This window comes from Centroberyx gerrardi, chromosome 4, assembly GCF_048128805.1.
Source record: "Centroberyx gerrardi isolate f3 chromosome 4, fCenGer3.hap1.cur.20231027, whole genome shotgun sequence".
Lineage (NCBI taxonomy): Eukaryota > Metazoa > Chordata > Actinopteri > Beryciformes > Berycidae > Centroberyx > Centroberyx gerrardi.
Window position 1 is genome coordinate 11,903,260 of NC_136000.1, and position 143,094 is coordinate 12,046,353.

General features: G+C 43.1%; 5 protein-coding genes across 5 annotated transcripts in view; 2 read left to right on the forward strand and 3 right to left on the reverse strand.

The window, feature by feature from the left end:
• The window catches only part of LOC139910319 (G-protein coupled receptor 22-like), a 2,306-nt gene extending 463 nt beyond the window's left edge, over positions 1-1,843 (forward strand). Inside the window, exon 2 of the mRNA XM_071897591.1 lies at positions 351-1,843. Coding sequence (XP_071753692.1) covers positions 355-1,671 — 1,317 coding nt within the window. The 5' untranslated portion in view covers positions 351-354 and the 3' untranslated portion in view covers positions 1,672-1,843. The remainder of the gene's footprint in view (positions 1-350) is intronic.
• A 7,734-nt stretch (positions 1,844-9,577) lies between these two features.
• LOC139910310 (B-cell receptor-associated protein 29-like) lies at positions 9,578-11,927 on the forward strand. The gene is made up of 7 exons (XM_071897576.2): positions 9,578-9,669; positions 9,886-9,986; positions 10,101-10,248; positions 10,512-10,647; positions 11,077-11,173; positions 11,543-11,643; positions 11,736-11,927. The coding sequence occupies exons 1-7, from the start codon at positions 9,578-9,580 to the stop codon at positions 11,772-11,774; spliced, it is 714 nt and encodes a 237-aa protein (XP_071753677.1). The 3' UTR covers positions 11,775-11,927.
• A 2,639-nt stretch (positions 11,928-14,566) lies between these two features.
• LOC139910240 (solute carrier organic anion transporter family member 1C1-like) lies at positions 14,567-24,354 on the reverse strand. The gene is made up of 13 exons (XM_071897464.2): positions 24,210-24,354; positions 22,706-22,838; positions 22,360-22,481; positions 21,485-21,631; positions 20,414-20,512; positions 19,707-19,955; positions 19,007-19,171; positions 18,171-18,366; positions 17,397-17,562; positions 16,356-16,540; positions 16,032-16,096; positions 15,520-15,637; positions 14,567-14,792 (listed from the first exon to the last, which is right to left on the reverse strand). Exons 1-13 carry the CDS (start codon positions 24,349-24,351, stop codon positions 14,567-14,569), a joined length of 2,013 nt encoding a protein of 670 aa, XP_071753565.2. The 5' UTR covers positions 24,352-24,354.
• Positions 24,355-40,403: 16,049 nt separating this feature from the next.
• Positions 40,404-102,056, reverse strand: LOC139910274 (cGMP-inhibited 3',5'-cyclic phosphodiesterase 3A-like). The gene is made up of 15 exons (XM_071897527.2): positions 101,142-102,056; positions 70,727-70,777; positions 62,395-62,655; positions 59,909-60,066; positions 52,935-53,008; positions 51,611-51,762; positions 51,231-51,368; positions 50,745-50,856; positions 50,373-50,486; positions 49,473-49,672; positions 48,440-48,643; positions 46,848-47,009; positions 43,762-44,017; positions 42,089-43,293; positions 40,404-41,598 (listed from the first exon to the last, which is right to left on the reverse strand). The coding sequence occupies exons 1-14, from the start codon at positions 102,054-102,056 to the stop codon at positions 42,962-42,964; spliced, it is 3,129 nt and encodes a 1,042-aa protein (XP_071753628.1). The 3' UTR covers positions 40,404-41,598; positions 42,089-42,961.
• A 38,442-nt stretch (positions 102,057-140,498) lies between these two features.
• Positions 140,499-143,094, reverse strand: part of LOC139910268 (zinc finger protein AEBP2-like) — a 25,319-nt gene continuing 22,723 nt past the window's right edge. Inside the window, exon 9 of the mRNA XM_071897521.2 lies at positions 140,499-141,559. Within this exon, the coding sequence (XP_071753622.1) occupies positions 141,553-141,559 (7 nt within the window). The 3' untranslated portion in view covers positions 140,499-141,552. The remainder of the gene's footprint in view (positions 141,560-143,094) is intronic.

Sequence of the window (143,094 nt, forward strand, 5' to 3'; positions counted from 1 at the left end):
ACTGAAACAATCTAATCTGCAGGGCATGGTGGTTGAAAAAGTTACAGCACTTTTAAAGTGTCTGCTCTCAGCATTGCTCATTTAAACTCAGAGGATGTCCTGATCATTTGATAACTGGCAGCATTACGTCCGACACGATTTCACAGATAAAAGGATTCTTTCATTTGGCATTGTAGGATCAATCTGGTGCTCCAGTCCAGGCCAGCATTTGAGATTCATATGAACTAGCCTTCTGCTGTCTGTGAAGTGTAGTGATCTCTAATCACAACCCCCTGTAGTCCCACACCAACCTCTTTTTTATTCTCTTTTCCTCCTCATATATTCTCTTTCTCTCTCGACCCTGCCTGCAGGATAATGCATATCCTTCCCCGTCTGGAAGAAGAAGCCACCATGAGCAACGTCACGGTCACCGACAACACCGAGCCCATCAGCCGCACCATGAGTCCGGCCACCCCCTACCCGTATCCCTACCCCGTCAGTTTCCAGGTCTCCCTGACCGGCTTCCTCATGCTGGAAATCGTCCTGGGACTGAGCTCCAACCTCACTGTGCTTGCCCTCTACTGCATGAAGTCTAACCTCATCAGCTCTGTCAGTAACATCGTCACTATGAACCTCCATGTGTTGGATGTGCTGGTGTGCGTGTGCTGCATCCCCCTCACCATTGTGGTGGTGCTGCTCTCCCTGGAGGGAGACACCGCCCTGGTCTGCTGCTTCCACGAGGCCTGCGTCTCCTTCGCTAGCGTTGCGACTGCTGCTAACGTGCTAGCCATCACCCTGGACCGCTACGATATCTCAGTCAAACCTGCCAACCGCGTGCTGACCATGGGCCGGGCCCTGGCCCTGCTGGCTGCCATCTGGGTGCTATCCTTTGTTAGTTTCCTGGTTCCCTTTATCGAGGTGGGCTTCTTTGCCCAGGGCCAAGCTGAGCTGAACCAGACAGTGGTGGAAACTGTGGTCCACACTAACCAGTACTACACAGAACTCGGCCTTTACTACCACTTGCTGGCTCAGATTCCCATTTTCTTCTTCACTGCCATCGTCATGCTCATCACCTACTCCAAGATCCTGCAGGCGCTCAACATTCGCATTGGCACGCGTTTCCATGCCTCACAGAAGAAGAAGGCGCGCAGGAAAAAGCGTCCATCCATGACAGCCATGACAACCCAGCAAGAGGCTACTGATGGATCCCAGAGCAGCGGCAGCCGCAACCCCACACTGGGCATGCGCACCTCGGTCTCCGTCATCATCGCCTTGCGCAGGGCTGTCAAACGCCACCGAGAGAGGCGAGAGCGCCAAAAGAGGGTTTTCAGGATGTCTCTACTGATTGTGTCTACCTTCCTGCTGTGCTGGACGCCCATCACGGTGCTCAACACAGTCATCCTGAGCGTGGGCCCCAGTGACCTGACAGTCAAGTTGAGACTGGGCTTCCTGGTCATGGCCTACGGGACCACCATCTTTCACCCTCTACTCTATGCCTTCACTAGGCAGAAGTTCCAGAAAGTCCTGAAAAGCAAGATGAAGAAGAGAGTGGTGTCCATCATTGAGGCAGATCCTATGCCCAACAACGCTATCATCCACAACTCTTGGATCGACCCCAAGAGGAACAAAAAGGTGACATTTGAAGACAAAGACGCCAGACAGAAATGTCTATCTTCTGAGGATGTGGAGTGAAGGAACTCATATCTTATAGGGCATACAACCGATAAAAGCACCTAAAATTCACATCAGGTCATAATGAAAAAAGGGAATATGTTTATCCAAAGCAGCAATGTAAATAACATGTGCATTAGAATGTACAAAAACCAGAGGTGGATAATTTATTACTATTTATTGAGAAAAACAAAGTAGGTTTCATAGATATATAATATACTGTACTGTAGATATTGCATGGCTTTTTGTAACGGTAGCAATATACATTGTGTACATACATTAAACATGTACAGTATAAGGAAAACAAAGTATATATATAGACAGAAGTAGGAATTATTATGTATATGTATATTTATAATAAATTTTGTGGTCACTCACAAGTGAAAGGCTTCCTTTTCTCCCCTCCCCCCAGTAAAGTGTTTGTGAATCTGTAACAGCTGTGAGATTACTCCCATTCATCACTATGCCACTTGCTCCGACCCTGCGATCCCCAGTGACCACTGACCTTGTTGCATGGGAGCCCACTGAGGGAAGGCCGATCAGATTGGGATGAGCCTGTATAGTGTCTATAAGGATGCAGCAGATCCTCCTATATACAATACTATACTTTCTACATCTCTAAGGAACATGGAGGGGTAGAAAAACAGATAAATTTGAGTGTGTTGGGAAAGGAAGTAGTAAAGTAGTGTGTGTTATGTTAGCTCCGAGGCTATGGGTGTTTTACTGTTCATGATCATTGCTTTTAGGGTTAAAGAACGCATGCATTCCACACACACAACACCATGGTTCTCATCATCCGGTTTGACACGAACCAGATATAATCAAAACCATGTCTGTTTCACTTTAACAGTCAGTCCTTTCAGCCAAATGGAAAATCTACAGTTGCCTTATTTTGGTATGATGAATTGAGAATGGCTTGAGGGTGGGACTGTGACTGAGAGAGAATATAGAGTAGAGAAAATAGATGACAACAAATATTGTTTTAATTCTCAAAGGAGAGGGTATCCTCAAATGACATGTTTGCCACCAGAAGCCATTTAATTAAACTAGTCCTTCCGTCCAAACGTTGAAAAATGGTTGGACTATTAAATTAATTGTCTGCTTTAATATCACTATAGTCTCCAAATCAGCAAACATATAACTGCAATAAAGAACTACTGCTAAAGTCTTAAAACCTAATAAAAGATCCTGTTTACGATACACAATATCTCAGATAATGAAGTTCTTCCCTGGCTGTGGACAATGTCTACCAATAGTGTGTGTCTTCCTTTGTTTGCCAAGGCATAAGACAGTGAAATTGTATTTCGCAAGTGGCTGCGGCTGGTAGATTATAATGCAGCAAGTCTAGTATTCTTGGCTGAACTTGTCTTTAAACCAAGTTTGCCCTAAATAAGTAGGAAGAATTTATTCATACAGCTGCAGTAGAATTTCTTTAGTAAGGATCTACATAAAAAATATGTCAGCTTATTACATTCAATCTCCAAAGAGGAGAGATAATGGAGTGAGGCTGCCCACTAATACCAAATCTAGATGCAGAGTTGTAATGTCTATTAGCATATAAAGCCATGCTCTGCTTGCCTTGGCGGCTTTCTTCATTACAATCCCCGGGTCAAGGATTATATTCTGCCCAAGAAGTGCACACATACATTTGCATGCATGCATAGAGGTACACACACACACACACAGTACTCTACAATATGTCTCCGTAATGAGCATATTACGCCTTTGCCGTCTCAGGTACAGTAGAAAATTGAAGAGCCCTTTAGAACCTGAGAGCACACGGCTGTTGGCGGCCGGAGCGATTACACAACCTCTGTCAGATGCCGCTCTGGCTGCCGGTTTGTGGTTTGCAGCTCCACAGAGAGGGCTGATTTGGGAATATTGATGCAGGCAAGGTTCTTTATGACCCTGCTGTAAACAGGCAGTGTGGATGTCACAGTGCCTTGAGGACACGGCTGTGATTGAGAGTGGAGATGGGATCACAGCCAGCAACAAACTGGCCGGCAGGGGAAAGAAAATGACCTATGAGGCAAAGGACAAACTTAACATATATGAGTCTGAATATTAGAAGGCAAAACTCAAAGGTAGGGTGTTAATACTGTATAGGCTTATTTCTGTTGCTGGTTTGATAATTGTGGATGCGCACTAATAATCCACTGCTGAGCATACATACTGTAAGTAAGACTGCAAAAATGTCAATTACTATTCCAAACTATTTCAGTGATACTCTAAAAATCATTTGGATTAATTACCTTCTAAAATTACCCCTCAATTAGAGCTACTATGTTTACTAACTGGGGGTCACACACAGTCACAAGTGTTTTTCTATCCTATATACAGAGGTGTAGCCACATTGCCTGAGCCAAGAAGGCCTTCCCACCAACTGCAACACTGATGCAAGCTTAGAGTGGATACATTTATATTTGCTATAGTATATCTATAGTCCTTTCCTGTTAAATAGCTGCAATATGTGTTCTGGTCTTGAAATACTGAACCTGAACACAACAGGCCGTCTAGAAGTGTGCCAGAAAAACAACCATAGCTGAAGGGTATAACTGTGGTGCACATATAAGGCAATGACCTGTGACCGTATGCTCATAAATTTTAAATGAAATGAAATTGTAATCTCAAAGATTTATTAGTATTATGTGATTTTAAACTGATATGGAATACATTAGATTGCATTGTTTTAGCATTTGGCTGATAAGATACAACTTACACCGAAGCTACACATTTGGTCGCACAATAACACCTAACATCCTTGGCAAAAGATAATCATGATTTCACAGACTTTGAATCTCATTTGTATTCTTTTTCTTCTTCCTTCTTTATATAACTGTCAGCCAACAGGAAGTGTTAACAGCTACACTGGATAAATTAGACCGTTATCTTCCTCGGCTTCAGATAATCAAAGTATCTGTATCCTCTCCAAATAAAACAGCAATTTCATGAGGGACAAGCTTTTGATTGTGCCTCAGCTCATAGCTCAGTCTTCCTCACTCTTATGAAAGCTACATGTAGTTCCTTCTCCTTTGCTAACATGAGACTACATTCATTCAACTTAATACTCACAAACCATTGCCATGGGTACAAATCTCAAGGTCGTCACCTGTGTAGTCCTAATTCAAATGACCTCTGCATCACCGGTTAGCATACTGGATTGGTTAGCAGGTCATCAAAGACCTCTAACCTGAGGTGACCTGCAGAGAAGAAATGAGTCAATACACCAACATAAACGGCCATAGTCAATAGCAGAGGGTCAGTGGCACGTCAATGTGAGCCTTATTAGAATCACTTGACCCTGCGTGTCCTTTCCCCCCTCCTCCACGCCGCTCGCTGCTCTCCCTATCACATGCATTATGTCCTCCCCTCTCTCGCTCTGCGGCTGCCTCTTTTAGGCAGCCTTCCTCAATTCAGATGCCATCTCTTCGGGGCCGCTCTCTATCCAGCCGCAGACTCACAGAATAAAAGCCTGGGAAATCACATTACTCTGTCCGTATGGAGCCTCTATTGCATTAGGTCAGCGAACACTCAACTGTAATTCTGCTATCGGGGAGAAGAAGAAAGTGAATTGAGCACCCCAGCCAGCACAGCTTGACAAATTGTTGCTTGTGGTCATTTTCCAAATGTTGCTCTCACCGAGCCACATTTAGACCGATAAAAGGACACTTTATGGAGTTGAAGATATATGATTCTGATATACAACCTATAATCTCTGTATAAGAAAATCTATGGCTGAGATGGATACTGGGAATCAAAGGCAGACAGATCCAATGGAGTATGACCTCTAACTGCTGATGACCTTAATGGCATCATTGTGTGGCATTTGGAGGCAATAACACACAAGCCTTTAAATCAATGCTGTGTGTAGTTGACTGTTTTCTGTTCTTATCAGTGGGGAACAGACGTTTAATGAGACATCAACTGCTCCTTTATGATCTACTCAACTTTAGCGAACAGATGAACCCAAGAGGATAAACAAGGATAAACAACAAGTTTACATACATGCTAAAGTAGATGACAAAGACTAGTGTAAAATAAAGTATAGACTATGATCATGGATTTTATGTGAAGGGATAGGCATAGGACAAGAAATGTGTACCTTTTCAGGCATGGTTATGGAGACAGTTTATATAAGAATTCTTACATTTGATGTAATTTGCTATTTTATTGTTGAATCTAAATCATCCCTTAGGAAATGTGGCTCAGACAAAGGGAGCGGGAGGCAAATTCTTATCGCACTAAACCAAAAATCTGAAGGACAAAAAGAAGTCAGAAGTTTTGTGCCTGCATGGCTGCATGCCCAGTCTCTGTGTGTGTGTGTGTGTGTGTGTGTGTGTGTGTGTCTGTGTCTGTGTATGTACGTATCTGCCAGAGTGTGTGTATCTATCTGTGAGTGTGCATCTATCCAGCAATGTGTGAGTCCTGCGACTGAATATGTGTGTGTGTGTGTGTGTGTGTGTGTGTATACTCCAGCATGTGCAGCTATGCGTGTATGTGCATGCAGCCGTGTGTCAGTCCAATTGTTTTATCAGGCAGTGACAGAGTGTCTGCCAGTGTGTGTGAGAGGGGAGAGAGGAAAGAGAAGATCGCTGCCCTCCAGCTCCTCTCACAGTGATGACTGCTGTCTGGTGATTATACCGGCACTACTCTCTCCGCATGGCAAGATATGGATGGGAGCACCACTGCAGCGCTCACTAACACAGCCTGGCAGCTTAAGTCCGCAACTACATGGTGTTGTATCTGTATTCAGGAAAAAACAGTCTATTATATCTTAAAGTCATTCCATTCTCCTCCAAGTGTCCTCATGTCACGCCACAGCTAGGAAAATGTAAATTATAATGGGAATTCATCATCTGGCCAGTCTGGCCTTATTTCCTTGATATGATACAAATAAGAGCCATTCTTAAACAGTAACACCCACTGAACTGAAGCAAACCTGGGTCTCAGGACCAAAGTTACCCCATCCACCACATGTAAAGAAAAATGGACACTAAAGAAACATCATGTTTTTCCAACGTCTGTCAGTACATGGTTGATGGCTTATTCCAAAGTCATGGGTGGGTGGCTTGGATACTATACTATACTATACTATACTATACTATACTATACTATACTATACTATACTATACTGTACTGTACTGTACTGTACTGCCCTACAGAGGCAAACAACAGTAACTGTTTTCTGTATTTTTCAAAGGTCAAACATCATGAGTCAAGTTTAGATTTCATTTTACCAAAAATTAGACCCCTAAGTGTTATTAAACAAGACAACAGATATCATCCGCTACTGTACCAAGAATACTTTTGTCAGGACAGGAGATAATGAAGTAATTTTTCTTGCTCTTATGCAATTACAGCCCTTTAGCTTTGTATGGCAGTATACTATACTATACTGTACTGTACTGTACTATACTCTTTCTAATGTCTTAAAATGCATGACTAATGGCTTGTTCTGGTGTCATGAGTAGTTCTGTCTACAACAGTAGTCAATATGATTCTGCAGCAGAAGGCCATGGGCTTGAAGACATGGGCTTGTGATGGGAAGGTTACTGGTTCATATCCCTGTAGGGGCTGGTTAAATCTGTATGGGGAACATGAATGCATAAAGTTCTCTTGCCCTTGAGCAAAGAGAATAACTTTTAATCGTATGTAAGTGGGGCTGTTCAGTAGCCAGCAATAGAGTGTGCAAGGCATTGCTGAGAAAGTTGTGTGTGCACGCTCAACCTTCCCTGAACAATTTCTTAAAACATATGAGAAAGAGCTTATGAGGTTCACATCATAAGTGTCTCAGTGACTACCAGCCATGGCAGTAATGTAAATTGGCTGACCATAAAGAAAAGAGTGCTTTCAGGTTAACAGCACTCTACCAAGCCACACCATCACCTCAGCCTGGCCATCTGCTTACTGCAGGCATTTTACTGTAATGACTCTCCAGTCTCCCAAGCTGCGACCTCAGAGATGGTGAGGAGAGGAGAGAAATCAAAGCACAATCAGTTCTGCTACAGTCATTTGCTTGCTCTCAAAAAGCTATCACCGGGTGCAGCTGTAAACATTTTGCTCCTCAACACTCCTGAGACATGCAGTCAAAGAAGATAGCAGCTATCAGTCTCTTTCACAGAGGAAGCCCATGTGAATACACTTTGCAAGCTGAAATGCAGCGGAGAAGAGCCTATTCTGTATCAGGCCAAATCCACAGAATAGACCTGGGAGCTGAATTCTGTCATAAAACCTCCATATTCAAAAGGAAGACATTGTACTGTGGGCTATACACAAGAATCCCATGAGTCTCTGTTGTGGAGGTGCAGCAATGTGTGTGTTCATGAGCAGGCCCACTGCTGTTTGTGCTGGTTTGGAAAAGACACAAAAAACTACCATCCTTTCAATCTTTTGTAATTCTTTTTAAATGAGCTTATCCTCTGTCTCTGTGACAACTAGACATTCAGTCAACAGGCTTTGCCAGTGTGTAAAGCGTACCCATTACCTGCAGTATGTTCTTCTGCATTGCTTGACTGCGTGCCTGCTGGGTCACACTCATGAAATATTTGGATTCCTGGATTTACTAAATGCAACTGCAGAATTCCTTATGAATGCAGAGCACACGAGACTTCCTACTTCCTGGACCTGACCCGCTGAATGATTTTTTTTTTTTTTTTAGCATTATATCATTAGGCAATAGCGCCCCCTTCTGGCACTTTGTTGAGCTTCTTTACAGGCTTGTTTGGTGTTGACATGTGAATGATGATGAACGGCAGGGCACAGAACGCCCAGAGTTGAAATTAAGTCAGCATATTTATCCTGGAATTTCGTAGATAAACAACAAGTTTTAGTTTCAATTATAATTTCAATGAATGGAGACATGGCTGAGGTGTTAGTCCCTCCTCAGGTGGTTATTTTTGGAGCGTGGCATCAAAGACGAGCCTAATGCATGAAATGTGAGAGGGGAGGCCCCGGAGTCCTGTATTTCTCTCTCTCTCTATTTCTCTCTCTCTCACACAGACACACACACAAACCAGGGAAACAAGCTTTAATAGATTCCAAAAAAGAAAAGAAAAAATCTATATATAGCTGTTCAGTAGCCTGGAAACAACGCCTTTGGTCAGTTTGCACTGTGATCTTCAATACAACAGTCCAAAGGGGCTGAGAAAGAGGATCAATTGGCCATCACAGTTTTATTTAGGGCTGTGGAAGGTCCGCTCACCAGCAGCTGTCGCGAGGGTGTGTGTGTGTGTGTGTGTGTGTGTGTGTGTGTGTGTGTGTGTGTGTGCGTGTGTGTGTGCGTGCGTGCGTGCGTGTGTGTGTGTCCAGAGTCCAGACCTCCCCACTTTCCTGATCGTCCAACTTCGTCGGGTAAGCAACCCTGTTTATTCCTTGTTATCGGTCGACTGCCTCCCACTCTTAAATCCAACGACAGCAACAAAGCGACAACATTATGTCGAATGTGTGAAGAGTTAGAACACATTTAGAGGTAAAAGCCTATAAATAGCTAAAGGCAAGCTGAATGAATGCTTACTGTAGCTCGCCTGTTTTTGTAAGTCGATCAGAAGTTGCTTCGTATGTTTATGTTTTCAAAATGTTATAGTGTAATCTGAAAATTACAAGTCAGAATTATGTTGTGTGAACAAAATTAGTATTAGTACTAGTATTTCCCTGGACTGCCGTGGGTGTAGTGTGGTTATGCACCTATTATTGTATGGTAGAAATAATTAGTCATCATAATTAAAATGGTTAAAAAAAACATTAAACATTTAATAATGGAAGCAAATATGCCTCAGAGTGTAAAGCTTTAAATATTAGCCTGTGCCTTCAATGAACGCCAGTAAATAATAATATCAAGATTTCCAGTGCCTCATAGTAACACGGTTAGTCATGCTACGTGGAGCTAATTAAACCTGTTACATTCTCCTAAGGGGCTGACTCAGTCAGGATGACTTTCCAGTGGACTGCCGTGGCTTTCTTCCTCTATGTGGAGATAGCAGTGATCCTCATCTTGTGTCTACCCTTCATATCAGCTCAGAGGTACTGCAATACACAAGAAGGAAACCAAAATACCTGTATAGCAGCCCATTCTCAAATTCTCACAGTCAAGGAATCCTGGCCAAAGTTTGTTTGAAAAGAAGGGAATGGCTGGAGATGAAATGACAGTTCATAGACTTCACCAGCAGAGTGCATCCACACCCTTTCTAGTCAGATTTCTAGATGTAATAACACACTTTTTTTTACAATATTTTGTAGATGGCGATCGGTTTTCAACTGGAGAATATGGAACTGGTTATCTCCATATTGGAACAAAGGCTTCTTTACTATGATCATGATCCTTATCGTTCTTTTCATTGGTAAGGAACAGAGGCATTACATAATACTTTAGCAGCAGGGATGTTGTCCTCTAGAGTTGGTTGTCTGCACTCATGTCATGTTTCTCTGAAGCCTGTCCTCCTGTCCGCTCTCAGACGCTGTCCGGGAGGTGCAGAAGTACTCGGGACCCCAGTCCATGCAAGACGCCAAGGTGAACCCCAACCTGTTCGACCACCTCCACATGAAGCTGTTCAGAGCCCAGAGGAACCTCTACATTTCTGGCTTCTCTCTCTTCCTCTGGCTGTCAGTAGCACCCTCCCCTCTAACTGTATAAATTTGCATTTGGGAACTTTCTCATGGAGGAACATTACTATTGTCATTACACAAAACTCTCTTGATTATTCACCCTTTACCATTCAGCCTCTGAAATCTTGAGTGTCTCTCCTGTCCTGTCCTGTCCTGTCTTGTCCTGTCCTGTCCTGTCCTGTCCTGTCCTGTCCTGTCCTGTCCTGTCCTGTCCTGTCCTGTCCTGTCCTGTCCTGTCCTGTCCTGTGAATACACCACAGTATCATGCGTCGTGTGGTCACCCTGCTGAACCAGGTTGCCATCACCTCAGAGGCCAGTGCCGGTCTTCAGGCTCAGATGGACAGTGCCAACAAAGCAGCCAAGCAGTACCAGGAGGACAACCTGGTGCTCAGACAAGTGAGAAGCAGATCCACACCCAGAACTTGGCGAGAGAACTAAGGCCGAACCGCTGACTCTCTATTGGACTTGTATGCACTTAAAGATGCCTTTAGATCAGGCCCCTTTGATCTTGATTGTATTACTCTTAGAGCCAGTTCACTTCCTACTCTTCCTCAATATCTATTAAATCTACTCCCTGACATAGTGTATTGTATACCAACACAATAGCATACTGTACATTGAACTTTTTAAAGCATTTGCAGTTCACGTTCATAATTTGTATCTAGGGGTATTGATACATATTTTGCAGAACATGCTTCTGAGTTTGTAATTTGCACTTGAGATTTATTTCTACTTATGGAGGTTGTGTAGTGAATAGCGCTTACATCAAGAACTAATAACCAAACTATTTAAACTTGGCTATTAAAGGTTATCCTTTGTGCTCAGGCTCTGCTGGATGAGGACAAAGCCATGTCAGCAAAAAACCAGCATCTGAAGAAGGAGACTGAGAAGCTGGCAGGAGAACTGAAGGCTGCAGAGGACGGTGGGTAATCATAAAAGTACTGATCATACTAAGATGCTCTGTAGTCGTAACTTTCAAAGGCTACTGTTCTCTTACAAAATAAATAGAAAGCTATACTGGTTTATGAGAAAGCACTGTATTAAACATTTGCTGAACATGGCCTGCTGTGGGTCATCTGGCTACAACTTGCATGCATACAAATGGTCGCTGTGATATTATGGAAGGAGTTCATTTATGTTTTTGTGTTTGTATGTGATTATTCATACTGATCTCCTTCCATATGTTTTTTTTTTTGTCTAAATGGTTATTAGTTAACTATGAAGCCCATTAAGGAGCACTGATGTTATAAAGAGCAATTTAAGATGTAATATTGTTTATTTTTTTGTGTAGCTGTGCGTAAGTCTCATGCTGAAGTGGAGGCCATGAGGAGGCAGGCCAAGGGTCTGGCACAGGAGTACGACAGACTGCTGAGGGAACACCATCAACTCCAGGTAGCACACACACACACACACAACATACTTTATGTACATTGACACTACTAATACTGGAATGATTCTTTTTTAAACCTTTACTCGATCCACAGAATCTTCAGAGTGGTCCTGCAGACAAAAAGGATCAGTAACCACAGGATTACAGAGTGACAGTCATTATCAAAGTGTTGTTCCACCTCCCACCATGGATACCTTTTCACAGATTCTTCTCATTTCACTAGGACTGTGTACTATATACAGTAGGCCACCAGAGGCCTTATTTGCATCATCTGTTACCGATTTCATTTTCCAAAACACATTTGTTAACTGATAGGATTAAACATACTGTATATTGGCTAATCAGTAGCAATGCAGTTAAACCTTGAATGCTGAAAAACCTTCTTACTACTGCAAAACTGTATATATCATGAACATGGAATGTGTTTTTGTTGTTGTTTGCATGTTACTCTATTGACAGTATAAAATTCAATGGAAAAAAAAGTACATTACTTGTATCTTCTGCAAATCATAAAATAATTGTCTTAATTTTTCTCTCAGGGGCTCATGCATTACCATTGCTAATGCTAACATTTAATACTTTACAAGTATATTAAGCTAATAAGTAGTTTAAGTTGCATTGTGTTGAATTGAGTATAATTCTGTAAGTCAGCTAACTTGTTTTGCAGAATCCTAGAATTCCACTGATTATAACTAAATAATTTTATTTTGTGTGTTCTTGGTGAGACTGCTTACAATTTATTGAGTTGAGTCTATGGAGGAATTTGGGTTAGTGTCATGATTTCTGCAATTTCAGGTAGGAGGAGGGTGTATAACTGCCCAGGACAGGATTTGTGAATGATAAAATGTGGCTATTTTCCAACAGGCCCATCACATAGTGTGTGGTCAGAGCTGCTGTAAGAAATACATATTTGGAGCCTCTTCAATTTTAGAAAAATGCTGCATCCTCAACATACCAAAAATGTACCCAAAAACCCCATGTAGAATGACACTTTCTTTTCTCATTTCCTATTGAGGAACAGAGGAACTGTTTTGGAACAGTCTATATTTATTGCAAGACTCTCACTTTGGGTGAGCAAGTGTCGTACTTATTGGTCAATGGTTACATTTTTACCTGATGTGTTTTTTTGTTTTACCAGCATATTCACTTAAAGCTATTGTGTGCACCATGTCCAAATCATTTGCGAGATCCATGTGATTCTGGGAATAATGGTAAGGTAAGGTAAAATTAATTTCACTGTGGAGAGATCACGCCCAGCTTTATTCAGAGATCTGCATAACCAGGCCAGGTCCTGATCCAGTGTTACCAAATCCCCCTGTAAGCACATTGTCAATGGCATAAATAATGACATATTTTGCCCTATGTATACATACAGAGTTAAACTACTGTATCTCAGCTGTATGGGAGCCATGAGTGCCAATTCCTTGCTTTGGTCAGCATTAGTGAATGTCTGCCACACAAGCAACTCATTCATTTAGGTTTATTACAAACTTTTGATCTAGACAAAAGGAGGATCATTCATTTTTTAAATCCAGATGGAGGGACATATTTGTTGCTTGATATTTTGTTTAGCAGTATTTTATTTAACAGAGGTCCAAATTCTTATATAAACCCGTAACAACAAATAATCTACAATCACATGGAAAATAAATGTTTTTAACATTTTCGCAGATGTTTTTGTTTCCGACTGATATCAACCTGTTAATGTTACTGAGCCTCCTGGAGTGGCAGATCTGTGATCACCAGCTCAATCCCCTTCACCATCTTACTATGTATAATTTTAAAAACTGATTGCAGATTGCACAACTATTCTCATTGTTTGGTCTACGACAAAGGCAAGAGCATGAAAAAAATACAAACAAGACATGAGGTAAAATGGATATTTTGCTCATTATGTCAATCATGTAGTCAATGAAAAAGTTGACACAATATAGGATAGACTAAAAGTTGAAAACAAACTGTATTGAACTTTATAATGATGAGGCACACTGGTGACTACATACATTATACAGCACACTGTACAATCAGGTAGATGCGGTGGGGTTTTGTAACAAGCCTTGTTCTCTTGGGATAATTCTGCCAAACATGTTGCACAGCTTCACTGATACTGTAATTTGAATCTATTCATCTAATTTGAGATGGATATAATGTGTAGAAGTCTATCATGATTATGGAAACTATGCTGCAAAACCCCAAATTTTATACAATTCACAAACAGGAATGAGAGACTTTTGATTGCCAGTGCAACAAAGCGTAATGACATGAATCTTTCTGAAGGAAGGCTTTCTGTTACTTCTGTTACTGCTGGAAACAAAGTGATGGCTGCCCCTTGACATTCTTATGTCATTGGGATAATCTTTTAGAGTTACAGTTCCTCTGTTGCTTTTACTGTAGCTTTGATCTGATTCATTCACAGGTTAAAATACATAGCTTAATTGCCTCATACACAGTACAGTAACCACTTTCACACTTCCTACACTATCTAAGGATGGAATGGAAACACAAACGACAGTATATAGACCCGTTTTATCGCTTCCAAACTGAAAGCAAAGCCAGGAACAGAATGCTATCATGACAAAATGGCCTTCTGCAATCTTTTTCAAACTACTTTCTACCTGTTCCATCAAAAAAACTAATAATTTCATCAAGTTTAATCATAAAAACAAAGGCCAACATAAAAAATACAGCACAATTACATTATTTTTTTTCTACAAAAGACTCTTCCATTCATGTAAAACACAAACATAGAATTTTATACATTCAAGAAATAGCATATTTTGTTTATAAAATGACTCCTATTTCACATACAAGTCCCGTACAAATATATACTCTGTGTGCTATGAAAGTGTCCACAGTGGGTGCGTCCTCTCTAAATCTGCGGTGCTCCATGGGGCTGAACCAGAAGAGGAGCGGTTGTGCTGAGGCTCACAGGCGAGTCTCTCTGTCGGGGTTACAGTCCAAGGCCAGTATGAACTGCTCACAGTGCATAGAGCTGTTCTCCTCTTTCCTCAGTGACTCCAACTCTGCATTCCCATTGGTCAGGGCATTTTTCTCCTCCCTCTTGATGTGTCTCTTGATTAGAGCAAAGCCCAAAATACACAGGAAGAAAGAGACTGTCCTCAGCCCCAGGGTCAGGCCCAGGTACACTATCCTGCAAGAGAAGAAAGCCAAGCAAAGCGACACATTGCTTCATAGGAGAAATACAATGGCTGACACATTGGATCTGTGATTTTGTGAGAATACAGAAACCAAATGGAGTTTCATTCCAACTTCAGATATTCACCAGTTGAAACAAATGATGTCAAAATGATTGCACATATGACATACTATTTAAGTTATGAGTCAACTTTGCTTACAAAATTATTATGTTAAGGTCAGAATATCCTCTGTTTTTGAAGTACTGACTAATGAGTTTCAGGCAGCAACATTTTTCCAAAGTGGATACTATGGTTTCGACCACTATGGGATTTTAAAGGCCAATACCGGTACAGATACCTACATGTTTATATTAAAGCTGCTGGTAGCCAATATTTTGTGACCATTTTCCTGCCAGAAATGATGAGCATTCAGTGTTTCACCTCGATTTTTATTCTTGTCAAGGTGGAAAAGCCACTGAAACAACATTTAAACCATCGTGCAACACTAACACTCTCCAGTGAAACCCAGCTCCTTAAGGCAGGGCGACCCGCCCCACTTATTCAGTGGTGGAGAAAACTCTGAGACACATTAACTGCCTTCAAATGAAGAATTAATTTACAAAACAAACATTTAAAATCCACCACATCATGACTGGCTGATATCCAATATTTAATAAGAAGCCAAAATCGACCTGATATATTGGTCTAATTAGGTACTGTATTTATTATTGATAACTCTACCTGTAAGCTGAGGTGTTATAGATTCTGCAGGCTCCTCTTCCTCCACACTTCTTGTATCCCCATTTGAGACAGGTGGTGTCGATTATAGCTCCAAAGTATATAGGGGCAGGTATTCCAGCTGTTATTCAATATAAAATAACTTGTTGATTACTTCCAGGAAAGAGCAAATTAAGAGTTTTGTTCCAAAATGAGATTTGACACCATTTGAAAAAGTGATATTTACTCTTACAGAATGACTGGTAGCTCAAAAATACAAATACAGTACGGTACTATTTAAAGGACAATAGGTAACTTAAGTCCTGGGTGACAGAGAGCTAATATTTCCACAGACCTTTACATTATAGAAATACTGATTCATGAGCTTCAGGTAATGATTTGTTTCTATATATATACACAGCATCCCAATAATTCCGCTCACTCCAACATACTCTGAATGTCAGCTCTAGGGAGGCATCCATTGGCTGACATTCACACACTAAGGTAATGGACTGAATACCAATGACGGTTCTCACCGAGGGTTCGAGTGGCCAACGTGTGGATCCCAAGAGCAAGGGATTTCAGCTCAGGCTTAATGCATCTATAGGAGGGAGATTGAGGGGGTTAGTGGAGACTCAAGTTGGCCATAAATATGACAGAATTACAATTTTTATACGCTGAAAGATAAAGCCAAAAGCTACAAATGAGCATCACATTGATACGTTCCCTTATGGTACAGGTATAAAAAAGTGGCATTGGATAACACTACACATTTTTTGATCAATGACGGTGGTATTGCTGAATGATCCTGGTGTTTCTAATATGTCCCAGTGAGAACCAGACCAGGGTGATTGACAGACCTGATGAGCAGCACGAAGCCAGGCGTCCCCCCCAGGGAGATGATGAAGGAACTGAGGACAGACAGAGCCAGGAAGTAAGGGAAGACTCTGTCACAGCTGTCCCTGTGTGGACACTGGCCCAGAGAGGCTGTCAGGTTGCCCGGTTGGGCAGCAGCCAGCGCCACGCACCTGCACTGGTCAAACACCTGACAGAGAGGGGAATCAGAAGGATGAGGTATGAGGCGGGAGGAGGAACTAAAACATGAGGGATGTTTCTGACTGATGAGCTGCATCACAGCAGGGAACAGCTGTACTGTAGGTAAAAGGCCAGTTGCAATCATAAGTAGTCATTCCTTTTTGAATGCTTTTAAAAAACTAACTAAACTAAATCTAAAACTGTTTTTCTTTAAAGAGTATGGTATAAAATGACAGAATGTTTCCCTATATCCCTTTCATTCCTCATACTGTTATATATAGACCTATTTATATTAGTTATGTACAGTACTAATCATTCTTTTTGTATTATTTGATGTAATGTCATATGATGTATTATTGTTTGTAAATTTCCTACTCTGTTTTGTTTGCGTAGGCTATGTATTCTGTGTGTGTGTGTGTGTGTGTGTGTGTGTGTGTTTGTTCATATGTGTGTGCAAGTGTATATGTGGATGTATTTGTATATGTATGACATGAATGTATGTAATTATGTATGCATGGTGGTCTTTACTACAAGCCCTTACGGGTTTTTTATACCATCTGTGCATTGTATACTATTGTATATATTTGTTCCATATTTTCTCTTTTCCAAATTGCACAAATAAATAAACAAATGGCATTAGCATTGGTTGGATTTTGCTATACTTGTGAAAACAATGTCTACAGTAAGCTAATACTTTCACATATTATGAAACACAGCAAATTGAGCATAGGAAATATTATAGCTTGTTAGCTAACAGTTATGCCAAGTAATAATGAAATGAGACCATCGGCCAATTTCACTGTAATCATATTGCGCTGTTGCATAACACTTAAACAATGTCATGAAGGCAGCGGTGTGTGTCTAACCGTGTTCCTGCCTGAGCCGGTGGAGGAGGAGCAGCCGGCGAGGCACGGAGACATGTAGGTGATCCCATCCTCTCCACACACTGGGTCCCACTCCCTCCTGGAGCACAGGCAACCCGAATTACAGTCGGAGAAGAGAGAGAGCTCGTGGTAAGACGAGCCTTCCACTCTGCATGCGGAAACATGAAGAAAATACATATATTATTGACTGCTTGTATGAAAAATTTATCAAACAAGACGGCACATTCATTAAAGTACATGGACTGAAAACATGAGAATACACCGAAACAGAGAGATAACTCTGGGAGGCCTCTTAGCTGTAGTGATTAAAGACTGAATTATCATAAATTCAAACTGTGCAGTATAGCTCCTTGGTCTAAACCAGTGGTTCTCAATGTGGGGTCCGGGGACCACCGGGGGTCCTTGAGGGGATTCCGGGGGGGCCCCAGCAAATTGATGAATTGTTAAACTTCACCATTATTTCATTTACAAGAAGTTAACACCATTAGAGAATGTAGAAGAATGACTATTTTGATCATACTTTCTCTGTTATCTCTCTACCTACAATACAGATAGTCATGGAATTCTGGACAAAATGATATCTAACAATAAAAATATTCTCAGATTTGGGTCTGAGAGACAAAATTTCATCAAATGGGGCTCCGTGGCCCTAATGTGTACTAAATTAGGGGTCCTTGATATGAAAAAGGTTGAGAATCACTGGTCTAAACAGAGCCTATTCCACTGTGACATGAGGGAAATATATACATTACATACCCAGTATATGAAACTGTGATGCCTGCCACCTTGGAGTTCTCACAGCCCATAGCTAAAAAGAACAGCGACAGGAAATATCCCAGCAGGGACGTCCCAAAGGCAAATTTAGCCGCTCCCATGATACCCAGCTTGAATTTCTTCATGACGACCCCTCCAGAGAACATACCCAGGGCCACGGCCGGGATGTTGATCATGCCTATAGCCAAAGCGCAGAATACAACAGAGACAGGGGGATGGGGACCAACTTGAACAAGCACGTGTACAGCAGCATCAGGCAGCACAATCACTCCCCAAAAGGGATCAAAGTCTGAACACTCATTCATATCAAAGTAGTCTCATCCATATTTCATGTAAAGTGAACTGAAATCATGTCATGAAAGATGAAAATGACTTTTGATGGTTGAGAGGATAGAGGATGCAGAATGCATTTCTCAACATCCTACAACGTATTCACTCATACTGTTATTTGGATGAAAAGAGCCATTACACTGTCTCAAATGCCATCAGGTTGAACTGATAATAGGCCTCATTAATGTTCTTGTCACATCATTGCCTATCTGTCATTTCAAAATGTCCTATAATTGCAGTAAACCTGGTGTCATTTGAAGCTGCAGCCTTTACTTAGGAAGGATGTGGGAGTTGGAGCATAAAAAATCCATTAAAAGACAGTTCATGAAACACTTATCATGACCTTTAAGCTCACATCACTTTGGATCCTTAAATACTTTTCTCTTAGTAAAGCAACAACGATTGTAACTCATCTACAAAGATAAAATGACCAGACAAAAAACATCAAAAAAACCAAGCATTATGAATTATCAAAATAGTCTGCTTACCCATGAGGAAATTGGCTTTTGATGCTGACTGGCCATAGTGTTGCTCAATATATTTGGGTTTGTAGGTGACCATACCAATGAGAGAGTTGAACTGAATGATCGTCACGCATAAGTAGATGATGTAAACAGGATTTCCAAGAAGACTTTTCAATGCGGGCACAAATTCTGTAGAGGAAAGGTTAAAATAATCAATACCATAAAAAACATTAATTTCAAACAGATGCGTAAAAATTGCTGTGCCTCTTTCAACATATCTGTCAGCATACTGTACAGCATAAGATAGTATCCAAAACTACACCCACAGATGTGATGAAAATGGCACAACCTTTTTAAAAGTAAATGGGATGTTATCCCAAATTGCCTGCAGACAAAAGTTGCTCTTTTAACACTCTTACGCAAACACAAAATTGTAATGTTCATGAAATTGAAGGCTTTATTGTTCACTTTCTTGAGAAAAAATGAAATTCTTAAAAAAGACACTTTGCAGTTCTAATAGAAATGTGACTATGGGTTCATAAAGCAACCCTTTAAATTAGCCCCAAAAGAGATGGTGAAAAATCTAGAAGTAATATCAAATGGGAAACTCATCACATCCATATAGATTCAACTGACTGAATACAGTATAGTATGTAATATTCAATATTTATTAACAGCACTGCAAATTCCCCAATATTACAACTGGCTGACATGTCAATCATACCTTTGGCCATCTCATGTAAATTAGCCGGCTCCTCAGGTCTGAACTTGTGCCCCATGGCTGGGGAATCCTTGATGAACCTGGTTTGCTCTGGAGTGCAGCTAGTATCATGCTTATCCACAGGCATGGGCAGTGATTTGGGCAGGAACCAGAAGGGCACGGCAGACATGAGGGTGATGGCGCCAGCGATGAGGTAGCCCAGCCACCAGGCGCCCACCCAGCGGGCATCGCCAGGGGTAATAGTCACACTCTCTGGGAAGAGACAAGGAACCCTGTCAGCAGTCTGCAGTCTAATTTGGCTCCATTTGCCTTTGTTTCCTATGGCTATATGTTGATTTACGTTCTACTTCTATTCATTTCTAAGGGCAGCAAATACACTGGTGGCGAACTTTTTGGGCAATGTTCAAAGGCAACATTGCCTAAGGAGATCTCTCAAGACTTTTTGCTGCCCAAATAAATTCTATCATGTAATTTATCCTGTCGCACTTCAATCCCTGTTGGCAGGTGTGTTGTCCTGTCATGTTGCCCAAAAACCTTTGTAGCTTTAACTCTTTCTATCATTTACAACACCAAAGATCCAAATGCAACTCTCCACAGGTGAGTGTGAGTGCATTGCCTTGGTGTGGAGAAAATTAATGAGGTTCCATAATAACAACTCACCCAGCTGTACACAGTTTACAGACAGATGACAGTTGCCTGAACCCACTCACCCATGTCCACATAGCCAATGTCCACATAGATCTTGGCACACAGCGACCCCAGTAAGTACCCAAAGACAGGGCCAATAATAGATATGGTTTGGACACAACCTGTAATATTGGAACAGAGAAAAGAACATTCATTTAGCCCCATTTAATACCTATCACAGTTGGGGTTAATTCATTTTCATTTCAATAATTTCATCATGAAAAAAGCAATTGCAATTCATTTGCTTTTCATTATGAGAGCTTTCGTTATCCATACATTCAATTTAAATCTGTGTTTTTTCTTTTTATTATTATTATTATTATTGTTTTTTTTTTTTAAAGCATTTGTTTATTGGGATTTTTGATGAAAATTAAATCAAGGATACAATGTAAAAGTTAACATACAATGCAGACTTTTATTATTATTTTAATGAGAACCTGTATGTAATGTATATTGTGGCAGGAGGGGACGCCGTCAAGTTTTGGTCAGGAGGCAGAGAAGGCAGGCATGGCCCAACAGCGCTACTTAGTCCCAATTAACCTTCCCTATATCCTGTATACCTGCTGATTAATACCCAAATACTACACTATAAGGCTGAAATACTTACTGACTTATACTACTATTAATATGCAAAACTCCAGCTCTGATTAGTACAATGTTTGATACTTGACCCACCATTGTATTATTGCACTGTTTTGCTTTGCATTCTCTAATTTTGACTCCAATAAAACCCCAATAAGTTAAGCATTTCACTGTGCACTTGTGTAAGGTGGAATGATGCTGAAGTTGAATTTAATTGACTGTTGAACTATGCCCTAAAAGGGAAAAATAATTAGCAGAAGCACCAGTGGTGCGCATATTGTTAATGTTTCAGGAACAACAGCCGTTATCTCGGTAATAAGTAATGGTGTCCGAATAAATAATAAACGATAAATTATTTCCTAATTGCTTAGATACAAAAACACTCTCATGCCAAATATTTAATTTGAAAGAAAATCCACTTCCTGAACTGATTGCATTGAAAATGAAGTGACCTCAACCCTGGTGCCCATAGTCCCAAGGTGCTGACACAGACAGTGAGTGAGGTGCATTACCAATATAGAGAGCAGCATTCTCAGATCGTGCATAATCGTCTATATAGGAGATTCCCAAAGGCTGTACCGGAGTCTCTCCAATCCCACGCAGGATGTTCCCCAGAAACACATAGATCCACATGGAGACACTGGACTCTCGCTCACAGCCTACAGTGGAACATAGGAAAAACAATGTGAGCATTTACAATTTTGAGCCTCAGAAACGGACATAAACTTCCCTTTTGACTTGTTGTGCCCCAAATATCACCGCAAACTTATTCCATGCATTTCTATCCTTCTCAGTACGATGTCATGGTATTTTGATCCACTGAACAGTTGAATTCTTACGGCTGCAAACTACTGTATCCCATACTACATGAATTCACACAGTGATAGAATGTTTTTTATATAGAGAGAGTGATATATATAGTCTACTATAGTACGCCCTGCATTGCCCCCTTGACTAAATGCGAGGTCCTGTTCTCCCTGTAAATGTGTATCAATATGTGCTGTGTAAGAAGTAAAGCTGTCTCTGATTCTGATGTAAGACACACACCAAGCAAGACCTAGTACAAATACTAGTTGGAAATAATTCTTATTATTAGTTTGAAAATCCATAGAGAGCCAGCTGGTTTCGGTGTACCACATGGACCATTCCAATAGTGTCAAGTAAGTCACAGACAAGTGTACTAAACTGACTCAAATACATTGGTCTAAATTTTCTGGCGGTCTTGGCAATGTCTTTTGATGCAAAACCCACCCGTTTGGCATCCAAGAAAAAACAGAAAAAGTACTGGTACATGGTCTTTACTCAACATGACAAATTGTGAATGAAGAAATATGCTGCCATGTATTTTCTTGACTAGGCTCAGCGTTGATGCTACTCCATGTCTTACCTCCAGAGGGCAGTATAGAGGGCCTGTCACCTGCCCTGGTGGACTCAGGTGAGCTTGCTGGACATGGAGAAAGGTTATTTGTTGAATTCACTGAAGATCTAACTGATGTTTCGAACTTATAGCTGCGTACAAAATACCAATGTGACTGTTAAACAAGGGAAGGGAGAAAGCATCAGGTGTCATTAGATACACACAATGTGAGCCACAAATAACAAACACTAATCAACAAAGTGCAAGAAATATTGGCATTACATTTACAGTACTGAGGATTTCAAAACAAATAAGTCAACAGATACAATTTGTGAATTTCAATGCAGAAATATAGACCTGAAAACATTTTGCCTACCGGCCAATAATAAAATGTGGCATGGCAATCAAGAAGGTCCCAAAAGACATCAAGACACATCCAATCGCTATGATCTTGGGTCGGTGGAGCTTGGCACCAAAATAGCTCACAAAGGCAATCACCAACAAATTCCCTACAGGGTTAGGATGATCAGAAGAGGGGATGGGGAGGACATAAAGACACAAAGTATGAGAGCTCCAGTGGAGAACATCTCAAATTTCATACAGGTACATGAGAAAAACAATATCGACCATCTGAAAAGGCCTAAGTATGATCAACTGAATCATATGTGTGGACACATATGATCTCTTATAATCCCTGCTTCTGATCTGCTGTTGCCTATGGAAACAGCACCATAGAAGCATCTGTCTGTGTGGTGAGCTGTATTGTACTCATCAGGCTGACAAGCAGGATGATGGCTATCTTAAAGAGCTATTCATATAGGGAAGGATATTCTTTACCCTCAGACCAAAGTGGTATTGTGATGCAGGCTGAAGCACAGGCCATGCATACGCTTTGCTTTGAACTAGACCTCAGGGACGTATTGGTAATCAGAGCTGTCAGAACGGTGGTGGTTATACAGGGGTCCAGCACCTTAAGGCCCTCGTGAAGGAGCTCCTTCAGAAAATGTATTTCATTTTAGAATTGTGCGTGGGCCATCTAGGAGCCTTTTTTTTAAGAATATGTTTTGGGCATTTTTGCCTTTAACTGATAGCTGACAGTGGAGATAGACAGGAAAGACTGGCAGAAAGAGAGGGGATGTGACAAAGGTCCCAGGCCGGATTCAAACCCAAGACATCGCAGTTGCATGGTATGTGCCACTGTGACCACTAAGCCACCAGGACACCCCCTATCTAGGAACCTTTAAATATTAACGACAATATTAATTCTGGACTTCTAGACAAGACACGATTAAATATGACATCTTCCCCCTCCACATGCTCTCCAGTGTATCCTGAAACTCCCGCACTATCCACCCCACATCTCCCGCAACGTACCCATAAATTCAAACACAAACACGCACGCAATCTCTGACCGAACAAGGGCATATGCCTGTAATCACACATAAATCACCATAAAGATCATCAAATGGGTACATGACTTCACTCAGGGCCTGATAACTCGTCTTGAAAAAAGCCAGTTAAGTGTAAACAATATTTATCTGAGGTACCATGGTACCACATACGCTTATCTTCATTCAGTGTCCTCCACCTCCACCACACAAAACACATTACAAAATCCCCATTTTCCACGCCTCCATAGCTTCAAAGGATTTTTTGCTCATTAAGAGTCAATTAGGAATGTGACCGAAATGTCACAGTGACTATTTAAAACTCAAAGGGGATGCAGTATAATGCATAGGATAGTGTTATGCCCACTGACATGCTGAGGGTTTATTCTTAGCTTACTTGCATTAGCATCTAAATGCCTCAAAATATGGACATGAATAGCCAGAGTAAATAGAGGGACACACACACACACATAGAGAAATTGAGAAACTCACCTATTTCGAAGCTCCCATCTATGATGCCGATTAGATAACTTGGAATGTCAAATCGCCTCTCTAGTTGTGTGATTGTGCTCTTCATGTAGCTGCCAGAGAGCGCCTTGGCAAAGTAGGCAAAAGACAAAGCTGCAAGGAACATCTACAGAGACACAGGGAGAGAAGACGGGACGGTGTAAAAAGAAAAGTGTCTCCTTGAAGCTCTTCTCCCCTCCATTTTCATTTCAAAAGAATATACTGACCTTGAAAAAAGGGACAGCTACTCTTAAAAGATTTTTTATAGCACAAAACAAAAACTAAACATGGTTATTAGGTAACTGAAGTCCCTGGTTGACAGAAAGATAACTGGACCCAGACACATTATTTTTGAGATATTGACTGCTTCTGGTAATTAATTTGCTCCAAAACTGATATGTAAAATTTTGGAATAGAACACTTCAAACAAGGAAAAATAGGAAAAGGCAGAGAGGCAAACTCTAAAGGTGCTGAAGGGAGACTGAAAAGGGAGCATGAGATGGTTGGTAACTAGAACAATAATGAAGTGCGTTGCTGTGACTTTTAATTTGCTTGTGTGTTAGTGCATGTATTTCTTTGTGTGTGTGTGTGTGTGTGTGTGCGTGCATGTATGATGGTGCAGGTACACCTTTGTGAGAGTATAGCTGGCAATGTGCTGTGCGAGCCTGGGCCAGAGGGTGCCGGTGCACTGAGCTCCCTCCTACTTTTTGCTCAACCACCTGTGGACACTGACAGTCGGTAACAAAGGAAGGATTAGAGAAGCCAATCCCACCGGGACACAGGCACATCCACAGCACCATACACTGACAGACCGACCGACACGCTGTGTAATTGGAAACAGGTGAGCAGTAGCCATGGCCTGCACTCTTAGGGCTGAAAATAGCCTGAGGCTGGGCAGAAACACGCACTGCCACCCACCAACACACACGTGCACATACTCTCCATTTCTCTTTCTCTGTTTTCAGTTTTCAATTTCAATTTATTGAAAGAAAACATACTTTCATACATTCACACCATATTCATTTTGATGGTATTATTATTATTATTTTGAAGACAATATATACAATAAACACAATTGCCATATAGTGAATGATAAATGAAATCATGAATGACAGCTGATTGTTAATCTTCTGAACTGAATTTATGTAATATGTCCATTCCACTCTCTCTCTCTGATCATTGGTTCAGTGAAGGAGGAAATACAAACACATAGGCGATGAGTCAGGCTATCTTTCCGTTAGCTGGAAACCAGCTAACGCATTTTTGGGTCTCACGTAGCCATAAAAATGGTAGAAAATAATAAAATAATCAAACAATAAAAACAACAGACTATATATGCTGCCGACAATTTCAACACGTTAAATAGATGGTAAAAGTGTGGATGGGAAATAAATGGATAACATTTGTGTCCTTCTCCCATGTTGAATAAGCTATTAACATGAATAGGTCTGAATATAAGCAATACAAAAACATGACAGTGAGAAGCAATAGTGTTGCTGCTGCCAAGGCCAGGGAGGATTGCTGGAAAATTGCAGATAGTGTTCTTCTTATTCTTATCACTGCTCGTGCTCGTCATTACAGCACAGTGCTCATTCCTCTCATTAATGCAATATTTTGTTGTCACAAAGATTTCTTATTCACAAAGTCGGGCTCATGTTGTCCAGGGCTGTGGAGATGGAAATGAGTACAGTCTATTACATTAGTCTATTAACATCCCAGGACAGGTCTCTGTTCATGTCTGTGAGAGAGCACAGGACAAAGACTTAAACACTAGCAGGCTACATCGCATGATTCATTGCTTTTAAGTGCAATGTGACCTCAGTTAATTGAGGATATGTTCGTGGCAGACTAGATAATGTGATGAATTGAGGGACAGATGTTTTCTTCAGTAGAACATTTGCCCCTGAACAATCTTGGACAGGCTTTGCCTGACCCAAGAAGAAGAACCAAGAGAGAAATGTCACCAGGCAACTGCCAAATTTCATATACAATTATCTAAAGTTAATTCTGCCAGCTGCATACTAAAACAAAATGCATCTTTGTTGATGTCAAAGCTCCTGCATCAAAGTGGGTCACTGAACAGACAGTTGTATGGCAGCGCATGACATTGCCCCACTGTTTTCTTTTAGGCAGTGTCCAGTTGTCCTGCTCTCTATACTCCTGCATCTCTTCAAAGTTTCCTCTACACTGATGCAGGACTCTCTCTCTCTGTCTCTCTCTCTCTCTCTCTCTGTTTCTCTCTCTCTCTGTCTCTCTCTCTCTGTTTCTCTCTCTCTCTCTCTCTCTCTGTCTCTCTCTTTTCACACGCAGAGCTGATCAATCTCCAAGGCCTTCCATTAATCAGCCAAGTCCAAAAAAGGGGGAGCTGCTAATTTACAAATTGAAAGCAGCTGACAGGCATATAACCCCCACCACCATATGATGTGCTGTGTGATACAATCTGTCAACACTTTAAAACAAAATCTTAAGACTATATCTTTAACATAAGTATGTTATTGCAATCATAGCTGATCTGACCTTGATTTTGCTTTACCCAGCTTTTAAGTAATCCGTTTCAATCTACCCCTTTTACTGTGATGCATTGGTCTCTCAGTTTCTTACTATTACTTTTGATTTCCTTTTTATATATTTTATTCTATCTTATTTTACTTTATTTTATTTTGTTTACCATTCATATTTTTTATCATTACTATTATTATTATTACTGTTAATAGATTCCAATTGTCACCATTATGTTGTATCTCTTTATTGATCTTCTTAATCTTGTCAAGCAATCAAGAAAGATGCTACATAAATAAAGTTTGATTTGATTTGATACTTTGCTGACTCACTCCTTAAAATAAAAGGTTGTGAGAGTTGTCCAAACCACTGCTTACAACGCAATGTACGCTAAGCAAGTGACTTACTGTAACCCCACAGAATGCAGCACTCTGTTCTCAGCATGACTGATGTAACTGAGTGTATTCAGGTACAGAGAGAATAGACTACTTGAAGTTCAAGCAACAGCCTTGCTGTCTGTCAGCATGCTATGCAAATCAGTACATTTGATTCTGTGCCAATCTCAACAGAGCAGCCAGTGTGGAGAGGTTATGCTGTCGCTGTAATCTCCATTAATATAAGAAAGTAGAGTGAGAGATGAGAGAACAGGAGATACTGGCCAGAGTGATTACAGAATTTGCTGATTTATAAAAGAGCTGTGAGGAGCTAAGAGAGACAAATGGAGCTGCAGCAACCCCCTGGGTGGTCTGTAGCTGATTAATATGTCCCTTGATATAAGTGCAGGCTTTGTTCTAATGTCAAGTGCATAATTACCATCCACACCCCAGAATAAGAGGATATACTGCAGGAACACTGATGTGTAAAGGCTCTCATATGAGTGCATTAAGAATGTTGACATGGGGATGTTGCAACCTTACGCCATCATTACAGTGAGGGCCTTGCGCCAAATGCCATGAGGAATTTTAGAGGGCTCTTGGTCATTTTGTTCACCATGGCAAGCTGAACAGAGGCCACTAGACACTTCCTCAAAGGGTCAGGTTAGCAAGGGCAAATATGCAGGATTCCTTTCAGAAAGGCATGCCCTTTTACTGTTATAACCCTCCTAAATAGTTTAAAATTTTGCACTTAAATCTTTCTCAACCCTCTTTAGGCCTGAGAAGTGATCACCTCATGTGAATTCCACTGATTCTATAGATTATACACAAAATACTGAAATACTGCCTAAAGCACTGCAACATTTCTCACTTTTGTTGTACTGCTTCTCGGTGTTGCAAAGACCTGCAAGAGTCTTGCCGCAATAGAGGTGTAAGTCTGTCTAACATTATTACTCAAATTCTGTTTAGTTCCAATTCAGTCTGCTTGTCGAAATGGCTAGAAACAGCATGAACAATGACTTTTTGAAAAACTTGATCCAAATCTCAGTGGTCCAATCTCTGTTGGCCAGGAGATGAACATGAGACTAATGGGCAAGCTTAGTGAAAATAAATGCTAAGTGTTGGAAAAGCTTGTAAACAGGGCCAGAAAATCTACTTAACTTTTGACGTAGAACCTAGAGCTACGGCTAGAGACAACTACTTCTTCTGGTAAATTCACAATATTTGCAGGTGGTGTACAATCCTAATCGGAGCTAAACACAAACATGTGCTACTGAGTGTTGCTGTTCACACACATTAACAGCACACATATGCTACAGGCAGACAAAAACCCTTTCTCCACATACAAAAGGGTGAATTTTTTTATCAAAAGCACCACACTGAGACGTTCATTGTAGGATTACCACACATAGAGGAGAACACACATGAACCAAAAGGCAGCGTGACAGGAATTCCTTGTTATAGTTGTTGCTGAACATTGAGTATTTCACTAAGCAGCTTTTTAATTATAGTCCAATGTGGCTCTTAATCCAATAAAGAGGAACAGAACCTCCATTCTGACCTCTTTCATTGGGGCACAAACACTGTCTAAGGAATTTCTTGCAGCAATTTAATACGCAGTCCAAAGGTTACAAAGAGCTGCACTCAACACCTTGCATGGTCATCATTACTAGGCCTACATTAACCAGTCACATGCAGCGTTCTCAACACAAACATTCAATGGGATGCTCAAGGAATCATGGAATTATATTAGCATGCACAGAAGACGTGTAAAGTGGTCATGAAATTCAGCTGGTGATCCGTAACGATTTACTTTGATGATAAATGACCTATAGCTGAAGAAATACTGGAACCATGCTACAGCAGAGTCGCCTTAAGCATAGATTTTATAAATATCCTTCACATACATGCAACACACACATAAGAACATGCAGTCACAAACCCATGCACTCTCTCTCTCTCTGTCTCTCTCTCTCCCCCATACGAATGTGATCCCAGCCGTGAGAAAGATATTTCTTGTGTATCCCCTCTAGGCCAGTCAGATGACTTTGAAAATAGAAAAACTATGTAGGTTCACTATCCTTTGAGGCTAAAAACCCTTCATGCATGTTCCTACCACCTCTCTCTACACCACTGTCCCCATTGGGCTTGATTCAGGTTTTTCCGCATGTGCCCTACTCCCCCAATTCCAGCACTGGAGTTCTGCATGGCTCCTGCAAGACTTGAGGTAATTAATATGTAAATCAAGGCGTGCCCACCTACACATTATGATATGCATATTCTAAATGTAATTTAAGTACATTTGTGCTCTTTCTTCTTACACCCAAACCTCTACAATATGTCTAGTGCTCCAATTGGTTTTCTAATGCAAAACAACAAATGCATACTAATAAACACCAAAGATATCCAATTAGATATGAAATGTTGAGTCACAAAAACTTGAAAGAAATTAATTAGGTTAAGCAATGCTATTGATTAGTCTCTGAACAATGGTAATGGTATTTAAAGCCATCTGATGATTTTCCACAACTACGCCATCAAAATGAGAATCACATGTTAATTTGAAGTTACTCAAAATGTAGTTAAGGACTAATTAAAAAAAAAAAATTCTACAGCAAAATGCATCAATCTGGTGCACTTTGACATGAATAGGACAATAGGTGTAAATGAAGCAGCATAGTAAACACTTTGAACAGCAGTCTGTAGGCCTACAGTGACATGTTGTAGAGTGCTGTCTGTCTTATCTGTTGCTGTCTCTCTCCTCACCTCACCCCTCCCCTTCTCAATTGTTCTCTTGCCTCCTCTTATTTCTCTCCTCCCCTCATCTCTCTTTGTCTCTGTCCTCTTCTCCTCTTTCTCATTCAGTTGAGGTCGTGCAAAAGATAAACAGAGTCAACGACACAGTTATCATGTGAATATATAAAACTTGAAAGGCTATTTACAGTATGTGCTTGATGCTAAGTTTTGAAAGGTTGAAACTAGTTTTGAATGTTTGAAGCTCAGTTTCAATCTTTGCAGGAATTAATTTGTACTCGTGTTTGACGTGTCTGTAATTTCAGATTTTTCAATCGGATCGTGCTTTGGCCAATGGGAAAGATTGGGAAGCCCCAAGACTCACTGCGAAAATGACATATCACATCCAAACAGCACAATAATCTTTAGTATAGACCAGGTCTGGGAAAATGAACACTTGTGTGCCTTATTACCTCCGCCAAGGAGGTAATGTTTTTGCCTGCGTCCATCTGTTAGCAGGATATCTCAACAAGTTGGGCACGGATTTACACAAAATTGGTATGAAGGTTGGTTATGGGCCAAGGAAGAACTGATTAAATTTTCATGTTGATTGGCCAAAAGGGGGCGTGGTGGTGGGCATGGCATTTCACCAAAAGGTGCATAACTGCCTTGTGGGGTGTTGTCGGTCATGGCGGAGGTCTGTGCTCTACTGAGCACATTTTCTAGTTGATCTTGCAACACAGTCCATCTCAAAAAGATGCATTCTCTGTTCTTGCTTTGGTGAGAAGTTTATTTTCTTCTAGACAACTTGGGAAGGAGACATGTATTGACTTAGCATTCTTGGAATTGAGAATCATCTTCTGGCTCCAAAAATACAACATGTCAGTGTCCAGAAGTCCCACTTCCCGGGCTTCAAATGGGCCAGAAGAAAATCAATGGGCATTGTCACAGTCACTTTGTCCTTTCTTTTCTACAGTGTGTTAGCCTCATAAAACACACTATGAAATGTTTAGAATTCCTCATCATTAGAATTCCTTGACGTTCAGGGAGTAGAGCGGTGTGTGTGTGTGTGTGTGTGTGTTGACAGTGTGAAAGAGAGGGAAAGGAGGCAACTGAGAGATTGCTTTAGTGGCTGGGAATAGTAATGTAAGCTGGTGTAAAATGACAATGAATTATTTGCAATTTCTCACTTCTCTGCTTATCTTTAACATGCATATTTTTTTCATCAGGCTACCTAAGTGGATGGGAAAAAAAGAGGGACCTGGTCTGTGTGTGCGGGTGTGAGTACAGAACATGGCCTGATGCAGACATGGCCATATTGAGTGTTTGTGCAAAGGTTCAATGCAATGAGCAAAGCAAATGAAAAGTGATTTTCCACCATACTGATGGGAGGAACAAATATGCCAAGGTTTTGAATAAACCTGTGTACAGAAAAGGCAAACCCAAAATTCACAGCGTGCACATTAAATAGTCCATGTCTCAGTAGGAACAGCCCAAACATGTGTCTCAATCTACTGAAGGCCTGCGTGACTTAACGCAATCTGGATCTATCTAACAATTCTGCATGGTTTGGCTAGAGGTCAGGACAGTGAGAGGGCTTGTCAGGGTGGAACTCATTTTCCCATGAGGCACAGTACCTTCAGACTGGGGTGGAAAGAGTGCTTCATCCCTGAGGAGGGAGGGCTGTTGTCTAGTGACCACCTCCCCTTGGCTGTAGTGTCCATTTTCCTCACAAAGACAGCCTCCTACTGTACCTCGCTTGGGCTACGGTTTCTCTTCAGAGGATTTGTTTGTCTTCACTCACACCTGTTGGAAGGAATTCAGAAAAAAGGTGATTTAGAGATCAGCAGAGATCTGTCAAGCCTATTTTGCTCAGTGGCCAACAGTGTACATATCCTATGTAGCATACACGCTCTGCAAATCTTCCCTGGATAAAAAACTCTGTGTTGAGTCACACATGGGCAGCATAGTGGCTCAGTGGTTAGCACTGTCGTCTCACAGCAGGAACGTCCCCAGTACCTTTTCTGTGTTGAGTTTGCATGTTCTCCCTGTGTTTGCGTGGGTTTCCTCCCACAGTCCAAAACATGCCAATCAGGTGGAGAATCTACATTGCCCATAAATGTGAATGGTAGTGTCAGTGTGATTGTCTGTCATCAGTGTTTGCCCTGTGATTGACTGTCAACCTGTCCAGGGTGTTTCCCTGCCTTCAGCCCAATGTATGCTGGGATAGACTCCAACCCCACCGTGACCCTGAGTAGGAATTAAGCGGGTAAAGCCAATGAATGAATGAATGAATGGGTCATGCATCATAAACGTCATCCTTTATGCAAGTACGGCAAACAAAGATCTCCTTGTCCTCTAATTCGAGCTACTAGAAAGCGCAAATATAATTTTGTAAGGCCAAGCAGAGGAACTACACACTGCAGTGGCAGAGAGAGGGGTGACTAAAGACAGAGTCATACAGTTTTTTTTCCAAAGATGCATGATAGAATTTGGTGACATGACACAGGTGTGAGTACATGATGTGAGTAATGTACAATGTTTTTACTGGAGGTTGAATAGACGTCAATAAATATATAACCTACGGATCTCTCGACCCAGCTCACACCGCGGTGAACATATAGGTCAATTCTGCCCAGGCTAACAGTTCACTATGACCAGCTAGAAACAGACTAAATAAGCAAACTTAATAGCACAGTAAATACATGGGTTATAACGTATTGCAGAGGAAACATAAAAAAACTGATCTTCTAAAGTTCATGTCACAAAGACTTAGAGATTTGACACACTCTCTAAAGAGGGATGGTCCCCTATTTAGCAAGTTAGCAATTAAAACCAAAAATGCATACAGCAAAAGAAAGGAGAAAGTGCTTCGACACAAAAAGAATAGGTCAATGTTTTCAGAATAACCAAGTGGATTGCGGTGGACATGATGGGGGGAAGAAGAGAGATTAACATGGGAAATGGTTCAGACTTTAAAGAGTCTGCAAGTGCAAAGACAGAACATTCTGAAAAAGCTCCTAAAAGACCAAAGCCTATAAACTAACTGCTTTACTAACTATTCCGGAAGTACAAGGTGACCTAGAAGCTGGTCTCAATGCACAGTATGCTGAACAATCAGTAAGATCATGGCTACCATCAATGAACTGAAAAAGCCCCAAGCCATGAGGACCTTTCTCCTTTCACTGTGATCTGGACACAGAACAGAATACCTGAGGACTGGAGAGGGGCATCGTCATTACAATCCCAAAGAAAGGAGACCGTATTACTGTAACTGTAATAACTGGCATGTCATCACTACTATTTTTAGAAAGGGCAGAGGTTGACATTAAGAAGCATCATTGAAGCATCATAGAACTCTATAATGAGTGGCAGAGGGAAATGCATATTAACTTTATAGACTTTGAGAAAGCCTTTGACAAATTGTACCAACTCTATGGAAAATATTAAAGCCTCTTTGATTATAAAGGAGTTGGAAGTGCTATCTAAACATTGTGAATCTATCAAAAGCGCACGGCCACCAACTAAATCCACACAATGACTGTCCCATTAAGATCCAGAAAACTCTTTTGCAAGGGAGACCTGACCAAGAAGGCAGCAGCAAACAGGTTTCATGCAAAAAAAGCGAATGAACCCTAAAACATGATCATATTATCATTTAACATATCAATCTCAAACACAACTGTAACAAGCCAGCTGGAGAGCAAGAGAGTGAGGCAGCAAGTGCCAGCATGAGAGTGAGCAAGGGGAAGAGAGATCTTTCTTTTTAAAGATCGACTGATAATTGATACTTACATAATTTCCATTTAGTCTAGCGTTTGTGATTTATTAATAATGATTTCATGATGAGAGAGAGAGAGAGAGAGAGAGAGAGAGAGAGAGAGAGATACTAGGAGAAAGAAACAAAGACAGAGACAGAGCAGAACAGGGTAAAGAGCAGAGCTGTGACACGATGAGAGCCAGACAGCTTATTCAAAGAAATGACAACTCCCAATGGATTCCTCTTCAATAGGCCAAACTATGGCTTTGAACTAAGAGAGAAAATAGTTCCCCAAGATTCAACTCTTTCTGCAGGCTATTCCATGCAGAAGCTGTGAATGTCTGCAGCTGCAGACGTGAAGGTTTTCTCTTGCCCCTGTCTGAACCTGATGGGCAATGAGTAGAACAGAATCTTGGGACTGTGAAGTATATTGACCTCCATATTTCTGTGATACGCATGAGGGCAGCTGTTTTAAAATCGACTTATCAATAAACTCATACCACTGACTGAGGCTGTGTATGCAGCCTGGAATACTGTAAATGAACTGTATCCCACATGCAAAGACACTGGGCTAAGTATTACATATGCAACAGATAAAAAGGTAAAAAGCTTAAAAAGGGGGTTATGAAAACAAGCAAGCAGCAAAAAGAGGTATCAGATAGACGCTTGATTCTAACTTCGAGCTTATCAACTTAAATGATGGAAAAAGTAGAGGAGTCTCCTGTTGGCCTTAAATGCCAGGTGCAATGAGGATAAGTAAGTAATAGCATGTTGTCCAGTTAAACCATTTCATCAAAATGATTCTGATCAGAGAGACTGTTAATGGACTACATTCCCTGGCTATCAGTCATTGCCATGGTAGACTTCTCTCCAGAGTCAGACTGAACTTATGGGATTCAGGCGAGATTGCTCATTCATGTATAGCAGTGAGGGGGCAGACCAGGGAGCAGCCTGAGGGTGAGTTATGTGAGGTACTTGACACATTTCAGATGTAATTATATTGTCAGTTCAAAATCTGTCTCCTGAAAAATCATGTACCTTGTTGCATCTCAGTAGGAGATTTTATGGTGCTCAGGCGCAGCATGTTGAATATCATTTACTTGTGGATGGCAAAGTCCAGCTGCAGTTACATCCCAAACTTTAAAACAGATGATGCATTCCCACTGAGCATTCCTTCTAAATTTTACAACACAGATCTATATGGATATACCAGGAGAAACCCAATGGATGTGGCCCATCTGTATACTGATTAGTAGTGGGGTGATTCACTTTTCATTGAAGGTGCAGGAGCTGGATTCTTGACCAGGACTCACAGGATTCTGGACAGTAATCCTTAATGTGCTTAAGCCAAATGCCCCTTGCACTTAAAATTCCAGGGAGATGCATTTAAGGGACCTTGAAAAGATAAAGACAATATATGGACAATATTTTTCAAGGGAACAAACACATTGAAACCCCCTAATGTTTAATTAAACTAATGATTAATTCAAAAATCAAAGAACGTATGCCTTGAAATAGAGCAAAAGAAACTCTTTGAGGATGTTTACATTGAAACAGGGTTCATAACTGCGCACATAAGCTTCCATATGCTGAGTTCAAACAGAAGTCATGTTTTGCTTACTGGACTTATTCTACTGCCCTCCAGGGAGTAAACATAGCAACAATCATGTGATCCCTGTTGAAACATTTGTGATCCCTGACCACATGCACTCAGCTTAATTAGTCAATGCATATTGAGCAACGAGATGCGTTTTCACGGCCATTCTGCAAATCCCCAGGCGCTGCAGTTTCTACAGACAATTGTATTTACTGTAGTGTTTGTTAATGCAGAGTTGATGCTTGATCGACACTGGGATATTTTCAGTGTATTACTTAAATAGGATCCAGGTGACTGCAATTAGCTGAAATGCCAATTCTGTATGCTATAGAACAAAGTGCCATTGGAAATGATATGTCGAGAAAGCAACATCGGGTACATTTTCATAAATGTAAATGTACCGCCTGTAAACTTTCAGTAAAACAGTAGGTAACCAGTCGATGACATAGGCTATTGTTTATATAGACTACTTACCAGACTCGCTGCTCAACGGATGGAGCGCGCTCCCCTTTCCCTTGACGACGCGGTAAACTTCTCATATAAAATAATAATAATAATAAAAAAGGCTAATCACGCTATTGTTTTATGTAAGTCTTTCTTGCTGCACGAAATGCCCTCTTCTTCCCAAGTCACCAACTCATGCGATTCCCCAGCAGCAGAGAATAGGGAATAAAGTGTGTGTTTCACTGGATGTGGAGGGTAGCCTACTGCCGTTTGCACAGTGAAGCACACGTGATGCGCCGAAGAGAGCAATGAAAACTACTGTACTTGCATCCACCTTTTCACGGGAACTCCCATAGCCCGGCTCCAACATGCTCCATAAGGTGAAATTTTGTAGTAAACCTCTGCAATGTATCCGTAAACCCATAAGAGATGAAGCCACGATTTAGATGGTGAGATCCGCTCTTAAGTGAAGTGAGCGATTGCGCACGGACTTGGAGTTTGGTAACCTGGATTTCACTCACAATACAAGCCATCTCTTGTTTTATTAAAACATGGCATTGTCATGAAAGACGTGGAGAAAGGAGGGAGGGAGAGGGAAAACCATACTAACCCCTTACCATTTAAATTACTTATGTTATAACATGGATACATTAAAGCAATTATATTTTCCACTTCCTCGCTGAGAATGCAATATTGAGTGTTTTCAGGGACGACTCATCCCCCTATATCCATTAATAATAGAAATGCATCAAAAGAGAAGGCCATACTTCCCGTGTTGAGACGACTGACACACCAGGTGGTCAAACCTAATTTGTCAAGTTCCTCTGTTGCCATGGGGATAACTGGTCCATATACAGTAAACTCACTTATTATGATGAATATGTCAACAGCTCTGTAATTATGGCTCCAGGGCCAGGCTTAACATATTGAGCCCAAAGTAATATTTTTGACTGCAATTAGGTGAAGTGATTATCTGATCTATAATTTTAATTTCTGTTTCTGGTTTCTGTTTCAGCTAGAGATGGCAATTCTGTGCTTTGTGTTTGATAGACAGTAAAATGCTCCACACAACATTAATTATTATTAGAGGGGCTGCTAGATAGAACTTGGAGCACCAAAACAGAGGACCTGTTTGAGATACCTTGTGGGTCAAATGCCCTGGGTCACAAGTTGAATAGAGGGAACTGACAACATTTAGAGGGGGGTGTATTATGTGCAAGCTTTTAATTATCATACTGTGCACAAATTTTACCACAGAAAACCAAATTCCATTCCAACTGTCTTAATGATTTACAAATTATTTCATCAAAAAGTTATTTTATGATCTCTAAAATATGCTAAAATGGGTAACCAAAATTGCAAATTTATCTACAATAAGATAAGGTTAATGTGTCTCGAGGAAGTGAGGATCTAAACAGGCAGGAAGAATGCCATTTGGTCGTGGCTCTGTGTGGCCATCAATGATGGCCATGCAAAATAGATGCAGTTTCTGTTGTTCGTTCCTGCAGCAATCAAATTTTCATCACTATTTGCATATTCTTGCAGGCATTACTGTGACCTGTTCCTATTACATCAGCAGCATGTTTGGTCAGCTTCAGCAGCCAGCAGTGATTTAACACTAGCATCAAACCTGTAGTCAGCTGCACCAGTTCCAAATAATGTATTATTATGAGAGTATATCCCACTTCAGCTGGCTTGTTCCAATATGTTGGTACTATTTGAGACAATGAAACATAGAAAGATAAGTTGGATCAAATAAATATATTATTGGCAATATGATTAACATACTAATTTGCACTTTTACTGGTATGAGATTTGCATTAATGTGTGTTTGATCTGGAACTGCTGAAACATTCCCTTGCTCTGTTAAAACTCGCCTTCAAAGACACACCATCCTCTGATGGCCCTCGGATGGCCCGGCATGTCTGACCCTGGCCTCTAGCCTTGATGAAACATGGGATCACAACTCCCTTCTGCCTGCACAAAGGAGATGAAAGCTGCTCACATCACACTAAATTGTGCTTTGCCTTGGAATTAGAGCACTTGGCTTTGAAAGCATGACAGTGAGAAGCAGTAAGGAAAATGTGACATTACACACTAGTTACTACACTGAACATGTTTCATTAATAATCCTTACCCTTCATATTGTTGTTATTGTGCAGTGGGGCTACATCTAGTATAGGCTTCAGCCATCAAACTGGAGCTACATTTTGGGTCATTAACTGGGCTCTTCTTTGAAACTGGGCTGGTCTTTTTTGCGATAATGTATTGCAATTCCAATGAAACAGATTCATACTGCATTTTAGATCAATGTTCAAATGAAAAAAGATGCACAGAGACATGAATACCACAGAAATTAAAGTCTTGTAATTCAATGTATTCACATTACAACATCCACATTGTTCAGCTTGTGACAACTTCTAATGATCTCCAAATATATTCACTGTATGATACATAATACCAATAGGCACTTCCAGTAAGTCTGGCAATATAGTAGCTACAGTATAGTGTCTAAATTACAAAATGGTAAAAATAAATAATGTATATCTAAAAGAGTTTTTGTAGTTTTAATATTTCTTTACTGTACAGCATATATATTGTACAAAATGGAGCATCAACCTGCAAGGAAATGAATCATTTTACTTTCACAAATACTGTGTATTTGGACATATTCTTTCTTGTGTAAGTATTGCTACATGTGGTAAGTGCAAGGTACTAGTGAGAAGAAAACAATTAATCATTTAATCATGTGTCAACTATATAAAAATACACGTCTCATTTTTGTTTACAGAATTGTAAAGCTTGTTTGGTTCTCATGGTTAAAATTATAGTATAGTGTGTGAATAAGTATGGCAATCAAATAAAACCAATTAAGACATAAAATAATACAATATCAAAACTGACATATTAGCTCAAATGCAAGTATTGACTTGAAACAGATGTGACTGGGGGCAAAATGCATACTGTACCTCCTCCACTCTAAAACAATGTGACCACCAATAAATTACCAAAATGGACACAATCCCATCACCTTTAGAGATGAATAAGAGATGTTATGTGATGAATGTTCCACTGCTGTTGCCAGTGAGTATCTCCAATCCGCTGGCTAAGCAGTACGCAGATCAAAGGGGAAGCTCAAGCAGAAATATGCCATAGGACCTTCTGTGAATAACAATTAGGTCCTACAATCTGAGAGGCTATATGACAAGAATTGAAGAATTACTCTGCATCACTTCACTCTTCAACCGGCTCTACTTGTCAAGATGACAGCCACCTCTTCGCAACAGTCAAACCAAACCAAAACTTGGACTAAAAATACTGGAGATTTGCAAAGAGTCCTGGGAAGAAGTCAAATAAAAAAAAAAAGATTCTGATTGCGTACACACACAACACACACACACACAAACACACATACAAGCGAGACCATTGGATGGACTTTCTTATGATGCGGACTATTGTGCATAGGGAGTGTAATTACGTAATTGTATAACCTGGAAGCTGTGAATGGAAGTTGTGTCATCCCAATGAAAGTTGGAATGAAAAAGCGTTTCATCTAGTTCTGGACAGCTTTGATTAAGATGTCTGTGATGCATTGAATAGCTTGCCTATATCACATTGGTGATTGCTCATCAGGTTCTCCAAAAGCTGAATAATCATTTTCCATTGTGTCAGTAATGATGATTATAGCTCATTAGGGATGAACTGGACGCAGCATACAGTACATAGCAGGCATGCTGTACATCAGATACAATGGGTGAGGCAACACGTGATCATTGATGGCAAAAAGAAAATGAAAGATGGATGAACAGTTGTTCTGGTTCAATGGCTTGTAGCGGTTCTGGTCTGATATAGGGTTATAAGTAAATGATAGACTGTGTGTAATGGCATTCTAATCAGTGGGTCATCCAATTATCTTCAATTACTCATGTATGCCAGGCTGAGTTGCTCCCACCCCCTCAAGCACACACAGTAGCAGAGTTGAGGCAGCAGTAAACAGGCCATTATTGATGTAGTGCGCTATTCACCACAGCCAAGAACACTGTGTGGTGACATGTTAATATGGGATCTGCAGGGATAAAGGGACGTGATGTTCCTCGTCTGAGTCTTACAATGAAATTGCCATTCACAGGAAGAAGGACTTTGCTACTTTCTTTGCCATTTCCCATCTACAGGTTGACTTCCATGCAATTCAGCTCCTTGAAAATCGGTTTAAAGAAATGGGCTTATAGAAAAGCAGTGAACATCAAATGCTACAGCATGAGGAGGTGAGGTATGAGAGCATAAGGGAGTCAGATGTGCATGTAGGTCGTGAGAACTGGGCAAGATTAGCAGCGGATAACTCATTTCAGATTGCCTCACTGCAATCTGTTGTGACAGTAACTTGACCCTGCAACTGGGTGTAGAGCACTTATCTGATTCCACTCAAGACCTAGTTATGGTCTCTTCTTTCCTCTCCTCAGTGTCTACCTCACCTGGGATGTGTCACCAAACACTTTTCTATGGAAATGAATGAATTGTGAAATGTGAATGGGATAAAAAATAGGAGTCCCTTAAAAGACTCTTTTCCCTATACAAGCTACTGTACAGATGGCCATGCAATCTGTTCATCTGATGGCTGTCTTTGAGTGGAGAGGAAGGGCTATCATGAGAGCCTTCAAGTCATACATTGGAACTTCAGTCTCTGCCTACATGCTGCGGGCCCAGTTAGCTTTGTATTCTTTCATTTACTGGAGCTACTTTCTTCAACTGATTTTTTTTTCTCCTCGCACTCCCAGAAATAACATGTTGTTGGACATTCTGAGAAACTGCTTCTCTTTCAAAAATGTTAAATTCAGTTTTGATCTGTTTTTTGATCTAGTTGCATCATTGATTTTGACAGTTAAAAGGTCTGGAGTGCAGAGTGCTCAAGCTTAGATTCTCACAACCAAACTCTTTATCTTTACTACTACCTACCAAGTGACTGTGAACCAATGAGAGTAAAATGACAAGACCCAAAGAGGTGAATCACAGCTAGAGGATGTTACATCCAACATTGTCATGTTGTGCCATTAATTTAGTTATTTTCCTCCATAACACAAGTAATGTATCAGAGAGTGCACAGGATCATATGAGCTGCACCATCTGCTCTTAACTGTGAAAGAATGGATGTCTCCCTGAGGTGCCTGGAGAGGATTTCAGAGGGACTCTCTATGTATTCATCCACAAAGACATTAGACCAAAGACCACAAAGAGTCAAAGCAGAAAAGTGGGGAGCTGTGGCATAAACTGCAGCCTTGTTCAAAGCCTTGACTGCACATGATCTGAACTAGCTTGTGATCCATGCTTCCATGTTTTCTGACTTTCTGTTCTCACAGGTGACACAGATGTTTACTCTGAGTCACAACGGTTGGATGATTCCTGAGGGGTGAGGGTGTAGGTCAGCTGTTCACATTTTGAGGGCTGTAAGTATACAGTATAGTATAGTCAGTCCAAATTCACCGTCAGGGTGGCAACAGGTGATGGGAAGGGAAAAAAGCGTTTAGGTTTTGCAGAATCACTCTCGGTTTGTATTAGTTGTTTCAGGCATTCTGATAGAGCCTTTGCTCCCTTAGAGAACTTGGTAGGATTGTACATTTTATTATACGTTTATTGTATTATATAGTAGAATGTGTTTGCTGGTTCTCTCTGGTGTAAAGTTCTATGGTTATGCTGTATTTTCTTTCTCTTACATTTATTCTTCTCACACTTTAATAGGTGAGTGTTGCATGTTTTCTTCTTTTGGTCTTGTATTCAGCACCACATTAATCTGTGAATTAAACACATCCCACTATTGGTTACCCTATGCAGACCTCAGAGCAACAATGTCTGGGATAGCGATGCCTTCACTGATCACTTTTTTCACCCCAGGAAAGAACAGAGATGGCACAGATAACAGCTAATCTGATGAGCTTACTTTGTCTCCTATAGAAGAATTATGCATATGCATATCTGCACACACACTTAAAGGAATAGTTCACCCAAAAATGAAAATTCTGTCATCATCTACTCGCCCTCATGCCAAATGAAACACAGGTGAAATTTGTTAGTCCATATAACACACAGGGAGGTTGCCAGCACAACTTCGTGGCAGCCTTCTCCAAAACAACTGAAGTCAATGGGGACCTGTTCTTTAGAGTTCCAAAATAAAAACAGCCAAACAGTCACACTGTGAATAGAAAGACCTATACACCATTATTTGTTGCAAATCAATCAGCTGTAGTTAAGATTTGCACTAAATTATGGTGTAAATATAGGTCTTTTTGGAACTCTGAAGAACTGGTCCCCACTGACTTCAGTTGTTGTGGAGAAGGCTGCTATGGAGTTGTGCTGGCAACCTCCCTGTGTGTTATATGGACAAACTTCACCTGTGTTTCAACTGGCATGAGGGTGAGTAGATGATGACAGAATTTTCATTTTTGGGTGAACTATTCCTTTAAACAGACACACGCACACGCACACGCACACGCACACGCACACACACACACACACACACACACAGAGTGTGAGGACTCTCTTGAAACTCAAAGCCTCCTTCCCTAAACTAATACAACTACACTAGGTAATGGTATAAAGTACTTCATTTGGCAATAAATGTAAAATATCAAAGCAGGGAACTGCAGCATCAGATGATAAAACTAAGAGCCAGAATTTTCATTTCTAAATATAAAGTCTTGCTAGTTTGTAAAAATGACAATGAAAGATGGGAAGATGCAATGTTTGCTTTTGGATGCAAAAGATCGTGGATGAGTGATTAATTTTGGCAGAAATGAAGGGGTAGTATGATACTCAAATGTTTCTCATTTGATTGATTCTGTTTATAATCCATATATAGAAAAGGAAACCATATTGTGGCCCGTGTCAGACCTCAAAAAACCCCACGCTAAAATTGAAACACAAGTACAGGTAATTGTGATGTTTATATATAATTGCATGTAGAAAATATTTATGTATAAATTGGCAGCAAATTTCTGCAGTCCTGTGTTAACACATTGGGTTGAGGCCTGTGCGACCAATCTTCCTCTTCTCTTGACAGTAACAAAAGAGTCTGTATCCCAAAGTACATCAATAAATCCCGTATTGCAATATGGAAAGCTCCTCAAAAGTTTGGTGAAACCGGTTATTCAGATAAAATGTGTAAAGCACAATTTCGCCCACCCTGTTTTTTTCTTCATAGGCACACATTTCCCAAACTTCTACAGTGTTGTGTCTAAGTGATGTGCTGGCAAAAAACAGGAGTCAGTTGATAGGATAAAAAAAAAATCTCTTCTTCACGTTCTAACCCTGACAGACACCATATTTCCCATGGGCCATTTCACTCTGGACTCCCCTCCTCTAGTTCCTCTGTAGGTTCAGAGTCTTCCTGTGGAGGGACTGGCCACTCTGTTTCCTCCACCTCCTCTCCCTCCTCTGGCTCGTCCTCTGGATCCTCCCCTTCTACAAGCTCCTCTTTGCTGCCTGGCTCCTCTTCCTCCTCATGAATAGCCAGAATTGGCTCAGCTACATTGTTGAGACGGACAGACTCTGCCCCTTGGCCCTGTTTCTGGGCCTCCTCTCCGATCACCTTCTTCCACATCTCGTGGTTCTCCAGCAGGTGCTGGGTGATCTGGCAGAAGACTTTCCTCCTTTTCTTGGGAGTTGCTTTCTCTGGGGAAAAGGAGAGAAGATATGGTTGGATTGAAAACTTTTTGATATCTGATTTTAGAGCAATGAAAGCCTAAATTGTGCTTGCTCACATGCATAAGCAAGTAAGGAGCACATGGATGGCTTTTGGCCATGCATATATGCATTTAGGCTTTTGTATTGTGTAAGTATTCATATGTGATTTTGCATGTATGATTATGTATATGTGCAGTATGACTGTCATGTATGTACATTGTATTATTATGTATGTATGTATATGTGTATTAACTTTTCTTTTATATGCACTTTTATCTTAGTATTTCTGTGTTATGTGAAGTATGTTAAGACCCATGTTGGTGATAATGCACTTTAAATACATTTGACATTGACTTTAAATGGAACTGAAATTGATATTTCACTTATCAACAGGCTTTCATTGTAAACCAAAATAACACACTATCATGAACACTTCAGTTATATGCTTGTGCTTACGTGATCCTTCTGAGCTGGTGGACGTGTCTTCCTCTGCTGTATCCTCTTCTTCTTCCTCGTTCTCCACTATCTCCGGCCCCTCTGCCTCTGGGTTGGGTTCCACCCAGCGTCCGGGCATCAGGGCGGCTGAGTCGTAGGAGTTGCAGAGCGGTCCCACGATGTGTGTGATGAAGGACTCCTGGAGCTTGGCCAACTGTGGTGCCGAGCGGTCCATGAAGGGGCTGATGGGAAGGTCCAGGCTGGACTCCTCGTCACCCTGCAGAGGGCATGACCACTGTTAGTGCCCATTCATTACCAGCTGCATGGATGCCAAGAGACTGTATGAAAGGCTAAAGGGTGGGTTGCAACTCCCACCCATTAAGGCATACTAATGAATGATTTGACTACTATGACTCAGGTTGCTGAACAAATGTAAAAATAAGGAAGAGATAATGAAGCAATTCCAACAGTACTAGGGAAGCATGTCAAAAGCTTAGGAAGGTGGTATGATGCAACTTGAAAAGACAAGGAGGAAATGCTAAGGCAGGACATAGTTAGAGGCACTGACAAGGTAAGTTGTGGTGCCTGAAATTTGGTCTGTTGCATTGGCTGATGTGCCCTGTAAGCCAAACCCCAAGGGCCGTGAAATCACACACTCAATTCTATAACATCTAGATTAGGTGGTTAGTGAATGGCGCACTTGTCCGATGGTCCTGTAGATTTATGACGGCGTAGCCTGACGTTCTCTATGGTAACATGTGTAGGTTAGTACATCATTCTTTTAACATCTGAATTTGGCTTCTGTGTGGATGCTCACCCTGCATATCACATCCTGTATATCGGTAAATCACAAACCAACTTATATAGCCTATATTTCATGTAGCACCTAATATTGTAGTCAAAGGATGATAAGGGACAACTAAGATCTAATATCTGGACTGAGTCAAAAGCTTAATCACACAAAGGCCTACAGAGTATTCAGTAATATGGTGGAGGGTGAGGGGCAGCAGCATGTGTGCTGTTTATGACGTCTGGATGGGATGTAAATGGACAACAACCACAGCAAGGTTTCCTGGTTGCCATGGCAACTGACCCCAAGTGTCATCCTGCAGACTATAGCATGTCTCTGTTCATGTAGAGTAGTGAGGTGCTAATGTAAAGCACAGAGGGAATCATTGAATGAAGGGATATCAGATGGATCTGCAATTTGATGGAATTTCTCGACAGGTGAGGGGAATGAAAAGGGAAAAACAGAGGGGGAGGAGAAGCTCTGAGATCCAGCCGTCACCATGACTACCTCCCAAACAGATAGGGCAGGGTTCTGAGGCATCGCAAGGCTAGCTTTCCCAAAGTGATGTGTTTGATGTCTTAGTGATGTGTGAGAAACCCTGTTATGAGTACAGTGGTTATATAAAACTTAATACAATACTAATTGGTATTGAGTTAGCCAAACAACTACTGTGCATGGTCGGGAGTAGGGCTTATTTATCGGGTGTCAGAGCTTGTAAGCCTCTGTGATTTAGTGTTGCAGTGCTGATTAATAACTGTCTGGTCCTGGTTCACACATTACACTCTATTTCAGCATGCCTCTCACCATGGCAGAACAAATCACATCCTCAAGGCCCTGTAAACATGTTTGCTGGGAAGTGTCTGTGTGTGTGTGTGTGTGTGTGTGTGTATGTGTGTATGTATATGAGAAAGCTAAGGGAGCGCATGTGTTTGTGCGTACATGCGTGTCGGTGTGCATATATGTACACATGCCTGTGTGTGTCTGTATGTTCTGTACTGAGGACTAGATATACTGTTTTTCTGCTTTGTTCAAGGTTGTTGGTCTCTCATGCTGTCAGTGTAATCAGAGGCTGCTGCTCCACCTGAGCGACAGTTGCCTGGGCACCCTGCAAGCGTCACCACTCAATCCATTGTCATTGAAGAGCTGTTCTATTGCCCGGCTCCTGCACCCTGCTTCTCCCCTATACCCTTGAGAACGGCCTATAACTAGCTGGCTCTAGCTCCTAGCTGAAGTAGCAGGATACGTGAGGGCCTGAACATGCCGTGCTTGTCCCAGGAGCAATTAGCAGAGATTAGCAGTCATTCAGAGCCACAGGGAACTACTGTGACAAAGGTCACTGAGGTTGACATTAGCTTGAATTCATGGCCCGATTCTGTTATGCATCATCTGTTATAATAGCGCTGTCTACGCACAGTGAGGTCATGATGAGACGTGTCCATTAGACTGAGAATAAAGCCATAGAGAAAGACTTTAATGGTGGTATGGCATTAGCAAATTTGGGATAAGGTGTGGATCATGTACCAGATTCTTACAGCAAAAACCCCCCTACTTTCTCTACCATTCCATCTGCTTATATGTAAATGCCATGTAAATTTATAATACAAATGTAATGGTCTTGATGAATACAGAATACAGAACATAGAAAATATAGGGAGCTGTGGTAAAGATAAAGAACTGCAAACTGATTGGTATTGGCAGAACAGATACATATGTCTTATCTGTGAATCACATGACTCACGGCTCGTCACACGCGCTGCTGCACAGCTGTGGTGACATTCGGTGAGTTATCTCAGCGTGAGCAATCAGAGGGAGCAGTGCCATTACTATCTCAATATGTCAGGGAGATTGAATGAAAAATGAATCAAGGGGATGAAAATCCCACAAGCTTGAGGTCAGAAATGTGTATAGAGGAAACAATGGGGGAGGGGGGGGGGTGTACTTTAGTTTCTGCATTCGCTTCCACTGTGGGTTTTTGATACAGAATCGAGTGGCTTTGTCTGAATCTCGCAGCAAGCTACCAGGAGTCATTATGTTCTATTCCCCAGCTGATTTTGTTGTTTTTTTCTGGAGAAATTGTGAGAAAAATCCAAAGAGCTGAAGCATATTTACTTCTGAAATCTATTCAGCTGTTTGCGTGTATAAGTGTGTGTAAGTTTGTGCATGTTCATGCCTGTGTCTATTAAATACCTGTGTTCATTTGCATGTATAGGTGCAAACGTGACATTGTGCATTGATTGTCTGTTAGTGCATGCATGAAAGGGCACAGTTCCCATTTCTTGTCAGGTTTATTAAGGTTAGATGGAGACGGCTCACACACCTGTTCATAGAACTCGTTGACAATGCCCTCCGTCCATTGGAGATGCAGGTCCTTGCACTTTAGAGGCCCATTGATGTCAGCCAGTTTAATGCACATCTGGCAGACCAGCAACCTGTCATTCTCATTGGACCAATCAATACCTGTGGATGGATCATCGCCCACCTAGGGGATCAACAAATAGACATGTTGACATTTACCATATCTGGCATATTGGGAGACACAGCGTGCGATATGTATATATTATGTAAATGTGATGCTATTGACCTGCTGTTGAGAGACTGTGTATTCATATTCACATATCTAGAGGATTTACTAATCAGAGCAAAACCATACAGCAATACTGTAATGCATATGGATGGGTCAAAAGCAAATGGGACTAAGGCTTTATACCTGTACCTTGCACCACTTGCATAAAGTACATGAGCAGCTTTTTTTTTCTGTGATGAAATGAATTTTATATAAAAATGTAAAGGACACAGTCACAGTACATTCAGTGAGATATGTACAACTATAGCTTCTGTAAGATACAACCAATTATACATTCTTTAGGATTAAATCAATGATTATTTTTCTTCTTTTGATTATGATCTTATTTCTAGTGGCTTTAATTGGCAGAATGACGCTGACATCTGTAGTTCATGCTTGCATTAATCTCCCCAATACAGTTTGAATTAATTCATTATTTCTAGGTAGGCTTAATGAGCTACAGATCTGGAGAAGGCGGACCGCAGAGTCTTATCATTCTAACCTAATAACCCAGGGAGCTGAGCAGATCAAGTGCAAAACTAGATGGGTTCTTCGCAGAAAGCTAATTTGCTTCCAGGAAGAGCAGAGCATGGTGTACCACAGTGAGAATCAGTGCTGTTAGTTTTGGTGCCAAGCCAGTAAGCTGTATGCTAGCTGACAGGCCGTGGTCGGCTAGCAGCACCAGTGTAGTAATGCTCACAATGGAAAAACTCGGGACCCTCCAATCCAAAGCCAACATTCTGTCCCGACTGAAATGAGTTCCTGAAAAGCTGCGGGGAGCTGTGTATTGTTTTGACTTGAGCTGAATATATTTCAGGTCCTGCAATGTTCTGGACAAACAGACCTGTTCCTCGAAAGCCACTGGACATTTCCCTTTCAATGAACCTCCTTTTTCAATATTAAGAGAGTTGCGGTAAGAATGTATGAGAAAGCACCTCTACAGTTTTCAGCTATGACTAAAAAAAAAAAAATGGAATAAGATACTACCATTTCGAAAGGGACCAGACAATCCATTATTCAGCCTATTCAGTTTCCAAAGACAACATAATGAATGAACTGTACTCATACAACCTTTACACCTCCTATCTGAGGATTAGTATTCATAACCCAATGTTGATATTGACTAAAAACATCCAGAACCTCATCCAAAAATCCAACAACTGCTGAAACTGCTGAAATGAAATGTCAATAAATAATCCAAGAATTCTATAATAATTTAAGATTTAATATTCCCAGAAAAATATTTTCAAGGCTACTTTGGTATCTAACTAATTTAAACACCTTATCCTTAAACTCTTCAAATCTGTTCGAGATTCAATGTAAGACTATTATATTTTGAAAACTACCTTGGCATTGAACTCAGCTAGAAAATCAAAGTGCTTCTTGAGATCAGTGGCCAGGATCGCCTCAATGACCAGGAAACGGAAACGCTTGAACTCTACATGGTCCAGGTTGACTAGGAAGTTGAACTCTGGCCGGGACATGAAGAGGTTCCAGGCTGAGGCAGCGTGGTGGTTTTCCAGAACTGAGCGGTCATTGTACAGCACAGCCTGCACACACACACACACACAGAAAAGACAGAGACAAAGAGTGAGACAAAGAGTGAGACAGAGGGAGATGTACTGTATATTCAACAAGTACAGATGCTGTACAGTTCCATGGCGCCTAGCTAGGCGTGCAGCATCAACTGTTGCTGTAGTTGAAGTTACTACAATCCTGGAAAAATCAGGATAACCACATCATTCCCCCAATGTATTGGAGAATAGATAAGAAGAGGTTCTGGTAGGTTAGCTGTCTTTCAGTATGAGAACATAATAGCCAAAATGTTTTGTTAGCATTGCTCAAACTTAAATAAGTTCCACACCTGTTATACAAAACTGGTTTTGAATGTAGCTGTAACTATATTATTAAATTATTTATAATAATAATGTTATTTTTTTTCACACATAGATTAGCCACTGCAGTTGCAAAGCTTACACACATAGCAAGACTGCAACACCAGGTGAGCGAGCATCACTCTGTTTGATGTAACCTCAAAATAAACCATGGAGGGACAATGTAACAACTGCACTGTACCCTATAAAATGCATCATTTCAATTGGTGATAGTGCACTGGTATATAGGGCTTAAGTGTCTGATGATTGGCTGACCTGAATTTGGCTCCTGATGCCCATGTGTTGTGCCGTGAAAATACAATTCTGCACGGCTTTAATCAAAATGGTTTGTGCTAAAAATTCAGTCTTCAATAAGTCTAAAGTACGAACTTCAAGGTGGTCAATTCACCACACACACTACCGCTGTCCATACCACTACATATACAGAGGGACCATTTGTGGGTGAACGGGGTTTGCGGGCCTGCAGGCTGAATAGCATGGGTACCTGTGGGGCGCTGGTGGCCACTAGGAAAGCATTGGTCCTCCCAGGGTGGTCATAGTCGTGCATTGCAGCTGCCACATAAAGCGCCATGAGCTCCAGAGCAGGTATGAGGCCTGACAGGCAGCCATACCCATCCTCTGACACAGTGTAGGTCTTTGAAACCAGGAAGCCCATATGACTGTGTGTTATGCCACTGTCGGAGTCTGGCCGCAGGAGAACAGAGAGAGGGGAATAAGTGAAGAGCAAGGTACCAGAACACACGTATGCACACTTGCACGTGTATGCTCATAGATATTTACAGGCACACACACACACATGCACACATACACGCAGACGCATACATGCACACACACTTGAACATCCAAATCCACTTATATGCGGATCAAAGGGATGGCCCTAGTAAGGCATACAAATGAGGTTATGGAAATATGGATGAGGGGGAACTCTAATCTGCCTGCAATTTCATGCTGTTCTAGACTTCAAATGGTGTTTGGTACGTAAATGCAAGTGCCAAAAGCCTGAGTAAGATAAGACAAACTGAGAGTAGGATCAGAACACACACTCCTGCAGGTTTGATGCTCTAACATTAATGAGATGTCTCACAGTGAGGCACAAGGACTGCAGGCAGATAGATAATTTAAAAGAAAATGAAGTTTGACCTACATATAGAAAATATGTGCGATCATATTGGTTTAACAAAAGTTGGAAAAACTGAATTTGATAACTCAAGATGATGAGAGTGGGCTGATATTATGGTCTATATGCACACCTTTGAGGAGCATAAAGAATTTGGGAGCTCTTGTGTTGTATGGCAACTTGACTAGACACCATCAAGCCTCCACACACACACACACACACACACACACACACACACATTAGCCCCGCACCCACACATGGACACACCTGAGTCACTGGCAGAGCCATGGTCAGTAATGAGGCTGGGCAGGCCAGGCACAGCCTGTGTGGTGAGGTACCAGACTGCATGTAGTACATCTGTGGCATGGATCCTGTTGTGATCTGGGCCAGGAGAGACAGAAAACAGTGTATTCAGTGGGTCTTCTCCACCAGGGTGCACTGTTGAGCTGCTTATGTTTCTTTTAGGAGCCTCAATAGCAAGTCTGCATACAGTCATATGTGGGTAACGGAGGAAAAACTGTATAATGTCTCCCTCTAGTGGCTGTCTATTAATATTACATCCATATCTGAAGTAAAGTGAAAAGTGAGGCAGCATATGAAATAGCAAGAGGGGGTAAATTGTTCAAGCTTGATCCTTACATGGTATGTCTCTGTAACCATTCTCAAGGGAATGGAAGTAGTTCATGAATTCTTGGACGGGGATCTTGAAGGTCTCAAATAGGCCAGTGTCTTCAAAGAGCCTGTAAGCGACCTGACATACAGAAATCAAATTGTCACAGAGTACACTAACATCACCAGGGTTGGGAATTGACGGATTACATATAAGTGGGTTACAATAATCTAGTAACTGTAATGCATTACAGATAAGATTAAAGGTATTTAGGAGGAAAAATAACCTCAAATGAACGGAGAGTAATCATCTTATATTACTGAGTCTGTATACTCCAGAGGTTTGCATTACTTACAATTTTAAGTGTGGAATTAGTAACCTGTAATGGACTACTTTACAAATTACTGAAATTACTGTCCAAATCCTAAATATCATTAACCAAATGCTCCTTACAGTTTGAATGACACTCACGCTGGCCTGTGAGCTGAACGAATGGTCCTGCCTGATTGGCTCACCTGACTGAGGATGCGTCCACACTTCCCATTGGTCTTCTCCACCAAGCTGAAGATGGGGAAGTTCCAGTTGTTTAGCTGACTCATCAGGGGCTCTAAGTCCTCCATTAACAGTGGCTCCGGGGCCAGAATGGGTTTATCCTGTACAAGTGACACGTGATGAAGAGTGGTAAGACATACAAGATGTCAATAATGGGAAAATATGTATGTATGTAATTGTCTAATGACATGACTGTGTGATTGTATGTTTGTCTGCATTCTTGTATGCACTGTTGTATGGATGTATGTGTTGATGTATGGTTGTATTACAAAGAAGTTGCTGTTGCTGTTGTGCTTGCATTAAAGTTTGTATTTTTATTAAAGAGGTATATCTTATTTCTTACCTCAGGAGGTATTAGTGGGTGGAGGATGACATTCTGGGAGGCGTTTTTGCCTTCCTCTGTGTCCTCCTCTGTATGTGCTACATCGCTGCTGTCACTGTGGTTGGCTTCATGGGTGCTATCATAGTCTGACGACACTACCACTTGGTCCTCTGCTGGCAAAAGAAGGAACAAAGAGATGCCATGCTGGGGTTCACCCCAAAAGCACGTGTATAGGTTGGGGCTTAAAAGAAAAATCCACCTTCAAATACTCTTCAACTGTTAGATATCATCAATTTGTGATGTTCTGTGCATTCCAGGAGTTATTTTGTGATGAAGTGTTGCAATTTACTATACTGTTGGTGTATACATTTTTCCTCATCCTGCTGTGTCTATTTCAGTTAGTGATTTCCTAGATTTCCCAGAATGACTTTGGACAATCCCAGAGAAGGGGCACTAGGGGTGTCTATGATCGCGGCCGCACCCCTTACTAAAAACGCAACATGTCTTGTAGCTGCATTGCAATCTGGTCTATTGAGGCTAGTGTCGTTAGAAAAATTAGTATCTCTGCCTACAATGAATTTCTCCCTGTTTGATTGTTGAACATTGGTGAAAAATGGTGTAAGGAGAAGCCCTTGCTCTTTTTAGATTCCGAGAGGCTGACACCAAAACTTGACATTTACCATTGATAGGGTTTTTCTACCATTGATAGCTGGACAAAAAAAAAATCTGCTTTCACACTCCATTGAAGCAGTGCTGGGAATATCTTCATGTAATGTCACCTCATCTACATTTGGCCAGTTATCCGCGGGAATAAGAAAAATACACCACCAAACAACAAAATGGGCCCAGGAATGCAAGGTACATTGTCAACATGTTTAACTGTGTATTCAGGGTGGATTGTTCCTTTAAGGCTTACGAAACAGCATTCAAAGTCCCTTGTGACTCTAAAACTGTCCATTGACACTAATACAAAGCTGATTGTTTTAGAAAGGGCATAGCCATTAGTGTACTTAGGATATATACTGTATATACAGTATATGGGGTATACACATCTCTTTATCTGGCTATTTAGAGTTTTCCCACCTATCAGCCTAGTCACCACTAAAGGATTACAGGAGTGAAGGATCACAGTGTACCCACAACTCTTCAGCAGTGAACTCACCCCATCATCTGTCTACACCACTGGGCATAGCCCTTCTTAGTGGGCCCAGACTGTCATTTTTAGAAGGATGGGGAAACACTATGCTATGCACGCCCCTTAAATTCCCTACACATGCTGCTTGGAGGTAGTAGGTGAAGTGGAAATGGTAGAGATAGGATTGAAACTAGAAGATTGAGACCATACCTGACCGTGGTATCCTGTCCCCTTTGTCTATAGAGCCCTCCCCATGGCTCAGCTTGATGTACGGCCTCCCACAACTGTGGACAAGAAGGGGATTACAAGTTAGAGCAAAGTGCAAAGAGAGGACATGTTTCTTTCAACTCAGTAATGTATGCCATTCTCCTTTGTGATGCTGTGACGTTTGCACCTAATGTGGTGCTGCATACGTAACAACTCATCCTGTTATGCAATTATAAATACAAGTCAGAATCAATCAATCTTTATGTTTTGATTTAGATTAGAAAATGTAGAAGTTCTGTGCTGGAGCCTATACATGCAGAGACGTGAGGGGAAATGGGAAAAACATGTTATCAGGAGTGCACATGTATCCCCTGCTCAGAGATTTGCATCCAAACCCTTCAGCGTTCGATCAATCAAATATAAACATCTCTTTTCTAGTTTTGTCAGATAAGATATGATGAAATTTGAATCATTCCTGTGGGAAAATTGGGTGCCTGTCATGATGTTAGTGATGTTGAATTTTACATAGTTGGTTCTGTATGGCAGAGCAGATTGTCGAAACCGCCCAGCACCAGACCCAAAATCAACAGAAAGTGCTGAAATAAAAAGCCCTGCACTGGGGAACAAATACAAAATTTTACATGTGTGTGTGCTTGAAAAAACAAAATGAATGTGCAAGCTTTTGTTGTCTGTAGCTGTGCCAAAGAATTGGGAATAATGCCATTCACTACATCTGTCTTTGATGTTTGACTAGTTGGCAGAAGTTGTCAGAAGCACTTAATGGGTTTCCTACTGTGCTGTCCACACATTAAACAGACGTTGCACAGATGCCGTAAGAAAAATACTCATTAATGTACTTTATGGATGCACACATTAACACAAAATGCAATCGGAATAAACAACAACAAAACAAATCAGAACCAGTCTCTGGTATTGGTGCTGATATAAATGAGTCTGACAGTGAGATATTGAGCCCACCCTCTTTTAGATTTATGACAGACCAGTGTGAGCTCCAATAACAGCTTACAGCTATCCACAAACTCCTACATTGTCTCTTGAATTGTTTTGAAAATGAGATGGAGAGAGATGAAGAAATTTCATATGTTTATCAACTGGGTGATAAATCACCCACCCGCCTTCACTTTCCCTTTTTCTTTTCAGCTATAAACAATCTTAACGTCCATATGCTCCAAGAGGGCAAAATATCATCTTTTATGGAAAGAACCTTGGGCCAGCCTGTGATGGAAGTTACCTTCAGGACACCACAGGGAGTCTCCCAGCTGTTTTCAACAGCTTTCCCATGTTCTCCATTGAGGCCGCTGTCAAGCCGTAGGTGGTTCCAATTAAAATACCTCTCCCCAAATGTTGTAGAACCTGCCGTCTCAGAGCAGGAAATGCCTGCCATTAGAGCATGGTGTCACAGGGAGCACAAAGGCCTGTAGTGTGTCTATCTCCTTCTGATAAATTGTTTCTTGTGCACTTTTGAGCTGTACCCACCCCGCCTAATGATCCTGAGGCCCCAACAAAGAGAGTTCTGTTGTGTTTGCATGGCCAGGTCAGACCACTGTGTGTAATGCCTAGCAGGTGTGGAATATAAAATAGTTTGATAGTTTGGCGGGCGAACAGTTAGTACATTATTGTCAGGGGGGTCCAGGCAGGCAGCAGCGCTTGGCTTAAAAGGTTTACTTTTAATGAAAGTTGAAGAACTGGCAGACGCTCTTCCTGTTCTGCCAATGCAGCAGAATAACCTTAGCTACTGACGTTCAGCCTTCAGTACAGAATGTAAATAAGAAGGCCGGCCATTTTCTCTTGAAGAATATGTGTAAGTCAGGTATCAAGTGACTTTGCTATTATCACAGACTAAACTAATAGAGTTCCATACTGTAATTATAGTAATTCATTAATTCACTGTCCCAGTGGGATGCCTACAATATGGACAAGCTGCAGCGCACACTGCAGTTTGTCTTTTGTTTGCCTTTTACAAAACTAATCCGGATTCCAACAAGTCATAGGTCTGTTTCTTGCTTTACACAGAAATCTTAAAGCATAGCCGAGGTGCTGTACTACAGTCAAATGGGAGTCCGGCTCTGAAGTAGAAAATTACTCTTTCCCCCTTACAATCTCCCTCTCTCACACACTCTCACGCAAAAGCATCTTGGCATCCTGAATTATGCACCTTAATCAAGTTAATTATCCTCCAATAGGAACTATAAATTGCAATGTTGTCTGTATTTTCTGAGAACACCCTTCCCCCCACCCTCATTTTGCTTATCTTAATGTTCTGAGGCGTGCAATAAGCTCCGATTGGCCTCTGTCCGCTCCCCTCTCCGCTGCAGTTTACTCCCAGATTTTATACTCAACCCCTCACAGCAGGTTGACAGATTACCATTGGTTCAGAGCCCAAGCGAACAGTGTCCATGCCACAATAAACACAGCAGCCATTATTCTCCGCTTCCAGTAATCTACCTACTCTTGGGCCAGATGTGAAGGAGATAACAGTACAGTGGCTGGGGTTGGGGGGGGGGGGGGGGGGAAGGTATTGAATCACCCTCTGACCTGATCTGTCAGATAAAAAAGCCTATACTGTAGCTTTGAAGTTGGCGTTATTCCTGCTTAACACTCGGCTGTACGTCACTGAAAGCTGACATGATGGAAAAAGGAGAGAGGGAGAAAAAAAGAAGCCTAATATCCTAATTAAGATTGTACAGATTTGATGATGGAGCAGAGAGAAGGCAATGGAAGCCATGTGTTCCCTTTCTCCTCCCTCTCCTCCATGTGCCCTCCATCTCTCTCTCCTCTCTCTCTCTCAATTTCTTCCTTCCACTTTTGTGAGATCCATTACTTATCAGGAAATGTTTTTGTTTGGACTATAAGTAAATATGCTGCTGCTGTCTTGGCCAGGTCTCAAATAAAGGTTACATAAATTTAAAAAAAAACAGTCTACTCCCTAAAAGATGTTGATGAATAAGCTTAGGAGTGTTCAAACCTGCTCCAGACATGACGCTCTTTAGACAAACAGTGTCAGCTAAAAGAGACCATAACAGGTTTGATCCCCACAACAGACAGTGTGTTCTTGAGCTAGATGCTGATCCTGCTCTCCTACCTGCTCTCTTATCCCGTGTCTCTGGATAAGAGCTAAATGCCTAAAACGAAATGTAAATGTAGTGTTCCCCAGAAGAGCCCACTCAGCTGCAGTAAACACAACCCAGAGACTCTCTGTACTCGCCGGTCGTGTCTGTTAAGTCCCCTGCCAGAATGGGCAGCTGTGACACTGTGTGTAAGCACGTGCGTGTGTGTGTGTGTGCACGCTAATTGTGGGGTTCTGGTAACTGGAGAGAGGCCCAGGTGTTTGTTTACCTTCACACCGACACACGTGGCCGTGGCTGGGGCCTGCTGCTGTGCTGGGCCGGGCTGCAGGTCCAGGCAACAGGGCTTTGTGTACAGAAGCTGCCCAGTGTGCTTACAGCGATGGAACTTGTTAAGTATCATCCTGTCATTGTGCAAATAGAGCCAAACAAAGCACTGACAGACCCGGCCCACACAGTCCTTTAGAGGGTGCAAGACTCCAAACAAATCAGTAAACAGGAAATCCCTGGCAGTACCAGTCCCTCATTTTGAAGTGAAGTTTGGATATACTCACTAAGTATATCTTAGCGAGTATATCTGGCGATTTCTGTATTTTTATTAAATGTCAGATATCAGACAGTTATGTCGTCCACCTCGGATATGATGGAGGTTCCTCCCTGACCACAGCTATATAAAAACAGACTGTAAAACCTGCAATGAAATTTTATTTTCTTTGCACATTTTATTTATTCATTTAATAGTTCAGTAACTTTTTTTTTTTTGGTAATTAATTTAAAGGCCTAATGTGTTTTCCCTCCCACTGAATAGGTGGGGTGGGTCACCCTGCCTTAACAAGTTGCCAGTCAACCTAAAACAGAGATTTAGTGTCACGTGATGGTCTAAATACTGGTTCAGTGGCTTTTCCACCCTGACAAGAATGAAGTTCTGGAGGAAACACTGAATCGTTGTGATTTTTTGACATGAAAATGGGCAAATTTAAAGATACTGAATATTGGCACAAAATACTGGCTATTGGCAGCTTCAATACAAAAATATCAGTATCAGCCTTCAAAAACCCATATTTGTAAAACCCTTCTATTCATATCCAATAAGCATTCCAGCATACCAGGAAGAACTTTTTGAAACCGGTGCTGGTGTGTAGGAAGCCAAAGCTTACCCAACTCTGTGAACAATTAAGGTAGAATGGGCTCTCAGAAACTGTGTGTATGTTGCTCCATTAGTCACAACCAGGAGCTGCTAGCCGGCCATCCAAGACTCAGCTGATTTTAATACTATAGAGCAGGTGGGCACTTTGACAACGCCATGTGACTGGCAGAGCGCTGAGTGCTATTAGTTTAGAGGGCCGACCATCTCACCTGCACTGCAAAAATCTGCAAGTGCTGTACTTTATAAGTGGTCAGCAGAGAATGTGTCAAACATCTACCAGTATGGACAAAATGTGCAGGGACAAACACACACACACACACACACACACACACACACACAAACACACACACACAGCTGCAAGTATGCACACACATGCAGACTATACTGTACATGCACACACTCATGCACACATCCACACACTTCTACTACATCTACTCCTACTGTAGGTAAATTCAGTTCAAACCATATGTGCACACACACACACACACACACACACACACACACACACACACACACACACACAATTAAATACATTTCTTAGCACTGGTATTTTGCAATTTATTTTATAGTATATTTCAAGTATTTCTAATTTCCAACAAGACACATTTGGATGTATTTTTGCCCATCCCTGTGCACGCACACACAACACATACACTAATTCAGCTGAACAGCACAAGAGGTAACGTCAGTTCAAGCCAGCATTGTCTGAATCCATTTTCAGTGTTGTGTGTCTGAGTCAGACGTCAGACACGGCAATCTGAAGTTCTCCTAAACATCAATAATTAAGCTCTAGCCTCAATTCAGACATCAGACAAATTTTCTAACGCAACATTTAAAAATAAAACCAACTCTGAATAACAACCGTACACTCACGCACACACACACACACACACACACACACACACATACATACACACACACACTACTACGTCTACTAACTTTCCCTCTAGTTTGACACACCACAGGCTTCTCTGCCTGTGACGCTCCTTTGCACCACAGAGTCAGCCGGCTTGCCAGGAATCATCTGTATTTACAGACAAACGCTAGCCTCCGTCAGAGAGGGCTTTCGTGTCCATGTCACAAACTAGATGGGGGAAAAATGAATAAGGTGGATGAAACACGAAGGGACCCTTTCCTGCTGAGGCGCAGTTAATATTTTAAAGGCAAGGAGCATGTGCTTTCCTGCACACACGCATCTTAAAAACAACGTATGCATGGTAACTCATATTGTACACACACACAAACACAGATGAAATTCGCCGGGCTGAATCTCCAGCATCTGCCCCTTTGAAATTCATAAGAAAAACACTATTTGCCCTGAGCTATTCTAAGATACTCCAAATATACGTCACGATAATCACAAAGTAATTGCAAGGGAATTCAACCCCTGTGCTGATCACTGTAAATTATGGTGAAACAGTTCAGCTAATCATAACTACTATAATAAATTGCAGCCTGCGTTTATTCTTGGTTTAATGCCTCATTCTGATTTACTATCAAAATATATAATAGTTATTTGTTGTGTTTTAAACAATGTGGGACTTTCCTGTCCTGGCATTTCAACTGATTCACTACATCACTCTCTGTGGTCAGGTTTCTCAAGAACTCTTGCAAAACAAACTATATTCAAGCACATGTGCACACACAGTCATACGCACGCATGCATGGACACAGACATGCACAAATGCACACACACACACACTCATCAACACTTACACATACAAAACCTGCAACCTTCCCCACCCTACTACCGTTTTCCCTAAGAGAGCACGAAAGCCCTCGACACGTCTACACACAAACACACGCCCTCATTGTCCATTGTATCACATGCACACAGAGTCTACCTTTGAACCATGATACTTCTGTGAAGCCTGAATCTCATGCTATCTTCCCCACTAATGTGCTGAGGGTTGATGCGTGTCTTAGTTATTCAGGTTAATGCCTTTGCCTGTGGGGCACATTTCCATTCTGGCTCACATTGCACACACGGTCCATTTCCAAACTGCTGGGCCATACTGTTCACTCATGCTGATGTCTTCAGCATAACTACAGCCACAGTACTGGGAATGAACCTCATAACCTTCAGTGTCATGTGTCATACTGGAAGCCGCTGCAGAAGTCATTCATGCATTCATCCTGCATGCATCCTGCATTCGTGCTGCAGACAAGTCTATCTTCAATGTTATACAGTAGAACACATATCTCTAATGTCTCTCAACCAAGTAGCTACCAGGCCATTGGTGAAAACAGTAAAACCTGTTTCTTCCAAATAATTTCTCTTAGGGAAGGACCAAAAGTCCAGCATAAATTCAACAAGCATGAAGCAAAAAGTGGGACTTCTACATTAGCTATATCTACAACTATCTACAAGAATGAAAAAAACAACAACAACACTAAAGTATTTATTTTTTCAAGTATAAACATAAAACATTATCCATAGCATTCTGTTACATCACCACACAGCCATCTTGATAGGAAAATAAAAGGCGATTGTAATAAACAGGTGATTATCAAATGACAGCCACAGCCAGTGAGCTCTGCATATGGTAAAGCACCATATTGGTAGGAAGTGCATGTGACATCATGGAAATAAATATGTATAGTCGCTAGTGGAGAGAGAGAGAGCAAGAGAAACAAAAAAAAAGGAAAAAGGAAAAAGAGAACGGAGAGAACAAAATGAGAATGAAAGAGAGGGAAGGAGTCAGGGAGGGGCATGAGGCATCTGTCATGTGTGATGCGGGTACCTGCAGGTGAGTGTTTCGTGGTAGGGTTTGATGCTGGCACTGCGGTCCCGTCGTACAGGCCCGGGCTCGATGGTGGGCAGGCCGGTGGCGGAGGTGGTGGTGGTCCACGTGGAAGAGATCCTCCTCAGAAGGCCGGGGTGGAGGCTTCGCCTTAGACGCTGCACACACACACCCCGCGCACACACACACACATGCGCGCACACAGAGGTAGCCTACTGTTAATACTAGTTGAACACTACACTCTCATGAATTTCATTCCTAGTCACATTTTTTTTTACAAATGAGCAACATATTCACCTAGGAATCATAACATTGTCAAAATAGATGACTCATATTGTTGTTGCATTTAGATAAAATACCCCCTCCGTGAGATAAATGTAATGTTTATTTGCTTTGCCTTCTGTCAAATGCATCATCTAGATGAGACAGTTGTATTATCTGAACCTTTCCACAATGAAACAAATGATGCAGTTCATATGAGCAAGGACATTTTTCATGATTGGAGGCACTTTTCCCTTTGTCCTCGTTGGATCAGGACAGATCAGCGCTGTGGTCGTCGCTCACTGGGGGATACTGGCTGGCAGCGGTGAAACCTAACAGTTCCTCACAGCACATTATTAGATTCATTGGCAGTGTTGCTTTGAACAGATAAACCTTATCACAAGGATTCTGCCTCTTTTTCTCTCTGTTAGTCTCTCTCGCTTCTTTCACTCTCTCTCTCTCTCTGTCTCTTTCTCTATCTGTTTCCCTCCTCTTTTTTTGTGTGCTCTTTCTCTGGGATTCCCAGTGGCCTGTGCCCTTGTGACGCCTCCATCTGTTCGGTGGCATGCAGCAGCTTGGCAGAGCAGCGCTAAACATGGCAAGCTTTCTCTGTCAGCCTTCTGCAGGGTGACCTAGTAAAGACTGCCTCAGAATCCTGAATGAGCCCATTCACAGCAAGGATCAGCGTCACATATTGAGCACTAGCACTCACACACACACACACACTCACACACACACACACTCATGCACACACACACACACACATGCACACACACTCAAACCCACATTCACAATACGCTCTTGCACATACATATGCAAACACACAGACATGCACACACACACTTATCCACTCAAAAATGCATATGCACACATGCATACACGCTCACATATATGGAGGCAAACACACACACACACACACACACAGAGGCACACAGAAACATCACCATCAGCAGCAGCAGCATGGCAAAACCAGGCCAACTTCAAAACAAAAATGACAGCTGATTCCTCCCCCCGTCACGAAGAGCGTTAAATATTTCATGTTGCTTAAATGAAATGAATGGCATATTAACATACATCTTTTATCTCTGTAACTGCGTGCTTAAGTGAGAAACGTGTCATTAGTGGAACCTCAGACATCCTGCCGATGGTGATGTGTTTTGACGTTCATGTTTCTCGTGCTTGCATGCGCTCCTGCTGCAGCGGTTCTCTTTGTGGCTCAGAGAACATGCCCTGCGCTGGAGAGAAAGCGAGTTTTGGAAAAGCACTAGAAAGGCATCAGTATGCACTACAGTGGACATCAAACTCTTAGCCAGGAGGAAGAAAAGCAAGCGCAGGGCTTTCCACTCCTCCACTAACCGCCTTCACTCCTCCTTCAATTCTCCCCCCCAGGCACTTAGAGCCGGGCAAGGCCTCTCTGGGGAGGAGAAACCTAATGAGGACAGCCTCGCGGCCGGGCCTCTGCTGCTCCACAGGCGCAGTTTGTCTTAGCTACTTTTACCAAGTTCCCTGTCTCGCAGACGATCTAAAAATACACCTGTCAGCTAAGTGATTGGCTTGATGGCGCGGCGGCCGTCGACCACACACTAGGTTCCGAGAGATCCGGGATAGGCATCTTCCTCAGACAACGGCTCAGATAAATCATGTGAGTCATAACCAGGGGGGTCCGGCTGTGCAGACGCACGCTGTCGTCCCGCTTTGTACCCTCTGAGAGATGTGTTCACCTTCATGTTGCCCTCATCTCCAGCCTCTCCTCTCCTATCCCCCTCACACACACACACTGTCTGGCTCTACACATCTGTCATGTTGACACAGCTGTGGCTATGAAAGGGAAAACAGTGCTCCCAGCAGCAGACACGCGCTCTATTTTTCTTCACTCAACTCTATGAAAATATAGTCCTTCATTTGATGCTAAAAGCTCTGAGAGCAGGAAGCACTCATTAGCCGAAACATGGGCTAAAAGATGAACATGTGTGTGGAATGCTGTGTGGTATATAAATCATTTGGACTTAATAGGGTGGACTACATCTAAGGAATACTTCAACAACATAAAAAAACGCAAAAAAAATATTTTGCGTCTGGCCTTAGACTACTTTTGATGAACAGTTGTGAATTTTTACGTTTGGATGAGTTATCCTTACATTCATCTCTACTTCCTAGTAGTCCATATCTTTCCAAAGAAGTACAAATCATGACACATTGACTTCCTATTCCCATCATTTCCTTACCTTGGGGATGGACGTCTTCTCTCCCTTCTCAGGCCCCTCCTCTGAGTCGGAGCAGGTGTAGGCGTCGCTGAGGTTGAGCAGGGGAGCAGGGCGTGGCCGGTGCAGGGGCTGGAAGGTGAGCTGGGTGGTCAGCAGGTTGCTGACGGCCCGCAGTGAGGTGCAGGTGTTGGGGGGCAGAGAGGGGTCTGCCAGCAGGTCTGTGATTAGTCCATGGGCTTCTCCCATCACTGCTATGTCCACCGTCACACTGGTGCCTGATGACTGCGGGGTGACAGGGAGACGGAGAGAGGAGAAACGAACGTCAGTGCTACTGCGGCTAATGCGAAGTGATGCTAAGTAACGGTTGGCTCTGACAGGGCCTATGTGGGGCTTCTCAGTGGCTGGCGTGAAGAGCAGGTGCTCCCTTGTGAAGAGATAAAGTGGTTATGGGTGACATTGGCATCACTCATGTTGCTCTTTTTCCTGCAGGAGTGTGAGCCACACTACGTTAGTTACCTCCTTTGTCTTTGCTCAAAGACGAACAGCCTGCCTCTCACTTAATTTTGCCACTGTCCACTCATCCTTTCACTGTTTGGATTTCAACAGCGATAACTGCAACTGATACAACAAAAGATTGGTGACTGATTTGAAACTGTAGCAGTCTGCATGCAAAAATAATGTGGGAGGCCAATTGTAGAGCAGCAAAATTAGCATTCGTCAGGAGCTTTGCCCCATGTGAATAGAGAGTGTATTATATGAGGACAATCACAGCATACGCAGCCATAACCAAATCACATTGCAAAAGTGCACTTAACCCAGGGAAAAACCAACATGGCACAAAATGAAACAAATGATACCCAAAACACAATAGTGTGAACACAAAGGAAACAATAGACAGGCTATTTTGGACCGCTATTGTCGGAGTCATATTCAGTCATGTTGCCGACCTGAGCCCCAGCCAAGCTTTGTAAAGTATATTATAGTCGCAGTAACAAACTCACTTCGACACACACACACAGACACACACAGACACACACACACACGCGCACACACACACACGCGCGCGCGCACACACACACACACACATATACTCATACATCAGAGGTGTTATTCTATACCTTATATGGCTCCCTTTAGCTCATAGAGTAGCAGAAACATCAGGAGGAGCAGGGAGTGGTAGTTCGCAGCAGTAGGAGTTGACATACTTGTATGACTGTATATTACACAGCCCTTTAAACATTTGGACAGGCCATGTAAAACATTAAGCTGAAAAACATGTTCACCGCAGCTGGGCATTACTTGATGCTAAATGAATGGGCTCATTAGCAATGTCTCACCTAGAATCTGACCTCTGACCTTCTCACTCCTGACCTCACAGACGGCCAACAGCCCTGGTCTGTTTCTGACTGTCTGCCCCGCAGCTTCGAGGATACCACACTAGTGTGAGACGGCCTTGTTTCTGCGGGGCGAAATGAAAAGTTCACAACCCTCTCTTAATTGCTGTGCCTAGGGCAGTTGAACAACCACAACTAAACACAGGTCAGGCCTTGGCTGCCAGCAAATTTATCTAATAAGCACATGAGAGTTCCCTTTTTCCCCAAAGAATGTTATCAGATTTCTCTCCCCCAAAGTCCCATTCACTTTGACACCAGCTGCCAGGCACCCAGAATTATTCTATTTACATTGGCTAAGTAGCAAGAGGTTGACCCCTCTGCCTGAACAACACATGTGTGAACGCCTTTCATTCGCCTTCACTTGTGGGAACGGTGAAGGTTTCGCATTTTCTTTTCCTAGTCACATCAGATCAGTCGCTGGATTTAAACGATTTTCCGTTTGGCTCCGCAAAAATACAAAAGGTGTGTGTTCACTGGGTGCGAGTGTATTCCTTCACACTGTGGTAATCCACACGTGATGACAAAGAGTTATCAATAAATCTGACACATGAAGAGCGTGGGGGCCAAGCTAATCTCTTTCAAGAAAGAGGAAACGTCCTGTGGGAGGGTTGAGGGAAAATTGCTGGACAGATGACTATTCTGCTCCCCTCATCCCTCCTCTCATCTTTTCTTCCTCTCCTTCTCTCCTTTCCTATACTCTCCTCTAACATCTGGTTTGAGGATGAGATGTAAACAAATGTCTCTCGGCTCATCTACTGGCTGATTTAGCAGTGTGGTGAAGAAGGGGGCAAAGAAGACATGGCTGCTGGAGAACAGCTGGCTGGACAAAGCCAACAGTGACCCTTAGGGGGTCGCAGCATCGCCAAACGCGTGACACGCACACACACACACACGCACAGACACACATCTGCTACTTCTACTAACTTTCCCCATAGTTATTCACACCACAGGCTTCTCACAAACATGCACATTCACAAAGCAGAGTGAAAAGGAAAACAATAAACATGCAAAGGCTGACACAGAAACATACACTGACGTTGGCACACACACCTGCAAAGGGCCCAGTCCTGAGCATACGGCACAGTAACACATGTATGCACACAGACACAGACACAGACACAGACACTTCGCACAGCAGATGAGCATGACGCAAAGCTTGACCAACTCCAAAACTGGATCTGAGAAGCCATAAAAGGGAGGGAATGATGAATGTGTTGTGTTTTATTTTGCACTGGGAGCAAGCTACTTAACGCCCAAAATTTGACATGAAAAATAAAGTGTGGAGAAAGGCTCCAGGTGCATGGGTAGCATTGGAGACGTGAGCTTTGGGGCGCAGTGGGGATCCTGCTTCCACCGAATCTTTACTTTTCTTATTGACCTCAAAAAGTGGTTATACTGTTGCCGGTCTGCTACAGTAAGCCAGCTGTTATCTCGCTGCGTTATCTGTGCACCATAACTAAAGATATGGCTACATAATTATTCAGTATCTACTTTTCAAAATCCTCTCTCTGGACCTATCTATGGAATGTTTGTTGGATCAGATGTTAGAGCTTTTAACTATTAAACAAATCTGACTGGAGGGCAAGATAAAGAACGCTTAAGTCTTGGTCATCCTTGGCTTAAACTGCTGTGTGTCCATCAAAAGCGTGTGTTTTGGCTGGGGTCCTCTGGCAGACACACTATGATGTTCACATTCCCCTTATCTTCCAACAATCTGCAACCTAAAACTGAAGCATCATCAGTGGACATCCTGTAAAATATCAAATTGTGACTAAGTTACATAATATCCTAAGGTTATATAAGCAATTCCTGCCAGGTTAGATGATCAGTTTCATTCATCTGCCACAGCCACTTCTGCAGCAGCAGGCCTCTCTCTGAGATGTCTGACAGGGGAGATCTCATATGTGCCCCACAGAATGACCCCTGTCTGGGAAGGAGCACTATTACAGAAAAGAGTATTTGGACAGATGTTATGATGGACTGCTTCAGAGTTCTCTTCAATTATGGCTCAATGATCTTTCTGAAAGGACCAAGGTGGACTTAGACACATCTTCAGTGTTTGTAAAGCACATTGCCTTCCATGATTAAAGTCAGTGTATTTCATCCTGCCAGTGATGTGATATACAGCATGCAGTATGTTTAGTGATTTCTATTTTTTTAACCTTTCACTAAGCATGCTCTTTTTTTCAGAGAGGTGTGTGGAGTGCAAAGCAAAAATTAAAAGGTTGTTAAAATATTGTTTCTTTGATAGTGGAAACAATAGTTTCCCTGGGTTGAAAATGATTAATCAATCTTGTACTGTTTCCAAGTAAGGTGGACCGAGCTGACTCATTTTTAAAGGCACCAAACACACAGCTGATGCCCACGAAGAGCCGGCAGCACCTAGCCTGCATGTTGGCAAAGTGGCAAGCTGACAATCCCTCATTAAGTTCGATTACTGTAATATATTGGCAAGATGGATGAATGGAAAGTCTTACCAGCCTACTGAATTTCCACTCTGGCTTTTGTTTTGCTTTGTTTTTTTCCATGTTACATTTGGTGTTACAAATGCTGGATACATTTATAGGAAAGCTTCCATCAGTTAGTTATGAGGTCTCATGAATACAATATGCAACACGGGCCAGTTTATACACTGGAATTTTAGAGTCGTTAAATATACATTCTAAGTTGAACTCTGGGGGGTTAAGTGTCTTGCTCGAGGGCACATTAACAGTAGCTGTTGAGGGAGAGTAGAGCATTACTCATTCACTTTCATCACCCAGACAGGGATTGAAACCAGTGGCCAGGCCTGCTTCTCATGTTAACGTACATATGATAAAAATATTACTGCCTACAACCGTCAACGCGCTGTTTTTGTGACCCCTCTCACAAGCCATGACGTATGCTAAACCATGCATGAACATCCTGTTATGACATCTCACAATGAATAACAACAGTGTACGTGATCAATGGTCTTAATAGCCCCTGTGAACAGAGTTTGGAACAGTATGTCAATAGACACACCATAGATTAACACCCGAGCAACAGTTAATGTAAACCACGCTGAGGGCCAGTCAAAACACTCCAGCAATCATTCCTGAAGAGTGAAAAGTTATTTGTCCACACAGCTTCTCTGTACTTGAGGCCCTAGTGAACTGTGTCTATGGCTCTAGTTGCTGTAAATAGTATTTGCAAATAATTCTTAGTGTTGGTTTTATCTGAATGGCGTACCAGATGAATGGGGTTTGGACTAGAAAGTTTAGACTATTTTAAAAGTCAATTTAGAATGCTTTTCTGTGATGAACAATTTGACACTATATGAATTGAACTAAATCACACCCACACTCCAAGTAAAAAAACAACATTGACAACTATTTGCGAATACTGGTATGCGCACGTGCATCCAAGTGTGTGTATCCAAGTGTGTGTTTGTATGTATGCGTGGATGTGTGTGTATGTGTGTGAGTGCACAATTCTCATGTGAATCATTCACTACAAACCACAGCATCTCCTGTTGCAACAACACTGAGTAATGGAAATATGATTGTTGGTCTTACTGCTACATCCACATGTTTATTTGCCAATAATTCAGCTGAAGACAGATGTACGGTATTTGTTGCAAAAGACAAAATGCTGATCCTTCTGTCTCATGATGATAATTAATGGAACACAACGACGGAGAGGTCACATATTTGTAATTTCTGAGATGGTCCACGTCATGCACTTTTAACCTCTCAGCTCCTTCATCTAAACACACAATCCTCTAAGCCCCAAGTAAAACACCAGTGATATGTGGGCTTCCTAAAATTGTGCAATAGTGAGAACATAATGTACCACAGAGGAGAGTTAAATGCTGTGTCCAGAGACTGGACAAATCCCTCAAGGGCCGATTGGAGAAAGATATTTGATCCTCTGAGCAAACACGGCTCAATAAAACCTCATGTAAGCAACTCCCACTCTTAATGACACACGTGCACACACACACACACACACACATATATGTTGTCATGTGTGAGTTTGCACATACACACACCCTCTTTGACAAATGCAGGAATGTGCTGAGCAAGAGGTCATGGAAATACATAAAAAAAATACTTAAAGACATCCATTGTTTTCCTACGGGTGATTTCATTTACACAAAACTCTCAGCATGTTTGAAAAATCATTACCGTGTGGTTTTCTATTTCAGCGGCAGTGCAGTTAGTGTAATGGCCCTGATTGTATCTGTCTAGATGGATTAGCTGAAGAGGAGCCTGGGAGATGGTGGTGTTCTCTGCTTAGAAAAACACAGCAGTGATACAGTGTGAATCACGGCCGAACATGGTAACACAAAACTCCGCTGAGACACTCCTCTCTCCCTGCCTCAACTCCTACAGCCAAAACTACACCCAGCCCTGCACTTCCCACTTCCCAACATCCCAAACCGACCCCCCCCCCCCCTCCTCACATCCCCTCTGTCAGCTAAGTCTGAGGCGGTCAGTGTTGAGCCAGACCCTCGGCTGCAGCCAGGATACAATTACACGCTATTCCATATTTTATTAAAAGGGGGAAAAATCAAAACAAAACAAAAGAATAACTGCCTCATTAAAGATTTACTGGGAAAGGTCAGTCCAATTGACCCCTAACATGCAGCCATCCCGTCTCCAAGGAGAGGCTTGTTTTTCCCTTCCCCGTGTTCAGGGTGTCTGATTCCAGCCGAGGAGCCGGCCGAAGACGGAGAGACAGAAAGGGAGAGGTAGCAAGACAGATAGATACATAGACAGATAGATAGATAGATAGATAGATAGACAGACAGACAGACAGACAGACAGAAAGACAGAAGCAAAGGGAGAGGGGAGGATGAAGGATAGAGAGAGAAACGAGAGCTGCAGAGAAAATGACAGGCAGAGAGAGATACATGAGACAAAACAGATGGCTTATGCTGGGTGATGAGTGAGCGCTGATTTACGATATGATACAAGTGGTTAAACATATATCCATCATCAGTACAGCAGCGGTTACAGCCACTTCTTTATAAAATGTTGCGAAACCAAATAGGCGTATTATAAATAAAACAAAATTTGAATTTCGTTCCGTTCCTCAATTCCTCTCAGGGACAGAGCGACAGCCCAGGAGCGTTTCACTGTTGCAAGTCATAAAATGTAGGAGCTCCAAAACTGCTAATGCAGCTGTATGGTTTGTGACAGATCCAATTATTTCCCAGGCAGATGACATGATCTAAAGCAAAGGTAGTTAAACATATTCAGCCCAGGACTAGCATTTGCAATATTTAGTCTTGCCACAGGACTCAATTTAATGGAAACATACTTGTCATGAAGGGACCAACCAGAAAAAGGCCTGTGACCTTTTTAAACTCCCAAACCCGCAATTTAAGAAACGCTGATCTCAAGTGTTTGAAGTGCGCACAACGATTTTGACAACTCCTCAACATGACTGCCGTGTCATGGCTTGTCTGCCTCATAGAACACTCTTCCAGCCTTTCTGTAATTTAGGATAACAGTCACAAGATCTGGGCCTACAAGCACCCTTTTCTCCGATAATCTCCCTGGGTAATGTTCCAAAACCAATGTGTTTTCAAGTCGAATACAAATATTTGAAGAGCTCTTTCCATACATAACTTCACTGTCGATTCCTAAGCTAAAACATCCACCGCAAGCTTCGGGGGAAAAAAAGATGCGGTTTGGAAAATTAGGCTGCTAATGTGTGCATGTTGGCAAATATGACACAGTAGAAATCAATCAACCCCCCCTCTGGTCACCAGCTAAAGAGCGGAGTGTGTGATTTACACACGCTATGAGCTACTATGGCGTAGTGAAGCGCTACCAGCCTCTCCGACCAACAACATGCTCCAAGAAAGGAGAGCCAAAGGAAAATAGCCACGAGATGGAAAGCGATGCCAACACAAGCCTCGGCTTCTTACACGTCTTGTCAGTCTCTGGACTTTTACAAGATTCCACTGACGAACCCATGCTACCTATCCAAATAAAAAACGACTGAACTGGCCGCTGAGTGTAAATGGCAGCTTAGGGAATGCATCAATCAAAAACAATGTGTTTGCCTGGTAACCCCTCATAACAAATTGATATGAGCCTTGGACAATATGTCAGAAGGGTACGCTATTTCAAACTTCTCAGCTATCGGTGCAGCAGGATAGTACTGCAAGGAAATAATATACTATAACACTATTATGGTTCTTGGTATCTCTAGGAAATTCTACAGTGTGTAATTTCATTTCCAGCCATATCCTGCACTGTACAGTTATGATTGCTATTCATGTAAAATCCCCTAATTTTCCCCCAACCGCAACTTTGCAGCCTGTATTGCTACCCGAGCACACATTGTCAGCACAGACGCGCCATCTATTCACTTTGAGGAGGATATCCTTCTGATAGGGGAACATGCAGTACAGATAACACACATATGGTCATGTTAACGCCGGGGGGCTTTGTTTGTTCTTCATGTGCTCCGGAGTCCTGCCCTGTGGTTCTATAGCAGCTCGATACATCAAATCCCCAACATGCACACACACACACACAAAAAAGATGGGTAAGGTAATCTCAAGGATGTGACCATGTGTGTCTGCCCTCTATAAGCCCTTACCTGTGTCGCCTGCGCCTGCAAATTCTTCTAGTTTCAATTCCCTGGCCTTACTGGCTTTCGCAATGGCTTACAGGCAAATCACAGACCTGCGTCCTTTAGTACAACAAAGACTCCGGTGGGAAGTGACAACTCTGAACATGCCGTTTAACCATGGCTGAAATGAGTGGGTGAAGTGGCCTATTAGTGGTAGAACTGTTGCTATTTGCTTCGTTTATAAGGTGTGTGTAGGCGAGTGACATAGAGTTCAGTGACACAGCACAGTAGTTAATTCCTTTGTGTTTCTATGTGTGTGTGCTTGTTTGTTTTGCAGTTTAAATTCATCTGTTTATCATTATTGTTATTATCAGTTGGTCTGTGTCTTTCCTGTGGACAACGCTAACCTGTGATCCTCGGGAGCCTCTCTTGTGGTCCCATTCTGAGTGGGGGAGCATCTGTGGAAAAACAGAGAGAGAGAGACCATATTCAAACCACAGTGCATGCTGTTCCTGTTAGCATCTTACAACAGCCTTGCCTCCTCACGACGGTGAAACCATAATGGAGATATACTGTCCTATAGCGGAAAAGAGGAGGAGCAGGAGTGGCGACAAAGGGAGTCGAGGAGGTGGGGAGACGGAGATGCTCCTAAACGCTGGAGGGTTTGTCTGTTTTTCACTTTCCATTAAGCACAGCCTTCTAATTCAATTTCACAGTCAGGTTTGGTTTACTTTAGTTCCTATTCACTGCCTAATGGGCTGGTGGAGGCTGAGGACTTTTATGCTGTCTAATTACCAGCCACTGTGTCCTCCCACAGGCCTCGTAAAGCCGCTGGGAGTCACCCAACGCTTCAGTTCAGCGCTGTCACCAATCATGTGCTGTCTGCTTTGGTGAACACGTTGCAGGAGCGCCAAGTAAACATAAAACCCCTTGCCTCTATTAGGGCTTTCTGCCCCGGCGCTGAGAAGCCCTGACCCAACCTAGCATGTCGCTGTGACAAATTGCAGCTGCACACACTGAGGCAGGGAGCTCAGTATAAGAGCCATATTGATAATTCAGGTGTAATTTACTGTGTCGGGGGAGGTCGTTGAGTTGTGTCATGCCGCGGGTGGAAACACTGGGGAAACAGCGGGTTGTAGTAGCCGGGACGACGGGGCTGGCTGGACAGCAGTGCCGTTTTGTGGAGCGTTTTCCCACAGTGCTGCTGAGTTCTAAACAAACACAATAGTGGACTTCCCGTTCCTGTTGCCTTATCGTAAGGTCAGTTTAGTGTAATCAGCTGCGGAGCATCAGCGTCGGCTCGCTGGCCGCTCTGTGCCACGACTGAACGTCATCCTTTGGTCAAGGCTGTGGCAGCAATGGGTTGAACTACGCAAAGTTTGGTGAGCCGGACAGTAAACAAACAAACAAACAAGACCGCCATCACAACAATCACAAGCTAGGGAATGCACAGTCACTCACATAAATGTAACTGTTTTTCCAGTGATTGGTTTGACATTTAAATCAGCTGAGGTTGGGTCAGGATGATTCAATTTTTTTTTTTTGCTCTTTCATCCTCTTGTCCATTTTTAGACCAGTGGTTCTCAACGTGCGGTCCGGGGACCACCAGGGGTCCTTGAAGTGGTTTCAGGGTGTCCCCAGAAAATGAAACATTTTTAAACTTCAGCATTATTTCCTTTACAAGACGTTAACACAACTGGAGAATGTAGAAGAATGACTATTTCACTGTTATCTCTCTACCTACAATACAGATAGCTATGGAATTCTGGACAAAATCATATCTAGCAATAAAAATATTCTCGGATTTGGGTCCGAGAGACAAAATCTCGTCAAATGGGGATCCGTGGCCCTAATGTGGACTACATTTGGGGCCCTTGATATGAAAAAGGTTGAGAATTACTGTTCTAGACTGTACACTGCAGCTTAAAGAGCCTGGGTACTCTAATCGTCAGCATGCTAATGTCTGTGAGTCACTTTAAAGCTCCATCAAGCATGTACCTTCTCATGCATTAAAATGACCATACTTGCTGCCCGTTGGAAAAGAAAGTCAACAAGCACTCAGCTGTGTAAAAGGTTGATGTATGAGATGTAAATTACTGTGAATGATAGCATCAGCCAGCCAGTGAACTGTTTGTCTTATTCTTTTACTGCTCTGATGACAGGGCTTTGCTTTTACAGTATAGGAGCTGGCAGCGGGCTCCTCCATGGTCGCGGCCGAGTCCCGCTCCATTAGAAGGTCCTAGTATCAGTGAGGCTCTCCAGGCGCACACACATAAACAGCCTTTCGGTCTTACGCTCTTACGTAACCCAACCTTTCATCTCCTCGCTCGGAGAGGCAGACCCAGACCACGCAGAATTCTACATGCGCCCTTTGAAGTGCCAAAACAAAAAACCCACACAAAATCAAAGCAGAGCATAACATTCAAGTGGAGCAGATAGCCTCTTCCACACAGTGACTTTATAGGCCACAGTGGAGCTCATTTCCTCTGAGATTGGCTCGAAAGTTTGATCAACAAACGTATGTGGGTGTTGTGTTACTCACTTACCAAACCAAACAATGGAAGCAGTCTGTGTCTGTGTGCAGTTATTTGGTGCCACTGTTCTGTAACATTTTTCACCAGATGCAAAAAACATCAGTAAAAAACAATCATCAATGTTGCACAAGAAAAAAGTTTGGTGTTCTCAAATTTTAATCACCGGTGTTGCAAAAACAATGTGGCATTAACACAAACGTCATCAATGTCTCAGAAACAAAAACAAAACATCAATCACAATCAAGAAAGTCATAAAAATTAGCTGAACCAGACAATATCCTCACAGAAACCAAAAAATATATTTCACTGCAGAAACAAAGAAATACAACAATACAGAAAAAAATATAGTTTTTTTCTGTATTGTATTTCTTTGTTTCTGCAGTTTCTGCAGCAAGCTTGTTACACATATCCCACATAAAAAGAAAAAAAAGAGACAAAGCAACAACAACAACAGAGAAGTCTTATTATTCCAGGCTTGTTATCTTGTATTGCTTGAGGAGGATGTAAGAGAGCAGTCTAAGCTTATACTTAAAACATCTGACATCCCACTGCCTATATTATGTCTGAAGAGGTAAAACCACACATGAATGATTTCTTAGATATCTCACGGTTTTTCATGGACACCCTCCAGGCAGCGTAAGACAGCCGAAGCAGTAAAATTTCCAAATGGATTTGTTTTTGTCCTAAAGCTCCAGTGCACCTACTGGGAGAAATAACAACTTAGCAGAAGTTATGCCCTTTGTTTCACCCTCTGCTAGATTCATTATGCGGCCCCATAATTCAAAATAAGCCAGGTCTAGCAGTGCCTTTCCATCACTTAGAGCAATAGTCTTGATTTATAGGGGACTGAAACCAGTCCTTGGGAGAAAAAAATGTTTTGTGTCTTTGAGAATGGAAGTATGTCTTTCAATCATGGCGCTAGCTACCAGAGTAACATGACACACTCAATAAGGTCTAAGGCATTTTTATGGGACTCTGGCTCCATTGTGAACACATTCTGGAGATTTACTGTACTTTTATGATCCAAAGTGGTATTCTCAAGAAACAAAAGACGTTAGTTCAAAGTTCAGCTGTGTGTCAATGGAAGGTGTGACCAGGTAAAGGAAACTTTCTGCAGAATCAATTGGAAACGAGCAACACCAGGATCATCTGCAGCTGCTGGGGCCCTGTGGACCAGGGATGGGGGGTCTTCCTGCTCCAGGATGCAAGGGAGCTGATCTGGAGGTGCCAGCAGGATCTATGTGATCTCAGGGCCACTTAGGAAGTGCTCCCCGCCACAGGCACGCGAGGATTTTAGCTAGCGTCTTGGAGCAGAGAGTCTCTTGTCTGTAGGCTGTTTTTTACTGTCTAGCTCGATGGGACATATGGGACATAGGCATCAACCAAACAGAAAAGCTTTTCCACTTTCAACAATGCGAGGGATATTACTAAGCAGATGAGAGGGAAATGTCAGATTCTTTGCAAAACACAAGGAAGCAGCCAGCAAAAACGCAGGCCAACAGCCCTCTGTAAATGAGCTGCACACTCATGACTCACATAGTGCCAGCCAAGCTAACCCCCAGTCTTCCTCTCACCCAGAGTGTTAAGAGGGCAGCAGTGTGGATGCCAATGGGCAGCCATGCCCTATCCACCACCATGGCTCTGAGCCACAGCCCACAGCGAGCTGCCCTGCCTCTGAGGTGCTGGGTAAACACCATGGTGTCAAAGCACAAACAAACTACTGGAATATGCTTACTTGTTTAACCGGCCTTCGCCAATAACCAGTCGAGAACCACTTCCCTGTGGGTGTGACTCGGTGTGAGCTGCAGCACCCATAGTCGAGTCCCCCTGTTCCACTTTCACAGCGTTCAACCTGAAGCCTCTCGGTGAGTCCGGCCCTCTGTCCTCAAGTAACTCCACATTACTACAGCGCACTCTTCTAAATCTGTGTGACAAGGAGACCGGAAACTGCCTTGTCCTAATATAGCTCAGTGCAAGATTACTGCTAGCAATGTTTCTTAATCACTCATTCATGATCAGGCCTTCATTCCCCTCTGCCTCCCTCTCTCTCCAGCTCTCCCACTCAGCCTGCATCCCATTTTGTTCCTCATTAGTGGCTTCATATCAGAGGAGTTGATGTGTGTCTACTTGGATCTTCAGTAACCCTGCTAGCTAGTTAGCGCACTGGATTTACTGGGTGAGGAGGAGGGACAAATAGATTGGAAAGCTCAAACTTCAGTGTCTGTTGAGGACACTAGAGATCTCCTGTTTGGGGAGGGGGGGGAGGGGGAGAGAGAGTGAGGGAGAAAGAGAGAGAGAGAGAGAGAGAGAGAGAGAGAGAGAAAGTACGCTGTTGGTGTGAATGTTGTGCTGATGTTACAGTATAGTTGGGCTAATTAAGGCCGTGTTGGAGGGCTGGGAACTCGCCATCTCTCCGTCCAATTAAACTCACCATGTTCTCGCTTATGGTCTACACAGTCAGTAATTCACACATATGCCTACTTGCACAAACACACACACACACACACACACACACACACCCAAACACGCACCCACTGCCCTGAGGTCTCAGAATATTTTGCTTACTTATTCCTCCTTTGTTCTTTTATCATTGTTCTCTGTCAAAGATATCCTGACGTTTACAGTGCTTCATCCAGGCATCCTTCCACTCATATTCACTTCAGCTGTCAAAATGTAGGTCAGATCCCACTTACTAGTCTCAGTATCTGAAGGCTTCAGAAATGACAGCGGCCAAACCATAAGGACAGCGTGAAGGCACCAATCAAAGATCCTTGTTCTCACTTACATACGAGTTACAGCCACAGCGCTGCTACTCATTAAGGCTTTGAAATGAGGTGTAATCTTGTATTGCACCTGCAGGTGGAGGTATTCTCATGATTAGAACCATATAGCTGCCTTCTCCTGGAGCCTTATCTGTCCTTTCTGGAGGATTGCATGATCTATTGTACAATCATGTTGAAAAGTATAATGAACAAAAATAAATGAAAATTACATCTAGAGCTTCCACATCATAATCTATCTATCTACCTATCTCACTCTCAACTGTAGACACACACAGCGTACAACTAATTTGCTGGTGTTACTAAAGGATTTGAATGGAAATCTATGAGCAGGGGATGAGTGTGAATCTTCTTTCTATCCATGGTGTATATTTTTTTCCTCTCTATCTGTATTTCTCCCTCTCTCTCTCTCTTACATTTTCACTGACTAAACTGTAAAATCCTCCGTGGAAAATCTCTTCATAAACTGTCCCTGATTTAATCGAATACAAGGCAATAAGAACACAAGGTAAAGGAAAACTGATATTGGAGAGAAGTGCTGAGCATTGATGGGGGTGTGTGTGTGTACAGTACATAACAGTAAGAGTGGAGCATGGAAAGGCTAGGAGCCAGGCAGACACCAACTCTGACCCAAACTGTCTGGATCTTGGTCCAGGTGACCATGGAAGTGTTGCCCCACCTTTTCCTCTGCGTCTTACACCCCAAGCACAGCAGCCGTCCTGTGGGACGACTCGTATAAAAACCTGCCCGCCCGCTGAAGGGAAAGTATGGAGAGTCATTCTTATTCATGCTGGCTAATGTTTTACAGGTTTTACCATGGGGGTCAGTCAGTGTGGGTCATTTGCGTCATCGCTGGAGGGAACTGTTGAGGTGGGCTGCCAAAGTGAAGGGGCCGTGTGGAGGGAATGAGGAACACACTTGTGTGTATGCATAGATTAGCAGACGCACACCTAAAAGCTGTTTGGCACACTCAAACTCTCACATTCTCTCTCTTGTAGGCACGCACAGGCGTGCGCGCACACACACACATATATACACAAAGACAAAAACACACATATACACACACAAAAATACTCACATACACAGATATGATCGCATGATATGCATATATGTCACACACCACTGCTGCATCTGCACTCTAGCTACAGTGCGTTCACCCCTCCCGTTTTCTTCACACTTTCCTTTCTCAGACTCCTCCAATTTCTGAAGTGTGACCAATGGGATTTGTCGTCTTTACGTTTGCTGGGAGACTCAGCCCGTGCTAAAAGAGGCCCAGCGTACGACTCCTGTAGGCCTCTCTCTACCAGAGATAGATCTGTCAGTCTCTCAGGGTGATGGCACAGGCCACAAGGACACCATGGCCCAGAGTAAAGCTCGATGGGAGTACCCCACATACCGACCTCAAAAACTCCATCAAGCACCGCGGCATGAAATGTGTCAATTAGAGAGCGTAACATCTCTTCAAGATCCAAGGTCTGAAAGCCGAAATGCATATGCTATAAATATTTTTCAGAATCCTATCCGTGAGGTATCATGATAAAAAAAAAGAAGGCATCGTTTATCTTTTGTGATATTATTCTTGTGCACACTCCTTTTCCTTGCTGTGAGCCCCTGGCCGACTCTTGCTCAAGCAGTTAGGTTCCCAGGCCCGCACGTTCAGCTGGGTGAAAAAGGGGGGATCTGGCTGGGCAGACCTGGCAGCCCACCTCAAAACAGCATGCCAAACCCATTAGTGTATAATGGTCCAGTCAGGATTACTGCTGGGGCCTGGAGAGCTGCGAAGGGAACACAGCGCTCACTTGTTTGTTTGTTTTACAAGGCTCTGCTCCGTTCAGTCTGCAAGGTGCCAGTGGGCTTTGTGTGGTTTAATTCACAGTCGATTCGAACAGGCTACAGTGTGTCAACAATACTGGGCAGTCTCCGGCCAGCACACACTTGTTTCAAAGAGTTATGTCAGAATAAATAGGTTATGACACTGAAATTCACTTAACAAATCTAAGCGTGACAACTTTTTTTCCTCTGAATTATGGGGACATTCAGCTTGGACCGCCAGTCAATCAAAGGTCAGTACATTAGCCAAAGGCGACTGCACCTGCTTGTTGATTGGCTAATCAGATACATCAAGAGTACAACAAATTCTTACATCCATTTCATGTATTATTGGCTAGGTTTCATGTTCATCAGATAAAAGACGGACAGCATTGAGATAAAGAGTGCATTTTCCCATCGTCCATCAACTTGGTGATTCAGCCCTTCAGCCTACTTCAGCCACTTGGGTATTTTCCAGCTGAGCTTTCATTATGAAATGGAAATGGTAATATTGATTTATGTGTCTTCTTAAAGACTTTCTGTAACATTTATGAATTACATTATGAAAGGCCAGTGGATGGGGAGCGTTGGAAGATAAAAAAGGGCTAAGCCACATTTTACAAAACAGATTTCCCCATTTTGCTGCTCACAGGTCTTATTTAGCTATGAAAAATGGACAGATTTCTGCTAGTATAGTGTGTAGTGTGGGTCTCAAACAAAAGGGCTGGGTGTTACAGTTCCACTGTAAAATGTTTTTATGAAGCCATAAGTCTGACTGGGGCAGCGGGCAATATTTCTTTTGGAGGAGGCGATCTGCGTCAAGAAGGCTTTTTAAAGTTAATGAACAGTTGAATAACAGAACAATTTGGACCTGACCTTGGAATGAGAATTGAGGTCTTAAAGCAATACACTGTACTTTGGAATAGTGTTAAACACAGTTTTGGGTGAATAATGAGGTGTGGAACTATACTTTTTGAAATTACACTTTTCTAGCTTGACAGCACCAAGAGCGTTGCAGGATCCAGCTTATGCTTCGCTATAAGCTAATGCACTGAATTAGGAATGAGGAACTGAAAAGCTCAAATTCAATGAAAGCAATATTATGAAAGCAATATAGGAATTAATGCGTGTGTGCTGCCTCCAACGCATACATTATTTCTCTCTGTTTTACATCTTTTATAAACAGGACTGACTCAGCACGGCCTTCCATACGGTCTGCGCCCATCAGAGTTGTAAGAGACGACCACACACACATCTCCCCACTACTTTAACTGCACACAGAACATTTACAATCCCATCAAGATTCCCACAGGACTACAGTAAACAAACAGATAGGGACTGTCTGCTCAAGCGTATGCCTTTAAATCACCTCCCTACGCCCTTCATAAATCACTGACGTAGATACATAAACGTACAGTCAGAACACCATCTATGTCACAGCAGTTGATGTACGGTAAGTGTGTGTGCCTGCGTGTGTGTGTGTGTGTGTGTGTGTGTGTGTATGTGTACGTGTCTGTATGTGTGCGTGCAAGTGTGTGAATCCCAGCCTCTAATAAACAGCATGTGTACCTGTATGGGGGCATAAATCTTTGCTTCCTCTTTCTGCAGGTGGAAGGATTTGCATTGCTGAGGCTGTTTCCCCTAGAAGAGGCTCAGGTCAGCCCCATGGGCAGGCTTTCTACCATTAGCTTGTAAAACGCTTGCTTTGTCAGTGGGACTCCCAGAGGGCTCCAGTTCCCCATGTAGAATAAATGAAGGGGTCCGCAGGGACCAGGAAGGTACAGGGGAGCATGAGACATGGTACGGCCCTCGCTGACACTCCGCTGGGCCTCCGTCTGTGAGGCAATGTGCAAAGACATTAAGAATGGGCCATCGCGCTAATAGATAGCTAGGAAAGCTGGCTTAGAGCAAAGCAAATAGGGAATATGAGATATAGGAGATGCCGGAGGTCCTCTGGGGAAATAGGCTGCAGACTCAGTGAGTGACAGACTGCCATCTTCTTCTGTCACACACTCACTGGGGCTCAAAGAGGCTTAGCAAGCAATAAACAAAATATACTCTCTTTAAGCTCTGTGTCTCTCCGGCCTAAATGATAAATGATGTGATAATAACCAAAGACAGCGTGGCAGTAATATGTTGTCGCCATGTCATGCAGTTAATACTTTGGCAAAGGTATATCATGATATACGGTTAAAGCAGAGCCTCTGCTGAAAAGTGAGAACAGCTCTCTGACTGGACCACCCAGAATGTCTTGTTCACAGGCCCACTAGGGGATGGAGACACATTTAATTCAAACTGTGAATCTGTGTGTGCTTGCATGGTGTATGTGTGTGTTTGTCTATGAGTGAGTGAGTGTGAATGCATGTTTGCTTGTCACAGTAAGTGCCTGCATGTATCAGCAACTACATTTATACATCCATTTGTGTGTATATAGGTGCTTTTGTGTGTGTATATATGTCTATATGCGTATCCGTGTATGAGTATGTGTATGTACAGTATATGTATGTGTATGCGTGCTTGTGTTTGTGCATGGCTCTGTGTTCTGTGGATGATCGTGTGCATGTATGCATGTGCGCACAGAATCTGGAACAGCATAAAGCAAACCAAAAGCTAGGAAAACATTGTTAAAGAACTTTGTTAGGCTGCTGTTTAAACATGGAAGGAATCCTAGTAAAAATACACAAAGCATTTTGTTGCTTTTTTTTTCACACTCCACAACACGGAGAAAAACTCGAAGGAACACTTTGCTCCTGGATCCTTTTGATCAGAGCCACCGGTGCCACCCACACACCCAGGGCAAACGGCTACTTCTGTTTACCTAGCCATGTGACTGAAGCTAATGACGTCAGCATGCATTCCACGCATTCATCAATCTCAGTTCTCACCGATACTGTCTCAGACACATAGGAACAGAGGGAGCAGAGATCATACAGTATAAAAATGAGCAATAATTCACAAGCCCTGTATTTGCTATATTTATCTTTCCCTGATAAAATAAATAAGCACTACCTCGTGTTTGCCATCTGTTTTCATAACCAGCAGTGTGCTTATGAACAGCTATTGCCTGAAATAGTCTTCCTGTTCCACTTAAAAACATGGAATTCATAAATAATTTCAAATCTGCTGTCAAGAGATGGTTACAGAAAAAAAAAAAAAAAACCTCAGTAGATAAATATTCATGGCTATGTTTTAGTTTTTAATTGTGTGTTTTGTTTCGTGTTTTTGCTCGTCTTGTAAGAATTGTTTAGGTCGTTCCCTATCTTGTGTGATAGAGGACAACAGTGGAAATAAGGATCTAACAATGTTGTGTATGTATGTTAATGCATGTGGTTTCATCCTTTGATTCTGCTCTTCCCTGCACTTGCATGTAGTTACTTGGCATATTCTAACTTTCTAATAAATCGGTAATCTAAGGAAGAATGATTTATTTGTGTGTTTCCGATGGTACAGTGTGTAGTGATGTCATGTATGTACATTTTGTCCACTGGCCAAAGTGGATGATATATCACAAAATTCACCCACTACTTTACCAGACAACTAGAATAGAATAGGACTTCCGATTGATGGTTGGTTACCACCCAAAGTTGCTGGTGGAGTAGACTAACTTACTAGCCACAGCCAAAAAACTGCAAATACATACATGTATGAGTGATAAGAATAGTTTACTGGTCATAGTGTGTAGTGCACTGTCCCTTTTCATTGTATGTGACATTGTGTTGTGCCAAGTGTATCAGTATGTAGTGTGAAACTTTGAGTTGTCAGTAAATCTCTGCACAAATGTCACCAGGACAAATTCTTGTACATTTATTGTCCTTGTCAATTAAAATGATTTTTACTCTCAACAGAAGATGAACACAAAGACAACACCGGGCTGTTACTGTGAAGAGAAACAAACTGCCCATCCATCTCTCTCACATACCGGCCTTATTTTTCTCCTTTACAAAATGGTGTTTTTATTACGTTGCATCCTGTAGATGAAAACCACAAAAACGCTCACAACAGAGAAAGTTTAAGACAACACAACTCTAAAAGGGTTTCTAACTTCTTAGCGTATCCTAAACAGTGCACCCTGCAGCACAGCTGAAGAAACAATTTGCAGAGACCTTTGCCTTTCACATGTTGCTCCCCACGCCACGGTCCAAAGACACCACAGAGCAGCAGGGTCATCTTGCTACCATCTGAAGAATCATCGCTGGGAGAGGAGAGAGCGTGATGGAGAGTGTCATGGAATCAGAATGGAGGCTGTGGCTTACTTCACTCCGTCACTACACTGTCCAGGCCCTCATTTGTTATTCTCCTAATTGGCCAATCAGTAACGATGGCAGGATAATTAATCAGCCAATGAAAGGAGAGATTAATCTTGTGTTAGAGATTATGTTCAGCCGAGGTTCAAACCCTTGTATTTGTGTGACAAAGAGGGTCTGTAGCCTGAAGCCAGTGCGACTTCTCATCTATAATTGCTATAATTGCACCTTCTAGACCATGTAAAAGTACAACAAATAATGTCTGCCGCAGCTCTGAACAAATGACGACCATGAGCCAGGATTGTTTTCACCCCCTTCAAAAAATGCCCAATTGGAAAGGATAATCCAGTGTAATGGGAAGTGGTTCAATTAATTAGGGAGGTAGACTGAAAGGGAGGTACCATAAAACTGAGCCATAAACAGCTACAAATGCACAGTTGATAAGGTTGTACCATGTAGGACCTGTAAATACAAAACGGCCACCCTGGAGTTAAAATCCATGGAAATTTGGGCAAATGGTCATCATTTTCCATCTGAGAAATCTGCGTGTTTATTACACCGTGCACATTAATCTAATGGAAAACAGACCCCAAAACAAATTAGTTCTCCCCATCTAACCTGATTAGTACTGCTGCACCAGGCTGAACCAAATGGATCTGGTGCAGTGAACCCGGGGGGGATAAAGAGGAGGGGCGGGGGGGGGGGGGGGGGGGGGGTATGAATGGAGAGCTCACAGATCTGGCAGTCTTTCCCTGTGTCACACTGTAAAACCTTGAAGCCAGAGAGTGGGGTAAGAAACCACAGACAGACCTCACCCAACCTGCATCCACATCCAACCCATTCACTGTCAACGATTACAACAACATCCCAGACCTAATCACGATGGCAATAATAAGCTGTCAAAAACTGGAAGGCGGTAGCTAAATGATGCCTGTCAGGTCAAAGGGAGATTGTTTTAGTCAAACAGTGCATTTTCCATGTGTCAAATTTAATTCCAATCTCTCATGCAGTGTGATACCAAACACTGTAGCATTGCTGATGAGAATGATTCACTTCAAAAATTCTGCTAAAATTCTTGGAATAAATCATATTTAGAACATCCCATATGTAGTGTGTAAATCCAGCCTGGCTCTTAGCCTCACCCTATCCTTGCCCTTGAGTGGGATCGATGCTTCTGCTGAATGGGCAGTGCCAGGCTAAACTGTGGGCAGGGAGGGGGTGTGTGTTGGCAGAATGGGCCCTGCCTCCGGCTATACAGCCCTGGACTGTGGCTCATTGGGTTAGGCCTCGATAATGCTCTCAATGGCCCAGGGTCTTGGGTCAAAACTCCAGTCACATGCAACAGCGCGCTGAGTGCTATAATGGGTATAGCTCTGTCCCTGGCCCTCTGAAACAGCGGGCCAAGTCAGCCAGAAACCCTGCCATGACTGGGAGGTGAAGGGTAAGGCAGCACTTTTACGGCCATCATCTGGCATGTGTGCTTTTCCGGCACAACAACTGCACTCATGCACACCCCTGTTTCTCCCTCTTTCCCTTGTCTGTCTGCCTCTCTCTCTTTCTCTCGCACACACACCCCCACACACATGCACAGAAACTAAACACACACATACACAGACACACACGCATGCACCTGTGTCAGTCGGCCTGTTTTCCACTGCGGTTTAATTGATTGGGAAATGAAGACGGACGCCTGTCTGAGCCGGGCCTAGTTGATTAGCAAGAGACACAGAGTCCATTAGAGCGGCTCTGCTCCTGACCCGAACACGTCATCCAGACAACCAGTCAGTCAGTCTCCATTGCCAGCCACCAATCACACTCCTGACTGGATGAGTGACCGAGTGACGCATCCACAGGACAGAGTGGCAGTGGTGGATCAGATCCGGCGCACTGTTTGGGAGACAGCAATACCCCTTTCCGTACCAGAGATAGACCATTTTCAATTGGGAGAGGAAATGGGTTGGAAATGGCCGGTGTAATGCTTTCAGCCCCGGCCTCTCCAAGCAATGACAACAGACATAACACAGAGCCATTAGCTGCTTCGTTGTGTAACTGTTTGGCTAGCCAGACAGACCGGGCCGCTGCTAGCTAGAGAGCTGGGCTGGCCTGATTATTGACATTTTGATGCTTTTTAGGCTTTTCAGAGGGAAAAAGTCAGACTCTATGGATCTCTCATGGCTTTTTGCCTATTTTGCTTAAACATATTTTTGGGTAGTTGTGATTACACAGATAAACACAGTGGGTCAAAGATATATTCAATGGTTATTTGAATGAAACGGCCACATATATCCCACATAATCTGAACCCCATTACAGAATTGATAGACAGACAGTGCTCAATTGATTCCTATCTTAGATCATTCTCCAATATACTCTTTGAAATTCTTCTTTCACACATTTCTCTTTTTCAATTCTGTTCTAAACTGAATGTGAACTTGCTTTATTGTCCCTGAGCACACCGGGGATGGCTGGGATTGTATGAATCGTACGTAGGCCTGGATACACGAGGGAGTATGTTTCCTTTCATCCGAATATGCCTGAGCCTGTCCTCTCACCGAAGCGGCGAAAGAGAAAGGAAAAGGCAAAACTGTAAAGAGGAAGAGCCTCTAGAATGGAGAGAGGTCAGTCGTTCAGTGGAATTCAACAGTGCATGAAAGGCAGGGAGAAAAATGAATACATCTGGTGTGGAAATAGGAGAGGTGGTTTGTCGGGCATTGCAGAGTTTGGAGAAGAGAAGAAAGAAGAGGGGAAGGGAGAGGATAGAGAGCAAAATGGGGGCTAATCATAAAAGAGAAGGGGCTGGGAGGTAAGATGAAACAGAGGATGAGTAAAATAGGGGCAGTGAAATAAGAGAAGGAGAGGCTGAGAAAGAGAGATAGGGAGATGGAGATAAAGAGAAAAAAAAGAAGTGGAAGGTAAAAAAGAGCAAAGTCCAGCGCTCTAATCATAACAGCACATTGTATTGTGAAACTATAGATTAGTGGGAGGTGATTTTAGCTGGAGGAGTAGTGTCTCCATCCGGAGCCTGAGCTGTGAGCGCACAGAGGACGAGATGTGGGAAAAAAAAAACACAAAAAAAAACGAACGCACCTCCCTAGAGTGGGGCGCACTGTGTTACCATGGAAACAGCTCTGACGTCAGAGCAGGCATTATGTGATTACTCATAGAGTCTGTTGAGGAGCGGGCCAATAAAACAGGGACCATTACTCACACACAGGGAGATGGCCAGGGCTCAGGTTACACACATACACATGCTTGCACGTGCACGCACACACACACACACACACACACACACACACACACACATAAAGGCATGCACATATGAATATACACGTTTATACACACACTACCAAGGAAACTATTCATTCTAGCACCTTCACTTCAAGAAAAAGCAGGCTGAAGATACATACTCACTCAGTAACTGTATGAACGCATAACAATTTTACAATCAAGTTTCAGTAAAATCGGCACCATTTTATTAGGGCCACCGATTTGGAATGCAAGGCGTGCAAAGCAAAAGTTTGCTTCATAAGCCTGGCGCTGAGTAAAGAGGCAATAACCTGAATACTCAGCGCTCCATAAAGATCTCAGCGCCAAACCTCAACACGAGTGTCCCCTCAGTGACTGCTAACCACAGATCCAACTCCGCGTCTTTACCATGAGCGGCGCAAACACTATACCTCATCAGCGCCACCGCAACCGGGATATCACTAACAGAATCTGCGTGTTCTGCATTCCACACACTCTGACCCATGTCTAACAAAATATATGAAACATGCACACGCACATGTACAAAGATATGCGTCACCACACACACACACACACACACACACAGCTACACACACTTCCTCTCGCCATCTCCTACACACTCATGCTAGACATTCTCCTCTGGGAGTTAAAACACTGTTAGGGCTGATAAGGATCCAAGCAAACAGCGTGGATAAACAGTCACCGTGGTAATTAAGAACCACTGGCCTATCAGAGGGCAGCGTGCGGAGACAAACATGTGACCCAGACTCCATTACTAAGACCATATGCATTCCTACCACAAAGACCATTAAGTAAGCCCAGGCAGACCACCAGAACCCAGGCCTAAGCTCCAACAAGCTAACATTGGCTCCGCTATTTTGAACTGTGGTTGAATTACCTGTTTTCAGTCCAACAGGCTATATCTCGGAAAGCTCTGGTTTTAAGAAAAAGAATGTTACCTGATACTCATTGCGCAAAACTTAAAAAAAGCACACACCCACACACACACACACACACATATATCTTGATAAAGTGTAACTATTTTGTACGCAAATGCCTTGAGAAGCCTTCAGTATCATATCACCATTGTGAGTTTCATTTTGTAAGAGTAGATGTCGAATTTTTCAAACTGATGTCTCATTTTGGAACGACACTCTTCATTTGTTTTCCCCGCGAAGAGTGTCTGGTGAGACGGATTAGCTCCAAGCAGGCAGCAAGAGACAGATTACTACAGTATGTGGCTGCTGCTGAGGGACGTTGGCGGCTCAAGTCAGAAGTGAATGTTTTAAATGTGTCTCTCTGTTCGTACAAGGTGTTACATGTGTAAGCTACATCCAGCGTCACTCTCTTTTCACACTCCAATATCTGTATCTTCAACTGGCCTTAATGTGCATGACGTAAGTTCAGTTATTGCGTTTGGGACAAGTGGTCCGTGTCACTTCTGTGCCACAAATGTGACTGAGATCTGGCCAAAACCTGATATACTATACTCTGCATCATCACTGATTTGGTTACACTGATACCGTATCTGAGTTGATCTGATTAGAGGCTTGAGAGCCCAAGAGCCGCTCTCTCTCTCTCTCTCTCTCTCACTGCCCCTGTACTGGGTATATGTGTCTATTTGTCATGTTAACTACTACACAGCAACTACATCCATACATCTGAGTGCGAGCGTGTGTACGCCATGTGTGTGTGGGTAACCGTGTGCATGTGTGTGTGTGTGAGCGTGTGTGGTTGAAGCAAGCTGCAGTCCACCTGGCCGGGCAGTGAGCTTAATGAGTCTCGTACTCATGCAACCTCCTGCGCAGCCACATCCGCTGCCTGGGGCTCCGACCAGGTGCTCTGACACAACACATCTTCAAACAACATGAGCAGGAGCCTCCCAGAGGGCCATGCCTCTCGTAATATCACCATGACCGACTACATACCACCCAGAAGCTACGTTTTCCTTTAAAACATTGCTCCTAATAATATTACCTGACTATGACTAACTCACTACCACGCGGGAGGGTCTCCGCGTCTGAACCAGGGTTTACTCGCATGGGTTACCTTTCAAATGTTATCCTTTGAAAATTACAGATTACCTGCTTAAAATTAGAATCATATTGATTTACTCCGCCTTCTGTAATGGAATCTGATTATTCTGCCTTCAAAATCTGTAGCATATGAAGTTAAATGGACCATCTGCTCCGGTTTAATGACAGTAGTTAAAATGGCGCTATACTACCTATAACTATTACTGACCATTATTCCAAGTTATGTTATATGCTGTTTGTGTCTATAATCAATCACAATGAAATCACAATGCCTTTTTTTCCTTTGAACATATTTCTGTACAACTGGTAATCGCCTATTTTTTATTTATTTTTTTCAAAAGTATCTGTAATGTGATTACTTTCTGTTTTCTCAGTAACAGTAATACATAACAATCACAACAATTGAATTGTCATTATTGTAATATTGTTGCATGCAGCCCATTAGTCCTCAATCAAGATCATGACCAACTACCACCCAGGAGGGATGACCTTGTGCCTAAATGATGACAATATTATTACCGTGACTAACTGCAGCCTAGGGAGGAACCTTCCAAACATCAGCTAGGCTAAACACTGTAATATCACTGTGACTAACTCTCTGCCACCCAGGATGTTTTCCAATCAAAGCAACAATGACACCCGTTGCCGTGACCATCTACCACCCACGACAAAGCCCGCAAAACCGATCACCTAAACAAAACTGAGCCTCAATAATGGGTGGCAGATCCTTCTCATAACCTCCAGCTGAATGTACAGTATAGTAACATTTTTACGACAGGAGGTTCATTAGGTGAGAAGCTTGGGATAAAACCTCCTGCAGCCTTGCCTCTCTCAGAGTACGCCTTGCCTGATAACGGTTTGGCTCCATATTTTAGAATAGAATAGAATAGAATAGAATAGAATATTGCATTTTTGTTTTGTCCATTACAAATGCAGTAGGAATTTCTCTTTGGCACACTGGCATAAAAACAGTAAGAAAAGTTCAAAGTTAGATACGGGGGCAGCGCAGTTGGCCCAGTAGGGAGTTTATCCTGGCCTGGCCTCTCACTGGGTCCATACTTGGTCCAGTCAACTCAGACCCAGCAACACAAACACACTAATGAAACACAGCTGCAGGGCCTGCACAGACGCCCTCCTCCTCACTTCCAAAAAGCCTTCACAAAACACTCCCTTACTCCCTCGCTCCGCTCCTCACTTCCTCACTCGCTCCTCTTCTCTCTCTCCAGTCGAGGGGGTAGACCTGCACTCTCTGGAGAGTCATTACAGCAGCCATTACAGTAGGGTGGACTTTTCCTGTAATAATAATTGTGCTGCTACTGATGAGAGGCCTCCACTCTCTCCACACCCTTACTCGTGATCGACAGACTTCCTTGAAACAAATGACAGCGATTTTCAAGGGTTATGATTCCCGTTTTAGCCAAGAGGCGGTCAAAATCCTAAAAGTGACAGCTATGATATCGAAATACAAATGCGCTAACGGGGCTTCGAGGAAGGCCCAGGAGGAGGTAAGTGTTAGAATGTGTTTGAGCAGGGTGGATGGCTCCAAATGTGTGAGAGTGAGAGTTTATTTGCACCCCACAGGGTAGCTGGCCACTCTGACCCGCAGCCAAGGCCTGCGGATATAAACGACTTGGCCAGCGCAACGCTACCTGGGCAGTGGTGAAGGGCAATGCAGGACTTTGGAGTGTGTGTGTGTGTGTGTCTACGTGTTTCTGTGTGTGTGTGTGTGTCCGACATGCATCACATCCCCTAGCGTTTTCTTTCAAATGTGACCCCTGGTTCCAGTTCCCTTCCAGCAGCTGACCACCATATGTAAAAGGCCTGCACAGGTCCACTGAATCCCCATCTAATGGCCTGCACAGATGCCACTTTCCTGGAACTATTCCTCCTGTGTGTGTGTGTGTGTGTGTGTGTGTGTGTGTGTCTCCCCGTCTTCTTTCTCCACACAAACAGACTCTAACGTTCCACACATTTCCCTCAATATGTTTCACCACTGTCTGGAAACAATGAAAGGTGTCGGGTGAGAAGAGGGGTGGATCTGAAGAGAGAAAGAGTGGAAGAATTGTGGAAAACGACATGGTGGGAGGAAGGGAAACACAGGAGAGTTATGCCGCTGTTTGGACAAGCTTTGTCGAGGGTAAGTAAAAGGGGAAGTACGTAAACCAACAGCAGGTTAGTCGTGAGGGGTGGAGAGAGGGGAGGACAGGGCAGATTATTGACTTAATGGCGGGATCCAGGCTGTCAGGGGCTTCAGAGACACTGTTTGTGTAGTTTGGCCCGGGCCTGGCAGAGCGTGCGGCGTGATGATGGAAATCTTACACTCACTCAAAACAAGCCCACTGACCTTTTCATCTACCGGCCCCTGAATCAGTCTTAACATTCTGCCAAGTTGGAAATGAATGAACGCTTATTACATCAGCGGTAACATCACAAGCAACCGGCCCCCGCGCACAGGTGTGTGTGTGTTTGCGCACGCATGTGTGTGCGTTCCTGCGTGCGCGCGTGTGTATTTTATGAAGGTTGTCTGTTTGTATTTCCCTCGACATCCAAGTGCATTCCTGCTGCCGAGGAACAATATCGGCACACGTGAAATGAAGCAGGAGTAATCTTTGTAAGCATGTAATGTCATTGGGAGTGTTCTCCCCGCTGCCCTCAGCTACAGTGTATACAAGAGGCAGGGGCCGGGCGTGACGAGAGACGTAAAGGCCTCAGTCACAGTAAATTGAGTCGCTTCTTGAAGGTGACCAATCTTCATTACCACTGACATTTCAGAAGTAATGAGCTCATCATAGACGGTGCGAGCGGCCCCTCGCTGGAGGAGCCACCATTTTGTTTTCTGGACTTTGTCTGCATTCTAAACGCACAGAAAAGAGCCGAACCCAACATCTGTCTGAAAAGATATAGCCTCTAACTCTTCCCTGGGGGATAAAATAACAAATGAAGAGGAGACGGCTGCCAAAACAGGGATAGATTAAAAACCAACCAATATCAACATATCAATAGCAAACAGCCAAGCTTCTGATGGAGATCAATAGACATTGATGTTCCTCTTTTCCATAGATCTAGGTTATTTGGCAGGTTTTTCTCGAAATTGGGAACCGACTGCCAGCTGCGGCTTGGCAGATAGCACAGCAACGCAATTTTTTGAAAATGAGAAATGCTCTGACCCTGTTATGGATAGAGCTGCTTATATGCAATGTAGAGGCAATCCAAAGATATATTAACTGATCCCGTACTGGATTGATAACTCAGAAGTGGTTCAACTAATCACAAAGAAAGATACCAGGAAAAATGCACCAAGATCAGATGTTTACATGGAGAATCAGTCAAACCTGTGCTGCTCATAGAAAACTATACACAAACCTCATGCAGGTTGCAGGCTACACCGCTCCACCACTACTTTCTGTGATTCTCGGAGAATTACTGGCAGCATTGTGAACAAAATCCATGCTATCATTTACTCAACAGAGTTATGTGAAAGGCAAATTCTGTTTTTTTCACATCACCTCAAATTACGCAGAAGATAAGTTATACCACAAATCCTCAGGTTTCGGTTTAGGGAGTGAGATTAGATTAGGTGAAATTTTATCAGCTCCCAAGGGGAATTGGATTCGGATTCAGATGGTAGCACATTAAGACCCATAAACAGACAACACTATAAGACACTATAATAAGAGAGCAGTGGCAGTGTTGAAAAAAGAAGAGAGGTCTTTATTCAGTAGGAAAGTATAGTGAAGGAGACACAGGACAGAAAGCTCTGGTGGGATTCTGTGCCGGTCCAGTGGGGGAACACGTGGCTCTACCGCTCGACTATCTCCGGGTACAGGCGCTATGACAGGCACTGTGACGTTTTTGCTGAAAGTGCGTATAGCAGAGAGATGAAGAGAGCCTATTGGACTGTACCGTGTCCAACTGACAGACCCGAACGGAAGGCTTTACGTAACGGCTGGAACCGCTGGAGTGATGGCAGGGAGGGAGGCTAGGATGTTGCCCCTGGCAGGTGGGCGGGACAGAGCCGGCGGATGAAACCAGTGGAAGGGAACCGGCGGTTCTCTCGGGCCCAACACCACCGCGTCTCCCCTACATCCACCTTACGTAACGGGAGCGCTGTAGCCGAAAGACATAGAGGCTGCTCCAGGCTCCTTTCTACTCTTCTGAGACCTGTTTAGAAACCCACCAGATGTGGCCCGAATAGCCCACAAACGCCCTGCCTTTCCTCTCGCTTTACCTCTTCTGCCAGTTCACAGGCCTTTGACCACGTCTGTTCACGCCTGTGCACAACCACAAACCCAAATGAGACCAGGCTAAAGTTCCTGCTCCGTTGATTCTGTTTTTGTGGGTATTCTAACGGAAAAGAAAGGCTGAGTGGAGTGTGTGTATAGGTGCACGTATGCGTGTCTGTGTGTGTGTGTGTGCACGCACGCGCATCTGTGCCACATCTGTTCAACCAGCCCGAGGCTTCTCGCCTCCCGAGAAGTGGGTCACGTTTCCCGATGACGTCAAAAGTCCTTCTGCCGCTCCAGTTTGTGGAGCTATGCCAAAACCACCACATGCCATTCCTCATCCTTACAATGGAAACGCTCTGTCCAAGAGGTAAATGGAAGCCTTGATGAATCACCAGCCAAACCTCTCACAATTCTTAAATGTTAACACTGTAGTGAGTCTGAGCATAACAATGAAACACAGGGTGAAGGGTCACAGTTGATTTCCCGCAGAAGACACACCCCACTGAAAATGTCAATACACATTCGCACAATGGAGTATGAACCAATAAGAGGTGGAGGACAAGACAAGAGAGAGAGAGAGAGAGAGAGAGAGAGAGAGAGAGAGAGAGAGAGAGAGAGAGAGAGAGAGAGATGTGACTCAATCCACAGACAAGCAGACTTACAGACAATGTCAGTAGAACTGCTCTGTACCCAGGGAATCTGCCATGCATTTATCTGTAGTCTCAGAGCCATCATTGTGATCCGGGATCTGAGGCTGCTACACTGCCTACAGCCTGAGCCCTTGACACTAAACTCTTTCCACTATCAAAGGGAGGGACAGATCAGAGAAAGAGAGAGAGGGAGAGAGAGAGAGACAGGCAGAAGAGAAGAGGAGAGGAGAGGAGAGGAGAGGAGAGGAGAGGAGAGGAGAGGAGAGGAGAGGAGAGGAGAAGGTGTCTTCTGGGTATGGAGATTTAATTTCAGCCGTCCATCCCGGGAGGAGACGACGTGGGGATCAGTAGAGTATGAATGGAACAGCAGCTAATGGAAAACATTATGGAGAGAGAGATGGAAGAGAAACCTGAGGCAGCCCCAGGCGCATAACCATTAAAGTAAAGGCCCGTTCCGCCTAATCTCACCCCCATCACATTGTTTTGAGTCCCATTTTCAATTTCACCCTCTCTTTTACACAGAAAGACTTTTTCACAAATATACAGAGCATGTAGCTATGCGTCATGAAGGGCTATGCATGGGGATTCATTGGATTTTTTTCTGAAACAATGCCCTGCGTCTTATCAGCAAGGCTCACATGTTGTCATGGCATGTTTTGTCTCACTTCTCATTTTCCAGGCGAAGCCTTAACCCGAACCAGTGTCCACGGATCATGGCTGGCTTGTGCTCGGAAAAACAATTAGTTGGTTGGTTGGCTACCTTGGGTCAGGAAGGGGTGTGTGGAACCAGCAGCCCACTATCTCCACTGCGCAGGACCTGCCTGGCCACACACACACACAAGCACATGCACACACGCACAGAGGAGTCTGCCAGTCATAGCCATCGATTGTAGCCGAGTATAAACGGATGTCACCAATACAAGCGCTCGCCGGCCTTGGCATCGCGCGGCGTCTCCAGGCACTGCAGGGCAAAGCAGCAACAAATCAATGAGACGTGGTTCTGGCCAGCCTGCTGGAGCATGTCTGTGTGTATTAGCAGGTGATTACAGTGCTGGAAAGGAGGTGGAGGGGGTCGGGGGTGTCAATACTTTACTGTACGCCTCACCAGCAAAAAGCCCAGGGCCGGGGTAGGGATTTGGGAGAGTGCACTGGAGAGGAGCCGCAGCTGCCTTGTCCTCACCAATTCTTGGTGAACGGAACAGACACAGACTTTCAAACCGAATAATATATTGCGTATGAACTCTTGGAAGCGTGGGAATATCTTGGGGCCTTTTGGGTGTCTTCTCCTCACCATTTCCCTAAAAACCGGATGCCAACTTGAGAGGACATTCACTTTTAAAAAATCAATAATTTATTGTACTTAGCACATTTAAGGAAAAAAGTTCCTCTCGACTTTGTGTCCCACATAAATAAATAAGAATGCAGACACTTGCATAGTGTTTCCACACACTTTACACACACTTGTCAGATTGTACTCCATCTACAGGGAATGGTGCTAACAAATACAGATAAATGGGAGAGGCAACGGTAGAATCACACAGATAATGTCTCAAAAACTTTGAGAAACAGACAACAAAGTTTTCTATTTTTAATGAATAAATAGAACTAATTTTCTTGAGCTGACCCATTAGCGGATTCAGGAAGATGACCAAAGTGATACCAAAATGGCTCCACGCTGTTAACTGAGCATCCACTAACCAACATTTCTACATTTGTATTTGGCAGGATACAGTATATCCACAAAAATCTAAATCATATAGACACTGTATAACATTATGCAAATTCAGCACAGGACTACAGCTATACATTGCGCTTTTAATATCTGACTAATTGAAAGTGACTGTGAGAAAACAGTCCTTAACCCAAAACCTAAGACTTTAGCCCCTGCAAAGAGTGAAATAACTCGACTGACAGACAGATGTACAGACAGATTTTTTTTTTTTTCTCAAACATATTTAGAGAGTAAAACATAGCATTGAGCAGGGAACAGCAGAAGCCTTGTTGGCTGCAGGGACAGACAGGCCCATGGCGAGCCAGAGAGGCAGTGGGCTGGACGGATGGGGAGGGCTCACCAGGCAGAGGTTACAATAACACACTTCCTCTCACCACGCTGCCGAGCAAGATGGACATGCAGCCTGCTGCCTGAACTCCATAGCATCTACATTCTGAGGATTTCTTTCCAAAGTGAGATCTCCACCAACTGAAAACTGTGATTCCTGCTCTTACCTAATGATTGCTGCCATGAAAGCAAAACTATGGATTATGCAGGTATTGCATCACTAAGGATATTTGCTCGCAAAAGTATGAGAATATAAATAGTATCGTTTTGAAGTAATGTGCAATGAATTCCAAGCAATAGATATGCAAAGTTTTGGAATGACATTTCTGGAGTGGAATGGAGTTGTGAAGTTTGAGAGAAAATTGCATGCTGAACTGAAGAATTTGAATCAAGCTGAATATATGCAATAGCTGGCCCAATTGTAGCCATAACTAAGCAACCAGGCACTGGATTACTAAATGCAATCTTCCATCAGTGAGAACGAGAACAGCCTCCCTTGACACTCTCCTGGAAGAAGCATCATAATCTATCTACAATCAATTCATCGCTCACCATGTTTAGATTTCTTGGACAGTCCCAGTCAGTGAAGTTCAAAATGTTCCTGCTTGTTAAATGAATCATGGCAGCAGCAACAGTGACTGTGGCCTGCTCTGTTTCTAGCGGAGACAGAATGGACAGAATGGACCCGGGGGATTAGCTGAACTTCCTCCCCAAACCTGGACAGCAATCAAAGGCCTTGAGATTGATCTTCGCGACCCCGTCGTCAGCGTGCACGTGCGCATTCTGAGAGGGAAATTAACAGTTGTTTCTTCCATTCGTTTTTCACACATTCTACTGACTGCAGCTATTTACGTCTAGGACTATCCTCCCTCCCCTCTCTCTCTCTCTCTCTCTCTCTCTCTCTCTCACAAACACACACACACACACACACACACACTCACGCACACACTTCCCGGGGCGATGTGAGAGTGTCCATTCATTCGGCCGAGGCCAGCTGCACACCTGGTGACAGCCCAGGATGGTGGTGTTGGCTCAGGTCAGGGTGTGCGGGGAGAGGAGAGCGGGGGAGGGGGGGGGGGGGTGCTGGGGTGCTGAGCACAGCGCCAGATGAATGGGCCCACTGGCCTGTCCTTCAGGGCCTGCTCAACCTGCACATTCCAGTCCATTTAGCAGCAGGGCAAGCACAGGAATGTCCCCTCATGTAAGGGATCACTGTCTTAAAGGTGGGCTGCTCGTCTGATTGAAAAGGCCCTTCAGGAGGATAAATAGAGATGAAAGACGAAGGCATTGCATCCAGTTCCCCAAAGTGATGTGCTGTCGTCCCGGATACGTACTGACACCTATTAACCTGCCCGTCCTTTAAAGGGTGACTGAGAGCCAAAAACATTGCTTGAGCGTTGCACACGCAGGTATTTGTTTCACACATGCACCTAACATATACGCATATGCAAGTGCACCCAATATCTCTCTCACACACACACACACACACACAAACACACACACTCTTTCTCTCTGCCTCTGTGTCTCTCTTTCACACACAAACACGCACAGACACACATGCGCAAGCACACACACACGTACGCATACACACATTTGTGCCAGGAACATTCTGTTCACCTCCATCACTGAAATAGCCAGTCTCTTATGGTAACACAGAAAACTTGAGTGACATAATTGCTTTAGTTTAGAACAGACAGCAGAAGAAACAACAGCATGTACACTATCTCCCCACAAAAAAAAAGTGAAACTATTTTTACTCAAATTCTATCATTCTACTCAAATGTGAGGCTGTTATTAGGTTCCTGAGGTGTTAATATGTGTGCAGTGTGTCAGGACCGGAGGCCTGCGCCTGCCTAGCAGTTCCAGCTGCCTTGGGTTGTGTCTGTGGTTTGAGGCCCTCGGTGTTTCTCCGAGCGGATTCAACCTCTCCGCCTGCAACAGCTGGCAGCCATCAAGCTGCTGTCTACACACACATACACGTACATGCACACGCGCACACACGCCTACAAACACACACATGCTCACACACACCTCCTTCCATAATTTCCATGGTAATCGGTAGGGAGCCAGATCATGGCCCTGCCAGGGGTTTGGAGGAGACACAATATTTCTGTGGACCTAGTCAACTTTGACCTGGACCTCGGGTGTGACTAGCTTAAGTGAGACAGGGCAAGAATCAGGATATGAACAAGTCTTCTTCCTGCGGATGAAGGCGATGAAAGAATTTGACAAAGATAGATGCGTTGTATAGTATAGAGTTTAAACAGATAGGAGCTGGCCAGTGTCTAGAATTAGGCACCACAGCACTGTGTCCAATACGTGTCTGTTTGGTATGACAATGCAATGTGGGCAAAGGATCTCTTGTTTACGCTGCCCGCAGACCAGAAACCAGCGTAATGTGGCTCCACACTGGGCAGCCAACGGGGCAGAGGTAAAGCATACAAATCCGGAGGAAAAGCACGCTCTAAGTCGCTACACTGCATCATTCAAATGCAACACTCCTCCACCATTTAGGGGGTAAGAGTAAGCCTGCTGTTTTGCCTGGCTACTAAACAAAACCTCGAATGACCTACTTTCATTCCTACCCCAATTCCTCCACCCCTCGCCTCCTCACACATGCACACAGCCCAGCTAATACACTGGGACTGAATGGGGATTGGAAGCGTGAAGTGGATCGCACAAACACAAGACACACGACCCCATGCTGAAACAGGCTTCCTTTCCAGATGGTAGGAGGAGGTTTTCAATGAGTCCATCCCTAACCCAGAGGCCAGTCCAGTCAAAAAAAAAAAGAGAAAAAAACATCATATCCCACGAGGCTATGTGTTTAGAATACAAACAAGCTGTTTGGGATGAGAGTGCGCACTGGCCCAGTGGTAAATCACTGCCCTACAGGCTATCAACAACCTCCCCTATCCAAAACACAATTCAATTATGGACGGTGCAGCAAAAATAGAGTAACTGGAAACATTTACAACAGCAACAGTAATTGTGTTTGGATCCCATTCCACAGGAAGTCATTATCATAGATTTCAAGAATATCTTTATCATCCAAGTTAAGAAAGAATTTCCTCCTCTGGTTGGGATAATATTTGTGTTGGTGTCAGGGAGAGGACAGAGAGCAGAGCGCAGTGGGGAGGGGCGGAGCCGCCGACAGCAAAGGGAGTGGCTTCCAATGCCTCGTAAAAGAATCATTGAAAAAGCAGAAGCACCCTACTAATGTCCAAACTCCGTCCACAAACCCCTCCCTTCCCTGTCAGCCTACGCTCCAACATTACAGCTTAAACATACCTGGCCCAATTAAGACGAGTTAAAGCATTTGATTTAAAGTGCCATGTGGACCTGGATACTGCGTGGTGAAGGCCAAGCATTATTGGGAAACACGGTAGATTGCTTTCCTCGGTGGATGCCCTCGATATTGAGGAGGGAAGCTCTATGACAGCACTGACGTCTGGAGCAGGAGTGCCTTGGACTCAAATTTCCTTACAAGCTGTGAAAAGTGATCCAAAGTCCACACCTCTTCCTCTAGTTCAATATCCCCAGCTGAAATACAGAAGACTGGCCTGTCATTTTGCATTAGCCCCAAGAAATAAGCGTATCCCAGAGAGGCCCCACCACCCCCTATCAGATCAGCTGATAATGACTTTCTTTTATTACGCCCGTGACGGGGAGGACGACCCCAGCGTTGTGAAATGCAGCTACTTAGTGAGCTGATAGATGCTGGCAGCCAATCTGTAATCATAAGATGGGAAAATGGCTGTTTATTAAATCTGCACTTGTGCAGAGTGAACCATAGCCTCGGAGCATGGCTTTGCACAGAGCTCCAGTTGCAGCGGAGGGCAATATGGCAGCTTTAGGCCAGAAGAAGGAAGAAGAGACAGAGGGATTCCTCTTTGCTCTATTTATTTTATGAATAAACTGTTTTTACGCAGTGACCATCAATCTGAAGGGCTTTATATAAGACACTTAGGACTGTGGGAGAGGCTTCCTGAGAAAAACAGAGCTAAGTGTTGACTGTAAACCTCACGGTCCAACCTCACACTATTCTTCACACACTTCAGACGCACAGCACTAATGCAAACATTCATCAGATCAACAAAGTGCAGATATACTCCTTGTCAAACCTCTTAAAACATCATAACTCTGTTGAACACAACCAAAGGGCAGAACTGTAAAAACATCATCCAACCTCTTCAGATCATCTATGCAACTGGGAACCTCAACCAGGAAAATTATGGCCATCTCCTTTATTTTCCCTATACGCCCAGAGAGTCCAGGCAGAGTCAGTTAGACAGGTAGTGTATACAGTCTGGTGTCTTCCCTGTTCCCATCACCATGTGGTGGTTGCATTGCCCCCCCCCCCCCCCCCCCCCCCCCCACCCCCGGTGTCTGACCCCCCTTTGGGAGACCAGAGCCCCATGTGAGCGAGGCGATGACTAGCGTGGGTCAGCATGGGCTTGTTTACACATTACAGACCACACAGACAAGGCACGGTCAAGACAGCATATGTACACCATGTGTGTCTCAATTACAGGCAGCCTGTAACTGGTCAACTGCTTACCACCGCCACCAAAGATGAGCAGGACAGCAGAGCGTTCAGGTTTCATTCCTGAAAATCTAGTTTACCCTTAACTGTGTGATCATTCACACCTTTGATCCTATCTTCATAGCCTGATATTATCATGACAGTGTGAGCAATGGTGTCCTTGCCTTCCACAACATCATGCAATATAGAGCAGTTCTCACTAGAGGGCTCTAGCTTGGCCCAGGCGGCAGGGCAGAGGAGCATCAGAAATGTTATGAATGTTTGCATCCTCTCATGATATTGGACAATTTGTGTGTCTGATGGTTCCACGCTACTTAGCTTTTACTGGAACATTTCCCCAAGTAAAATTCGAAAGCAGACCAAAATGTGTTAATTGCTTTAGTTGCATCGATGAGAGCTGTTTACAACTAATGTCTTGATTTTAGGGCCGTTTTTATTGTGCTCTAAGTATCGCCATCTTGAATCCCTCACAGTAATGGACTCCGAATCCCTACATAATGGTATCCATCCACATTCGTTTTGTACACATTTAATGTCCTCAAAATAGTCTAATTCCTCTACGGACAAGGAGTGAAATTGTTACGGCAAGGTATTCTTATTTCTAGTCCTCACAACAACAAAAAATACAATTGTGTGGAATGGGAAAAAAAAAAAGAATTCCACATTAGCATTTCTTTTAAATCTTTTACAAATAAATTCCTCTTTTTTAATCTGTGGGCAGATACACGTGGTTTTAAAGTTAGAACTACTATATTTAATATAATACAATAATATATATAAAAGCAGTGTCACATATATTTCTAGTCACAGATTTAATTAAAAGGAAATTATTTGTACAAGACTGAAAAATGAAATGTTTCAGATATTCTTTCCCCCAGAGTGTAAAAAATGATTACATTCCAGCCATCTGCACGCATGTTTGTTTGTGGCCATGCAGTAAATGTTCAATGTAAACTATAGCAAGCCATTTTCCAGCTCATCACTCATTCAAAAACAAAGCTGCATCCCCATCCCGTTCCTGCAGCAGCGCAACTACTGCATATCTGCTGTAAAATTAATAATAACTGACACTTGAATAGGCTTCCCCTGAGCCATCAAGCTTCAATCAGAATACAGTGTAAGCAATAAAACATCTAAAATAAGAGGGTTTTTTTTAATATTCAATCACCATGATTTGGAGGAGGGGGGGTGGGGGGGGTGGGGTCTTGACCGCAAAATAAAACAAACAAGCACACTACATCACTAACTGGCCCTGAGAGCTGAGGGCATCTTTCAAGTGGCCGGGCCGACAGTGCAGCCTCTCATCTCCCAGCCTAACTGCACACACAGGTCACAACGAGAGCTTTGATCACTCCAAAAATGTGTTTCCCATTCAGATGCTCAGCATGGTCATTGATTTTCCATAGGGAGGGCTGAGGAGCTGATATGAGTTTGGTGGAGTGAAGCCCCCCCCCCTCTGAACACAGGTATGCATCTGTATCAGTATCAGAGGAGGTTTGAAAGCTCAAGCAACTAACTGGGCATTCCTGGGGTTTAGGACAGCTTGATGAGGAGCAAGTGGCGTGAAAAAAAAAAAAAAAAAAGTCCAGGACAGAAGGATAAAAATGTAATCATCAGTTTTGCATAATGTGACAGTGGATAGGAGATCATCTGGAGAAAATGTCTGACATAAATAATAAGGGATGAGATGAATCACTGACATCGTATCCTCAGCTCCCCTTTCTCATCAGCACTTGAAAGCACTGTTGCTAAAATAGGATCCCTTTGGCAACAAAATACCAAATTTGGTACTTTATCATCAGAGAACCGAAGAGAGCGAGACTAGGAACAATATAGGCCTTCACGAATTTACCAAAAGCATCACCTCACTGAATAGGCCAAAATGTTTTCAAAAGAAAATATTCAAGATTTTAAGGTCAACCGCCTCTTCAATATGAGAATATATTTTAATTAATATGAAACTGTCTTGCTCATGAGACAGCCATTGATTTGTATAAGCAATGGTAAAAAATCAGTATAATCCTTTATGACTACTAGGTCCAGTAGAAAAAAACAATTCACTGTTGTGGGTTGTTATGATGGCATGCATGCCTGCTTATGGCTGCATGTGGCTCTTCAGAATATGACAAGATATCAATCCAGATAATCTGGGGAGATCACAGCCATGGGAACGCTCCTGCTAACATCAAAGCACATCAAAGCAAATCCTAATATCTAAATCGCAATGCAATGTAACATATAGTGAAAAATAGGAATCATAACATGGCAATAACAGTCAGAATTATTATCATTATTATTATTATTATTAGTATTATTATTATTATTATTATTATTACTATTATTGTTGTTGTTGCTGTAGTTGTTGTTATTGTTGTTTTTCATGGTGGATAATGAAAAATGATCATTTATTACACTGTTTATGGTATTCAAGAAAACTTCAAAAACCTCTAATTCTTAAAATTAATAACATTGCTTAACAACCACAACCACAAATACACCAATAACACAAAAATATTTAAACTATTAATAACAATTAAAATGGAGCAGCAGTCTTTATTTTATTGCCATTATTACTCATTCTTTTCTTTGCTTTGCCTCAAACCCAAGGCTCCATGCTACAGGAGTGGAAGATCCCAAAACGAACTAAAAACAAGCCAGAAATAGAAAACTCCAATGGGACAGAAACTCCTTACCTGGTCCCTCTGGATGCATGGCAGCGAGGTCCTGCGATGTGACTTGCTGTTGGACTGACTGTGTGCCATGTCTGAGGCTATCACAGAACTGGACCTCCTGCGCCTTTTAAATACAGGGATCTCTTCCCTGGCTCCAGTCACGGGGGTGCAGCCCTCCTTGTGTCTCCCTTGGTTGGGAAGGAGCTTGTCAGCATACCTCGCCAGTAGGATGCCCAGCACTCCAACCAGGTACGCTACGTACGGTCTCCAAGTGGCCCGCACTTTGTGCAGCGAGAAGAGTGAGATAGTCCTAACTATACTGATGAAAACGATTACAGAGATGCCCTGATTTAGTCGTGCTACCATGAGTGCGCCGGTGGCCAGGCAGACGAGCACGACCACGGCCGCTGTCGTGAATGAAAACAGCTGCTCATCCGTCCCGTCCAGGAGAGACCACGCCGCTGCTTCGCCCAGGTGGCACAACGTTAGGAGGAAAAGGGCGGTCTGGATAAGAAGTCCACAGCGGATCAAATACAAACCAACCCAAAAGAAGGCACATACAAGGGTAAACACTGGCGAAACCACACTCCAGCAAGTTTGCAACAGCTCCGCCGCGCAGCCTGAAACGAAGTGAATGGGAGACGCTGAATAAGAGAGTCTGTTGTCAGTGCTGCTGCTGGCCTCAGCTTTCCAGTCTGCACATTTAACCAGCAGAGCGAGAATAACCGAAAGCGACCCCACACACACCGCACACCGGAGTCTCTGGGAACTCCATATTTTTGTGAGCATTAGCCTCACCCACGACTCATAGTCCCGGTCACGGCACAGTGGGATGACACATGTTTTCACATAACCATTGCGATCGGGAGCCCTGAAGCTTTTTTCATGAGTGCTGCTCTGCGCACCGCTACTGTCAGATTCTGCAGGCATCGCCATCACTCATGGCAGATATGAAGTATAAGGAAGTCTATAATACATCTATACCAGCGGGGTCGTGAGACGGGGCATGGGTTAATGACACAGCAGACAAACCCCATTTATTGTAAGCGTAATAAAAAAGTAGAGCAAATACGCACAAATGCGTCTCCATTTACGCACGGAGACAAGTTGTCAGTGAAAGCATTCTCTTTGTTTCTCCAGGTGCAGGTTTGAGAGAATGAACTGCCTCCCGCAACAGAATGCACGGAGCCTGGATGACAGAACAACTCAGATGTTACAGATCTAGGGCACTGCTTCTCTGCACACACGCGTCCTGCTTTGCCCTCCTTTGTGGCGCGCCGTCTCTTTGACTTCTTCTGGTGTCATTTTCTTTCATTGTCGCTCCACTTCTCCCCCACTCCGTGCAGCAGCAGGCTTTGCAAAAAAACACCAGTCCCGTTCCAGGAACATTTAACGCCAAAACGCGCTCTCTGTGTCCATTGTTTGGGCACTTCTCGATCCCTCTTGAATTGGTAGAGACTCCGGTTAATTTCGAGGATAAACCATGCTGTGGAATTTAAACTGCTTTGCTGTGCGTCCGTCAAGTTGTTGCTCGGTGTTTTGAGGGGAGAATCCGGAGTGTTTGTCACCCGCTCTCTAACCAGCCGTGAGTCTCAGCTCATTCACACCCCCGAGTTCCGACTCAACACAGGGAGCATGATATTGCAGCAGCAGTGAAACCCCCAAATCCTTCCCCAGCCAGCCCAGCAGGCGTTGTCCTCACTAGATGTGACTTCTGTTTGGATTTTTTTTTTCTGAAAAATGACATGAAAATGATCCTCACTGTTATAGCCAAAGATCTGCATACCCGTCCTTATGTTATCTTCAGAAATTGTTTCTGAAAATTCCAACCTAAGCAAAATCTCTTTTTCTAAAATGGGGTTGACCTATATTTTCCTAGTGGGTAAATCTCTCTGGATTTGAATGGAATGAATAAGCTGTATTGAGGTACAAACATTTCAGGCAATGTTATATCTGAATGGGTGCAGTCTGATTTGTGGATTTGGTGTAATATCCTTTCAAGATTACCAAGCCGACCTGTGGGCTGAAGCTGCACTGACATGAATTCATTTTTAATTGGAGCGAAGTGTTTAGATGTTGATGTGAGAGCTATGCATGCAAACGGTTTTGCAGTGTAATTCCCTGAGTAGATGAGTGGCTGCTCTCCAGCTTGACTCCTAATGTCCCACCTCCACCAGGTCATTGAAATATTCATCTCACTTTAAGTGTCACCGATGATGTGTCGAGTCAGTGTGGAAGGTTTCCATCAATGTTTCATCACACATATCTTCCGTGTGCGTAAGTACAGTACATGCGCTCACCGTTCAGGGGGCAACACACGTGTACCTCAGATCAGCACTCAGATGTCCGTAACACTCTCATGGGATCACAACCTCTCACGTATGGGCATGGCTGTGCATGCACCGGCACTGAAGCACACACACACACACATGCACAAGCAAATACACATAGATCCACAATTAAGCATGCACATGTAAACACACACACAGACTCCCTGCCTCCATCCCTCACTCAGTAACACAAACACACGCTTGTTGGTGCACATACAGTACACAGAGACATACACACACATACGCGCACACACACACACACACACACACACACATACAAGTGTGCATGTACTCAATCTCTTTCTCTGTCACTCTTTCTTTTCCTCTCTCTCTCTCTCTCTCACACACACACATATACTCAACCCCGGAGCTGTTCAACATCTGGACTTCTCACAGCATCTAAATGAAGATGGAGCGTTCTAATAGACAACCCTCTGTCATGCCACGCTCTTGTTTTCGCAGCCCCGCGTTCTCCATTTTATGGAATTCCTGTAGTCGTCAGAAACAGAGAGCGACGTATTTAGTAACAGAGTCACGGCCGTGAAGCCGATGTTCTTGAAATGTAGATTTGTTTTTTCCTCAAACCTCTATCTGCGCCCCATTCCACCAGGCTGAGACAGGTCAGATAAACCATTTCCATCCCTCGGTGTAGAGAGAAAGTCCTGTGTATCCCTTGTCAGTTGTGTTTAGCGGTGAGCAGGGAGGAGAGGGAGCGCTAACAGGGAGAGATAGGAGCAGGAGGAGGTCAGGGCCTGTCCATCACCTCTCAGCACATGTTCACCGAGTGCCAAGCAGCACTTCCAATACACTGTATCACCCAGGACTGCCGCCGACTCGACATGCGAGCAGATTTTTGTGACAGCATCTGTTTTCTGACCTCATCAGAGTCTAGGAAGCGTTTCTTCGGGAGAGTTCAAACACTGCTACTTTATCCGACTTGTTTATTTTGTGACTGACAGGAACAGTAACATTTCTTCTTCCCAAGTCTCAGAGACGAGCAAGACAAAGGAGAGAGAAGCTGAAGTTAGCCAGAAAACGGAGATATGCAAGTACCCATTTTACTCGTAGGAAACCTGCCGTATGGTGAGTTTGTTGGTACTCTCCCCATGCATGAATAATGCATGTAACCAGTTTTTACTTTGCAGAGGCAAATCCACCATATGAGGGTTTGTGTGTGGTGGTGTAATACACAATGTCATGACATAGATTGTGTTATGAGCCAGAATGAAAAAGAAGGAAACAACTACAGTCATGCCAGATGTGGAATATCTGGAGCACAACTGGTGTTATCAAATGTGATAGCCAACAGCTGGCCTTATTTTCTATGATGTGCCAATGGTCAGGAAGAATGACGCTCATCAGGACCTGTTTTTTCCCAGGAATAACATCAGTTTCTGGTTCAGATCTAGTTTCTGGGAGATGAGGATGAATCACGTAGCCACAGTTCTCAGCAGACACTACTCTCAGCGGCCCAGGTCAAGATCATTGTGAAACCTCTTTCAATTGTCCCTACAAATATGTCTTGAGGCCATTCTAAATTACCCATAAGAATTTTAACGACTTGGGAACGCACACGTAACCCTCTTACCCTATTTGGCAATGGCACGGTCCATTGTAAAAGAGGAATCTTTTATGAGGAGCAATTCATCAGACATCTGGTTTGGATGTTGCACAGGGGGCAGCCGTCTGATCTGACCTGGCTGAGACCTGTGCCGGCCTCTGGGGCTGCGCCTGACAGATCTGATGCATTCTCAAGGAAGTGTGAGCATCCAAGGCCTGCTTCTTCCACAGATCAGGTATCACCCCATACAGAGTTGTTTACCATTGAACCGCTTTACCCTGCAGCCCCTATGCTCTGCTCGTGTCCAATATGAAAATGAACTCTGATGACATTAGGTTTACACTTCAGGAAAATCTGGCCTTGACTGGCCTGCATCTTACACTGAGAAGCAGCTGTTTCATCACACTTGAGCAGGAATTGTTTTGAAACACCAAAAAGCAGATTAAGTTATCAAATGTCGGACTGTTTATAGATCGAATGTTTCAGAAGTGAAAGACAGAAGAACACAAAGAAAGTGTGTGAGTGAATGTGAGAGAGGCGTATGGAGTGATGGAAACAAGTTTACATTGTGTTTGACACTTTGTATGCAGAGTGTGAGATCTGCAGCAGCATGTTTACCAGCCCTCATGGGCACTGGTCGGCTCATGGCCAAGTTTCCACTGAGGTGTTGTGGACAACCCTCTCCACACACACACACACACACACAAACACCACCACCACCATCACACACCTACACACACACACACACCCACACACATACACACACTCCCTGACACAATCATTCATCTGCCCACGTGCATGTACACACAGGTTCGTGAGCACACACACCACAGGAGCCTCTGACTGCAGGGAATCAACAAGCTTGTCGTCTCTTTAGAAACATACAGATCTGACCTGCCATTGTTCATCAACCTGTAACTAGTCCATGTTATCCTGTATTAGACAATCAGGCCAAAAATACAGCAGGAACCTAGAGCCAATTGCATAATGTATGACTCTGGGTCAGTGATTTCATCATCTCATTGGGTGGAAATTAAGCTTTTGCTTCTGATGTGATCCGTTAGGAAATCTGTAGTCGACAATGATGAAACTAAATTCCCTCTCCCCAACCATTCCCATCAATATTCCAATCTAAATCCATTAGAATCCACAGATTCCTCGGTAAAAAAGAGAACTATAGGATTTAGAAGTCTCCCAAGATAAAATTGCATAAAAGCTATAGATAATGTGAAATGTTCAGGCCAAAGATGATGAGACAAAATACTATTGATGTGAAGTGTAATCTCCCTTTGGGGCTCGAATCCAAGCTCATTAAATGAGAAAGAACTTTGTAATCCAGTGCTTGCGGTGCGCTGCAGTCGATTGTAGACGTGGGGGACCGACTTTTGAAGTCATCTGCTCTCTCTTTAACTTCCCTTTGTGCTTGATGGTAAAGTATGTTGTTCTACAGGAACGCTTATAAAATAGGGCACCGACATAGGTACCCCATGCACTAGAATATCCTTGACATGGCGGGAAAGCCTCTGAAATAACATTTAGACAATGGGGCATTAAAACTCTCCATTGAAACCCAGACTAATGAAATTCTTTTAGGGTTAGCAGCGCTTCAAGGCAGGGCGACCCACCCTTCCTATTTAATGGAAGGGGAAACTCTAGGATGCATTACTGACTTTAAATAAACAATATTGAACAATTAAATAAATAAATAAAATATGCTGTTTTTTCTGCAGCTGTGGTCAGGGAGGAACTTCCATCATATTGGTGGTGGATGATATGACAATAGCTGATATTCAGTATTTAATGACAGGCCAAACTGATGTATCAATCTAATCCTAACACACACACACACACACAGCACACAGCACACAAATATACATTACATTACTTAATAGATGAAGTCACCCCCCTTTTATCATGTAACCTCGCTCTTTTTAAATTGACATGTTGTTTAGGTCTTGGATGAGTCACCAGGTAAAAGCTCTCTCTTTATTGGTTGTAACGTGGTTACATCTCTCGCCAACACGCACAGATGGACAGCACATCTCCCCACTGGAAGGGCCTGTTTCTGGAGAACGACTGCTTGAGAGAGTTGGGGAAGAAAATTGGGATTGAATTAGAAGAGGGGTACTTAATTCACTGGTGTGGGTGGGAGAGCTGCGGGCGGAGAGAGAGAGAGGGAGAGAGAGAGGGGGATAGAGAGAGAGAGAGAGAGAGAAAGAGAGAGAGAGGGAGAGAGAGAGTTGAAACACTGAAACACAGCCTCAGATGAATAATGCAATTCCAAGGTTTGAGTGGGAAAGGCGCCACACATTTTATTGCATATATTCAGGAGAGTTGGGAAAGTTGCATGAATGAGTTTTGAATATTTCAGATCAAAGTTTTCAAAGCTGTTCTGCCACCGCAGCCCACTCAGACCATGTGGCAGTTAGCTGGCGTGGGACTTGCGTGCTTGTCTTAGACACTAGATACCTGCTCTAGTCCGGGATTTATGCTAACCCGAGGAAACTGCAGGAACTTGTATTATATATCTCTGTCTCTCTTGTTCTGGAGAGCACAGATTTACTTCCTAAGCCTTCTCAAATAATGCAAAATAAAACTGTAGATCATGGCTTGACACACCAGGCAGCCCAGTGTAATTGGTCTGTGTTTGTTCAAGCGATGCCAGGAAAAACACTGGCCGTCCACCTTGTATGAGAGCTGTCCAGCACACAAAAGTCAGCTTTCATATGGGCACTTGGGCCGGGGGAGAGAGGCCAAGAGAGCTGACTGCTCACTTCTATTTTTTCGACGTCAGTTTACATGTTTTCCTAAACACAAGGAATGCTGTTGGGAGCGCAGGCCCTGAAACAGATCCTTAGACCCTATTCACTTGTCAGGGAAACAGGGGGTCATGTGTAAAGTGCTCCACGGCAACTTTCCAGTGGGAAAAGGGATGAGGGCAGTGGGCAGCCTGTTCCAAAAGCACAATCACAAACAACAATCAAACAAACCCTTATGGACTGCAGCATATCCCTGCCTTGTTCTGTGTTTAAATGATTTATGATCTGGAACAAGCCTCAAAACAAATCGTCGCGGTCGGGTGAAAACCTTGTAACTCCAATTGTGTTAATTTTTCCAATGTTTTAACTTCAGCTGAAAGATCACACAGTCCTCTAAGGATGAGAAAATTCTGTGACCCTTGGGCCGATGAAACCAGCCATAGCCAAACTTAATTTTAGCTTTCTTCTCAATTCACAGGACTTGGAGATATGGTAATAAAAGGCTACACTACAACCCATCTCAACTATATTTTATAGCCTATCCAAGCTGTATGTAATAATTCAGTGACATAGCCCAGACTGTCTACTTTATTCTTCGGGGGTGTAAATATGCTATTGGAGAATGTGTTTGGCTGAGTAGGGAGGACTTCATACACAGAGGAATCTGGAGCACATCCTATTGGTCTCTCACATGCCAGACACAAATAATCAGCGAGGATGAAACCCTACGGAACGTTTTAGGGTGCCACTCAGAATCGGCCAATAGCTGTGGGCTTTCAGTGAAGCATGCGAGTCAACTTTCCTCTCCTGGGGCCAAATCCTCCAAACTTCAGCAGGCATAGTTATGGTAAAAGGGGAATTTCTGGTTGATGTTGGCTGGCCTACGGAGTCTGATAGTGTTGGTGCTCGTCACTCGCTACCCTGCATCTCACCTTGTTTACCTGGTAAGTAATCGAAGACAGACAGCAAAGCAGACAGACAAAAACAACAGACAGGCAAACTGGCACCTAAACAGACAGACAGACAGACAGAGAGAAGACAGGACACCACAGCAGACTTCCTGTCCCGGAGCAGCAGAGGTAGCGGCAGACCCAGCCTCGTCCCGAACGTCTGTACAATCAGCTAGCATCTCACATGGCTGGTCTTCATCTCTTGATTCTGACAACCCCTCTCTCTTCCTCTTTCTCTGTAACTTTTTATTTGGGAGAGAGGCTTTTAAGCTGCCATGTATCCCCCCCTGTTTGCAGCGTTTATCCTGGTTGCCATCACAAAGCATGGCGCCGGCACATGTCAGGCCGTTCTTGGACTAGAGAAGAGGAGGAAGTGATCCATAAAGCGTGTGGCCCCTCAAGAGGAAGCAGGCAGCTTGAGGCATCCATTTACAAACTTTGGCTCTCTCTCTCGCTCCCTCCTCTATCAATAACATTTTATGGGAAACACCTACGTGGTTGATACCCTAAACAGAGACTTTTAAGGCAACGTTTTTGGCTCTTAAATTGAGAATATAAAACATCTCCACCCCTCCACTTTTCTCCCTTCATCAACTGGAGGGGGTCTAAAAATACCCCATTAAGAACAGTGTGAGGACAGTTGTGCAGACTGCGACATACTTAAAAAGCCTTATTTAGTCTTCCCGGTGGCCGTTTGACGTCATTTGATGGAGGAAAGGCTGTCTTAAGTAAACTGACAAAAAAATGAGAAACCTCTAACAGCTCACACTTGCCATTTGGTTAAGCCTGAGCATTGTAAACGTCAGGGAGAAATCACACAGGATCCCCGCCATTCAAAGCCAAACAGAACATGCGCCTTTGCTGAGTACAATACGTGCTACAAGTTAGATTTTAACGGATAACAAACATTTTTAAAGCCATGAATCATTTACCTCATATCATGGAAATGAAATTCTTGTCATTCCCTGATACTCAAACAGCCTGTTATAGATTCAGACATCCAGACAGATATATCAGCTATTTAGCATGACAAAACATTTACACGTCATGGATAAGTGATAGCATGACCCCAACAGGACAAGAACTAATAAACAACATTGCTGTTCTAGATGAGCTTCTGTGTTGTTGTAACCTATGCAGGTGCTTCATGATTCGTCGCTATCAAATAGAGCAAAGGCTGTTGCTTAATATTACACCTGTATACCATTCACAGCTTATGAATCACCTTTGTATTTCAAGTCCATGTTTCCTCATACTGTGGATCAGGAAACTATGGTTCTTTTGTAAGACATATTCATCACATATTCATATTTTCTGGAATCTAAGCATTACCAGGCCCAAAACCTACAAGGTACTGCGCTGAAACTGGAAGACATGTGAGAGGTTTTGGCCAAAACACCAAACTCATGGTGGTGACAATGCAAACACTTCGCTTGCTTGTTGAAACCCTCTCCTGCTCAGCGTGTTTCCTACTCTTGTTTTGTTAATGTTCACATGTCAAGTCATTTTCTCTAAATTGGCCAAGTACTCAGCCTAAAAATATTTACTAGATTGCTATGGAAATTGACACAAATATAATACCATCAGTCAGTAGCGGCTCAGCAAAAGCACTTGACTGGATTAATTTATAAATGCAGCGCTTTGTTGGTAATAAGGTATGATGTCTCTGTGATTGAGGCTGTTTAAACAGAGATTCGCAGAAAGCACAGCGAGGGCTTGCCTTCAGTTTACCCAGAAACCTTCAACATTATTACTACATTTTATGGCATGAAAATTAAAAATGAGAAAGCTGTAATATATGAGTGTCTTCCTCGTAACTGTAATTTAAGCTTTGTCTGACTCCCCTTTGTTAAAGGCCAAAGAGTTTTGGTTCAATTTACAGACGGCGCGTGTGCCCCTGGATACACTGAACATTACCCAATGTCAGGAGTGTTTATAGGAGCCTGGTACATGCACAGACACTCTGCACCAACAGATCTGTGTTACCTTTTAAAGGCAAAGGCAGCTGAGATACATGTTATTGTTGAAATAATGATTAAGGATGAGGGACGCATCTGCTTTGAGTTGTGGTCTGAGTTGTTCCTGGATTTGAACTACAGTAATAAAGCTATCAGCGTTTTTGAAGTAAAACATCCTGAGCAAGAAACATTTTTAGAGGTAACAACTTTGCACCTTAACAACCGTGCACTTTTCCTCACTTAATTTATTGCAACACATTCAGGGATTATTTTGCTTGCATCCGTAGGTCTAAGGTGAGTCAAGGTAAGGGCGAAGGCAAAGGACTTCAATGGTTCTGAGTTTCTATTCTGTGTTTACTGTAATCTACATTGGCATAGTTTCTTATCAGTACCAATATATTTGGAATAGTATCCACTCAAGTACTCAAGAGTCCTGATGAATAAATCATTAAGTTTTAAGTCAAGGTCATCTTCTCGATTAATTTGCATTTGTGTTGACAAATGTTGGCTCTCTGCCCAAAGTCCTGTGACGCAACAAACGCCTGACTGCTTTCTTTTTTTTTCTTCTGTCAGAAAAAGGTAATGTGTACTACAGTGAATACAGACGTGAGCCAAATTCTCCAGAATATATGGTGCTGAAGCATTTCTGTGGGTCTGCATTATGCACAAGTTATTCACGGCTCACTGGGAGCTTTCAATAATTAAAGTGCTAAAATGGCATATCTTTAAAAATGTAAACACCCCCCTTTGCTGGACTCGTGCACTATGCTGTTCCTCTCACTCTCCTACCAGTTAGATGTTCACAGGGGGTGTAGCACATACGGTCTCAAGGAGGACACTCAGGACGTTGTTGTCACAGAGAACAACCAGGAAGACAGAAATGTAAAACACCTCAAATGACGAAGAAAACAAAACACCCAGTCTAGTATTTTGACCTGATGTGTGCTTCCTTTTTTTTTTTTCAACTTCCTAATTTGATCAATATTTGATTGTCAAAATTACACTGACGCTATCTTTGTTGGAACCATTTTGGTGACAAGATAATGGTTATCTGCCTTTGGCATGCTGCATTAGATTTTGAAATATTAAAAGATAAAGCACATTAATGGATTTAATAATTTAGTTAACTCGTCATCAAAAGTCAAATCAAACAAATACTGTCTCTCTGTACATCAAATAAAGATTTTAAAATGAAAAATTCACTGGAAAGCTTTGAATAAAATATCCAGACGAGAGGGGATGGGAGCTGCTGAAGTGCGTCCTCTCCCTGCAGGATCAGAATGAGGTCTTAATGACTTCCAGAGGCCCAGGTCATTTCCTGTCTGTGCTTCCTGGTGTTCAGACCAAAGTGTGTTGGACTTGGACTTTCCCTGTGGCGCTCCGCTCCGCCCGGCCTCGGCTGGACCGCTCCCTGGGGAGAGGGCCTCCACGTAGTCCAAGTGGTAAAAGCCAAAGGCTCGGAGCTCCCAGACAGGCCAAACCAACGGGCCCTGGCCCTGATCTAATCTGTGCTGGGCCAGGAAACCCACCAGGCCTTGTTATTACTTTGGTCTAATAGGAAAGTGCTCCTTCCTCTACACATGCACTCTGACTTTAGCCTCAGCGGCCAGATAAGCCGGCAGACTAACTAACCACTCAGGAATCCAAAGATAAAGGCCATTAAGGGAGTGGTGCGGCAGTAGAGGATGGATGTGTGAGCATGTTACCATGGCTGTGTGTGCGTGACAAACTGAGCCAGCAGCTACATTTACTGAGAGCATGTGTGTGTGAGCATTTTATATTTGTTTGTGTGTGCGGCTGAGGGCACATGCACATCATGCCTGGCTGATACAGCAGGTATATTGTATGGGAGGAGCATGCTCAGTCAGTATCTTTATGTTTGCTTGGCAGGATATTTTGCTGAGCCATGATGCCTGGCAGAGGAGCTACAGTACGGCATTTCCATTGCACTCAGTGGGAGAAACATACTTGGCCCAACAGCCTGTGGGAGACATGATATCATGTCATTCATATCATTTTTTTTTAACCAAAAAAGCATCCTGACTCAAAAGGGCTTTTCATGATGTTATATAATTCATTCAATAGCTTTCATCCATTAACTTAGGGCTGAATCCATTGCAAGCCCAAAGCATACACAACAATTAAATACATAATTACAAAATACCACATATCATACTGCAAAATACTGATTTGAAATTCTTGCCATGCAGTTGTGCCTCAAGACGGAAATACAGCGGGCCAGTTACCATATTGACCAAGTCAACACAGAGGCATTTTCAATTTAGAGGTCACACAAGTCACAGCTAATAGAGTTCTGTCAGGATTACCAAGGCCTAATTAAGATTAATTGTAGCATTTATTCCTCTCCACTTGGTGTATAAATCAAGTGTGACAGCACAGTATTGAGTCTAGCTGTAGGGCTAGGGGGTATTACTATAGTGTGTTGACTTCCATACACAAGGCCTCTCAAGGCAGGTGGTTTTAGGCTACAGGGATTTTGACAGGCTCCATTAGCTAACACTTGACTCTGACACTGAGGAGTGAACGCAGACTGGAACTCCCAGACCCCCCAGGGTCCTGTTTACCTTTCAGACCACACTAGACGATAGTGTATCTGACAAGGGAGAATGCCAGAGAGACAGTCATACTAACACTGCAGGACACCCACTGTGTGTCAACCTTATAAAACAATGTCACCCTGACCCTTTAGAAAAGGCAAACATGGGTGGATGAGAAACATTATACTGTATGTTCACCTGACCAATTTAAGACGTATATCTACGTACAATATTTTGCACCATGAAGATGTCTTCAAGCAGTTTTTATATCAACCTTAACATTCAGTCATCTAAATCAGGAGGCCGACAATTCAAACCAAACCCCACAGTGCATCCAAAAGGATTAAAAGATAACTTACTGATCATTTAACACTCTTATTCAGAGTGGCCTGCAGTGAGTGAGTAGGTAGGGGTTTAGTGGCTTGCTCAAGGACACTTTGACAGGACAAATAGGTGGACACACATTTGCTGGCAAGGGAATCAAATCTGTGACCTTTCAGTTAGGGCCGGGTATCCCTAAACACGAGGCTACCCTGCTGCCCTGCCACCCCACCGATCACTTTTTGTCAGAGTAAAAGCCAGTTCTTCAGGCCTCAGGGTCAAATCTAGGAGGGAAACTTTCCAGCTGGACTGTTTCTACACAGTAATCAACAAAATAATCTGTTTGGTTAGCAGTGTGTAATTAGAAGGTTTTTAGAGCTTTGGTTAAGGTTTCATAAAAGACTGGACTGAAGACGGGGAAAAGGTCCGGAGCGGAGAAGATAAAGTCAAGGGAATAGTGAGCATCTCCAGGCAGAGGATGAAAAGGACTAACCCAGTTTCCAAAGAGCATCTTACCACTGAGATCACTGTTGTTAGTGGATTGTGATCTAAAAAAATAAGAGTTTATATAAAATAAGAGTAAAATAAATAAATAAACAAACATGTTCAACTCTTGTGTAATGTGGCCTCAATAGAGTACTCCTAATCTTAATCTTAGTCACTTTGTTTGAAACAGTGAAGCATCTCGCAAGACTTGGAGATATTTTACTGTGAGACTAGTTAAAGTCCAAGAAACAAACACAAAACTGGTTCCAGATTGTAAACCTTATGACAATCAATTAAGGCACTGATAATCAACTATCCATCCTTCCAAATGTTTTCTCTGAACTCACTGTTGTGTGTATATCTTCCACAAACAAGCAAGTGTTAGAATCATGTAAGGGATGTGGCATCTTATAAATGATTGGCTGCTTTATTGTAACTTGTTGATGTCTCAGAATTAAACAAGAGGAACAATGTTTACCGATTCAGGCAAGCTCAGTAAGGATCACCAGGGTCTCCATGTTAATACTGTACATGTTTGGTTTATTTTCACGAGGAAAGAGACAGATGTGTTTTGGTCTGCTTCCACCGTTTTCAAGAGTCCACTTCATCAATATGTCTGTTCCTAGTCCAAATAACAAAGCTCAGAAATATGAAACAAACATAGAGTCCATGTTTTAGCCAGTGACAGACTTGGATGGAGTTGCAAGGCTGTCGGCATCTGGCTTCAATGTCATCAGCAGCTAAGAAGCTGGGCGAATGTGACAAACCAACGCCTGCAGAGAAACATTACCACAGTACATTGGAGGATGTGAGAGAATGGCACAACTGAATATGAATGAATAAATGAACATGAATACGCTTGATATAATGTTTCCCCCCAGAATGACGATTAATAAGGGAGCATTCCAGCATCATAAGCTTCTGCAAACGGCACTTAATCTGATTTTCTCTTTGATCACTATGCAATAAACTTCCTCTTATTTATTTTATTTTTTTTACACAACCTTGATGTGCATTTCCACCATGATGAAAACAAACCTCTTTACATTGAAAACAAGAGACGTTTTGCTAGTGGCAAGTCAGTGAAGTGCCGATGCGCTTTGTTTTAAAATCCATTAAATACTCAAGTGCTACTCATTTTTTAAGGGAAAGAGGAGGGTGTCTTGCAGGCCTCTGAGCATATACACAAATAAACACCTTAGGCGCAAACTGAGCTTGAGTGAAATCATAGCTCTTGTGAAGATGTCAAAATAAATCATGAGGTAGAACAAATTTGAGTAACTAATGGCTCGTTTAAGGAGATAAGTTCTAGTTAATGAGAGAGCTTGTCTCCGGGGACGAGAGAATTGGACAGAAGAAAGTAATAGGAGTCAACGTAAACATTAGCTTGGCAAGATTAATGGTGAATAATGAATGATTGCGCATTAAAATTTAAGACCTCTCGGCGGAGTAATGCTAGTCTTCACATATGATCTCAGAAGTGCCTCATATATTGTAATAACAACCTAATGTAGAACACATACAGTAGAAGTCCCTTACCTTAAGACATTATAACCTATCAGGGATGCACTGTACCATCCTCATGCTTTGTGTATGTGTGGATCATAGGCTAATATGTAGTCTCTGTCAGATCCACTACATACCATTAGCAATAGCAGCATACAGTACCAACCTCACTGAGCTCCTGTCTGGCCATCAACCCTAATGTCATATTCATTTCATTGAGCCTCTCTGTTCACTTCAGATCCGGTCTGTATTAGGGTGCTGCTCACTGGAGCTATAGCCTTACAGTTGCTGACTTGGCCTTACTTGACAAAGTTTCACTGAGCTGGCAGAGATGATAGATTCTGTTGGTCATATTGTTTTTCCAACATCCCCATTTGGCTGTTCTGACCCTGTCATTTATAATGGCCCTAGTCCATGTTTAATTCATACAAGCCCTGCAGAGCAAGGCTCCATACAGGAAGCTGGCTTTACAGGCGACAGCCATTCCACTTTCCTGCCTCAGATATTTTATCAAGATGGAACTCAGGGCCAAGATTTATGTTCAGTATGCTGTACATCAAACATGAGGGATATGGCAGGCTCAGTTCGTGCTCCCTGCTAACCTCAAGTCTCAGTCGTGTAATAACAGCTTAACAACTTCTCCCGGCAGTTCTCCAATGTGGCCGGCAGTTAGATTCTGAATGTACAGCCATGCCAGAGATATAAGTGACACAGAGTGTAAATAGACTAATCAGTTAGTTTGGAGGTCTTATCCACCCAACGCTGCTGCAGTGGCATTAGCTGGTTCCTTCGCAGTAGCATCAGAGAAGTCTTCACAGAGGTGCAAGTCTCCGCAGCCTAATTAGGCGCTCCAGTAGCTGCTGTCAACACCACCACCGTGGGCTTCAAAGCAGGGGCTCAGCCTTGTGATCTGCCTGAATCTCTCTTTCATGAAGCCCTCATCATACCAGCGCTGCTATGACAAAAAAGGCCAGATAGAGGGGGAGGAGGAGAAACGCTGGGATCAGCTGGTGAGACGCAGCCAATGGAAGCGTGCTTGACCTCCTCAAAGTTTTTGAAGCTATGCACATGTCATGGCCAGATCCATGGGGACTTCTGTGATGCTTGAAAAATCACTTTTCATCTGCCCTCGCTTAAACTCCTTGATGCTGCATGGCGTTGCTCGAACGGCCAATACTGGCTGACAACTTGTTGTTGCCAAACGTGCGCACCACATCACACATAGCATGGGCCCTTGGCAGATGTTTATACCACAAGTTGAGACTGAGTTGGGGGCAAGAGGCCTTCATTCACAAGGCTTTCATTCTGTGACTCCATCACTCACCCCAATGGTCACCGACTTGTTTGCAAATCAGATTTGAATAACAAACTGATTCAGTTTGTTATTCAACTGAACTTATTTGGCATAGACAAATTTATCCAAACTCTCCCATACTAAATCTTTCATTTTGCTCATGTGTTTTGATGCCTCCAGTTTTTGCAAAGAAGGGAACAATGATGTACAGTGCATACACCACAAAGAAAAAAAGCGTACCTAAAGAGCGAGCATGGCGGTTTTACACTATACAAGCAATCCTACATGACAATCCACATTCTGCAGAAGAGAATTAGCCTACATTGCTTGAGCTGAGGGTGGAAAGATGGTTGAGGGTGAGTGCTACAGACATTCTTGGAGTGTTAATGTCATCATGACGGCCTGACCATGGGTCCGCAAACTGACAGACCATCATCTGCATCTGGCCTGCAGGCACGCTTGTGGTCCCATGTCTCTCAAGAAAGAAGCAGAGAGAAATCTGCAGTTGTTTAAAGGTTATGTAACACAATATTTGGGGGCGATCTATTTCTTAGAAGGACTGTAGCAGCGGTGGTGACGGCAGCGGTGGCCGTGGTCAGGCTAACTGGCTGGAAGATCCTAATCATATACTGCGTCTATGTCCACTGGAACTGAAAGCATGTATGTTAAATTTACTGAAAAAGAAGAACATCGAAATGGAAACAAAAATGCATGTAAAGACTCTGTTCCAGCATGCATAAAAGGCATGAACTATAGCCTGCCCGCAGTGTTCATTTACCATGTCTCCTTCATGATTTCATATACGAGAATGAAATGAGACAACATGATAAGATGAAAAAAGATGCCAGTGGCTTTGGAGATCCTCTGGAGACTGAGACATGCATGCAACACTCATATGCACGCACACATTACTGCATACAGTACATGCACACGCACACACGCACACACACAAATATACAGTACATACCCATAAGGCACATGAAAACACGAAGACATACTGAACATTCCACTCATGCGATGGAGCCAGCATGCTACACCAAATTGTGTTGCAGGAACAGACACTCAACCACACAGTGAGATGTTTTCAGAAAACTGACGTAAAAGCCCTAGTCAGTGATGCACATGACAGAATATTATATCCACTCTCTTAATCCTCCGCCTCATTCAGCATTTAGCCAATACCACAAAGTCTAACGGTAGCCATTCATTAACTAAGGCCTATGCATTAAATATGTGGTACCAAGACAAGGACAGCATGTGCGTCAGCATCCACAAGAGATCAATAGCCCACACATTATGATAGTAGATAATTAACAGTAGGATTACGTTGCTTAATAATTCATCACCTAATAATTCAGAGAATAATAATTTATCAAAGCAGATAAGGGACACATTTCAGTGAAAAAGGAGTGACGAGTCATGATAGCACTTGCAAAATGAGATCAAACGACACAGTGAATGTGGTGTTTGGAACCTCTCAAGATTATTTCACCATAAAGCCATAAAACTCTTGGTGAGTCCAGGAAGCAGTTTTTCCCATACCTCCCTATCAACAGCCTTGTAAAGTTATCTCCAGTCAGACCGCACACTGCTTTTTCTCAGACTATCACAAATAAGGCGCCATTCAATAATTCTCCTCTCAGAGATGAACCACGATAGTTGCCAGTTGTCTTAAAAATATTTTCTCCTCTTCCTACTGTGATTGCTGTGCTCCTCAAAGACTGAGAATGCTCATGCAAATAATACTGATAATAACGATTGTATAAGTTACCTACAATCATTGCCAAAGTACCATTATTAACTCTTGAATTGTGAGACATTGTAACAGCAGAGATGCATGGAGGCTTTGCTCCCAAGGAGGACAAAAAAAGACTATGTTTTTCCTTTCCGGTGTCTTCAACATAGGAATGTGATGCAGAGACTAGACCAATCTAAAATGAACAAGAATGATGTCATCATAATCAGCACAGCAGAGATGGCAGCATGTGTCATCAGAAGAGGACCTGATGGCTTGAGGTTATCGTTGTTCTGGACGTTCTGCTCTCCTATTTTCTCTCTATCTCTCTGTCCATCTCTCTCTCTTTCCCTTTCTCTCTCGCTCTGTAGGCTGCCCAGCCCCCTCCTGCCTGGCTGTGAGCAAACACACCCTTTCCATCAGCCTCTGCTATCTCTAAATGTCAATCAAATATCGAGCTGAACTACAGGCAGCACATTTTAAACAACTATCACGGTGTCCGCTTTAGATTCGCCATGGGCAGAACACAGAAGTGCCAAATACCATTGTCAACAATCTCCTAAAGGTCCAAGAACTGGACATGAGGAACAGGATGGTGTGGTGATATTTTATGATGTCTTTCTATGAATCCACTACAAAAAGGGTGGTGTGTAACCTCAATTCCCATTGCACCCAATTGACTGGGAGACCTATTGAATTTCAAAGAGTGAAATGAGAAGCAGCAACAACAAAATCGTCTGTGGCACAGCAAACTCTGGGGCAACGCCAGGCACGTGCCACAGGCTGGCATTTAGTGTGACGTCAACAAGCCACCTAAAGCACGCTCTGTTCCAAGTAGCTCCATGTTTCACCAACAGAAGAAAATGCATCAAAGCAGAAAAACAGAGCCATTAAGGAGGTGACAATTATTGCCACAAGGCATGGCGGCTAGCGCTCTCAGTGGATACAGCACTAGGAGTAGATGCACGATATGTTGCAAGAGAGTCATCATTGCGCCGCTGTGGACCAATGGGATGCTATGGGCACTGAGAATCACAGGTCCTTGGTGGATGGCAACCTATAAATCAGCTAAGTGAATGTTTTTATGTGGGCCCTGCACTGTATGCTTTTATCTTCAGTATTTAACTACTGTGAGCCTGATAGGTGCAGGCTGTAAAATGGACGGGGTCTGATAAACAGTGTCGAGGGCACTGGAGTAATCTATCACAGCGACCTCTGGGTTTGGCCTGCGATGTATACTGTCCTACTGACAACACCAGGAGATTATCTACCAGATCATTGGATAACTAGATGGGTGGCAGTCAATGCAAGCTAAGATTTCAGGTAGACAATTAGAAATGCGAAGGGAACCCAGGATTGAAGGTCACTGTGTACTGAAGTGTAGCCTAGTTTGTAATCACATCTTGATTTGGGGGAATTACAACTTTATTACTCGAACACCATTAATGTAATTTGGTACTAATTGATGTGATTGACTGCTTAAAGTGATTATCTGATTATCCGTGATACTGCCGACACCATCGGTGATAAACTGTCACTGCTTTGGTGTTTTGCACCATATTTCCCAGTGATCACTTTGCAACAGTGTCGCCAGTACTTTGACATCACTGGACTAACAGCATGGTGGCTATCGCTGTTCATGCCAGCAACAACTAACTAACTGCGATGTAAATCACATCTCTTCCTGTGCACCAGAGGGGAAAATCCTACCCGACACTGGGTGTTGTTTACAACAGCAAATGTAAGAACTTTCATGAACTTGCTATAAGTTGAATCACTACTGTAATGTATCAAACTGGCATTTCTTTATATGAAAAACGATGCAGATTATTACTTGAATCTTTAGTCTATAACCGCCTTAAAAATGAAGCAGGAAACTGTAATTCCCTAGGTCCCCGCCCCATGACAGCAGGTGTTGGCATAGGGACATTTCCATGGTAGGTACAACCTCTTACAAAGACCCCAGGCAGCTCACTGTCCTCCAATCACGTAGCCCGATTAATCCTCCCCGGCTGCACAGCATGGAATAATGGGCTTTTTTCAGAGCATGAAGTTTGGACACACTCTGGACTTTTATTATCTATCTATCTGTCATCATGAAGTAAACTGGGCTACAACTTTTATAGATAGCACACAGTAATCAGTGAGAAGTAAAATTGCAGTGTGAATCATTTGAATCCTCATAAGTCTTATACACTGAGTCAGGAATAAGATCCGCCATCATTGAAGGGTGACTGATGAAACTGGCTGAGGTTTTGGGGCTATTTGGCTCACATAGTTCATTGACCTGTTTGATTTCTCTGGCTCAGTAAGTAAAGGATCTTGCCAAAGCAAACCCAGGACACGAATATCTGTCTCCCATTTTAAATTCCCCACTAATCTCCCTCCTGTCCTCTTTAGAGCTGTTACATTAGCAGACAGCACATTCATTTGATGTCAAGAAAATGAAGAGGTTGTTTCCAGGCTCTGGCGCTGTCTATGCTGTGACGCCTCTGATATCACTGTGAAGAACCAAGTATCACTCTCATCTTCCTCTCCCAGGTTAAAAGCCCCTAGCTCAAGAGACAAAATCTCTTTTCAAATTGCTCATTTCTCACTTCACACCATAGAGGAGCGAACTAAGAGCTCTCCTGCACAGCTGAAGCCGCAGAAGGATGTGGTCACCGTGCCTCTCCTTGCTCTCCCCTTCCCTTGTCGGACAGTCGGATGAGTTATGAATCACGCTACTCAGGCCTGCAGGAGTGAGCGAGGTCCTAATAAGAGAGGAGAGTCCTCATAACACATTGGCTACTGTGTGACGCAACAGCAGGAGAAGACTGTGTGTGCGCTGCCTGGTGTTTTGTCGCATGTGTTGAAGAATTCAGCAAGGGGGAGGCCAGGAACATCAAAGGAACACCCCTCCATGCCTTTCGTCTTTGAAGCTTCACATTTTCACCACTGATTTATTCACATTGTTCAAATTATTCTCTTTCATTCAGGTGGGCCAGACATTAAGTACGAATGTGTGCATTATTTGTATCATTGATATGTACCCCACGATTCAAACCCCGAATCCAAACCATTTTTCAATGACATCAAGGCATCTCAGGTGTGCTGCGCATAATGAGATGTGACAGGATGATTGGATGATCTAAAATAATGAAATTACCGTTTAACTCCTAGGATTGAACTTGTGCATTTTCTATTTGGGCAGTGATATTTCAATTAGTCATTTGAAACGGCGTCTAATTCTGTGGAAATTCTTGAATCCATCCCGACAGAATGGTACCAGTGGTTTGACTCTCAATGCGCCTCGTTAAAAACTGAAAGCACGAGCCTCCATCATCCATATCCACAAATCCATTTGCAGTGTCGCAGTTTAATCCATATCTGTTTCTCTCGCATGATGAATATACGGTATGATGATGCTCAGAGCTCTAATGTAATCAGGAGGGACTGATGCCATTCTCAGGTGATTTCCACCCATCCATTCTCAGTATATTTCAGTTCACTTTTAGTTCACTTGTCGCATCCATGCATTGTTTATGGAGCATTGTTGATGGTTCTGAATTACTTATGTGTTCCAATGAATCCAGCTTGCCTTGGTGACATGGCGTGGCGTATTGTGTGCTTGAAAACAGAACATCATAGGAACACTAATGCATGTGGCAGATTTAGAGCAAGAACCTGACCACAGTCGCATCTGCTGCATTTGATTCTTTGAAAAACTGCTTCACTCATCCCTAAAATTATGTAAGAATAGGGCATGACTACATGCTCATGTGTAGCAAGCCCAAAATACAGAACAGAAACACAGTTCGCAAAAATAAATTCACAGTTCCAGTGTGTGTGTTCATATCTGCATGTCCACTGTTGGACTTGGTGGTGACTGCGGAAGGGATCTGGGGAGGTTGGCAGGTAAGTGTGCCCATGTGATTGCTACAGGATAGGTTTTAAAAAATGCAGGGGCCACAGTGGGAGGAGAAGAGCCACAGTGTCACTGCGTCCCCCAAATACAACGTCTGTCACATGAGGCACTTGATTAAACTGACAGACATGAGACGTAAAATTCCTCACGCGTGCAAATGTGTGACATGCTAAATCTCTTTAGCATGAACATTTTATCCCCTTTGTATTTCATCTGGTTTCAGCATTTGTTTATTGCACACAAGTGTGCCTCTACCCATACACCCCCCCACCCACCCACAAAGCTCAGTTTCAACCAGCTGTGAGGGAACAGAGGGAGAGGAGAGGAGGAGCAGAGGGTGATCAAATGGCCAGAGTATCTTCAGCTCTCTGCTCCAGCTCAAAAAGAAAAATCTGATCTGACTGTTCGTGACAAGCTGCAAATGTCACATCATAGTCTCACACAAAGTTCATGTTCAAAGTGTTATCCTGCAACATTGCGATGTCTATAGTGAGCCTCTCCTCCTCTGCCATGTTGCATCATGGCTGGCTGATGTAAGCTGGCGAACACAGAGGAAAACGCTGCGGCTCCATCCATCCCAGCACTCAACAGCTCTGCTCTCATGCCCGGCGTCATTACCTCGGGGAGGCCTGCCCTGCAGTTCCTATTGTCCACTGATATTGTCCCTGGCCACACCCAGACACCACTCCAAACATCTGCCTGTGTCTGGCTGTCCTATTTCTCTCCAAAATGTTGAGCCGTGACGATGATGACAATGTATCCTGAGAATAATGGTATGAAATGTGAGAACAAAAGCATGAAATTCAGAACATTCTTTAATCGATCCTTTTCGAGGAAAGAAGTAGAGAATCTGAATCTGATGAGAGAGGAGGATCCGTAAACTCTCTCTAACGAAGAAATGGATGATCCAAACGGAGGCTTGCTGGGGGGTGGTTGGAGTTTTCTAGATTTCTGATGGGGGGCTGTTGGATACAGCTGTCTCTGCCATTACGAGCGTTGCCAAATGCTGCGACACATCTAAGAGTTGGCGTCATCTTCCTGATCTGAATTTAATGAAATGGAAAAAAAGCGAGCCGTCCAATTCCATTCATGTGAATCCCACCCAAACCCACTGAACTTCGCCATTGCCTGATTTTCCACTTCAAAGGAATATTGAGAGAGACACTCTTTTTTTCCTGCTTTGTGGGTAAAGGTTCCAATCAGTTTGGGATTCAGCTGGGGTTTACGCTAAGATCGACTGCAAATGTGAAATCAGGAATTGAAAAGTAAAAAAAAAAAAAAGCTTTCTCTATTCATGTGGATCTCTATGGAGCTGGTGCACTTTCGACAGCACCTCTGGGATAAGCACAGTCACATTAACAAAGAACAAAACCAAAACTTACCTTCCTATTAGAAGCTGGCCATATTAGGAAAGTTTCAAACTGGAGGTAAACTGAATAAAAGGGGCTGCATCACCAGTGTTAATGTGGAATATATAAACAGATTTTGACCCACTACCGCCTTTGTACGATCATCACCATTAATGGTTTTGTTTTTTTATGAGAGACAGATTATGAAAAATTACATCATGATGAGACGATGGGTGAGTGAGAGAGAGAGAGAGAGAGAGAGAGAGAGAGAGAGAGAGAGAGAGAGAGAGAGAGAGAGAGAGGGAGAGAGAGAAAGAAAGAAAGAAAGAAAGTAAGAAAGAAAGAAACACTGAGAAAATGAGAGAAAATTAGACAAATGACATAGAACAAATATGAGATTATACGCTCATTTGAATGTCCGGAACACAGTGAACCTAATTACTGGCTCAGAGTCTTGATGAAACAGCTGTCCAGGGGTTGGTGCCTCCCTATCCATCCATCATGGACAGTCTGGGTCCACTGCCCACCTGTGAAAACACACCACAGCGCACCTCATCTCTTGCTCTCATTATAGGAGGAGATGGAGCAGCACTGGAGCTTAATGGTTCCAAATTAGCCCCAATAATGGCTAGAGGGCTGGGATACTTTTCCATTATCTGTCTTTGGAGCATGGCTTTACTTGCCAGATTGACATGAACTTATCTCGCGGTACTACTGCATCACAGACTGTATGCCGAGCTTTCATATTTGAGTAATGTTTATAGGGGGATATAGTTTTGGGATCTGGACAGACAATAAACAGATAAATTATTTGTCGTGTTCCTGTATGTCAATATATTTTGAGGAACAGTGACTAATGCGGCAGAAATTTAATACCTATCCATCACCGGCCCTTCCCTTATATGTTTTCTCTGTTGGTTGTGTATGTTTGCGATCAATTTTTTATTTTTATTTCACGGTTTTAAAGGCAGGTTGGGCAGTTGCAATTCATAGCATAACATAATGATAACAAGATAAACATATAAAGCCATAAAAAAACAAAAAAAAGACATATCCTTTCTCCCAAACCTAACCCCCTAACACACCCCACAAAAAAAAAAAAAAAACTAGCAAGTAAAAAATTGGTTGTGGATGTTAAAGGGATTCTCAGTGAGTGTGACTGGTATGCAAAAGTGTGTCACAGAGGTATGTGCTCTGATAATTGGTTTTGGGTTTTCAAAGTGCAAAAAGTGTCCCTGTGTGTGTGTGTGTGTGTTGATATACGCATGTTGTATGCACATACAGTGTTGTGTGTCTGCGCATATGTGCAACCACATACTGTAGGTGTGTGTGGTGCGTGTGTGTGTGTGTGTGTAGGTGCAGCGTTAGCAGGGCTGAGCTGTGCTGAGCTGTGCAAGAGGACAGAGAGTAGATAACCTGGTGACGTCACAGCCAGAGTCAGGTCTGCTATCTCTCCCTGACAGCAGGGCCGTGCGTCACTCCCCGCATGCCGAGCCAGGGAGACAGAGCAGGAAGGAGAGGAGAGGAGAGGGGGAGGGGGGTGGGGGTGAGGGGAGGAGGGAGGGAGGGAGGGAGGGAGGTAGAATGGAGGAGAGTAGAAGCGCCTGGAGGATGCCTTTGACCATTTAGTGCAGGCTAGTGGGACCTGGGCCAGGGCTTCTCCAAAGTGTGCTGGCTGGGAGAGTTTTTTAATAAGAATAGGGAGGGAAGGGGGGGGGGGGGGGGGGGGGGGTGGAGGTGGAGGGTAGGAGGAGAGATAGCATGGGGAGGGCTCTCTAAGTGGTAATCAGTGGGGGAGAGAGAGAGAGAGAGAGAGAGAGAGAGAGAGAGAGAGGTGGTGGGAAGAGGAGAGGGCAGAGACAAGAGCAGGGTAAATATTCTGAGTTGAGGTAAAGAGAAGCATGAGGAGAAGAAAGGAAGGGAGAAAAAGAGAGGGGCGTATGTGTAAGCGGAGGGAGGGATGGGTGCAGGCAGAGGGCAGGTCCAATCTCAGTTCATCATATGATAATGAACATTTTTACATGACGGAAAAAGCAATATGATTCATAGAATCTGGAGCAGGGTTCGTCATTGTGCTAACGTGCACCAGCTTGTACTCATGCTAATTATAGGCATTGTTGTGCGCTAATTACATTCACGCCAGTCTCTTTTGAAGAGCAGAATGCCTCCCTATGGATTTCTACCCATCACATTACTCAAATTCCAGTATCAGCACTACCACAAACATGTCTGCTTTTCATTACAATGGCGATGGCACACTTCTGGGGGTGTGGGGGTGTGGGGGTGTGGGGGCGAGGGGTGGGGTAAACGGAAGAAAACTGAAGAGAATATGTGAAACAGGAATTAAACGAAAGAGAAAGTGACAAGTGGCTGAGGCATGTGTGAGCTGGGCTGCTCCAGAGGGACATGTGATTGTGTGTGTGTTAGTCTGTTTCTGTGAATACACACACACACACACACACACACACACACACACACACACATGCATGTACAGACATATTCATACACAGACATATTCATATACATATACATTACAAAAGTTTGGACACACCTGATTGAATGCAATACATTTTTCATTATCTTAAAGCCATTTTCATCTAAAGGCTTATGCTTAAATGCTTGAAATTAGTTTTTTAGACAAATATAAATAGTGAAGTTGATGCCTATGTATGAATTTCTTTCCAAAGCCTTTGCCTTTCCATCAAGGCAAAGGGCGGCTGCTTTAAAAAATCTAAAATATATAATATAAAAAAACACTTTTTGGTCACTGCATAATTCCATTTTTGTTATTTCATAGTTTTGATGTCTTTACTATTATTTTAAAATGTGAAAAATAGTAAAAATAAAGAAAAATGTGTGTCCAAACTTTTGACTGGTATTGCACACACAAACACATACTTACTGTACATATATACTCGAACAGTGGTAGAAACAGGGTGTCGTATCGGTCACTGGCACAGGAATGCGCTTGCTAATGAAGAGGAAGCTACTGCCCTCAGTTCCCTCTCCATATCAATGAGCTCTCACCGTGTCGTGCGTCATCCAAACAGGCCAGTGTTTACAGTCAACTTCACTGTCTCTCTGCGAACACTGATATGAAACCTGTATCTATAGAGAGAGGAAGAACCCCTTCAACAGTCACACACTCTCTAAGAGCCGTCTGCCGTAGATTACCTTCATATTGACTAACATGCAAGCACTTGTGCGTTCACATACAGGCAAATCGTCTTTGGTCTGCGGTTACCTTATCTCGAAATTTGTTTCTTCCCACAGCGCTGATGCCACAGCCACCTTGGTCAACAAAGGGCAAATTCCGATCCGTCAGCCAGATGACAGACGCTTCACTCCTGTACCTGTGCGCTGTCAGAGTTCATAACGGTTTACAGCATTTGAGAAAAAGTAAAGTAAAGGTTCTACCACTGCAAAAATTTAACATGACTCTTCCCAACTTAGCTGCAAATTTTCCACACAATACTCTTCTCATATTGACAAAGAGCTACCCACTGTAACCTACGTATCTTTGACTACGCATGTCAACATCTGCGTCTCTTTAGGAGATTTCACAATAATGTGCAGTGGGACTGTACAGAAACTGCATTTCACACACACACACACACACCAGCCAACACAGTTAGACAAGGGCCACTTCACTTGAAGCTCTCCTCCATCCAGGGTCATGCATGTAATGGTTGCCTCGCGTGTGGGAACGCACATGCCTCTTAGCCTCTTCCAGTAAGAGGAGAGATAGATAGATCCTGACAAACCCTGTAGCACAATGACACTGTCATATAGCACTCCAGCTAATGCTCAAGCAGTATGTGAGAAAGCAGTGGAAAGTTACACGCAATTTCCTCCCCCCATTTCTCTATGGTCAAATAAATAGGATTAAATGAATACACCACATTTTTTGGGAGACTGGCACATTGATTAACTTCCCGTTTAGTGATGAGAACATACACACCAAAAGCATCCATGTGTCTCTGGTAAATAGTTTGCCCTTGAGATCCATGCTTTGACATACACTATATTAAGTGATTGTGCGCAACTAGTCTAGCATTATCCAAAGAAAGAAGACTGACCTTTTCAATCCTGTTTTTTTCAACTCAGAAACATTGCAAAACTCAGACCATTATTATCGGCCTCTGACTTAGAACGTATCATTCATGCCTTCATTTTTTCCCGTCTCGACTACTGCAATGCCCTTTTCACCTGCCTTAGTCAAGCTGCCCTGGCACGTCTTCAGCTTGTACAAAATGCAGCAGCTAGGCTATTAACTAGGACTGGCCGTAGAGCTCACATCACTCCGATTTTAGCCTCACTGCATTGGCTGCCAGTGAAGTTCAGGATCGATTTTAAGATTCTTTTAATCACTTATAAGGCACTACACGGCTTAGCTCCTGCCTACATTTCCGAGCTATTAAGCCCTTACACTACCGAGCGGTCACTTAGGTCATCCAACCATAACCAGGCCAGACCGCGTACCAAACAAAAAACCAAAGGCGACTGCGCTTTTGCTGCCCTGGCACCCAGACTTTGGAACAATCTCCCCCGTCCCATTAGATCAGCTGAGTCTGTTGACTGTTTTAAACATTTAAAAACCTACTTTTTTAGGATGGCCTTTCTATAACTTTCGATAACTTCAAGGGTGTGCTCTGGGCGGTGACTGGTTGCTGTATGCTTTCTGTGTTCCTATGTGCGTATGTACTTTTGAATGTTTTTTCTTGTATGTGCTTTGTGTTTGTGTTCTTTTTCTCTCTTTCTATGCCGATGTTGATGTAAAGCACTTTGTAACCTGTGTTAAAAAAGGTGCTATATAAATAAAGTTTTACTTACTTACTTTTAGTAATAAAAAGCTTTTAATATATGAACTGTAGATTCATAAATTTTAAAAATGGAAAATCTGATGTAGATTTTCCACTCACAGTTTATTTTTAGAACTATTTAATGAGAGTAAACACATATTCATCTGCTGTGTAGTGATATTTAGCTGTACACAGTCTCCTATCGTCCCCCGCATTAATTTCCTATGGAAACAAAAGTCGCACTCCAACTGTAACAAGAAGAAAGACCTTCCGACAGGGAAAGTAGTCTTTCCAAGACAACTCAGGAGGAACGTTCTCCACAAGGTTACAAGTACTGACTTGGAGTTCTTGGACTTGATAATCATCTAGTATGTTATTTTTGTATCATATTTCATGTAAATTTTTCCAATCTCCTACACAAAACTGCCAGATGTGCCCACATAACATTTAAAGTTATTTACCATTTAGCTTTAGAGCTGCTACAAGTTCTCATCTTTTTACTTTTGAGATAATACTAGTCACCTACAATCACTCAACACAGTGTATGCTGAAGTGTTGGCATGGGGCACCAAAGCGATTGCAGGGTACACATGTATGCTTCTGGTGTCTATGTTCTCATCACATGTATGGGCCAATACCTCAAAAACATGGTGTATTCCTTTAAGGCTGTGTGCCTGTGTGTGTGGTGAATGGGTCCCCGAGCCTGAGAGTCTCTCATTAAGGCTGTTGTTTTCATTCACAGGAGTGAAGTTACTGCACTCTCAGGAGAGCTGAGGAAGAAGAAGAGGAAGAGGGGGTCATGCAGACTTCTGTCTTCCTCTGTCTCTCTTTGTTAATCTCTCTCTCTCTCTCACACACACACACACACACACACACACACACATATACGAGAGGAAGAGGGCTTTCATGGAGTGCACTCAGGTCAAGCTGCTATTTCTGTACTCGAACCAAAGGTGTTTCAGTGTTTCAGCCATTGTCCGCCACATTCTGGATTGCTGGTGAATGAGAGGAAGCAGTCAAGATCTTACTGCTAGTGGAGTGCATTAGAATCGCATGAATTTTGCATGGCCAATGCATTTGAATCAGGACTCATTCATGTGACTTGTGGTGAAGTTGGTCGTCGGTTCCATGGTTTAACACCGCAGGCCTTCTGGCACAACATGGCAAAGTCCAGTATGATACAGGAGAGACAGAACGCTGTTTCCCCTGCATCAGACCAGAGTGATGAATGATGAGGGGATGGAGAGAAAGAGAGAGAGGGGGGGGGGGGGGGGGGGGGGGGGTTGGGGGGGCAGGAGACAGGGGAGAGAGAAAGAGAGAAGCAAAGGAGAAATAAAGAGAACAAGTGTGGAGGACGACTGTGTTTATTTGACTAGGGGTGATTACGATCAGACAAGGTGAACCTAGCACTTTTGTGAAGGGTGTGATCCCTGAAGAGAGAGAAAATCGGAAGAAGGACAGACAGGAGTGGGGGGGCAGAATATGTGGGAGAAGGGAGGGATGGAAAGACACAAAGAGAGAGAGAGAGAGAGAGAGAGAGAGAGAGAGAGAGAGAGAGAGAGAGAGAGAGAGGGAGGGAGGGAGGGAGAGAGAGAGAGAGAGAGAGGGAGGGAGGGAGGGAGAGAGAGAGAGAGAGAGGGAAGTAAACGCTCCAGTCAGCCGAGTGAGCGGCTGCTTTAAAAAACATCTGGGAGCCATCAGGGAGCGGAGAGGAAAACGCTGGACTCAGCTGAAACTCCACGCTCAGGCTCCCCTCGCTGCACCGCCTGCCTACCCGCCTGCTTCATATCCAACTAACACCTTCCCCCAAAAGACACAAAGTAGAGGAGGGAGAGTGCAGTCTATCAGAGAGCGGAGAGAAAGACCTTGAGCTCTGCAAGCTCCTACTCGCCTCAGATTACAAGCGGGGCTGTGTAAAAGTGGACCTTATATTGTGAACGAGTAGGATTTCTCTGAAGTCAACACACTGCAATATGTTAGCTGTAAATGACATTCAGACACGCAACTTGGCATGTCTGACATTCATTTGAAGCTGTAAAACTGCAATATATAAATGGTTCGCCATGCGATGTTTGGTGCGGCCACGCAATGTCATAGCATATACTCGCCTGCGTTTTCTCCGCGCTGTCATCTGCGGTCATTGATCATTTGAAGAATTCAACATATGACGTTAAGGAGGCAGCACACTTCCATAGATGGCTATAAGAATTTACCTCCACAGGCTTTCACTTGAAAACACAGAGAGACATGGAGTTTCCTGTGTGGTCACAGTGGTGTGAGCACAGGGTGGCATCCGTCCATGCCTTCATTGAAATGGCACGGCTCATGTGATGGCATTAGCAGAAATGTCAGTCACCCAGTCCCAGCGGTTGTGTAAAGGGCAGACTGTCTTTCTCCATGGCACCACCACAGCCATCCACTAAACCATTGGATTCCCATAGCTTGTCTCTGACTATTTCACTTCTAAAAGATGGAACACGCACACAGTTATAGATGATATGCATGCACACCACTGTCCTTGAGTGACAGAACGATCTTTGAGGAGTTTCCTGCCAAAATGAGATATCTACCATTTAAGAAAAGTGTCATCTATTATTGCAAAGTGATTGAGTGGTTGAGCAAAATCCTAACAAATGATCATACTTTGTAAAGGACAGTAGGTGACTCAAATCCTCAAATAATGTGACACTTCATTGAGGCAATTCTCCTTGCACTTGCCCACTTCCATAGGAAGGTCAGAGGTCAGTGTGAGCTACAGAACAGCATCCTTAGACCTGGTAGGGATTTTGTTCAAGGACACTTCAGCAGGGTGGATGTTTTGAACCCGGGTCCTGCAGTTGAAGGACAGTCTCCCTACTCACTATGCCTAACCATGGTTAACAAAATAGCAACACTTACGCACCGAATCATCTATATTTTAGAGATATTGAACGGTGACCTTCAGGTGATGATGTTTTTTCCACAATGGATATACAGCGTTTTGGAAATGAAGTCATTTCATTTGCAGAAGCGTACTGGTTTAGTAGATCCAAACTGCGGTGCTTACAATTTTCTGTGTTGCTTTTTTATTGTTTATTGCGTTGTCTTCTGTAGAAAGTGGATTACAGCATGTAAAAGTAAACCACATCATCCCTCGCAACATTGTTTTGGCTCATGACAGACAGCCCATCTGGCACCGTTACGATGAATTGTGACCTTGGAATTATGAGATTCCATCTGGCAAATTGGTCAAAAATGAGGTTTTCACATTATGTAGCTCGACAAACAGGTTTTCTACATGTGGTCGTACTTAGATTTTTGAAAATGATTAAATATTTTAAAAAGAAAATGCAGATTAAAATGTTTATATTTGTTTTGCAGTGCAGAATGTGAAAACGTATAATCTCAGCCTCTCAAAATTACACAGATCAAACCTTATAATACTAAACTCATGAAATATAGAAGGTAACTATCATTGACCTCGCTGAGCCAAGTCCACCCATTACGGTATTGTGCTGAAACTGCCCTGTAGCAAGGTTGCACACAGTTATATCTGGACACTACAATGAGAACTTAGCATCAGCATTCATGTCAGGGAGGCAGAAAATGCATTCCTTTATAAGCCATTTGTAGAACGGTTCTTTCCATCAAATCTGTAACAAGTCCAATTTCTGTTGGTAATCCCTCTCTGAAGGAACACATTGATATGTAAATTGTTGTCTCAGAATGGGAGAATGGTTATTAAAAAGGGGACACAGATTGAAAATGATTCATGGACGACCCCTGTAATGTATTCATACTGGGGCAGCACACTCCTGTCCTAACATTTCCAATGTAACATGTGCCGCCACCGGCACTTGCCTCAGTCGTTTCTTTATTATTCTGCTGGATACATTTTCAACGGAGCAGAATTAAAGGAAAATAACCACTTAAACCTGCGGCCTAAGCGCTCATTAATATCTGAATAAATCCATCTCACACTCCACGGCGACGGCACGTAAGAGTGAAAATAGATATTCTAAATATGAAAACAAACAGCCATCGAGGCTCTCTCCGGGCCATTTTAGATTGGTGTGTTACGAATATTCCAAAATAAAGCCTTGACTCTCTACGTCATATTTTAAACAGTTTATTTCTAACACAGCAATCTTTTTGAATGGCTCCATTGTTGCTAAATCTCCATTGAACACAAGCTTAGAAATAGGTCCAGCTCTTTCCTGGGCGTTGTGAAGCCAGCACCCATTCTTACTCCCCAGCTCTTAGGAAGTGTTCATCAAACCCATGCTCTTCCACCAATAATTACTTTCAGAGGCTTTTAGCTTTTCGCCTTCGCCCACCTCCCCGTTCTCTGCCGCATCATTAAAGTCAGCCCTGCCATCTCATATCCAGACGGTGGCTCCTATATGACAGGTATGTACTGACATTTTCCCTCTCCCTGCTCCTAACCCGCGTAGATTCACATCAATCTCAGTTCTCCGGGAGAGATCAGCAGAGCGTAGAGGCACAGTAAAGGTCCTGACCCCTGCGGTGTAGTGGAAAAACAATGACCTATACAGGGAGGGAGAGCTCATCTCCCACTGTAATAACTATCCCATCAGACCGTGGGATTTAAAGGCTTACGGCAAACCAAAGCCCGGTGACCTCACTTGACCTCGCCGTGATGGAAGTATTCATGAGGGACGACCTACCGTCGAACACCTGAGTCCCCCACATTTCTCAACCAACCCGCTTCTATCTTGTCGCTCGTTTTGAGGGAGAAGCGAGAGGAGGTGGAACAGGGGTGTGATTATGATAAATGCAATACTCGTAACACTGTTCTGAATGGTTGAGAATAGTCTTGGTTTGATACCTAGAATGCATTGCACCAGGCTAAACTGGTGCTACATATGTTGCCATCATTTCTCCCTGCTTAAATACACGATTGCGAACTTCCTCTCTGTACTGACTCAATTGTTCTTCAACTGAATCCCTCTCTCACTCTGATCCACATCATCGTTTCTTCTAAGCGCTTTTTCGCTTTCTCTCTGTCATCCCCTCCCCCACTCCTATCCTCTGCCCTCCTTTCATCTATCTTCCATCCTTGCGCTCTTCATCTCCCCCACACTCTCCGCTCCTTGCCTCTCCTTTTCTAGCACCCTCCCTCTGTCTTTGTGTTGCCATCCAGAGGAGGTAGCGGTGACGATAGTGGTGATGCGTGGCCGGGGAAGAGTCCAGGACGGAGCAGAGGAAGGCACTGGCATCATCATCACCATCACTGTCATCATCAGCCAGATGAGGAGAGCCAAACGTGAGCTCTGTCCGTCCCCATCAGGCCGGCTGACAGTCACAAACTCATCTCTTATTCACTCCGCTCATCAATTATACACAGGCCAAAGGAGCCCTGAGAGGCAGGAGGCTGCACAGGCCCCCTCCACGTGTCGTCCCCAACTACGACACCAAGACGCACCGCGGCGGTCTGTGCACAGCCCTTATCATCAATGTCCTCCCTCAGTCTCTCTGAGAGCAGGAGGCAGCTTGTCATCATGCCTTTAGCCACCGCTGCTATGTGCGGCTGTCGTGCATCTCACCGCAAGGTTAAGGTCAGATAATCTGGCCAATAAGGACATGAGGGTGAGAGGGTACAGACCTGGGTACTATTCCGAGTGAAGATGAATGGATCTTAAATATTTTCATAATGGATGAGAAAAAATTTTCCATTCTTCATTTGAGAGGTCCTAAAATGGGATCCATTAAAAGAGGAAAAAAGACATCAATGTTTATGTTTTGATCTGGGATCTGCAATCTGATTGGCTGCTGTCCAGATTAAAGTACACTGATCAAACCACGACGGCCAATCAATCTGCTCTGTGTTCAATAGGAAGCGGACAGTAGGTCAACATTAATCCTGCTCAGGTATTTATACAAGACTCCATTTTTCTGCCTGCATGCTAAACCATTATTTCCCCAACTGTGATTTACCACACAAGTGGGACCAATACTAAGCGACAAAGATGACGTACAGTCCTGGAAAACATAGATTTCGAAAAGAAAAGCAACATTTAACAGTCCAGGCAGTCTAATAAAAACTCCATGTTTGACTTCAGCAATGTGTTGGTTAAAAGCACAGTGAAATAGTTTTTAGAGTTTACAGCGTTGTCATCATAGATTAGATATCTTTTGGTGTTATCTTCTAGGGAACATCTTAATATAAGAAGAGCCGAGGCTCATGATGCTATCTGGAGGATACAGCTGTCAAGTGGTCTCTTCTGGGGAAAAGGAACATAGGCTAATGGTTGGATTAGCCATTACCTCTGTGCAAACACCACTCATTCTGACAAGTAAAAAGCGCTCGTAGCCGTCCTTGGAAAGCTATGGAGTACTTGGCAACAGAGCGGCTCTCACATTGTCTGGGGCCTGATCCTACGTCTACGGCTTAAGTGCAGCAGAGATGAGACTAGTTTGATTGTTTAAAAACACACACACACACACACACTCATGCACGTACACGAACACACACATGCAAACACTTTAACAGTCACTAGTTATTTCCATATCAGGCAATGTAGCTGGAGTTGGGGAGCCAATTCATTCAGTGAGGGAGAGGTGGGCTGGCCCTTAGATGAAAGCGGTAGCATCCATGCCAGAGTTGGCGTGACATGCCCATTCCTGGTGTGTGTTTGTGTGTGTGTGTGTGTGTGTGTTTGAGACTGGTCACACACCAGTGCATTAAGTAACTTGACCTAAGCAGGCAGCTAAACACCAACCTCACGAGTCAGCTGGATCTAACAAGCTAAGCTCAACTATCTCATTTGCACGAGATGTGAGTGATCCTGTGTCCTCAAAAACATGACAAAACTGTACTTTTTGTGACTACAGCACCTTTACAAAAGGTAAAATTTTGTGTCTGAGAGTGTTTACAAACAGCAAAAAAAATCGACTCCAGAGATGTCCAGCATCTAATGAACCATCTGAATGGAGCTGTATCCCCTGCACAATATGAGACCCATAACACTGCATAATAAAGCATCTTACCAGCATATCTTCTGCTTTGTTTATTGTATACATGACAGCAATGTGTCAACATTGTGATGCTTGCACACCACAGTGTGCCGAGAGAAACATGCTGGTGTACAGTAAGTGAGTAATTCACTCACTCTCAGTAAATCATACACGTCATACTCTATTCCCTGCTGGCAGGCCTACTGAATCCATATGGGATTGATGGACTTTCTTCTTACTCTCAGATGATGCCTAATGTGAGGGGGGGAATAGAGGAATAGAGTCGTAGCTGTCAAAACCTAATGCTTGAAATATCATAAGAAGATAATGAAGGGAGGAAGGGAGGGAAGGAGGGTAAGAGATAAAGAGAGAAAGACCACACAGAAAGCTGAGCAGCAATTGTGACAAATCACTGAAGCCTGGAAAATGGGAGGCCGCAAGAGGAAAGGCAGCGGGCCAATCAGATTTCAACGACAAATGTATTTAATCATCAGAGAAAAAGGGGGTCCAGCTCAGTCAGAGGAAGAAACTCAACACAACCAGCAATTACCATGTTGACGCTGACCGTGGCTATGAACAGTAAAGATGACAGAGGAGATGCCAATGATATGAGATAATGCCAATGAGTATAAGATATACCGTACTGGCAATGATTACTGTCTAATTTCTTTTCCTATGAGTCATTTAATTTGACATTATCTTGATCAATATCGCTCCATCTCTCACATGTCCCTTTTGTCATATGAGAAAGTCATTTCTTTAGTCACTGCCATTCTGTCTTAGGTTGAGGATGATCTCAAGCAATCTGACAAGAGGAAATTGGGTTAAAAGCAGAGGAGAAGTGTGACATTATTCCCTTGTGGCAACCTCAGTCACCTTTGACCTCCATCCCCCAGGGACATATGCATGGGAGATGTGGTACGGCTCAATACCTAAAGGATTGGGATAGTAGCTTTGACTTATTCCATTTCACATGTGGCACAAGGGAGGCTGACGCTGGCCATGGCTAATGCTCCTTGACTAACCGGTGCTCCCCAGGGCCTCAGATTAGAACACAGAAAACAGCCCTATCCATCTATCTACGGGTACAACGTCACAACACGGCATGTTGCAATCACTATCATTCCATCCTCTGCCCTTGACCCTCATGAATCAGCCCGTCACCTCTGCCACGGTGAGGATGTGGTGTCAAAACTGAGACAAGTTAAGTGCCCCACCTCTGGAACCAAACATGCTCGTGCTGGCCAGGAATCAGGGGTGTAGTCGAGGGTAAAGCCACCTATAGTCAGTTAGTCAGTTTTACTTTTTTGCAGTACTACCAAATTGCAAAAATCTAAGTTATGACAAGGTAAGGTCTTCGAAGAAAATAACAAAAACCAACATAAATTGATGCTTCTCTGAAAACAGTTGATTTGTTTGTTTATATTGGTGGTTGTTTGTCTTATAATGATCACTGACATTACAGTTTACCCACCCACTAAGATCGAAAAAGTATCCGCTTTGAAAACACACATTATTCTGAGCTGAAATGGGCATATATAGAGTTTCTCTTCCATTCTCCATTGTTACTGCTTTTCCTCTACTGTTGATGACACACACTGTGGATCTGATGAAATACTATCATCTATAAATAAAAGCTTTTGCTATTGTTCGGCTGCACAGCCTTATGAGAGAGAGAGAGAGGGAGAGAGATGCTGGATCTGCTTAAATGGCCAAAGGGCTCTCCACCACTGTGGCGGCGTTTGAAAAAGAACGCTAATGTCAAAACAGCAATGAGGGGTCTTGGGCAAGCACAAAGGCAGAGCGTGACGTTAACTCGTTCATTCAGGCTTCCCCATCCCTCCCAGGCCAACTGTAATGATGACTTACGTAACCTCTATGCATTGACTCCTTCCTTCAGAGGGTCCTGTTGTGACGTTTGCATGATGTAGACTGGAGTCTACCAGACCCGCTGCACTGAGGGAAGGACCATGCAGATCTTCGGGGACTGGGCATTCTCTATAGGGATGCTGAAAGGCATGGTAAATCTTATATACATATATATGATGGTAATAATATATGGTGTACACATTATAAACCACTACAGCAAGGGCTTTTCCCCAACCTTTTTATGGCAGGTATCACCCATTCTGAGGACAGAGAATCCCAGTGACCCACGAAATTTGAAACACACCACATGAAGGGAATGCCTGCACTATAGCCTGATGTCTAGCTGGCTAGGGACCACCAGTGAGGATGACGGACTTCCCAAGCCTCAGTAGCTAGCAGATGTTTAGCCAGCACTAGGTCCTTGTGTTGACAGAAGGGTCAACAGTCAGGGCCACTTAAGGACAGATTATTGACCATTCCTCCAGAATGCAGCCTGGAGTAAAGGAAGGGTCCAAAGCTGTCAAAATATGTTTGTGCCAAATGCTTAAACAAATGAATAATCCATGGGAATGAATAATACAAGGAGATGAAGCTATGGACGGACAGTACTGTCACAACATGGATTTGCAGCGTCTCAAATGGACTTAAAAGAAAAACAGGACTGATTGAGATGGAGAGGCCACTCAATAAAAATACCATTAGAGCTTCTTTCACCAACAGAAGAACCAGCAATATGACGAAAACCCAATGAAAATGACATCTACAAAGGAAGAGGGAAAGTACCTCAAGTTAAACTGTTTACAAATTGTCTTGCGCCTCATATACTCCTGTCTCCTCTTCACACGCACGCACCATGCATATACTTGCTCCAGATCCCCTCATAAAACCCTTAAATGGGCTATTGTCACACTTTGGTGCATGTGAAACCGCCATGTTTGTGTAATATGATTTCTTTGATTTTGTCATTTTTACATTCAGCGTTTCCAAAGCCAGATGTTGTTGATGAGGTGTGAAGCCTTGTGAAATGTAATGCATTTGCCATACAGAGGCCTATAGGACTGTCTGGGCCAATGTTAAACATTTTATCCTAAACCATGAACAGTATATTGATGCCTGGCTTGATTCTATGAGGAAATAAGTAACAGAGCTGAAAATCTAAGCTTTAATGCGTTTTATATTTTTTTTGTCACAGAGTGTACTGCCAGAACAGTACTCTTCTACCGACTACTGTTTCCAACCTTAAAGCATGATAATAGCCTTTAGCATGCCACAATAATTGAACACAGCCTATAAAATAATACTCCTTCTGAATTGTTCAGGTTTACCACCGAGCAACTCCTATTCATTTCCTAGCATTTCCTTCTCTGAACTATGTGAAGCAGTGTGGGAAAACACAATTCCAGACCGGGATTTAGAGCAGCAGCTCATCGCTTTTGTTCTTGATGTAATGCCTCCATTCTTCACTCAGACAGTGGTGCATGTAGCCAAAGCAAAGGAAAGATTTTGTGCCCAATGAGAAACTTAGACGGGGGATTCAGAACCGAGTGTAAGCAGAGCTGCAGACAATGGAAAGGATCCAAGTGAGCAGTTGGACTACAGAACCAATGAACGAGACCTACAAACAGACACACTGTCAAACATGAGTAATGAACCGGCTTAATGAGGTTCACATGTCACAAGAGATCGGAATAAGATTCATTACCAAGGATGTCTCACTGTAACTTGGATCAATATGAAAAAATATGACATGAATACATTTCTATCTGCACGCATGCTATGGTTGCTCCAAAACAAATATCTTTTATCTGGGCTTTTCCTATCTAGACAGGACTGAAGGGATCGGGTGAAAGAGTGGGTGTACAGAGGAGGAGGAGCTGAAGGAAGAGCACCTCATTTCGTTTTAGTAGGATGAGGGAGCAGACGTCACTTCAGCATCCCAGTGTTTCTTATGCAGGCAGGCTGAGGCAGGATTGCAGCAGGTTCTGCAGGCAACGCCGGACGCTTCCTCTATTATCTGCCGGTCTTTCTGTCCATCAGCCCGTTTGCTCCAACTGCCGTCACTGCGGACATGATGGCTCGGACAGACCTCGGCAACAACGTCCTTGGGTTATGTTCAAAACATCCTGCGAATAAAACGGCAATACTCGCAGGACATGCTGGAGATACGGTGCGCCAGGAGAGATGTGGACATCAAAGAAATGCGGATGTTCAGTCCAATGGCAGCGATTCTTAGTCATTGACATGCTTCTCAGAGGAATATCATATGAGAATGCTATAAAGCCATCCTTAACATTATTTATTGGAATGAACCAGTCAGGGTTACGGCAAATAAAAAAAAAAAAAAGATAATAAAACAATGAAATAAATGTCTATATTTTGAATGGGCTCTGATGGATTACTGGGGAACTTTCAGGCAATGCATAAAAATAAAGAAATGAGGAAAGAAAATAAACCAGTTAAGTTAGATTCAACACACCTGGGCTAGATAAAATTAAACTTTTAACATGAGCTGTCAAAAACACATTGTTTCTTCCTTCTACTGCTTGTGAATCCTGGGAAATGGGAGGGCACTTACTCTTTCTGAAAAGGAGAAGTCTGTAAATAATACGTTTTAACCCAAAATGGAGCGACACCTGAAGGCCTCATTATATCAAACACTGGACAACAGTCTTAAATCCCCATGACTTCTGTGTATGTGTGTGTGTGTGTGTGTGTGTGTGTGCATGAGATAGTGAAGAGCAAGAGAGCAGCATCGTAGCAGACCTCTCCCTGAACCCAGTTTTCTCTGCAGGCGTGTTCGCTAACAGCTGAGGACGGCGGGGATTCTGCCCTGCTGGCCCAGTCATTAGCTCCTCCACAGCACGCTCCCAAAGCTGTTCTGTTAATGGACGCCAAATAACCCAGCCAACCCTCCAACGCAGTCATAAGCAACTCATATTCATACCAGAATGGAAGCATTTCCTCTGTATATCATTCCAAGCGAGGTGCAAACACCTCGCGTCTTTATCCGTGTCGAACATCCTGCATGCTTCAAAATATCTGTCATTTCCTCCGTTTTATTACAAAGACAGTATTCCACTTCCAACAGTGACAACATACAGTAGAAAACACAAATATTTTAACAACATAAATTCTTGAGGGCTTAAACAGCGGTACTGTAAATCTATCATGACAACAATGATAATACACAGTTCATGTTAAGTAGCGTATTCGGCGGTGGGGGGGGGGGGGGGGGGGGGGGGATAAGTGGGTGTGGTTAACACTGCTTTAGTCAGAGGTCAAAGGTCAAAGTGTGTGTTGAAATGTCAGAGTCATGCTCGGCTGTACTACTTCCAGATGTGCAGATGACAAGCTATGTGGGAGCGCACTTAATTATCAAGTTATTGCTCCTGTAACAATATGCATCATGTACGTGTCTGAGATGACTGGCACACCTCAGACTTCATCATCATCACCATCATCATCACCATCATCATCATCATCGACATTGTCAACAGCATTGAATACAGTAAGTATAAATAGGACAACTTGATAAGACTTCATTCATTTAAAACACCATTACGACAACTAGAAATGTCCAATTACCCTAAAAGTGACAGTCCACATAGATTATCACAGTAAATACGGTTTTTGTCAAAAACCTCACACAAATCCACAGTACACTAGGATTTTATGGTATAAAAATAAGTTACAAATCTGCATAAATATTTACACAAAACATTTATAAAATATGCTGTATTTTTTGACAACATCACACAAAACATTTTTAGTTTTTTTTTACAACATTGAGTATTAAGACTATTTTCAGTTTGGCGCTTGTTATAAAACATTCATTTAGGTTTGTTAAGAACAGAACCTTTTAAAATGGTTAATCCAATTCCATACCACACTTGGTTACAAAAGCGGTTTCAAATATACAAGATGGAGAAGGGGAAAGTGGAGAACTGCGGCATTGCCAAGTCTCTCTTCCTTTTTTCTCCACTTCACTCCTCCCTTTCAGCAGAGACAGATGAAGAGCGTCCCATCCCATATAGATAAACCTCCTATGAACAAGGATTTCCCTTTAAGTACCAAGTCCACAGCCGAGTCCTTACAGGCTGAGTACAAAGACAGGAGAGAAAGAGAGAGAGAGGGAGAGAGAGAGAGTCGGTCTCAGTGTGACATGAGAGAGATTACAGTATGAGGGATGGGTTTTATCCTGAATGCACAGACACTGAGCTGACTTGCTTGCAGACGCATTACACTATGTATTCTAGTGCCTTTTACTGCACTGAGCTACTCAGGTCAATTAATGGAATAATGAACAACGACCAAATATGACCTCATATTTGAGTGGAACCAGGGAATGCCAAGGGTCGTGGCTTCAAAATGGCCTCTTTCCCAATTAACTGGCTTCACGCTACATGGGAACCATCAAACTGTGGGCAATAGAGCAATCAGCTACTATGATGTGTCACCACAGGGGAGCCAGCACTAGGGGGTTACACTCCCGAGGCTCTGATCTTTACCATATCATCAAAGCATCAACTCTGTTAGATCTATGTTGCAGCAGAAAGACTATTGAAACTTGAATGTGTCTGGTACAATTAACATGCGAGACTACCCCGCTGAGTTAACCGGCTACAGTTATTATAAGACAAAAGATTGTTTTGGCTGGACAGTGGACAGACATGCGCACGCACACACGCACACATTCACCACTCTGGACTGACACACTGACTCAACTCTGCTAATCTGCACATGGACACTGATAAAAGCTATTGAGAGTATCTATCAAACTAATCGACTTTATACATCTGTCATTTATGCTTCTTTTGCTCTTCTCCTAGTTGTACTTTGTACTTTGTACCACCTATGTCAGTGCTGCCATATTGGCACAGTTTCCGAGTTCAAATTAAGTTTTCTTAATTCAGATTCAGCTTCCTGAGACACACATCCAGGACTTTGACTGGAAGGCAGACAAATATACTGTATATATATATTGTTTTAATTAAACGGTTCAATATGAGCATGCCAAATTCAAATTTTCTCCCTGGTATTAATATTTCTCCATTGTATACTTATAGTTTATGTTTATTCTGTTGTTATATAGTATGTCTTGTCTGCACTATACAGTATGTGTGACCCTGTTACATTTGGTCCAGTACCTAGTGTCCTGTACTGTGTAACTGTCATGTCAGCATCAAATTGAAAGTCAGCATTTTTGTACACCCGTTGCACTTGCTGAATTAAAATAATTTAAATTAATTGTAGGCTGTGAGCTACAATAGGACTGCAGTTTCTATGCATTTCAACCATTAGCAACCACATCGGCGTGTTACTGTATGTGCCGTGTAAGCCTACTTGATACAGATTGACTAATAGAACAGAACAATAGAATTAAATTGGATGGGTAGATAATATGGGGAAAATCACTTATTGAACCACGGTACCACATGACTAGCCTGCTCTATGGTGTTGCAGATATAGGTGGGGCCTATACTGTAGCAAAACTAGTACATGATTGGCTGCTGATGGGCAATGTTGTTCAAAGGCTGTAGGCAACTTTTCCTTGAAAACAAACATAGAAACGGAGCAACCGCAATCAGCATCAGCCAATTTGTCTGTCATAGAAAATTACTGGACCTCTGGA

What these genes read in the sequence shown, in the direction of transcription:
- LOC139910240 (XM_071897464.2), bottom strand. Translation starts at nt 24,351, where the DNA reads ATGTTCCTTGCAGCTTTGTCTTTTGCCTACTTTGCCAAGGCGCTCTCT. An exon ending in CTCTATACTGCCCTCTGGAG is followed by an intron (nt 21,632 to 22,359) that starts GTAAGACATGGA and finishes GTTCCACTGTAG; the next exon opens with GCTGTGAGCGAGAGTCCAGT. An exon ending in ATCACAGTTTCATATACTGG is followed by an intron (nt 17,563 to 18,170) that starts GTATGTAATGTA and finishes TTCCGCATGCAG; the next exon opens with AGTGGAAGGCTCGTCTTACC.
- LOC139910310 (XM_071897576.2), top strand. Translation starts at nt 9,578, where the DNA reads ATGACTTTCCAGTGGACTGCCGTGGCTTTCTTCCTCTATGTGGAGATA. An exon ending in CCTTATCGTTCTTTTCATTG is followed by an intron (nt 9,987 to 10,100) that starts GTAAGGAACAGA and finishes GTCCGCTCTCAG; the next exon opens with ACGCTGTCCGGGAGGTGCAG. An exon ending in TTCTCTCTCTTCCTCTGGCT is followed by an intron (nt 10,249 to 10,511) that starts GTCAGTAGCACC and finishes AATACACCACAG; the next exon opens with TATCATGCGTCGTGTGGTCA.
- LOC139910274 (XM_071897527.2), bottom strand. Translation starts at nt 102,056, where the DNA reads ATGGCGATGCCTGCAGAATCTGACAGTAGCGGTGCGCAGAGCAGCACT. An exon ending in CATGCATCCAGAGGGACCAG is followed by an intron (nt 70,778 to 101,141) that starts GTAAGGAGTTTC and finishes GTTTTTCCACAG; the next exon opens with ATGCTCCCCCACTCAGAATG. An exon ending in TCAACGAGTTCTATGAACAG is followed by an intron (nt 44,018 to 46,847) that starts GTGTGTGAGCCG and finishes TGCCCTCTGCAG; the next exon opens with GGTGACGAGGAGTCCAGCCT.